This window comes from Lissotriton helveticus, chromosome 1_1 (genome assembly GCF_964261635.1).
Source record: "Lissotriton helveticus chromosome 1_1, aLisHel1.1, whole genome shotgun sequence".
In the NCBI taxonomy this organism is placed as follows: Eukaryota; Metazoa; Chordata; class Amphibia; order Caudata; family Salamandridae; genus Lissotriton; species Lissotriton helveticus.
Window position 1 is genome coordinate 1236715664 of NC_136057.1, and position 144179 is coordinate 1236859842.

Genomic DNA, 144179 nt, shown 5'->3' on the forward strand with positions numbered 1-144179 from the left:
CTGCTATGAAAAGAGTACTATCAGGGAGGTTCAACAACACCCGGCCCAAATCGGAAAAGGTAGAGGTCTGTAGACCGGGGGGCACATAAACTGCAAACAAGGAAAGGGTCCGACCCTCATAGCGTCCCACGAGGACGGCGTAACGCCCCCGATCATCAAGGATCACATCATCAATAGCCAGGGGGAGGGAAGCCCGAACAAGGATACCCACCCCCCTGGAACCCGTGGTAAACCCCGAGTGTGCGGCGAGGCGATAGCCCCACCTATTCAGTGCACAACATGTATTGCCCACCAAATGAGTCTCCTGTAGAAAAACAATATCCGGAGACAAACGTCGTAGACATCGCAACACCACACCCCGCTTAATACGGTCCCCCAGTCCATTGACATTCCACGAAATAAACCTCAACCCGCTACCCCCCATCCCACACAGCAACGCCGAAACCCCCCCCAATGAGCCTGACATCAAAAACATCATTAGCAAGATAGAATCGCCTTGATAAAACAAAACACAAACATCAAACTTCCCATCCACCCACCCCCCAACAATCAAGGAAACACCCCCCACCCTGCACCCCTGCAAGAAGCTAAAAAGCCACCCCAACATGCAGTGTGCCTGTCGCCCAAGAACCCCCATTCTACAAAAAGACCCCGGAGGAGGAAAGGCCCCGGCCCACCCGCCACCCCGATCAAGACAAATAACGAGGAGAACACACAGACAGTAGAGGTACTTAGGCATAAAATCCCAGAAGAAGTCACTCTACACGAAGACCCGGGCATAGACAAGTAGTTCAGCTCTCTACACCACCCTCAGCACCACCCGGGTGGTCGGCGGGCTCAGTCGCAGGAGGTCGGTCCGGCAGAGAGTCCAGCCAGTCATTCACTGAATCAGGCCGATCAAAGAAAAAGGTTCGGTCATTGTACTCAACTCACAGCCTGGTTGGAAAAAGCATAGCATAGCGCAATCCCATGTCCCGGAGGCGCTTCTTGACTCCACGGAAGCCCATACGCTGTTTCTGCACCTGTTGAGAAAGGTCCGGGTAAAAGTTCACCGTGGCATTCTCAAAGGCCACCGGGCCCTTCACGCGCGATGCTTGCAGGATAGCGTCCCGATCCCTATAGTGGAAGAGTTTCGCAACAATAGGCCTCGGCGGGGCGCCCGGCTTACCCTGGCCTCCCGGAACACGATGGGCACGTTCCACTGCGAAGAATTTACTCAACCCAGACGGAGAGAGGTAGTTCTGGATCAGGTCCTCGACCAGGAGATCAACAGAGTGCGGGTCTGGGTTCTCCAGAACGCCAACCACACGCACATTACAGCGACGTGCCCTGTTCTCAAAGTCCTCCAGGCGCCGGGTCATGAAATCGTTCACCCTACGGAGATTGCCAATCTCCGTCTGTATCTCCGAGACGTCTGCCGTGAGGCTGGGTGACTTGAGATCCAATGACTTCACCTTCTCATTGGTTTTAGATAGGTCGGCCCGAATCAAGTTCACATCAATGGCCACGGTGTCGATTTTGTGGGCCAAAGCTTCATACTGTTGGCCTATTGTTTCCTTCATGCCAGAAATGGCGCCCATGATGTCCTGCAAGGACGGCTCCGTTGACGCGTCCACAATGTGGTCAACTGCACTTGGACCAGGCAGGGCGGCTCCAGGGGACCCTTTCGAATGGGTGTAACGGTCCATAACATTAGACTGGACCGGGCCCCCACGCAGGGGCGTCTTGGTCCTCCGTGTCTCTCGGTCCCCTCTGCCCGCCATGTCGGAGACTGCGTCACCAGGAGACTCACTCGACCCGATGGAAATGGCCGCAGGAAAGTAGGGCGTCGGGACCAAAAAGCAGCGGCGAGGGTATCACTAGGAGTGAACTAGCCTGGAAGGAGAATAAGCCAGTCAAAGGCCCGACAGCCGTCTCGTGCGCCGGACCCGGCAAAGGCCAGACTCCCCTGCCAGATGTCTCAGTCTGAGGCAGAATCGAAACCGAAACTTAAGAGGGGGACCCACAAGTCCAATCCCCCTGCCGCTGTTGTTCAACTCCAAGACGGCCACAGTGCCGCACCCAGTCCCGGGCGCACCTCAAGGGCGGACCCCGAAAGTTCGAGTCGTCGTATCTTCGGCGCCCCGGGTCCAAATCAAATTCCAAAAATCCCAGGAAGATCAGCCCAGCGTCCTCTACACAAATCCTCGTGAAGAATCAGGATATGTTCAGGATATCATGCCGGGAGTGGCGGGGGTCCGGGGAGCGCTGTGCTAACGCGGCCATCACGGATGCCCGCTAAGCTCCTCCTCTCCAGGAATCCTATTTTTGAATCCTGTTACTTCGCTATGGCAAACCACGTCACAGACAAGACACCAGCGACAATGGAAGAAACAATCCAAGCTATTGGCTACCGGGACCGCATAACTAAAGTCCTTGGACTAGCACGGCTACGAGATTTAAACATGACTTGGTTTCTTTCATTCAGACCGATGTGGCAAAGTTGTGTTATGCCTGTATTAAGGTGCTTGCTATGCGGCGAAGAATGCGTGTTGGACACCTGTCTGACACTACGATCGGATGTGCCAATGGACGCAGAGACTCTGTTGGGTCCGGTAACGGCTCATGCATTGTGCTGTCCCCAGCGGCTACCAATCCTGATGACGGCATTCGTGGAGACTTCACCACTACGATTGAAGAGTAGTGAAGTACAAGATGAAAGCAGCATCAATCAGGTACAACCTTCTGTCAGCTATGCTGATCGAAACATCAATGAAGGCAATCATGCTCATGAATGCATGGTAACAACTTTTTCCGAGTTAGTGGAACTTTCGCAAGAAGCTGTTGATAGTTTTTTCGACAGTCTCAATAATATGATGTTTTCACCAGAGCAGAAAGAATGACTTTGAGCAAACTAGCACATGGCGTTCCCTACACCCTGAATTTGGCCTTCAACTTTGAAAATAAAGCAATAAGAAATTTTCTCACCAGTTTTTACAGAGAGCGAGACATTTTTTTCCCCTTCCATTCCAAAAATGTTTATGATTTTTTTGGGACACTTATCTTCTGCTTAAAGTAAGACTATTCTTAGAGAACAAAATTTCTATATTTAGCTACTCTAGAGACATTAGCTACCCTCTAGCATGTTCACAAGTATTCATGATTTTGTGATGAAATGGTCTCGACCTTTTTTTCTGTATTAAGAGCCATTTCATGTGTAATTTCCGCATTTCGTTCATACTGATTTAAAAATGTGCGTATTGGATTTAGCATTATTATACTGCTTGACGTGCATATAGTAACTATATTTGCATTTCCAATTTTCTGAATGCATTTGATTGTATTTTGGGGTGGTTCGGTATACACATGCACTGCTAGTATGTTTACTATGCCTAGACTTGTAAATATGGACATAGATTACGTGGAGTGGGTGTGGTGTATTTACTATGGGTACTGTATCGATCCCCCTATTTCTGACCCTTGTCTGGTTAATAATTAACTAGCAGCCATTCAACTGCACAGAAACCCGTTATCTGATTAGCCACACAACGGCAAAGAAGCCCGTTATCTGATTAGGTCATAGCGCATGCCATCTCATTAGGCAAGCACTATTTCTCCAGCCCCCTAATAGGCATACGGTGCTCTCAAAACAAATCAAACCTACCACGACCTGGGAAATCCCCACAGCCATTGTTTTGATTTAGCCGAGAACTTCAGTAAAGAATGTGCGAACGACCAGTTCGTATGACATCCTTATTGACGTATTTATGTCCATCCTTACGTCAATACGGGCACCTTTCAGGTATAACTAATACCGACATTGCCTTAAGCAAACACACGAGGTGGTGACAAGATTGGAGCAGCGAGACTTGCCGAGGAGCCCAGCTGACAGCGAAGCCCACAGACGCTGCCCCTCCTTTCTGACGCGCTGAGAGAGAGACGCTGCCTTTTCTCCTGCCGAGAAATCCAGCTCCGGTGCTTCCAAGCAGCCCTCGCAGGCAGCTGGAATATCAAGACCTGAGATAGAGATACCAGCCCTCCAGCCTTCTAAATCCCAGGTACTGAACTGAATAACCCTTTGTAGAGAATTCTTGAAGCAGACTCTTGGCAAAGCAAACTTAACTTAAACTGCTACTTATCTACTTCTGCCCACGTATTAGGCTTAGGTCAGGTACATTGGGGTAGGCGTAGTTAGAAGCACCAGTTGAGTACGATTAGTCAATGTATATATGTATGTATCTATTTTATCCATTTTAAGTATCATATGGCTAAGAAACCATATCAATGCTTTTACAGTATTATTTTATAATTCTGTTATTACTGTATGCACTTTACTTAACTATAAGTATTGCAATAATAGCGATTCATTTCTCTTGTATGAGAAAAGAGACTGATCAATAAATAACATCTTTTTATTGAACACGCCCGTCTCTTCCTTTACTCTACAATCTGGTGAAACTAAGAATGCACTGAACTGACTGAGTAAAATAAGTTGTCTTTTGTTTTCACACGACTCTAGAGATACACTCTTGATTAGGGGAGAGCAAAGTTGTCATGTTCTATGGTTGTCAGAAACTAACAGCCTGATTCATGTACATGCCGTTTTGCGTGGCCCTAATAGCGAATCATAGCGACTCGCTATTGAGGACACGCAAAACGGCATTCATGTAGGAATTGCTAATAAAATAGCGATTCCTACATGTTCTTTATTTGCGAGTAGCAAATTGCTACTCGCAAAAACTCCCCATTCATTCCTATGGGCCAAGAGGCCCATAGGAATGAATGGGGAGTATCCCTTATTTGCGAGTAGCAATTTGCTACTCGCAAATGAGATAGCGATGTTAAGGGTGCCAGGGGTGTCCAAAGGACGCCCTGTAGCACCCCTAAAATGCACATTTGAACAGGTGTTGCGCACACACATGTCCAAAGGACATGTGTGTGTGCAACATGCAACTTAGAAAAATGCTTTTAAAAGCATTTTTCTGAGTTTTTGCTATTTACCGACAGGTCTGACCTCTCGGTAAATAGCGGCCCCAAAAGTGCAAAATCGCTATTTCTTTATGTGTCATGAATAGCATTTGAGGAATCTCTATTAGAGATTCCTTAAATGCCATTCCTCGCAAATATGCGAATTCTTAAATAGCGATTTTTGCATTTGGGATTGTGAATACCAAATGCAAAAATCGCACTCGCAAAGGGCCAGATTCTCAGAATCTGGCCCTTTTGCGAGCGCTATTGCCTACATGAATCAGGCTGTAAATCCCTTCTTGTCTATCCAGGGAGGTTAAACTCCTCCTTGTCTATTCGAGAAAGTTTCTAGTGAACTCTGAGCTAGCTGGCACACACATAACTTTATGTCTAATATCGACAGTAGAAGACCTAGTTAACCTCTGTCCTACGTCTATACTATTGAAGATATTATTCCAATGCGCAGAGCCTATTGGGATAATAGGAACTACACTACACTGCGATTCAAAGTTGAGCCGGGTCTGTACTCTATCTTTTTTCCCCATGATAGCCCTCTCCTTTGCTCCAGCAGTGTGCAGCCTATTGGTTAGCTTCTAGGCTCAATGGGCGCCAGACCGCATAGCAGCGTGCGTCAGGCGCACTGTTTTGGCAAAATTGGCAACCAGTATTTAACCTGTTTGCCACGGCCGCGATTTCGCGACAGTGGGGCACTTCCGCAAAACGGGTGGCGCTGCGTCGGCCGTTGGACGTGCGCAGCACTAGGAAGGTAGTGCTTGTGACGTCCAACAGCCGACGGCAGCACTTAAGAGGTTAAGTACAGCATGAACTCCAGCATGCGGTGTTGTTAGGTAGGCAGCGCAGGTTTACATCCAGAATATAAGCAATATAGACATTGCCGTGTGCAGCTCAGTGATATGTCCCAAGCCCCAGTGGGCACTGAGGTGTGTGGTGATTTACAGCAGGCGCCGGGGCTCAGGGTTAAACGGTAACTGGCATGTGTGTATCTCCAGGCATATCTCCAGGCACCTTGTTTTGCGGTGTCGGATGGCCACGGGAACCCAGGATTATTGGAGAATTATGCGGTCAGCCGGCAGAGCTGCACTAAAGGGCAGCCATTTCGCTGTGCGCCTTCCAGCGCCCCCTCATAAATGCTATTTATGTAATGAGTAAATTGAGGTTATTCCTCATACTAGCAGAGTTCTGTGAATAGCCTCGTGGTGTCTCAACTGTGCTAGATCAGCCGTGCAACTCCAGGCAGATCTTCCACTAGGCATGTACTGTTTTATCAAATGCATTCTCCCCAATCCTCTCAGAAAACAGTTGGAACATTTCTCAAATATTATGTTACTCTAAACTTTCTCCATTACAGCATTCTACCCACACAGGTGCTATAGTGGTGTGCGGAATTAAAATTCAGCCAGTGAATTTTTATTTTGCTGGAAACTTTGCCACCAGCAAGCACAGAAAATCTTTTACTTAAACTTTATTTGCAGCAGACCTTTTCTGCAAAAACTTCCTTCCAGGACCGTTTCATATTAAGGAAAGGTTTCAGTTTATTTTCTTCCAGTACAATCTACTTTTCACTGCTAACTTACTTGCCTTTTATTTAAAAAATAGTCTTTGCCCTTTTCATTAAAGGTAATAGTTTCAACTTCGCCACTTGTACTACTTAAAACTACACAAAACATTATATCGTACCTGGATTCAGTACAAACCATTATCCATTGAAACTGAATTACCATCATGATAGGAGGAGATGTTAGCAGCATGCATTAACGCGTCAAATCTTTTTGAATGAATATAATGGTGAACCCTTTTAATTTTTAGTTTACATTGTGTCAGCACAATGCGCTTGGCCATTTCCTCCCTGTCAGCATGTCTGATAACCGGATATATTTTCCCCAGCATCTCTCATTGCTGACACAACAGTTATTCCTAGCACTCATTTCTCGCCCTTTTGTTTAAGACTGTGATTACAGCTGATCTGCATTCTGCTGTAACCCTGCTGGAGGTTCCTGGATTATGATAGACACACTGCGAGGTCCTGTTGAGAATGCAGTTCCTGTAGCCGTGTCAGGCAAGCGCCCCCTTTTAAAGACTGATTACTGTTCTCTCTCTGTTTTCGGAAAAAAGAAGCCATTTTTTCCTGGGGCTCAGACAAAAGAAGACTTGTCTCCCCTGAGAACGATGTGTTTTTTTCAGCAGAGGCGCAATTATTTACAGCTGCAGGGTTCATCTGATGTTTGCATGTCCTTGGCTCCACACAGAAAGAAAGGGAAATGCGCCCTTCCGTTTAACTTTGTGGCAATCTTCTCTTTTTGTTTGTTATCCCCTAACACATGCAGATTGCAAGCTGGTGACTGAAAATGGCCAGTATGTGTCTGAATGTTTTGAAAGGAAATATGCTCTGTCAAAGGGATGCAAAATGTATTCACACCGACTGATTGGACAACAAAATGTAATTTATAAAGAAGTAATCAGCACAAATTCTGATTTTGTACTTTTGTGTCAGCGCAAAGGGTGGTTCAAGATTGTATTGCACCGGTGCAGTGTTTAGTCTATCCCCTTACTGCAACTGTTTTGTCTTGAACACAAAGGGTCATGTCCACAAACTGCATTTTGAAGTGCACAAAGTATTACAGCAGTAGTACTATTTACTTACTACAAAAAGCTGTTCACAAACCTACGGGTGGAGACCACCTCTTCTATTTTAAGTTCTTGGCTGTGTCAGAGCTTTCATCATTTAGGGAGATGCGTCACCTGAAGAGTGCACCTGTTTATCACCATTCCACAGTCACTGTGGGAAAGGGAAAGCGGTAGCAAAGAAATCCTATGCATTTGGCCACATCCTTTGTGTATTAAGTGACACTGATTTCACCACTGTGACACTTCAGCCACTTCACAACAGAGAACATCTTTTCGGCAACAGACACAGCTGAATTTCCATAAATGTGCAAGCTGTAAGTGATGTTACGGGTTGCTTCACTAATGTGTACGCTGATATTCCAGGAAGCATGCTTATCAGCTACATCTTCTGTCAGTCACCTTTTGCTTGTTGGTTGATTGCTGGGGATATTGGTTACAAGTCGGTCATGAGTAAGTAATACAATCTCATACTGTGGCTGCGTGTTCATTTGAGGGATTGCATCCCACAGATACTCACTCATTATTCACAATAACACTATAGATACACTCGGTGTGTATCACTTACAACGCAACTTTTACGTCGTAATGCTGTTACAACGCAGCTATTACAACGCAGGATCCATTACAACGCATGGCATTACAACGCATGGCATTACATCGCAGATGCTATTACAACGCATACCATTACATCGTAAATATTGGTAAGTATATAATTTATTTTAATTTTATTTAATATTATATAAATGATTTAATTAATATTAATTATAAATAAAAATAAATAAAAATATTTATTTATGTTTTTAAATATTATAAATTAATATTTATTATTTTAAGTATTATAAATTAATATTTATTATTTTAAGTAATTTTTTAAATAAATATGAGTATAGGAGTATATGTATAGGTGTTTGGGGGTACAGGGTGTTTTTAGGTTTCAAGGTAGGGTTTGGGTTTTGGGGTACAGGGGTGTTTTTAGGTTTCAGGGCAGGGTTTGGGTTTTGGGGTACAGGGGTGTTTTTAGGTTTCAGGGCAGGGTTTGGGTTTTGGGGTACAGGGGTGTTTTTAGGTTTCAGGGTAGGGTTTGGGTTTTGGGGTACAGGGGTGTTTTTAGGTTTCAGGATAGGGTTTGGGTTTTGGGGTACAGGGGTGTTTTTAGGTTTCAGGGTAGGGTTTGGGTTTTGGGATACAGGGGTGTTTTTAGGTTTCAGGGCAGGGTTTGGGTTTTGGGGTACAGGGGTGTTTTTAGGTTTCAGGGCAGGGTTTGGGTTTTGGGGTACAGGGGTGTTTTTAGGTTTCAGGGCAGGGTTTGGGTTTTGGGAAACAGGAGTGTTTTTAGGTTTCAGGGCAGGGTTTGGGTTTTGGGGTACAGGGGTGTTTTTAGGTTTCAGGGCAGGGTTTGGGTTTTGGGGTACAGGGGTGTTTTTAGGTTTCAGGGCAGGGTTTGGGTTTTGGGGTACAGGGGTGTTTTTAGGTTTCAGGGCAGGGTTTGGGTTTTGGGGTACAGGGGTGTTTTTAGGTTTTAGGGCAGGGTTTGGGTTTTGGGGTACAGGGGTGTTTTTAGGTTTTAGGGCAGGGTTTGGCTTTAGGGATAATTAAATTATATTTACCATTTTTAAATTAAATGAAATATATTTAATAAATTAAATTAATTATTTTACATTAATTACATTTTTTAATTAAATTAAATTAATTACAATTTTTATTATATTTACATTTATTAAATAGATATTATTTTATTAAATTAAATTAATGACAATTTTTAAATGTCTTTTAATTAAATTATTTAAAAAAATTTAATTACAATAAACTAAATAACATTTTAAAAAAAAAGTCAACTTACCTATATTTACGATGTAATGCCATGCGTTGTAATAGCACCTGCGATGTAATGCCATGCATTGTAATGACATCCGTTGTAATGGATCCCGCGTTGTAAAATCTGCGTTGTAACGGAACGCGTTGTAAAATAACGCGTTGTAACATCATAGATCCATACACGCACTCCTACTTCCACTGCACCTGTGTATACATGACGCATTACATTTAGAATAGATTCACAGTTTTAAAAATATAACATTTCTATTTTCTAAGGAAGCCTGGATATGCTCTCTCCCCCATCTCCTCGCACTCTTCAAATTCTCACCCTCACTCCATCTGAGGAGGTGAAATATGTCAACACACATTTACATCAATGTTATAATTGAGCATACTTTTAATATACCTAATTCGTGATTCAGATGTCTTGACTGTGCAGGGGGTGCTGATATACTCCCCAGAATTTGGGTGCAAGATAGTAGTAGCCTGTTGCGTGTTGCACATCATCGCCATGTGGCGGAACTTACATATAGACATTATTTATTGATAATGTTTTATATAGCGTGAACTTGACCCTCGGAGGGTATCAGAGCGCTTTTCAAATGGTTCAATAAGTAGAAAATAGATAACCAAAAAGCATAAACGCTGACACTGTCTGCTGCAAATTCTAGGGGTCAATCTGGAGAAGGCTCGGTTGTAGGTTTTCTTTTTCAGAAATTTTGGATGTTTCAACAGTAAGGTGCTGGTGCCTCTAGACGATCTGCCACCCCTGAACAGTTCTAGTTTGTCAGTTAGGTACCCCGGTGTGTTGAAGTGTAGGGCTTTGTGGGTCATGCAAGCAATTTTCCTCTAAATCCTTGCATTTTATAAGGGGGTCAATTTAGTGCCATTACCACTGATCTACGACCACATCAAGGTTTCTTGGTTGGGGGCAGGGAACAGAGGTAAGGGTATACATCTGCAGGACTAACTTGTTTTAGCTGCTGCTTTTAAGTGATTTAACAGTGTATAGTCAATAATTAATGGTTGCCTAGCAAACCATTCCCATATACCAACCTGAAACAACACTGTTTGCTACCATTATATGATACTCAAAAATAATATGCCTTATTTTTATTACATTTACTCTTCACTTTCACACTCATTCTATCACTTTTGCTTTTGAACACAAAACTTAAGTCAATCTCCTAGTATGTACAACTATTTCAACATACACTTAAGCACCTTACATTTTTTGTGCATTATGTAAGCATTCCTTGTATTTTTAATTCTCTTCCCAAATGTTTTTAGCATTTTCCACATGTGGGGTTATACCCTCTGGAGTATACACCATGCATGCAGAGGTCGCCAACCCTTTGCAGGGCAGAGACCTCCACTAGTGGGGTGAAAACCTCCATTCTATTCGTAGACATCTTCACCTACCTCTACAAAGAGTAATTTACACATGGAAAGAGGAAGTCAGCCATTTTCTGGTTATTATCCAGTATCTTCTCACAACAACAGCATTCTGATCCATCCTGTAACGCCCTGGCTCATTTAAACCCCTAACATGCAAGTGTGACAAGAATAGAGGGCCCACATCTTAACTGATAAAAAATGTAATATCATTTATGACGGTGGCTATCAAAAGTTACCCTCATCTCTGCGAGGGTCCAGAGACTTTGCTAAGCATTGTAGGGCATGCCCAGATTTGGAGAGACATGAGCATATGCTGTATTGTAGAAGGAGTACCACAAGTGCAAGGAGGAATTTTGGCGCTGGGATAGAATAATGGCATATGATATTCTCCTCTTGTCCTGCCAGCAACATTTGCGGCACTTGGGATGACAACGCTACTCAAAAGTGTTGTCAGAACAGCCTGGCAAACCCTCCATGCCCAGCCAGAAGCTTTAGAGCAGCAGAGAGGTGCTACGTGTAACATAAGTGCAAAATACTTTCCAATCATGTCTTCTGTCTGTTTGGCTTTAATTAATTCCATTTTGTCTGTAGCAAGTGTTATCTTGTTTCATGACAACTTTTTTTTTTAATATGCTTTTAAATGTTTAATTTATGTCAGTAAAAGTATTGTTGTAAGTTTTGTATTTGGTGTCCATGTTACACTTTTATCACAGTTTTACCCTTGACATATGCAACCTCTGAATTTTGCCAACATACGTATATGTAACGATGGCGTTGTGTTAATTTCTCTCACTCTCCCGCATGCTATGATATATATATTTTAAAATATCTATAAAAAATACCTACATTTTTATAGGTATACAAATTCTTCCCGTAATTTCTTTCTAAAATTGTAAAAACAATAACTATTTTGTTTTTTAACAATACACCATTTCCCTAATAGGCAACGTGCTAACGTGACCATAATGTGCCATGCTATTTAGTATGTATTTAGCATGTCTGTGTCCCCATTCACAAATGAGGGCCTGATGTGTCAAAGGTTTTTATAGGCCTGACTAATTTTTAAAGAAAGTAAACCATACTTGTTTAACTTTACTTTTGGCTTGCACATTACTGTTGCAAAGGTTAGTAAAATCAACACAATGTCAATGTGTCTGGTAATTTGTGATGTAGTATACTTAAAACAGTATGTATATCTATACATGAAGTAACGGACTTATGCGCTAAACATTTTTTATGATTTCATTTTCAGTGGACAGAGGAGCCAACTATCATATCGTGAAACAACCTTTACTACGCGGTCAAAACACTGCACTTCCATCACAACCCAGATTTTACAACGAAAGTCGTTACCACGACTTGCACTGGAGGGCGCTCTAGACTAAGGAATAGTGTAATTTACTATTCCAACACCTTTCCCACTGTACGTAGGCTGGAGTTGGAATAGTAAATCATACTATTCCTAAGTCCAGCACCCTACAGCGCAAGTCGTGATAACGACTTGCGTTGTAAAAGCTGCGTTGTGATGGTAGTGCGGTGTTTTGACCACGTAGTAACGTCATACATCTATCATATCAGCAGCACATAGGACCATAATTCCAGATCTTTGACTGCAAGGCGGGCAAAAGAGTTGTCAACCACAAACGAGGAAGAGGAACCAATCGCAAGCAGGGAGAGTGTGCCCACCTGGAGACAAACATGTTTGATCTCAAAAAGACAGGTGCAGGGTCTCGAGCCCACTGTGGCCATAGAGGAGTTGGGCATCACTAGCCAGGAAGAATTGTACTGTGGGGCTGCTCCTGGCCTTAACCAAGACCTTTCTTTGGTGTTCAAAGAGCAGGCCTCACCCTAATCTGGGCCTTCATTCACCCCTTCTTTCCTTTAGAGACCACATAGCATCTCGGACTCCAGCCACTCCCCCAGCCCTACCTTTTCCTTCTCCTCCTCCTACTTGAAGTGCCCGCCTGTAAAAGCCAAAGCAGCAGTTGCGGGGCTCTATTGCCTCTGACACCTCTGAACTCCTACCTGTTGCCCACCCCCTTTCCCATAATTATGCCGCTATGATTTCTCTTAAGGAGATCCTGAGGCTCATAGCAGATATTCAGTTAATGATTTCTTGGGATATGCAGCAGTTAATCAGTGTGGAGAAACACATTCCAAGAGATGTTACTGAAAAGCATTTCAATGTATGTGGCTTCATGACCTCCTTCATGACCTCCTTGACCGCAGGCATAACCTTTCATCTGCTTCCACAATCCACTCCACATCCTGTACTTCCATCTCCCAGTTCATCCATTTTGATTGTTCACCCACTGGCACGACTGTGGCCACTAGTAGGGTACCTGTGATTAAACACTATGCATTACAACACAAAATGCCACTACCATCCACAAAACCCATGAGTTGGACCCAGCACATGAGAACATAGAGACTGAGGTGAATCTGTGAACAAACTTTTAAATTGTATCCAAGTGTGTCAAGAGATAAGTTGTGACCATATTGAATACATTGGTACTTGCCTGAGTTAAGCACAATATTATAGTATTTTTGATACACAGATATTAGGACCTCTGATGTCTAAAGTACATGGAACATTCAAAAAATGTCCAGAAACTTATGGACCTATCTAGAGCAGGCTTTCAGTGCCTGATGCCCGAAGTACAAGAAATATTCTGGAAATCTCTGGAACATTCTAAAAGAGTCCAGAGCAGTCCGCTATTTTGGATGCAATGGGTATAAATTACACCAACTCTGGCAACTACGCCTTGCTCGGCAATTTCGTTCCTTGTAGAGAACACTACCTACATACTTGAGCTTCCGAACTCATCAAGACTCTAGATAAGTAATGCCACTTGTTTGATTACAGTAGTTCGTATTTTGTAATAAGTTTTAAAAAACATTTTTATGAAACCAAAGATCTTGATTGAGCACAACAAGACTTGCAATATATTTTCAATGACAAACTAAGAGTGAACACTGACATAAGGACCCTAAAACGTTGTAAAGATCGAGAAACAAAGTGAAGTTGGCATCCTGGTGACAAATTTAGAAATCTGGAAATATCGATGAATAGAAACTATAGTCCTTTTGGGTCTAACATTCACAGTTAAAGGTGTTCAATAAGCACTAGACGATATTGATAAAACATGACTCTAAAAGGTTGGTGTCCATAAGATATATGCAAAAGGAGTTGTACTTCTGGGTGGATCATTTGGAGAAACATAAACCCTATGGATCCATCATGCCTCCGAAATATTTCTTTTCTGTTCATGTTTCAGATTTTTTCACAAGAAATGGTATGTATGTGATTCAAAAGAAAGGGGGTATAATGGAGAGAAGTAAACCCTACGGATCCATCATGAATCAGAAATATTTTCAAACATTTGCACCCCAAAACAGGACTTCCCATGATCAATGGATGACTTTGACTCCACCATTTTGATTCTGGATATGGTGATAAGGCAGAACACCAGGACTATTTATGAATAACTCCATGAGGTGGATATGTGCCAGACCGCGTTAAAGATTTCCACTCCTTAAGCTCTTTGGATATTTAGTGCATGAGAAGTAACCAAAATGATTTATCTAATATGTATTTCATTCAGGTACTAAATTCAAAGGCGGATTAAGACTTGTAGAGCATCACACAGGGAAGATTTGGATTGCTAACAAGAGAGGATGGCTGGTCGTGAGCACAACGTTTGAACCAAAAATCTGTTTTCTCTACCTTCCTTTCACCATGGGTACCAAGAGATAGCAGAAGATGTTACTACTGTCAGAGAAGGAGCAAATGGGTAGAATGGGGCACCCACCACCCATGTATGTTCTATTTCTCAGGGGGTTTCTGGCTCTTCTATGCCCTGCCATCAAACATCTGATTTAGAGGAGGCTATCAATGTTTCAGTAATAAATGAGCCTAAGAATGAGCTGCATCTTTTGCCTCCAAGTCAAGTCAAGAACATGATTTGGTGAGTGGCTATAATCTGCTTAAAATAATCTGACTTTGTTTGGAACATTTGATGTTCTTTTAGGAGTTTTATTATTTTTTGGAATGCTTCTGTTGAACACTGTTTTATACACATATGCTTGTAGTTTTCCCTTTGCACTTAGACTTGGGCTCTGACATTCCCTGATGTGTTTTTATTACTTTCCCTCCCCTCTCCATGTTTGCATATCACATTAGACCAAAATGCTATTTATTTTCCTTCTCCACAATCTCAAGGACTCTGAATGAGGGATTGATGATGACCAAGCCATCCATTACTGGACTGATTGAAATGTACAGTTCTGAAGATGATGTTACAAATTTACTTCTCACAGATGTTTCAACAACAAAAACTTAGTGTCCTTGAATAACTGAAAACATGATGAGTGGGGCATACACATATTACTTTAACTGGGTGTTTGAGTGAGGATGTTTTTCTCAGAGTAGTGAATATGAAAAGTAAATAATATTTTCTGGGGTAATCTTTGCTACTCCAGCCACACAATACTGGCTGTGAGTCTGGATGTGATCTGCTTGAGATGGTGTCTGTTGGTGGTGGCTGAAGGTGCTGGATTTTGATTTGGTGGCAGTTGAGATGGTGGTGGTTGAGGTAGTAGGTTTGTGGGAGTTTCATGTGGGATTGAATCAGGGTTTGTGGGCAGTGTGGGCCTCATAGCTTGTGGTGCCTCTGTAGAATTGTGTGCATGACTTTGGCGCTGAAGATTAGCATTTCTGTTATTGCCCCTGTCATCATCATAGTCAAGACATGTTACCTTGCACTCTTTTCACTCAAACTTTAAAGATATCCATTGAGCCGTTTGCAATGTCTTGGTAACATTTGAATATGGTCACAGGCCTGCTTCTCAACTGTCTAACCACCTTTAAGGTGGTCTGCTATTTCACAGAGATTTTTCTGCATTTCATAAATATCCTCTTGGAAAGTGAACTTCTGCTGAAAAAATTGATCCTCACGAAGGACAGGATTAGGCCATACCAACTACCTCTCATGTATGATCAACTTGACATGGTTTTTGTTTGTCTTCCTCCTCATCCCCTTTCTCATCTTTATCTTCTTCACCTCGACCATCTAAAACGTCTCCTCTTCTTCATGTACAGTCTTAACCACTAAATATATGTTTTGAAGAGTATTGAATTTCCTCCTGAGATTGCCCGCAGCCGTCCACTCGTGGCTTCAATATCTTGAAGTTAACGAAGGTGTAGCAGCAGTTGCAATATGTACTGAGTCTGGCATGTTACAATGAAAGAGAGTACACTCTTTGAAAGGATTTTCATGATCTTTTAAACACAGGGACAATGATCTAGTACCGGATCAAGAGTGAGGTCAAGGATATTACTCTCTCATGTTCTTGCTGCAGAAGGCTTCAGGAGAATTTCACCCGGTATTGAATCTGAAGAATGCCAAATTCTACATTCCCCATCATATGCTCAAGATTGTGAATCTGCAAGCTAATGTGCTCCTGATCTGTCCAGGCATGTTTTCAGTCTCTATTGACATAATGGAGGCTTACTATCTCAAACCTATGAGCCCTTCCTCCTAGAGATTTCTAAGATTGTTTTGGCTTCAGTCAAAATTATCAATTTTGTGTCTTACTCTTTGGCCTATCCGAAGTAGCAAAATTGTTTACTTTGTCTCTGGCTCCTTTGCTTGAGAACCTTAATTCCCGGGGTTTGTTTATTATTACTCACCTGAAAAACTGGCTAATCTGTCCCTCTTTTTTATGAAGGGTCAAGAACTACTTCAGGTTGTTTGTGAGAGTTTGGCATCTCATGGATTCCCGCTTAACGTAGCCAATTCACATCTGATGCCCTCTATGGAACTTTTATACTTAGGGGCATTGCTCAGGACAGACCAAGGGAAGGTGTTTCTTGCTCCATCTCGAAAGTAGAAATTGATGTCTCGTCTGAGGACTCTTATGGACTCTCACACAACCCCAGTGAGGCATTGGTTGACAGTTCAGGGGGACATTTCACCAGCCTTCTTTTTCAATGCAGTGTGCTCGCCTACATCTGTGTACCCTCTGCTGCAGTTCTGGGATACAACTTATAGTGATTACTACACTTTGTTTCCAATTCTTCCAGATGTTTCTCAGAAACATCAGTGGTAGTTGGACACAGTCAATCTAAGTAAACGGGTGATGCTGTCTCCTCCTCTTTGGCAGACCATCATGGTGGATGCAAGCAGTCTGGGTTGGGGGTGCAGCTCTGGAGCTCCATTCAGTCCAGGGTCTTTGGTCGAATGTGGAAGCTCCCAATTCTTCTAATTGGAGAGAGCTGGAGGAGGAGGTCCTCAGAGCTCTATTGGTCTTTGTCTCCTTAATCAGAGAAAAGCCTGTTCTCATTCATACAGACAACAGCCTAGCTATAACCTAAATTCCCCAATCACCTGGGAAACTAAAGCCTCCTTTTTTGCTCAGGTAGCAGAGATTATTGTAGTTTGGACAGAGAGCAATCTTCTATCTCCGACAGTGATATATCTTCCAGGTAGACAGAATGGACAAGCGGATCATCTGAGTCACACGTTCTCATCCTGTGTATCCATTTCGCTGACTCCATAGATCTTTCAACAGATCATCAAAAGATTCGGGGAGCCATAATTAAATATATTTGCCTTTCCTCTGGGCGCTCAGCTCCCGATGTTCTTATCTCTTCTTCCATCCCAACAGTACTGGAGGGTGGAAACGATAAGCTTCACTAGGCCTCGAGGTCTCCTGGTCATTTTTACTCCATTTCCTCCGTAGTTTTGGCCATGATCAGTAAGGAACAAGTGGAAGTCCTGCTGGATGCTACAGCGTGGTGCCACTGCCCTAGGCTTTCATTATTCAATCAGACGTCAATCTGTCCTGTGTGGATATTTCCTCTGAATTCTTCTCCTCTCATGTTCCTGAATCTTCTAGAAAAATCACTCCATCACCTTTCGCTGGGGGTTTGGAGTTCAATAAGCTGCATTTCTCCAGATAAAGCCTTATCCAGAACTCCAGATTGTTTCATTACTTTTTTCCTTGACAAGTTAGTGTTTTTTTTGTAGTTTATATAGTGCGAACTAAATACAAAGGTATCAGAATGCTTTACATGAGCACCAGTTGAGTTACAGAAGGACACATTCATTTTGTTAGGCACAGGGAGATTTAGTGATTTTCCCACAATCACAGGATGTTGAGCGTCCCTGCTGAGGCTCGACCCCAGTTACCCAGCTATGAGGTCAACCGCTCTTGACATTAGGCCACATCCTAAGGCCTGGCCCACCCTTTATTGCTAAGGTGGCATCCATCCTCCTTACCTTGCTCCAAAGACATTGTTTGCCTTCCTTTTTTTCTCCTCCTTCCTCAGATCAGGAGGTCCACTTAGATTCTTTAGACCTACTTAGAGCTCTCTCTATATATTGTGGTAAAAATGTCCTTTAGGAAGGTTGATTTCATTTTTTGTAACATGTGGTCTTGTGAAGAAAGGCCATCGACCACTAACTGCTAGTTTGTCACTGTATTCATACTTTGATTTTTTTAGCTTACCAGAAAGCAGGCTGGCCTCACCTCAGGATGTTCAAAGACTTTCCACTGAAGGCATTTCCACTTCTTGGGCTAGTTTCAAGGGGTCTTCCCTAAAGGACACATGGGGGGTCGCCATCTAGGCAACCTCCCATACTTTCATTACACACTATATTCTGCGAATGAGGGAGGTTTCTTTCTCTTCTTTTGGTTCAGCAGTATTTTCTGCAGTATATTGAATTGGTAATTGGTTTCACTTGTTGTAAATACAGATCCCATGGTGCTCCATTAAAATTGGATTCCTTTTTTTTTGTGTGTTTATATTCTGAGAGGGTTTGTGTGTATGCTCAAGTATTGACTACTGGGATGATGATGATGGATGAGGTAGGTAGTAAATCTGTTACTTACCGGTAATCTTCATTATTTCAAGTCATAGTCTTCCTCGTCACAGTCCTAGGCTCCCTTACAGCCCTCCTTTAAAAAAAATGAGACACTTTTATTATTGGTTATTAACACTGGTTGATTCCGGAATTTTCCATCCAAGCTCCAACTATTTGTGTCCTAAATCCACTAATTCCTGAAGTGCCCAATTTGGAAGGTGCACTATATTTTGTAATCAAGATTTGTGCATGCTCTGTGCGAGAGAGACATTACTCAAGTGTGAGGACTGTGATGAGGAAGATTATGACTCTGAGTAATGATTTTTACCGATAAGTAACTGAGACAATTTGGCAGGCAGCTAGAGGCAGATTTATAAGCCCCTTGCGCCGCCATTGCGTCACTTTTAGTGATGCAACGGCAGCGCACACAATGAGCCCTATTTACAACGTGATGCATCTAGGGAGATGCGTCACGTTGTAAAGACCTGCGTCACATTATACCTGCGTCAGGTATAATGTATGCAGGGGGCGTTCCTACATAGGAAAGCCTTGTAAAAGTGATGCAGTGAAATCTACAAGATTTCACTGTCATTTTTAGGACGCCACTGCGTCAAAACCTTACGCCTGCTTGAAGCAGGCAAAAGCAGTGACGCAGTGTAGTGAGAATAGGGCATATAATGCGTTGCTGGAGATGCGTCGTGCTTGCGACACAACTTCAGCAATGCGTGAATTTTGCCCCAACAGATGCGTCATAATTTCTGATGAATCCGTCAATCCTCCGGCCATGGTGCGCCGTACTGTAAATACGGTGCATCCATGGTGGCGCAAGGAAAGTGACGCATCTCTATAGATGCATCACTTTCTTGTAAATCTTCCCCCTAGTTAGTTAGTCCTGCTACTTGAAAAACTGTGCTGCTTGTTCGACAGCTGTGTTCACACTACTCAAGTCAGTGAAAGGCCCGGGCCAGTGAAAGAGTAGCTCACCCAGTTGGTAGGGTGCATATGATAACAGTGGAATAGATGCTTTCAAGAATGAATGTCACACCATCCAGCATTACACCATGCCCCAAGAGTGCCCATTTGTAAAGGAGGCAACAGCGCCTTAGTACAAATGATTATACCTAAAGACTTCATTCATATGCGGGCAATATGATCTACAAGAGCTACAGAAAAGAGATTCCTGTTCTTTGGGAACATTATAAATGCAGCTCACTTACAAAAAAAGAGATGAACGCTGGCTTTCCCAGATTATTCACTGTGAACAGATTTGCATGAAATGTGTTTCTTCTGTTTTTCAGCGTGAAACATACTCCAGATATTTCATGGTAGGAACATGAACTGTTATGTTTTGGCTTAATCTCCAAATAATTATAGGCCAGATTCTGAGCTCCGTGCACACCATTTCTTGGCGGAACTGTAGCCTATAAATGTAATGCAACAGCAGAGATATTTTGTTCCTGGCAATAAAAAACAAAGTCCCAGAAAAACAAAATCCTCTTTTCATTATCCACAATCCAACTGTTAATTAGTATCTGCAGCAGGCCACCTAATCTCCTTGTCAAGCCTTTGGTCATAGATTCAGGCAGGAAACGAGTAAGAGAATCCAAAATTAAAACAGCAGGACAAAATTATTATATTGTACCAGCCTTTTTAAATAGTGTAGCTTGGGCAAAAAGGAAACAAGAGACTGCATACATGGATGAGTAATGCTAAGGTGTATACACTACCCTTTGGGATCTCTTTAAAAACAAATAGGGCTGCATCTCAATCCACACCCAGGAGAGAGCCATAACAGATATGAATGGATTGTGAGAACATTTACCTTGGAAAGCAACAGTAATGCAGGAAGACTATGTCACGCCACAGAACCTTTCATCTGGGCCATAGCCATCTTTAGACCCATGTAGGTGGTCATGCTGATGCAATGAGGGCAGTGCATTGCTTTTACTAATTCTTTTGATTGCAACATGTCTCTCAAAACTCTCTCGCGGAAGAAATCCTACAAAATTAAAGTTGCACGTTCAGGGTAATGAATGTGTTATTTATACATTTATTTTATTAAGATATTTTTGTAGTGGCACCATGTGACCCCTTCGGATCAGTATCAAGCTTGGTTTCATACAAGGTGATTGAACACGAACCAAAGTGATATGTGATGTGGATTTTTCATCGCAGAGATGTGGAAGTCTTAGGCGATATAGGAATACTACAGTAGGCTTGGGCAGTAAATTCTGTTTCGTTTGCGGAATTTGCGGAATTTGGGTAATTTCGCGTTCCGCGGAGAACGCGAAATTGCCCAAAATTCTGCGTTCCGCGACTTCGCGAAATCTTTTGCTTGTTCGCGTTCTCAACTGCGTGTTCCCGAGATATTTCCCCAGAGCACGCACACAGCAATTGCGAACAGTAAAAAAGCATCGAGAACAAGCAATTTCTGCATGTTCGCGGAGATTTTTTACCGTTTCACGGAGATTTGCGTAATGTGATTACGCAAATTCCGCCCACCCCTATACTACAGCCAATGGACCCACATAAAAAGATATGCATAATAACAATGGTTGTGGGCTAGTGAAGGCAGTGTCACATTTTTGCTTTTTGCAGCAAGAGATGAGATTGTATTGCTTTATTGACCAACTGGAGAAAGTGGCTTGCATGCATACTGGATGACAGAGTTCCAGCGTAGTAGTCCTAGAATCATACAGGACCCAAACACATGAGGGCTTCGGCTGAGACCAGGAGAGTGTGTCTAGCAGATTCTAGGTCCTGGCCTGGAGAATAGCAGGATAAGGCATCAGAGAGGTAGTTGGGGCACATACCATGCAGTGAAGGCTCCTCCACTATGGTGGATGAGCGTTTCCCAACTGCTTTCAAGAAGTGCTGCTTTGCAGGTGGGTGGGTGGGCAAGGCTGCTCTGCTCTCGGAGCAGGGCAGGGGAGGAGTAGTCTGTCCACTCCTTTGTGTGCACTGACTGTTTGGTCGGCCCTCTGGGGTCACCCAAACCAGTCATGCGCACTTTCCCCATACTCTATCCAGGCTGCATTAAAGCCTGCATGGAGAACATGCCCAGTCCCCCGTTTCCTAGTTGAGCATCAAACCAGGATACTGAAAACCAATCACGACGCTGCATTGCAAAGTTGTAATTGGTATGGGGTGCCTACCAATTACAATGCTGCATTGTAGCGTTTTGATTGCTCATTGAGACCTGGCTGTGCTTCCTGTTCCTCGAGGAGAGCAGGAGCAGAGACACGGGACCCAGTGGGAAGGTAAGTAATTTTTTTTATTATGTGCAATCCCCCCCCCAACCAATCCCTCCCCTGCACCCAAGCCATGCCGGCCTCGACTGATACCATGTACTGCTTAGTACACATACATCACTTACTTGTGTATGGCCATATTTGGAACAGAGCTGGACACCTTTATGCTGAAAAGATGTTCTGGGAGCATATAGGATGCCTAGGAAGAGTATACAAGATTTACGTGGTGACGTTTAAGACCTTGTCCACTGGTGCAAAGTAATATTATGGAAGAACTTCCCTCAGATAAATTATTGCAAAAGCTCAACCTGCTAAGCACCAGTGAGTTGATCTGTGTTTTAAATACATTGATTGGACTGTGTGGGCATATCTTGTGAATGTTCACAATTTGGTATTTTACTGCAGCTGCTGCGGTAGTTACGTTTCTGTTCTCATGTATGGCTGGAAAGAACTCCAAGGTTTGTAGCGGAGGAGGCAAACATCATGGTACCAAGGAAAGGTGCAATTATTCAGATTGAGAGATAGATGTTGAGGAAAGAAAATACAGAACTTCAGATTTAAAGGAGTTTAGAATGAGGGACCGTAGAGCTATCCAATGGTGTGTAACAGTGAGATAGATGCCTGATAACCGTTGGAGGGGGGTGAGAGAGAAAAATATTTGTGTGCTTTCTGCGTAAAACTGGGTGAGAACACAAATATGCCCAAGGCAGGTGGTATAGAGGCAACAAAAGGAGAAGATTAAGAATAGAGGCTTGAGGCATGGCAACTTAAAGTGAAGTAGAATGTTGATTATTTTGAGTCCCAATGGCTGGACAGAGAGTGTGCTAAAGGTCTGTCCTTTGTATATGGATGGCTCCCCCTCATGTTTTGGGACATTGTTGATTGCAGTGTTTTGGTTGAGAGGCAGTTTTTTGCTAGCTTCTAAGGGTAACCAGAGTTGGTATTCCATGTACAGAGCTATGCTGCTTTTTGGCTAGGTTTGTGCTATAGAAATACCACATATGTACATGCATACAAACATAAATATATACATACATCCTGTGCATGGTTCACAAAGTAACAAACATGCACCTACATGCCATGAGAAGCCTGTAGAGTGTTTCTCAGTAGGCTTGATGCAGATCTCTTTTTCAGATTAAGAGCTTATTTGCTAACTGGCTCACACTGCCAGCAACCTCGCTTGTGCACCACATTGCAGTAATTCAGTTCAATGAAGCTACTAAAAGGGCAGCTGGAAATTTGGAACTCTCACCACTGCTTTTACATGGAGAATGCATTTATAAACAAATGTATGGGCCAAGGAACATGTGACACCTTTGATGAAGCAAAGCTTCGCATATTTTGCGGCTTGCCGAAGTCAAGAACCTCGTTTATGTGTAATACGGTAATAAGTGTATGTTTTACTAACATTTATGTTTAGTTTGGATAAGGATCGTGAAGCTTGCACATGTGTTTTACTAAAATAATTTACTCGAGTCACCTAAAATGGCCGCTGCTTGTATTTTAGTTACTGCGCATGCGTCAGCCACACTCACGTGTCCTGACGCGTCTGCAGAAGTGGAGGGAAATTTATGCGCATGCGTAATTCATAGCTGTGCTTATCATGTGGTACTGCTCGTGCCACTGCTCTTGTACCCGTATCAATGTAGCTAACATTTAAACGCATAAGTTTATTTCTTGATGATGAGTTAAAAGTACAAACCCTGTGATGTGTTTTCATAATTACATTATTATGTATTAATTTGTTTTCGCTTACTTTTCATGTACCGCGGGGAATGGGGTTCTGTATGTACCGAGAACCATCTTGGAGGTCCCTTCTGCGCCTGCGCGACTTGCCCGAGGCACAGCAGACCTTGACTGATGGAACACAGCCAGTTGGCAGTGACGAGCAAGATGCTCCTGAGAAACGACCTGAAAACTCGGCTGAACCAATCACATGTTCTCGCAGTGCAACATTGTTAAAATTGCCATTGTATTTCTGCACAACTTCTCATGGGAACCCCAATCTAGTTAGGCGGTACCCTACTATGCAAATGTAGGCTTGAATTATTATGTTGTGATTGGTGTGCTACCCAAATCCTACCTTAGGACCAATCCAAATTGAGGGATTTTGACACTTTGCAACATTGGGGGGTGGTACACTGTCCCCAAACTGTATATCTACCCTGGGTTCACCTAGGGAGCCGTCCGACTTGTCTGGTTTAGCTGACCTGTCACTGACCCAACGCACTCAATAGGTGACTGAAGATACAGAGAGCTGCGGAGCACTCTGTCCGAATTTGACCATAGTCTAAGGTTCTACTGAACCTTAAAGTGCTGGCGAAGCACTTAACTGGGAGTTCGCTGACCCAATCGGGGTCTTGATCGATAGCTGCAGAGCGGGTGGAGCGCAGGCGTTGCTTCCGAACTGTGGGTTCCGGTCCTGTCCTGAGCGGTCCTGTCTTGAGGGTTTGCTGTCCTGTCCTGAGGGTCCTGTCCTGATTCCTATTCCGAGGGTATCCTGTCCTGTCCTGGGTGTCCATTCTGCACCTGCTGTCCTTTGAGGGGTATCCTTCCTTGAGGGTTTCCTGTCCTTAACTGACCCGTGGCCAGGGTTTGGTTTCCACACCATTCTAGGTAAATATTGCTCTGAAATTCTTAAAATCTTGCACCTTCTGAATTTCTAACTTTTGCTTTAATAAAGTTCATCATTGCATATGTTATATTTTCCATGCCTTTCCGCAACTATTGAAAGTCAATTTCATATTTTCATAAGTTTGTTCCTATGTCTTCTCACTTGTTAGAGATTATATTTTGCATTGCAGTTTGTAATTTTCTGATATGGTCTAGAACTTCATTACCTAGACTGTTCAAAGGCCCCTTTACTTTAAGTGAAGCGTGTTACTCATTGTAGGCCCTCCTATAGTTACCCATACATAGTCTGCCCATGCTTAGATATTACTGAATTGCATAGTATTTTTCTCTTGCATTTTATATCAGTATTTCAATGATTACCCTATCATTATTTTTATATAGCTACATAATTTACATTATCTTGGTCATTGATTGTCTCATTCTTGTATACTTGATGCATGAAGAAAACGAACTTTAGATAAACATTTTAAAACTTCCAGTTGTCCGTGGTCATTTAAACAGTATTTGAATGTTATTGGTTGGGTTTGTATTTTGCTGCCTTTTCTTTTCAGCTAGCTCCCTGATTCATTGTGGTCATTAGGTACCCGCATCGGTGGATGGTAAGTCGGGTGCACTGGAAATTAATAGTAGGGAACACACACACAAATTGGTAGAGCTCGTGAAGTCACCTGATCGATGTATATGGTGATTTGAAAGTATATGGGCCCTGAAGCCGGAAAACGGCGAAAACTATTGGTCGGGTGGCCTCGCGCGCTCTATCAGTTTTTCTGGTAGCTAGAGGATGGTTAGGGACTAGTTGAGAGTAAGGCAGGGATTAGTTGAACTAGTTGAGTCGGAAGCTGCTAGTATATTGATGCTGCTAGAAGAGCGGCTGTTCTAAGAGACCTGATCATTCTCTTGTGAATACGCTGCTGAAACTCATGAATTTTTGTATTGTTATTATTCTTGTTCTTATATTGTTATATGTACTAATCCATGCATTTGTAAACCGTATTGTTTCTTGTTGTCCGAACTCCCCGGGGAATTGAAAGGGCAAGTGGTGAATAGAATCCATTGTCCTGAGGTCACAGGCTCGAGGAAAGTTAGGTGCAGGTTAGGATAACCGGGAAGCACTAACTAGGGTTTTTCTGAATACATGTGTGAATAAATGACAGTAACGGGGTTCATTGGCAAAATTCCCATAGTGGCGTAACCTAATAAGGGTCACATCGGAAGAGTAGCAGGTTCCTCGGAGCTTGGGTGAAAGCAAAGGGGTCCGCTGAGAAACCTTAAACTCGGAATATATCCCGGAAAGAAGTGGATGAGTTTAGGGGAATAACAGGTTCACCGATGCTAGAGTGAAGGGTAGGCGGAAGAGATCTACTCGCAGTGTGTGTAAAGTAAATGGAAGTAGTTTACTTGCAGTAAAACAAAGCGTTCCTGTCTAGACACTTGAGCACTGTGGCGAATGTGTATTTGTTGTAAAATAACCAAGCACTGAGCACTTTAAAAGAAAGAAAGTTTCCGTTACCTTGTGAAGGGAGGGAGTCAGTCGCGAAGCGCCTCTGACGTCACTCTGTGCCGCGCTGGGATTGGTAGAAGCAGCGGGCGGGTAGCGAAGCTGGTATTGTAAAGGAGGGGTGAGAGCCAGAGCGTGGGAACTGTCTCACGAAGGGGCCGCGCACCCATTGGCGGAGATTATTCAGAGTCGCGCACCCATTGGTCGCACGGATTTCTGAAGCACGTTCTGATTGGAGGTAGTTTGTAAACAAAGTTTAGCGTAGAAGTCGTATGTGGCACTCGCAGACTACAGGAACTCGACCTGATCCAAGGCACCTAGGGTTTGAAAGGGATCAGTGGAAAACTAATAGATACGATATTATGTACGGAACAAAGAGAAAATTGTCCCTTGTAAGTAAGGTGAAAAATTATTTTAAAACGGACAAACCAATTAAATCTAGGGAAGGTGTTCTTGTCCCACCACCTAATACTCCTGCCTCATTTATGATGTTTGACCGAGGGTACAATACCTGTGTGTGGTTGGAGAATTGGGTGAAGTACACAAAAGATGATGGAGTATTGGCATTTCCATTAGATGGGACTTTCAATGGTAGGATCCTATTTAATTTAAGGACTCGGATGAACGAATTGCATCCTAAACCGAGACTAACGCAGTATGAGGCATTAGAGGAATGGGAAATTGAGGCTTTTGAAAGAGAAAGACCCCGAATGGACAAGGGTTTGACCAAGTGGTACCCCAGGCTGAAACAGGAGTCCAGGGATAAAAGGATGAAACAGTGGAGGCAGAGCATGATTGTTGAGGGTTTGTTTCCCATGATGCCGGCATGTCATAACCCTGCAGCGGGTGAAAAAAGTACCGAAAAGTGTAAGCATTGGGGGGCCCCGGGGGAGTCAGATGATGAACTGATAGATGACATCTGTACCAGAAGTCCGCCACCTTATAATGAGGGAACCCGACCTTCCAGTGTAGGGGATGCTCCCCGACGCCACTTCCTCAAGGAAGAAGACAGATTCCTAGGACTGGGAGGGGGTGGTCAAGTATTGCCTTATTCTGAGAAACCCGAACCTGCGGAAACAAGGGATATATATCCCAAAGTGCCCGCAAGCCAAGAAGAAAAATATTCACGTACGAAAGTTTTGTTTCCCAGACCCTTGTATGAAAGCGAAGAGAAACCATCGAATTCAGGACTGCCTTTTATTCAACCTCCATATGGGGAAGAGCGCAGGTCCTTTAACACTGGAACTTTATTTCCGAAACCAAATTATGGTGGGGGACCAAGTGAAACGCATCCTACTGCCCCGAGTTTTACTCCTCCTTTGACCCCACAGATATTACATGACACGACTTTAGAAGGATACTAGTGGAAAAGGAGCAAGAGGCTCTAGCTAGACAAAGGACAGAAATAATTCAGAAAATCTCCCAGTTAAATACCAGCCCTGAGGCATTGACTATTCCAGTAACTATTGGACCAGTGGTCCCGTTATACGGAAATGGTCAGGGAAATCCGATTACTCCAGTTATGACCCCAGTCATGGCACCCCCGAGACAGGAACCGATAATCATAGATGATCAGTCCAGTGAGTGCGAGTCTGAAGTTGCGTTCTTGGACTTGCCAAACAAACCGACCGGAAAGGGAATGCAGCAGAAGCATAACCCTTTTAATGCGAAAGAGATTAAATTAGAATCCGCAACAGGCACTAGGACTGTCTCTCTGGTAACTCCAGATGAAATTGAGAGTTGGAGTCGTGAATTAGAGAAACAGACTCCGCAAACGAAACCTTTAGACCTCTACAAGCTGAGGGTAGAAATAGAAGAATTAATGGCAGGAAATGTGGGGTTGGATCGATTGAATACCTACTCTGAAGAAGAATTGTCGTTTATATGTAAAAGCTTTACAAGGAACACCAGAGTGCTCCACGAAAAACTGACCGAAACAGCAGTTAGTATGGGGGTAGATATCTCAAAATCCAAGCCCTTACAGAAACCGTACAGAGCAGACTTCTCAGACAAAGATATAGAGCACTTGAATGTGGCAGGAAAAAAGCTGCAGATTAAAGAATTATTGGGAGTACTACAGAAATGGGGAGATGTGGAAAGATGGAGAAGCAGGTGGGCGAAAAAGAGGGAAGAGGCTCGCTCCCGACAAGTGACTCCTGAATTTGCTTTAAGGGAGGTGGAGAAACCTGAACAGTTATGCCCCATGCGCGAAGTACCTGGAGGGAAATATGTGCATGTCCCCTGGTCTAGACAGGATATTGTGTCCTTTACGAACGATTTTCCAAAATTACGAGAGAAACCAGTAGACTGGTACAGGCAGGTGGAAAGGTTCGTGAAGGTACAGAAGTGTCTGTGGAAAGACCTGGATGGGTTTTTCGACATTGTGGTTCCGGTAGATTTATGGACCCAGTGTAAAATAGCCATAGACTGGCCCAGTGAGGAATACCCAAGAAATAAGGAAACAGGGGAGCCATCAAAGGATGTCATGCGAAAATATGAGCATGTAATTCAGCATTTGAAAGAAAAGGTGCCCGCAAAGGAAACTGATTGGACAAAAATAGATAGAACAACGCAGGAAAGGGACGAGACAGTGCACTCCTTCTATGAGAGGTTATTGCAGGTATTTAAAACATACAGTGGTATTGATAACATCGATTTGAAGGACATGACGCATTTTATTTACAGGTTTGTAAATGGTTTAAGACCTGAAATTTGTCAGTGGATAAAAGATAATAAAATCTGCTGGCATACAAAGAAAATGGATGAGGTCCTGCGGTACGCTAAGTACTGCGAGGACGAGATGGCAGAAAAGAAAAAGGCCCTTAAGGAAAAGGTGATGTGGGCTCAGGTGAAGCTCGCAGAACAGCAGGAAAAACAATTGAGTAACATGGTTAAAAATGCTGAGAACAAAAGTCCTGGGGGAGGGGGTGGAGGAAAGCCCCGGCCAAAATTTAGCAGGGAAGAGGCTATGAAGAAATTTCCCTGCCATCAGTGCGGCGAAATTGGACACTGGCGAAACGAGTGTCCTCAATTACTAGATGATAATGCAAAAACTCCTGATTTAACTCCACAGACGCAGAAAGAAAAACCAAGAAAGACTCAACCCCAGGTAAAAACAGTTCAGGTGCCTCAAGCACCCAAGCAGGTATACAGGGGAAGGCAAGCAGAGGGTGAGGAGATAGAAGTTTGGGAAAGCGGTGAGAACAGAAATACAGCAACTTCGCAGTATCTGCTAAATGATACCTTCCTTTGTAATGATCAGGACTGACGGGGCCTGAGAGGGGAGGACGAGGAGTGCGTACTTGGCGCTTCCTTGCCGGTAGACCAGACTGGACCATACATTGAAGGAAAGGTTGACGGAAATGATGTCACCTTTCTGTTGGACACTGGCGCTACCCGTTCTACTGTAAGAACAGTGGACGTTCCAAACCTACCCCTCTCGGGAGAAAATATCCAAGTAGTGGGTGTATCTAATCAATTGATTAGTACTCCTGTTACCGAACCAATGGAGATTTCAATTGGAAATTTTAAACAGATGCATAGGTTTGTTGTCTGTGACACCAGTCCAGTGAATCTACTGGGTCGTGATTTGCTGTGCAAAATGAACTGTACCATCTTTTGCACACCAAAAGGTGTTGAAATACAGACCCCGGATGAAGATGGCATTTATAAATTATTGTTACTTAGACCTGACTCAGAAATTAAAAGATTGACCCTGCAGGATTTGCCCCAAGAACTCCAGGAAGCGGTAAAGCCAGAGGTGTGGGATTTCACTGGAAAAGATGTGGGATTAATGAAAGATGTGGACCCCATACAGATAGCCATCAAGGACAATGCAGTATATCCTAACACTAAGCCCTACCGGATGAATGCTGAAGTGAAGGCAGGTGTCACTCTGGAAATACAAAAATTATTAGAAGGAGACATCATACAGGAAGTGATGAGCAGCCCATGCAACTCACCGATTATGGGCATCAAGAAGCCTAGTGGCAAGTATAGGGTAGTGCAAGACCTGAGAAAGGTAAACAAAATTGTAGTTCCTTGCTGCCCTATTGTCCCGAACCCTGCAGTGATATTGTACCAGATTCCCTGGGATGCTGAGTGGTTCACTGTGATTGATTTATGTCATGCATTCTTTTCGATACCCCTGCACCCCGATAGCAAATTTCTTTTCTCATTTGCCTTCGAAGGTCACGTGTATTGCTGGAACAGGGTCCCTCAGGGGTATACAGAGAGCCCCTCTATCTTTAATCAGATCTTGAAGAAATGTCTAGAGACTTTGACCTTACCTGGGAACTCTGTCTTAGTGCAGTACATAGACGACCTTCTACTGGCGTCTAAAAGTCATAGGGACTGTGTAGTTGACACCATTGCCCTCCTAAATCATCTGTGTGAGAAAGGGCATAAAGTGGCCCCTGACAAACTACAATTCTGTGCAAAATCAGTGAAATATCTAGGACACCAGATAGAAAAGGGTGTCAGAAAAGTCACATCAGAAAGAGTGAGAATAATTCAAAAGATGCAGTTGCCCCGTACTCAAAAAGACGTCAGAATGTTCCTGGGAGTACTAGGATACTGCAGGCAGTGGATTCTGGGATTTGCAGTCTTAGCCCGGCCTTTGATAAAAATGACCACGAGAGGAATGCCAGACATTGTAGAATGGGACGATGAAAGCCTAATGGCCTTCACAAGACTGAAAAACTGTCTGTGTACAGCCCCTGCGCTAGGAATGCCAGATTATTCCAAAGAGTTTGCCCTATTCTGTGACACTCGCGATAATTGCGCATTGTCAGTCCTGACTCAAGAACATGGCACGACCAGAAGGCCTGTGGCCTATTTCTCTGCCACCTTGGACCCAGTAGCTGCTGGGTTGCCAGGCTGTCTGAAAGCAGTAGCTGCTACCTGTGCAAGTTTGGAACAAAGTGAGTCCATAATCATGGGACATCCTGTGACTGTGTATGTTTCACATGGAGTGGTAATTCTATTGACCAGAACTAAAACGCAGTATCTCACCCCTAGTCGGTTGACTAAATACGAGAGGATTCTTGTGGGTGCAGCAAATGTAAGCATTGTTAGGTGCGGTATTCTGAACCCTGCCACTTTACTCCCCGACTCCCTGGAAATGGAAGGTGGGGATGATGATGAACATGATTGCATTGATCTGACAGAGTTCAGCACAAAACCACGCCCAGACATAAAAGAAACGCCATTGCCTGAGCATGATAAAGAGCTGTTTGTAGATGGTTCCTGTCTAAGACATGAACTAGGAGGCCTGAGTGCTGCTTATGCAGTAGTCTCTTTAACAAAAATCGAAGAAGCAGGTTACCTATATAACATCAAGTCTGCACAAGTAGCCGAATTGATTGCTATGATAAAAGCTTGCAAAATTGGGAAAAACATACGCATAACAGTGTATACTGACAGTCAGTACTGTTATGGAGTTGTGCATGACTTTGGCCAATTGTGGCTACAGAGGGAATTCCTGACTTCCTCAGGTACTCCCATTCGGAATGCAAAAGTTGTGCATGACCTTTTAGAGGCCATCCAGTTACCCAAGGAACTGGCAGTGGTAAAATGTGGTGCTCATAAGAAGAGCATGGACAAAGTATCACTGGGAAACGATTATGCTGACCGAGTGGCCCAATGGTGCGCCAAAGATCGGTATATCGTAAATCCAAAACGAGGGGGGCCAGGAACCAGCTGCCAACTTCAGGTGTTTGAGGAAGTGCCTACTTGGGATGAAGTGAGAGAGTGGCAGGAGTCGGCTCCTTGGCAAGAAAGAGAGAAATGGAAGGAGGATGGGTGTAGACCGAGACGTGTGGATGGTGTCATCTTGGGCCCAACTGGTATGCCTGTATTACCCCGACACTTGCTTGGCACAATGGCAAGATTAATACATGAAGGATCACACGTTGGTAGGGATGCCATGATTCTGGTATTTCAACAGACTTGGTATAGTAAGAAGTTCAGGAAAGTAGCAGAGTCCCTCTGCCAGAGGTGCCTGTCATGTCAACAGATGAACCCAGGCAAGAGGACAATGGTTGAACTGAGCAAAATTGGGAGATCAGGGGGTCCCTTTGTAAGGATACAGATTGATTTCATCACCATGCCCCGTTGTGAAGGGAAGCGATATGTCCTTGTCATTGTTTGCGTATTTTCAAAATGGGTAGAAGCTTACCCTACTCCCCAAAGTGACGCACTGACAGTAGCGAAGTGTTTACTAAAAGAACTGATACCTAGATTCGGGGTGCCATTCATTATTGAATCAGATAAGGGTGGCCATTTCCAGAATGAAATACTGGCTGAACTCTGTAAGGCCTTTGGAATAAGGCAAAAACTCCATTGTGCATACCACCCAGAGGCTTCTGGAATAGTGGAACAAGTAAATGGAACTATCAAAAACAGACTAGCAAAGCTGACAGATGCTACTGGCATGACCTGGGTGAAGGCCCTGCCCCTGGTCCTGATGGGACTGAGAAGTGTTCCTGACCGCAAGACAGGCCTAAGTCCCCATGAAATCATTATGGGAAGAGTGATGAGACAAACATGGGTGCCAGGAAGCAAACTGTTGAGTATTACTGATGATTTGGTGCTTGAATACTGCAGAAGATTGGGTGACCAAGTGCGTTCTATCTCTCGCCAGATTGGAGACGACGGCATCCTCAATCCAACAACTCCTCTCCACAGCTTGGTTCCAGGAGACTGGGTCAAAATAAAGAAGCACACTCGATCAAACTGTCTGGCACCAAGGTGGGGAAAGAAACGCCAAGTAATCCTGGTAACAACCACTGCAGTGAAGGTCGCAGGTGTTCCCCAGTGGATCCACGCTGGCCACACCCAGAAGGTATTACCAGACAAAGAATTTGCAGAAGAAGGGCAACCTGCAGAGGACTCTGCAGGAGACAGACCAGAAGTAGCTGACAACGAGCAGCCTAGCACCAGTCAGGCTGCAGGAACAGCAGACGTTGGCCCAGGAGTAGTTGACTACGAACTGCCAAGAATCCAGCCTGCTGAAGAGGTCCAGGAAGCTGAGCCAGGAGTAGCTGATGACGAGCTGCCAAGCATATGGCCAGAAGAATGGATACCGATGATTGATCTGACCGAAGATCCTATCAGAACAAGAGAGCGACTTAGTGAAGGTAGAGAGTGGACTAGTCAGGAAAAGCAAGGCACAGGCGAAGAACCTCAGCCGCCTGAGATTCACATCAAAACTGAGGAAGGAGAAGGTCAGACAGGGACAGAACAGGTGTTCGATACACCACCGCTAACACCTGATGAGGATAAGGGACAGCTTAGACATAGAGTGATAGTTCGAGCAGAAGAAAATCAAGAGATCGAAGTGCTTGAACAGGATCAGATAGGGTTAGAAGAACGGGTTCAGGAAACAGAAACAGAAACAGAAACAGAGACAATCGAAAGCCAAAAACAAAATATTCCTGAACTAGGCCAGATTAGTAATCAGGCAGAAGAAATTGATGATAGCCCTGGAACTAGCGAGATAAGGGAAGAAGAAGAAGAAAGTGAAGCAGAATTGCCACAAGCTAAAAAGGATAAGAGGATAAGAGAAGAAGGTGAAGTCCAAGTACCCACTAAGAGACTAAAGAAAAGAAACAACCTTGAGCCTAGGTTCATAAAGAGACTAAGGCTAAGGATAAAGACGGTGGAAGAGAAACGTGCAGAAGCAAGGAGAAGTGCACGGATAGCAGAGCAAGAAGAAAACTCTTCCAAAAGAAGGAGTGAACGATTAAAAAGACAAAACAAGAAATACAAGTCTCCTGAATGGACACTCGTTTTGGAAGAACTTGAAGATCTTGATATAACTGACGTAAGCGACGGAGAGCCCGTCCCTGAGTACTCTGCTGAAGAAGAAGACGAACCACCGTGAATTTGCACAAAGTAAGCTAGCTGTGTAAAGACACAAAGAGGGGTCGAGAAACTTCTTCTGAGCCGAAATGTCTGATTCAACTGTGAATGGTAGACCTAGTTGCAGCCGTTTCAAGACGTGTTGCAAGGTGTGTATATGTAGTGTAGTAGGACTGATAGTCATCTGGATAGGACTAACAATTTTCATTCCCTTTGCTGTAAGTAAAGATACTAACATTGTCCCTACTGAAGTTGTAAATACGGACAGTGAGGAGTTGACAACACAGAGTGTAGCAAGACATGAGAGAGCACTGAGACAAACAAAGCAAAACTTAGAAGCATCAGATGAAGGAGGACTACATTATCATGGAATTAAGAACAGGACACACTTAAATGTTTTTGCAAACTTGTTAATACACTATGTAGAGACTATGGAAATTGAAGATTGCTATGTCTGCATGAAGCTACCTACTTCTGTGGCTGAAGGCGTGACATACCATCACTTGCCATTAACATATGGAATCTCCTGTAGCATTTTAGCTAGTTTATTTTACAAAAGAGGACCGTTACAGTACTATTACTCTAATAATGACGTAATATTTTCGGAACTTCCTATACGTGGGAACTTGAATCCTGTACATACTAAAAGCGACACCATAAGATATATGGGAGACTACTTCTTGACCATAGGTAACATTGACATAGCAGATGCACACAGAGATAACTTGACTTGTTCTTTGCGTGAACAGGAAAAGATGTTCCTGAACATGGCAGAGAAAAGAAGAATTAAAATACAAAAGAAGGCTAATGACGAAAGTCAGAAAAAGCCAAAGTGGGCAGAGAACATGGAAGGCACCTCAAATGGTGGGGCGGGACCTGCTCTGTTGCTGGATTTTGAAAAGAAAGGCAAGCTATGTCTTCATCGCGAGAAGACTAGCTATTATAATAATGTTTTCATTGGTTCCAGTGAATGCGAACATAATTACAAGGTAATTGGAGGTTGGGGTTTCAAAAATGGGTCAGAGCCTGTGTTTCCTGGAATTTATTATATTTGTGGGGACAAGGCTTATTTCAAATTGCCGGATCACTGGTATGGAAGCTGCTATTTTGGCATTGTTTTCCCGAAAATATACCATGTGAATGGAAAAGCTGAAAGCAATGAAGATACTAATGGCTTAGTGCGTAGTAAAAGAGAAAGTATAGGTGAAATTATGGGTAGTATTTTCAGTGCACTGATACCTGGAGTGGGAGTGGTTCTGAACACTCACAGAATTTGCAAATTGTCTACTATAGTAGATGTGCTGTCTACTGAAACAGCTCATGGATTTCTGCTGGTCAATACCGAAATGGTTGCGATCAGATCAATGGTTTTACAGAATCGACTTGCTCTTGACACCTTATTAGCGAAAGAGGGCGGAGTCTGCCGGATGTTGAAGGCGCAACATTGTTGCACTTATATTCCGGATAAAAGTGTACAGATCAAAAGATATGTGAAAAACATTACTAATTTGACAAAGGAACTCAAACCACTCGAGGTTGATAGTGCCTGGAAGAGACTGGTAGATGGTCTCTCAAATGTAGGTCATTGGCTTGCTAGTGTAGGAAAAAGCTTGTTGTTCAAGATACTGATGCCAATTGGTATTATAGGTCTTATTATATTTCTCATTTTTATCTGTTGTAAATGCCGCAAGCGCACCAAGAAGCACGAGGTAAATGCAAGAGGGTTGAAACGGAGTTTGGATGAAATTGAGTTGGAGGAAGTGAATGATCAGATATACAAAAAGGTGAAGACTTCTCACCCTACTAAAACTGAGAGAGAAAAGTTAGAACGATTGCTGGAAGAGATAGAGCTATATAAAGTATGAAAGAAAGTTGGCATCTGGTTCTATTTTTGTGATGATAGTAAATATCATCAAAGAGGGGATTGATGAAGCAAAGCTTCGCATATTTTGCGGCTTGCCGAAGTCAAGAACCTCGTTTATGTGTAATACGGTAACAAGTGTATGTTTTACTAACATTTATGTTTAGTTTGGATAAGGATCGTGAAGCTTGCACATGTGTTTTACTAAAATAATTTACTCGAGTCACCTAAAATGGCCGCTGCTTGTATTTTAGTTACTGCGCATGCGTCAGCCACACTCACGTGTCCTGACGCGTCTGCAGAAGTGGAGGGAAATTTATGCGCATGCGTAATTCATAGCTGTGCTTATCATGTGGTACTGCTCGTGCCACTGCTCTTGTACCCGTATCAATGTAGCTAACATTTAAACGCATAAGTTTATTTCTTGATGATGAGTTAAAAGTACAAACCCTGTGATGTGTTTTCATAATGACATTATTATGTATTAATTTGTTTTCGCTTACTTTTCATGTACCGCGGGGAATGGGGTTCTGTATGTACCGAGAACCATCTTGGAGGTCCCTTCTGCGCCTGCGCGACTTGCCGAGGCACAGCAGACCTTGACTGATGGAACACAGCCAGTTGGCAGTGACGAGCAAGATGCTCCTGAGAAACGACCTGAAAACTCCGCTGAACCAATCACATGTTCTCGCAGTGCAACATTGTTAAAATTGCCATTGTATTTCTGCACAACTTCTCATGGGAACCCCAATCTAGTTAGGCGGTACCCTACTATGCAAATGTAGGCTTGAATTATTATGTTGTGATTGGTGTGCTACCCAAATCCTACCTTAGGACCAATCCAAATTGAGGGATTTTGACACTTTGCAACATTGGGGGGTGGTACACTGTCCCCAAACTGTATATCTACCCTGGGTTCACCTAGGGAGCCGTCCGACTTGTCTGGTTTAGCTGACCTGTCACTGACCCAACGCACTCAATAGGTGACTGAAGATACAGAGAGCTGCGGAGCACTCTGTCCGAATTTGACCATAGTCTAAGGTTCTACTGAACCTTAAAGTGCTGGCGAAGCACTTAACTGGGAGTTCGCTGACCCAATCGGGGTCTTGATCGATAGCTGCAGAGCGGGTGGAGCGCAGGCGTTGCTTCCGAACTGTGGGTTCCGGTCCTGTCCTGAGCGGTCCTGTCCTGAGCGGTCCTGTCTTGAGGGTTTGCTGTCCTGTCCTGAGGGTCCTGTCCTGATTCCTATTCCGAGGGTATCCTGTCCTGTCCTGGGTGTCCATTCTGCACCTGCTGTCCTTTGAGGGGTATCCTTCCTTGAGGGTTTCCTGTCCTTAACTGACCCGTGGCCAGGGTTTGGTTTCCACACCATTCTAGGTAAATATTGCTCTGAAATTCTTAAAATCTTGCACCTTCTGAATTTCTAACTTTTGCTTTAATAAAGTTCATCATTGCATATGTTATATTTTCCATGCCTTTCCGCAACTATTGAAAGTCAATTTCATATTTTCATAAGTTTGTTCCTATGTCTTCTCACTTGTTAGAGATTATATTTTGCATTGCAGTTTGTAATTTTCTGATATGGTCTAGAACTTCATTACCTAGACTGTTCAAAGGCCCCTTTACTTTAAGTGAAGCGTGTTACTCATTGTAGGCCCTCCTATAGTTACCCATACATAGTCTGCCCATGCTTAGATATTACTGAATTGCATAGTATTTTTCTCTTGCATTTATATCAGTATTTCAATGATTACCCTATCATTATTTTTATATAGCTACATAATTTACATTATCTTGGTCATTGATTGTCTCATTCTTGTATACTTGATGCATGAAGAAAACGAACTTTAGATAAACATTTTAAAACTTCCAGTTGTCCGTGGTCATTTAAACAGTATTTGAATGTTATTGGTTGGGTTTGTATTTTGCTGCCTTTTCTTTTCAGCTAGCTCCCTGATTCATTGTGGTCATTAGGTACCCGCATCGGTGGATGGTAAGTCGGGTGCACTGGAAATTAATAGTAGGGAACACACACACAAATTGGTAGAGCTCGTGAAGTCACCTGATCGATGTATATGGTGATTTGAAAGTATATGGGCCCTGAAGCCGGAAAACGGCGAAAACTATTGGTCGGGTGGCCTCGCGCGCTCTATCACCTTCACTTTCTACTGACTCGCAAATGCAGAAGAGAGACGTGTTCCTCTTTCAAAAAGATTGATTTTCTAATGGTTGACACTTGTCAGGTTCAGCGTAGTCGCTGCCTAAAAATCAGGCCAGATTATTGTTAAGTTGTTAAGGAGCTGCCCCATAAGAGAATGAAACTCTGGGCCTCATTAACAATCCCATTGTGCCCTGCGTGACTTTTCATGGCCTTGTAAATATGGTCCCCTTTCAAGCATTACTCTGCATGAAATAGTCATTCCATAGGAGTTGCTGTGGGTGTTCCCACACATCATCCATGGAACCTGACACATTCCCAGATTTACAATTTTTTGTAAAGCTGGGAATGCGTCAGAATCTAACGCCTTCCCAGGGGAGGCATAGAAGTGGCGCAATGAGAAAAAATACTTTTATTTCTCCTCGTTTTTTTCCTCTTTCTATGCGTGCTGCATTCTGTAGCTCACTTAGAAAGAGAAAAATTCCATTATTGATTGTTTTTGAGCATGAAGGTGTGCCTTCCTACACAAAAACAATCATCTCCGCAATGCGGGCACACATTCAACATGACGCAAGGGATTTCTGCATTGGTGCACAGCTGCTGTTTGTGCACCAGCACAGGGGAGAAGGACAGGAATGTGCTGTATCTTGTAGATACAGTGTATTCCTGCCCTTTTTTTTTTTGCACCGCATCGCAGCAAGAAGGCTTGCTGCACTGCCAGGCATTAAAATATAGTAAATGAGGCCCTCTATTTCATGGATTATATAGAGGCTGGGGTCCGATTAGCAGGAGTGAGGCTCCATCAGATTATCCAGAGCAACATGTTTTGGGATTGACCAAGGGCAGATGGGATTTTTTGCCGAACATGATGGACAAGATTATATATATCGCTGGGTAGGTTTATGTTTTCTAACAATATGTGATCTGTCTTGCAAACGCATTCTTATTGAGGTAGGCTTAATTTTCACAAACAGAGACGTTTTGGTGTTGCTTTGATATTACCATTTTAATATTCTTTTCTCCTCTATCCGTGAATGTGGTTTAGCTGCTTCAGAAGTTGTAAGAGGTTTTTGGATGGCGCTCTGCTACTTATGACTTCAACTGAAGTTCTATGTCTTTTTTAGGTCGAGCATTCGAGACCTATTGTAATTTCTTATGTTGGGTTAAAGCCATCCCCCAGCTTTTGATTTGTTTGTTTCAGTGTCCCTCAAAAATCCTTGCTTGCCAGTGGTCAGTCCTGCCTCTCAGTCCCTCCTTTCTCTTTTCTGTTCCTCCCGTGCAGCAGGGACTAAGTACTGTCTCATCACACTACAGTTTTTTGTCTGTTCTCTGGGGGACTACTTTATTTCTTTGTTTCCTGCTCTGTTTCTGTTTGCCTGTGTGTAGTTTCGGCACCATAGCTGATTACATTTAAATATAGCTTTCCTCTCTCCCACCTCCTCCTAATTCCACAGTTTTAATGGGGGTACTTTTTTCGCCATGCCTCCCTCTTCGTGGTTATATTTTTTTGGCTTTTAAGCAATTTTCCCTTTCGACCGTCATTTGGCTTCTTTTTAGTAGGATTTTAGTTTGGGTTTGGGCTTTGTTTTTATGGACGATTGGGCTTGTTTTTTGGTAGAAGAGCAGAACAAGCCTTGGCAGCACAAAAAGCTGGCAGTGAATGTCTGACTTTTTGACTTTGCCTGTGCTTGTTACCTATCTGTTCAGCACTCTTAATCAATTTGTAATACATAATTAATGTTGATGCATAGTTTAGCTACAGCTATCAGGACATCACTTTTGCCAAGAGTGGAGGGTTTCAAGGACTCGTTTTACAGCATTCGGGACATCTCAACAACACTTTTAATCTTGTAGACAGCATGTATTATCACTGATTGATGTCAGCACAACCTCCTCCTCACCCATGGAGACCGCTATCTCATCAGCTGGAACTTGCGGCTCAGAAAAACCCTTGTCACAAGTCTCACTTCTTAAATACACCCTGAATCTGAGCACGAGCAGTACTGCCGACCACCCCCGCGCTACCTACAATGACTGATCCAAGAGCAGCCTCCACCACACCTGATAAACAACCCCCAAATGTGCCCGCTGCAGCGGCTCCCTAGCAGAAAGCGCGTTTGCGGCCCCCCTAGCAGGGCTTCCTCCACCAAGGTTTGAGGATTGTCCTGCCTGACATTTCTCCCCTGTTGTTGGCGGCTGAGGACTATCTTTCCCTTTGTTTTTGTGAAGGCTTCCTCGGCTTCCTTGTACATGGGATGCTGGTAGTACCAGCCTCCATTCCCCGCCACCATCCTGTCAATCATGCCGATTAACCCCTTGACCGCGGCGTAAATTCCGCCGTGGTGCTGGGGAAATAAAGAGTGGGCAGAGTTCGGACGGCCCCTGATTGTCCCCGCACACTGTGCGCCCACTGTGACGTCGGACGGCCGGGGGCCGCCCGACGCATGCAAGGGGTTAAATGCCCCCACTGCTCCTCCTTTTCTCATCCGGTGGCTCTGTTGTTAAAAGCCAGGTACCGCCTCCAAGAGGCGTTGATTAGCCCTTTATGTTTACCCTCTGCCCTACTAACTAAAGGCTCTATGGATCCATCGTTCAAGTCGTCTTTCCGGGTAAACAGCACACCATGTACCCGTGCGCCCCTCTCTCGAATAAATCTTGAATCATTCCCACCGCCCTCTCTTCTTCCTCTGGAAATCTCCCCACCTGCAGGACCACAACTATGGCGTGCGGTGCCGAGATGCTGAGCACCGCACACCGGAGGATCTCTTCGATAATAGTTTTATTACAGCAAGTGGTGTGGAAGAAGCTGGGGGTGTCCACAGCCAAGATGCGTCTCCCGTAGAAGTTACAGGAACTTTTCTGGCATTCTCGTGTCACTGATCCTGGTGATGGTGAGACTCGAACACATCTCTCTCCAGGATGGTGTTTGCTGTGGCGCTTTTACCGGATCCGCTTTAGCCAACAAGGATTGACCTCAGCTCTGCTTCAAGGGAGCCCTCAGCAAAGCTGGAGGAATCTGTAAATTAGAACAATAAACACGTATTTCAAATGCCACCCGCTAGAAAGCAATAGCGCTAGATACAGATGAGCACTAGAAACACACGGCTCAATGTTTCCGGAATCTGTACAGACTACAGGCGTGTCTTTGGCAGGATGGGGTGGTTCTTGCGAAGGGGTTTGCTGCATCATCATGGCCTAACGCAGGCTTTATCTGGATTACACAGCACAAGACTTAATGCTCGTCTCTGATCATGTGCAGTCCTGGTGTCTTAAGACTGCGTCCTTGCTATAGAAATACCATATATATATATACTTACATGAGTAATGGGACGGTTGCAGGATTGTCAAGGCTACATAGAACAAGCATTGGCAATGCAATAGGTCTCGCATTTATGCAAGTTTGAGCTATTGTCATTGCAAATGACAATGCCTTTTATTTTTATTTTCGTTTTTAAAACATAAATAAAAGGTATCGGCATTTACAATGCCATTAGCTTAAACTCGCATAAATGCGAGACCAATTGCATTACAAATGCTTGTTCTTTAACTAGTGGTTTAAGAGATTTATCTAGATTTGTACAGAAAAGGAAATTTGCTTCTGTATGCTGGGCATGAACTGGGAGATCAGGAGTTGTTGTAAATAGGGAGGTTTTCCAAAGTTTGTGAAATTTAAGTTATTGCATAATGTAGGTTTTCCAGGGGAGTGTTTCGGAAGAAGAGGGGTCATGTGCTCCCATATCAGTGACCTGAAAGTCTGGGTGACTGATAAGATGAGAGAAAGATCCACATCTGTGGTTGGTATATAAGAGAGTAACGTCTTCTTCTAGGTAATCCAACAAGAGCAGAAGTGGCTCTACCCGACTGCACAGGCACGATTTCCGTAGTATAATTACAATGACACTCAATCTTCTAATGGTTCTACTGCTCAAAAAACATAAATTCAAATGAAGAAATATACGTAAAAAGGGAGTGCTTAGGAAGAACATTTTGAATATTACTTACATGGCTTCTCAAGCAACTTTTGTGCATTGGCTGGACCTGAAAGAAGAAGTTACATGATTGGAATAAGAATTTGAACTGACATTGTATTGAGTTAATTTAAATTTAGATGAACTTGTTTTGGGACTTCCAAAGCACTCCTTTTTTACGTAGATTTCTTCCTTTAGGTGATTGTACCAGGACCATTGACCCGAATACAGCAAACAAAGAGGCGATTCAGTCTTTATTCAAAAAGCAATCTGCATCTTCGAACATATTTTAAATTAAATGTGGGTTTCCTAATGAATTCAAGTTCTGATTTTAATGAGCTTGCTTTTCGACTTCTGTCATCATAATATTTTGTTCTCTCTTTTGAAAGTAATACTGAATAAACTTTGGTAAAGTTATTGCCTAAGCAGCCTCGCTGACTACAAAAAATGCAAGTTAATGCACACCTCAACAAGTTAAATATTCGGGCTTTGAAGCCTGAAGCTTGAAGCCTTTGAAGCAGTACAAATGTTTTCTAATAAGTTCTTTTCATCAGTAACCCTGTCTACATCCAAATGTCGTACCATCACTTCTTTGTTTCATCATTATAATTCTTTCTGAACTTTCAGATCATTTTCTTTAGAAATTAATGCTGTCAATATTGGACCGCTCCTAGGTGTACAACGCAAAACTACTGTGCAAACCAGTGTTCGGGAACTTGATAAAAATACATTTCCAATCACAATGTGCGACCTTAAGCCATCTAGTGATACATTTTAAACTGTGTAGGGGTTATTCTAGGAATAAATGCAGTATTTTGGAATTAGGTGAGAGATGATGAAAAACTGCATTCATATGGCATGGGAGTGCGCAATAGATGGTCTAAATTAGAGCCCGCCTCAGTGGTCCACCTCAGATATGTTTACATTAAGTCACTGTGCATCACCTAGATTTCACATCCTGCAAAGTGTAGATGCTAATAATTTCATGAGCTGTGGTGGTGCTGCCTCTGGGTGAGCTGGTTGCATGTGATTAGGACAATTACTCAGGTAAGTACCAGAATGCACAGCGCATTCAGCCTACAACTGAAACCAGAAAGGAGCATTAAAAGCTGTGTATGTGCCCGGAATTTACACTGTATGGGCAAAGCTGAGTGCTCCTGTAGCACCGGATGTTTATTGCTGTGTTGTATTGTATTGCATGGCAGCACTTGTAAAGTGCTTCACACTCTTGAAGAGACCACAATGTGCTCAGATTTCAGTAGGTTCCTAGCCACCCTATTATAAGTATTTGGTTTGAAGAGTGTTAGACTTGGAATGTCCTAGCTGGGAGGTATTGGTTGTGGAGTGCTGAGTTTAAACTGTGAAAAACATAAACTATCCAGCTTCTTTTCTCCTGGAGCTGAGCTTCACTTAACATAAAGCAAGAATCCCCTCTCCAGTGGCGTAAGAATAGCCCCAGCCATGCGAAGAGGCCCCGAGTTCCATGGGGCCCTATTGCAAACAGATCTCAAGACACTTCTAGTTAGGTTACATGTAGTTTTATTGTAGAGCACAGCTGAGCGCACACCTCTCCAGCTGACCAGACCCTCAACTGACAAGAGTGGAACACTCACATATAAACTAGATAACTCACAGGTATTCTCAAAGGCTAGGGAAGTGGGAACACAAACAAAGGCCCAATGATAGCAGGTGGCCATGTTGAGAGAAGCACAATATACAACAGGCCTCCTGCGGCATTGTGCATGGGTGGAGGGCCCCTGGCAGGAGAGCTCCTAACTGGGTCTGGGGCATGGGGGCCTCTGAAGTTTCATTATGCCACTGCTCCTCTCCATGTGTGTTCTTCTGTAATGCCAGAAATATTCTTCCAAAATGGGTTAGTCAAAGGTGAACACTTGATATCGGGATTCCTTGAACTCATCGTCTGCATATTCTCACTACCAGAAAAGGGTCAATAAGCCAAAGCTTCATCTGTCAGTCTGGATGTGTTCATCATCTCTATAAATAGGTGTTACCACTCTGTAACCTAACCTCACTTTACCATTGACCCCTTGGTTTGATTTGAGTTAGGGTGTGTGTGCTCTAATACTCAATTTTGTTTTTGACTGATTTTTACCCATTTGATTAATTTTCTGAAAAATACCCCATAGAGCTACAAGAAATGTTTTTGTGCCACTTTCCATGGCATGTAGAATTGCACATTGGTAGGTACCAACAACACAGTTGTTCTCCATTTAAGGGTTCTAAGTGACACATTAGTCACTAAGATGAAGTTTAAGTTATTTGTAGTGTCACTTGGAATGCTAAGGTGCAAAACCCCATTGGTCATACTTACTAGTCTACAATGTAATGGTGTGTGAGGGTTTCTTTGAAAGTATCAGTCCCATTAACTTGAAGCCATTGAGCACTTGCTCAGGTGTAAAAGTATCACAGTATCACCAAATACCCACACAAATTAACTCTCAAAATATCTGTACTCCTGGTACCATTCCCGGCCACTTAATAAAAATCACATTTGGATAAATATTTTAGATACCTGATGTATTCACCCCCTCAGACTTTTCTTCATTCCTTTTATTAAAAGCCATTACAATTTTAGCGGTGACCTTGTGTGCCCACATCCATTGACATTCCCTCATTCTTACCCTTTCAAATATTGAAATAATACCATCCCATCCAGAGATGGACTGGGGAAGCAAGAGCAGCCCTTGCAAAAATGCTTAAACAGCTATTCTCCCTTCATCTTCCCATGCAATCTCCCTATTTCCATCCATATATTCTCTCACCCTTGCTCTCCTCTGTAGTGTAGAGTGTGTTAGAGATAGCAGGACCCCTCTGGTTCCTGATGGACTCAGTAGAATAGTGACGTACGTAGTGACGAGTGTAACCATTAACTGAACGGTTCAGTTAATGGTTACACTCTGAAGTATAAAGGCATGTAATACTGAGCTCCATGTGTGGTGTAATCATTTACCCGTGCTGGGAAGGATACTACAACTGATGATGAGATAGGGGACTGCATAAACCGCACAACCCGATGAACCAAGAGTGCTCTCCAGGAGAGTTTGCTATGTCCAGCAAACTGCTTCTGTGAGCCATGAATGCCTTAGTCAAAGGGAAAATCAAATGTTGACATAAGTGAAGCCAAAGCACCGCTCCAGCCAGTGCAAAGCCTGTAAAGAAAGTGAAGTCCTTACAGAAAGTTTATTTGTTGTCTGCTAGAAATTTGCTTTTAAAGTTGAGATAAGAGATCCTTCGCCACAGCCTAATACCAAGCTGTCATTCAAACAGTATGACAACACTAAATGCATTACAATCAGGCACAGAGAAGCTATAAAGGCAGTGATAGCCGAGTGCAAGGAAGAGCTAAAAGTGGAAACATTTCTGCTGCATAGAAATGCTAAAGGCAGAAGAAACCAGGTTGAATTCAAAGAGGTGAGAGGTTTGAAGATCCCGTACAAGAAACTAAACTGCTACTCACCGCCAAAGAAGAAGATAGTGCCTCACAACCAGGGAGTGCACTCAAATGTTAGCACAAGGCTAGTGCTTAACGAAGGTGCCAGTCCAAGGGGTCAGCAGATGCTGTTGGAGCTGGCTCTGCTCCCCAAAGCAGAAAGTTCCACAGGTTACGATGCTCCCGCATTCCTAAAACCACTGCCTCCCTTCGATAGCACCAAAAAGCAGATTATTGGCGACAGATGGACTGTCTGCATCGAATCCTTTGATGATTTTATTGATGCAGTGGAAGAAGCAAATTAAAAAAGGTAATTAAATATCTATATCCGTTGGAGTATGAAGGAGTAAAAAAGGTAATAAAGAAAACACTGCACAATGATGTATTAACGTACCATCAAATCAAAGAGGGGCTAAACTCCAAGTTCAATCCAATGCCATATAGCGACTACAAAAGGTACACTTTAGGTCAGAAGAGACAGAAAGCTGGTGAAACTAAGGATGTGTTTGTAGAAATACTTGATTGAAGTGCACCGAGTTCCACAATGAAGAGGGCATGCATTTCAGAGTAATAGATGGTTGTCTTTCCGATTCCTTCAGACGATAAATGCTGAAAGAAACACTCAGTTTGGAGCGAGTACTCATGATAGACAAGCTGCTAACATGGAGGCCAGAAAGGCCCAAATAGATGAATCAGTGCTGAGTGTGAAAAATAAGCTAAAACACAAGGTAGAAGGCCACAAAGTGATGTCTCCAAAGAAAAAGAAGTTGCATTTTTTATGTGGATTTTCTTTTCCACATGAAGGTAAATGTCCCACTATTGGTCAGATAGGCAAAGGCTGCGGGAAAGAGAATCATTTTGTAATGGTCTGAAAGTGGGGGAAAGATCAAGTGCATCATGTTGAGAAAACAAAATGGATGCCAGAAAGTTCCAGGGATGTTCCAACCACGCCCAAAAGGCCAAGCGGCAACATCAGGTGAGGCAAGTAGAAACTAAGTGATGTTGATTGTCAACAAATTCCTCATCTAAATGTTTGGTATTGTCATTGTCAAGTGACAGTGAGGAAGATGGGTGTTTGATGTCAATGCTGACCATTGGACAACATGAGCATATTGGATTAGATTCTTGCAAGGAAGAATGCTGGTCAAAGTGAGTTTGACAAGTAAAAAAGGGAGAAGTTCATTGCAACATTGTCCCAACATAACACTGAAGGTGAATGGGTGTGCCCTACCTTTTATCATAGACAGTGATGCATCGATAAACACTATGCCAGTGGAAAGGTTCAATGAACTGTCTCCAGTGCCGTATTTAACCCCATTGAAAACCATAGTGTATACGTGGGCTGCTTCAATGTCACAGCAGAGACAAGGTTCCTTTATAGCAACTGTGAAGCATAAAAAGACAGACGTACAAGCATCAGTTCTTGTCCTGCAAGGTACTTCATTGAGTGCATGTTTCCTCAGGTTCTGTACTGCTGCTGACATGGGGATAATTTCTGTAACTACAATGTCAATGCCTAACATGAGACAGTGAATCAGTTTCCATCTTTATTTCATGGATTAGGAAGACTTAAGACTATGAAAGTGTAACTTTACATAAATTAGGACATCCATCCTGTTGCTCAATCACATTGTCAAATTTAATTTTAAGTACAAGAGACTGTTGAAATAGAACTTGAGACACTATTAAATCATGACATCATTGAACAATCCAATCGTCTGACGCCATGGGTATCACCCACAGTGGGAGTGCCAAAGAATGATAGTGGAGGAGCCATGTTCATCTGCGTTGATATGCCCCAAGCTAACAAAGTGATTGAACAAAAACGACATCCAGGTCCGCACAATGCTGACAGGTTTACACAGCTGAATGGAGCCATAGTCTTTTCCCACCTTGATTTGAACAAAGGATATCACCAACTCAAACTGGAAGAAAAATGCAGGTAGATTACTACCTTTTTGACTCCTGTTGGTTTGTTTTGATATAAATAAAACTATGTTTTGGAGTGTCATCAGCTGCAGAACATTTCCATTATGTCATTCATCGCCTAATACAGCCAGTCACAAATGCTTTCAATTACAGTAATAGGAACAAAAGGCATGGGGAGCAAAGAACAATGGATTTAGGCCCATATCTCTTTTATGGGGTGAATATATGACTATGGGCCATATGTATCAAGCAAAATTGCGATCGCAAATGCTGAAATTCGCAGAATTTTGGTGTTTGCGATCACAATTTTGCTTAGTGGTATGTATGAGGCAAATCTGCGATTCCTTATTTTGCGATTGCATTTAAGGAATCGCAAATTTTGCGATTCCTTAAATGCAATGTAAGAAGCCCCAAAAAAGTGCAATTTGGCCATAAGGAATCACAAATTACCACCAACTTCAAGGTGGTGGTAATTTGCGATTTCTTTGATAAATGCACTTTTTTGCATTTTTCAAAGTGCAATGTGAAGTAAATACATGCCCTTAGGGCATGTTTGTACGCCACATGTGCACCCATGCTTATTTCAGGAGTGCATCAGGGTGTCCTTTTGACACTCTTGAAATTGTATTCTCAATTTGCGATTCTCTAATTGTTAATCGCAAATTGAGAAAGTATTCCAATTCATTCCTGAATAAATGGGGAGGTATTCCTTAATTGCGAATCGCAATTTGAGATTCGCAATTAAAGAATATGTAGGATTCGCAAAATCTATTGCAAATCCTACATACATAGAATTTTGCGATTCTCAAATAGCGATTCGCAAAAAATCGGTATTTGAGAATCGCAAATGAGGACTTTGATACATATGGCCCATAGTTCTGCATTCTGTCCATCATTTGTCTTTTTGCATTTGTCACGCCGAGTGGGATGGGTATGCCCAGATGCTCTCCATGCCACTGGAATCAAGCTATCCTGGCTGATGAAGGGTGAATCCCCGAAACCGGTCCTAGGATGTTTGTTTCCAGTCCAGGCTGGACTGTTCCCATTGGGTGCAGGGTCAAGACGGATTTGCATATGGCTGGGTTTCTAACTGAAATGGCATGGGGAGCAAAACAACGATGGATTTAGGTGTAGATCTCTGTACTGAGGTTATTGTATGACATTGTTCTGCATTCTGTCCATCATTTGTCTTTTTGCATCTGTCACCCCGAGTGGGACGAGTATGCCCAGACGTAGGTCCCATGCTCTCCATGCCACTGGAATCAACCGTTCCTGGCTGATGAGGGCTGACACCCCGAAACCGGTCCTAGGGTGCTTGTTTCCAGTCCAGGGAGGACCTGGCCTGGCAGTTCGGACTGGACTGTTCCCATTGAGCGCAGGTTCAATACTGATTTGCATATGCTGAGTTCAAACTGGAATGGCATGGGGAGCAAAAAATGATGGATTTAGGCCCGTATCTCTGTACTGGGGTGAATGTATCAATGTAATTAGCAAGGACCCCCTGCAGAAACGTGACGTTCCTAGGGCAGGGCAAATAGGCAAATAGAAGAAAAACCCCTAGGCAACTGAAGGTCTATGACGTTCAACAAACCATATTAACTAAGAACATGATATAATGCACTCAGTGTAAACATGAATAGATTTAAAAATTCATTTCTTTAATTCAATATAATTGAAAAATGTATTAAATCCCAAGGATAATTAAATGAAACATATTCTTATCAAAATACAAAACAGACATTGATTACTATGATACAATTAAACAAAACACAATATACACATATGTTTTCAACAGACATAAAAATTACAGACAACAGATATTTTCTGATAAGCACAGGTATCAAAGGACAAACATGACAATGATAAACAAACAGTGGCTGTGAGATGGATCCTCTACGCGTGTTCCGGCACACTCTGCGCCTTCTTCAGGAAAGCCACACATTTCCTAAAAAGGAATTTAAAAGCCAAATAAAATACACTGAGATAAGGATAAACAATTAGAGATGATCAACTACATACCTTCACCGAGAGCGAAACATATCTTTATAAATAATATAGCACAAGGGTGAAAGGGGGGAATAAAAGAAAAGAAAAAGACACAGTGCTAATACCGTCACCACAGGATCAGAGACCATGTATGAGGAGTGGTAATAGGATAGTTGACATATTTTGTTCAGTTCTCCTAAAGATGGAAAAGGTTAAAAAAACACCTACTGGTACAGTGCAAGTAATGGCTTTAACTGTGCTAAAGTGCAAGGTGAAAAACTATGTGTAAGGTACATGCTTACTGCGCAATGGTCATGAGCCAACTCCGAGTGGAGAACGATAAATATGGCAACCAAACCCGAAAGGGTGCACACCGGAGTCTATGAATAAAACACAAGTTATTTAACCTTTTCAGTGCGACTGCGTTTCCCCCTCCGGTGCTGGGCCCTAATAGAAACGGGCGTGGTCATGACGGAACGGTTCCGTCATGAGCACAGCTCAACCGTAGCTCATGACGGAACCGTTCCGTCATGAGCATGGAAGGGGTTAATAAAAGGATAACAGAAGTAGGGTATCTTACTTGTCATATTCATTGATGGAAAAATGTACCCTATCCGAGGAATATGGATGTGTATGCCTCAGAGAAAGTCTTGTCAACGTGAACAGGTTTATACATAAGTTGGTCTGATCTAGAAAAACGAAAAAAAGCTATAAGAATAATTAAAAAAAAATCAAATTAAATATGGTTACCAATAATGAATAGGTGGAAAAAGTTTGGATACCTGATAACATATAGTGATTGTCAAATTCAAGTAATTCCTGATGAAAGATGATTAATCTAGACTCCATTAAGTGATTTCTCACTTTAAGTTCTTCAGAATGCGGGCGTATCGACGAACATGGCCCTGAAAGGTGCGAGCACAAAGGGAATGTTGTTAAAATATAGCTAAAAAACAAAGTAGTTAATCCTTTATAGGGGCGCTGCCGCAGCCTCTTAGGTGAAGATACAAAAGTGGAAATCTAATGGAACCTGAGCCTACAGGAGCCTTACCTGCTGTCTATTATCAAGACGAACAAAGGCTGGACCGCACGTGTCTGCCTGCGAACCGAATGAAAACAGGAACGGCAAAATTCCTGAATCTAAATGGACATAACGCATGACGTATCTGCGTCACAAGATTTAATTTGCAATGAAATCTGAAAACAACTAGACAGTGACTAGTGAAACAGTCATATGAAGCATGCGTGACGTAGTCGGTCATCTGGAAACAAATGGCAGTTGGGCGTCAGTGTATCTGGACCGCGACTCCCCGAAAAGTCACGTAGGATGTTTCAACAATATTGATAACAAATGGAAACTGAAAAAAGACTTTAAAGTAAATGAAGAAATGGATCAGTGATCGTAGCGGTGAAATACACATAAAAACAAACTAATAAGGGGGGAAAAAAATGAGAAAAGAAACTATACTGCGACTAGAGGGTCATACTTAAACAGTGGAGTAAGAGGACTGCCAATACAATGATAGGTGTAAAATATATATATGTCAGATCAGTCCAGAGATGATGACTGATGTGATAAATGTAAAGATACATACAGTAAGAAGAGAGCAAAACGAGCGTAGGATTATCAATGATAATTATTAAACTGTATGGCATTTTCCCAAGGCAATTCATTGTTTAAACTACATTGGTATGTGTTTAAAGTAAAAATCCAATAGACTTCTATTTTTTGTGGCTTTCCTGATGAAGGCGCAGAGTGCGCCAAAATGCGTGTAGGAGATTCATCACATAGCCACTGTTTGTTTATCATTGTCATGATTGTCCTTTGATACCTGTGCTTATCAGAAAATATATATTGTGTTTTGTTTAATTGTATCATAGTAATCAATGTATGTTTTGTATTTTGATAAGAATATGTTTCATTTAATTATCTTTGTGAAATTTTGTCCTGATACATGTTTTAACTATATTGAATTAAATAAATTATTTTTTAACTCTATTCATGTTTACACTGAGTGCATTTTATCATGTTTTTAGTTAATATGGTTTGTTGATCGTCATAGACCTTCAGTTGCCTAGGTGGTTTTCTTCTATCTGGGTGAATATATGACATTGTTCTGCATTCTGTCCATCATTTGTCTTTTTGCAGCAACTGGTCGTGGCAAAAGCTCTGCGATGGCGTTCAACTTGTCGGTTTGGGCTCTTTCAGCTCTTGAGCCCCTGGAACTGGGGTGAATGTATGACACTGTTCTGCATTTTGTCCAGGGGATCAGCCAACTGATCCTTGGAGTCACTGCTGTGGGTGAATGTGGGAAATCAACTTTCCCTTGTGTCACAAGCCAGAGGCAATGTCCCAGTCTCACTAGCACAAAAGTGCATCAGGTGCAGTCCTCTTGATGGTACTGCCTTTCTTGGAGCAGGTCAAGGGCAGCAGGTCAGTCCTTCCTCTGCCCTCTCTTCATTTTCAATGTGAACTGAGGGGCAGAGAACCAGAGGTGTCTTATTTATCCTAGGAAAGAGCCCTGAGGGAACCATGAGGTCACTAGCCAATGTGCTCCTCCTGCCTAGTGACGGGCTTTCCTGTGATGTATGTCATCTAGCTATTCCAGAGTGTCCCATTCTTGCCACTTCCAGAATGGCCAACAGGAGCAGGGTACCCACCCTAGAGGTGTGGTTATAAGTGGGCTCCATGCTCAAGGAAAAACTGGTTTTAATGCAGATTTCCCTTCCTTGGCTCTGTCTCCCATTTGTTTGCAGGAACAACAGGCATCCTGCCGAGGGGTGTTGTTGCAGTCTGCCCTTAAATGTTGGCTTCCCGTTTGAAGCTCACCTTCTGGGCTTACACCCTGAGTGGTCATCCTGGGAGAGGAGGTAACACCTCGCTCTGAGTCAACTGCCTTTGTTCATGGGCCTGGAAGTTGTTCACAAGTCTGTCCAGGTGGTCAGAAATCAGTCTGTGTGTCAGGTCCTTTGTGAGGCCACTGGACTAGCTGAAGTGCAGAGGGGCAACTTTTTAAAAGTTGTTACTTTTAACAGTGACTTTAAATCTTGCTTGAGCATCAGGACGGATATAATGCCACAATTAATTTAATACCTTACTAAACCTTGTTAGATAGTCCCAGTCAGAGGTTAGCAACTCTGGGATGCCAGCCATTAACCCTGTGTTAGCCATTGGGGCTACCAACCTTTCTACAGCAAAATGACAATTTGGAAGTATTGCTGCTAAGACATATTGAAAATCATATATCCTACTTAGTAACATAACTCCCTGCCATTGGGCTCCATAGGCATTCCTTAGGGGGGCTTACCTATATCCTTTAGGTATGTGATGGCTTTGCAATTCGGTGTAAAGGCAAAGTTGAATTAGCAGCGTAAAACACTGCCCCTTCATTCTGCAGGGGCAGGCTGGGGTCCATTTTGTCTCTGTGCCATGCAGGGTGTCAGTGCTGCAGCCATGGTTGAACACTCTGCCTTACATCCCCGGTGTACATGGGGTAATTAAATAATTGTGTTTTGAAAGTAATGCTTAATACTATACAACTCGCTATTTTGTACAGACTGCTTTTTATGTAGAAATCCACAGAGACACATAGCAGGATGGGGAAAAGCTGATATGCAGATTGCACGTTAATCTTTACTTCATTTAATTTTGTTTTATTGTACAGCACACACGGGATAGTCAATGCTGAATTATTTGCCTGGTAGGAGAGGTGAATCTGAGTATGAGGTGGTACATCTGATGAGGATATTGCTGAAGCAGGTGGGAAGATGTAAGAAATCTTCTACGTTACGGGTATTGCCAGGGTAGTGTCAGTTACAGGAGTCACCAGGGAAGACCAATAGGCCTTGTTAGAGTCAGTCAGCCAGTCAATCAAGAATAATGTTTATTTAGACCATGGTCTTTGAACAGCAGTAAAAGCAATGTACACAATATTAAAGGATAAAAACTCTGACATGTTTTACATTAAAAGAGACGAAAGGCCACATGCACCATACATATGTAATATCGCAATCCTAAAGAATCATTTATGACACACTTTGAAAGTTATGAGTTACTACATATAATAAAGAATATAAGCTAACCCCAAATAAGATGTGTGCCTATGAATGCTACCCCTGGCTACCTTAATGTACTTCTTAAAATTGGGATAAGAATTCCTTTAGAGCAGCCTTAAATATGCCCAAGGCACAAGTCACAACGAGGAGTCTCATATCAGTTAAGTGACCAGCTGCTTGCGGGAAACATCCTTTACGACGCAACTTTTACCACGCAGTGCCTTTACAACGCAGGTTTTTCAACTCAAGTCATTACAACGAATTGCGCTGGGGGGCGCTCTAGGATAGGTAATAGTTTAAGTTACTTTCCAACACCTTCCCTACTATCCACGGGGACTGGAGTTGGAATAGTAAATTAAACTATTCACTATCCAGCACCCCCCAACGCAAGTCGTTGTAACGACTTGCGTTAAAAAACCTGCGTTGAAAAACCTGCGTTGTAAAAGCATGCGTTGTAACAACCTACATCCGCTGCTTGCATGCAATCCTGTATACCAAACTTTAAAAAGACCGACTTTAACACATGTTTTTGTAGCAACAGCACCTTTAGACTGTCCAAAATGATATGCAGGCAGTTATATTTGGTTTATAACACACATGTGCAGTTTCCTTGTGTCTCTGTCATTGCCATGTTTAACGTATTGCTTGTGTAGCATGGATTTAACCCAGTTCTTAACCTTAGTATCTCGTATCTAAGTTGAGGGTTGTGTAATGCCTCTATGTACGGGAATCATTCTTTATTTTGACATGAGTCATATAATGATGGTGTGGATGACTTGCCCCTTAAATACCCCATGTCTTGATCTCTTGTTACCTTTATTGGTAAAGTGCGAAGTTCCTTCTTTGTAGTCGTGATTACCAGGTATGTCAATCTATATCCAGTCTTAGTCTCCTGCATATGTCCCCCAAATATTCATTAACTCCCTTGGCCCAATGCAGTTCACTATATGCGATCTCATTTTTACCGTGTGTTGCTACCTTCTGTCTATCGCCTGTTGTTAGGTGAAGCCAGAATCTCACCACCTCTGCATCAGCTAAGCGGATCCATGCGCGTACACCCGTTTCATCATTATAGCTAGCCTATATTATTCTTGACTTAGTTAATGGCAATAGGCTTTTTAGGAATTTACCCTCTTTGTACTCCCAATCCTGCTTTCCACTTAGATTTAACAGTTCAACTCAGTAATGGAATTAGGGGCAAACCCTAGTATTTAGCATAGGTCTTAAAGCCATACCATCATAAGCTTCATTGAATTTTTGAGACCACTGACTGAAGACAATGCTCTTGTTTTTAATGTTTCTATGTGCTCTTTCCATAATAGGTTCTTTTCAAACCAAAGTCCAAGGTATTTTTATATGCCATCAGTTTCTAGTTTGCTAGTGCCTAGGTGCCATTTATATTTGTCAATTTTTTCATTTTCCCCATCACCTTTATTTTATCAAAATGTATCACTAGTTTTTTCTTGTTATAGTATTCCATTAAAACTGCATATTTTTACTGTAAGCCTATCGTGGTCATATTCAACAGGACAAGATCATCCGCATATAGTAAGCATGGCAAATGTATGCCATTAATTTTGGGGCTTAATACACTTACTGCATCCCTTGTTAGTCAGTCGGTGTCCATTTGGGGTCTTTGGTGATACTGCTGTACAAACGTTAGCACAGGGAATGAAACACCTAAGGCAAAATCAAATTAATTTGGACTAAAGACAAATTTCATCTTTGCTTGAAGAATGCCTTTCTGGAAATGTGCCCTAAAATGAAAAAAAATGCAATACATTTGATTTCACAACAGCAACTATACTGTTGCCAGATCTTTCTTTCATGGGTACAATCTGAAAGGTAGACATGGGAATACATTTATACAATTGTCAAGGGTAAGGGAAAATACATCATGTACTCTTTAAGCCCACATATCATCAAAGGATTCACCCTAGTCTCAGTCTCAGAACCTCCGCAGTAGTAGTAGTAGTATTAGAAGTTGCAGTAGTATGTGCCCTTGAAGGATAGGGATTGGAAACCACAGAAACCTAAATGAGGACGCTTGAAGACCTGTCGGTTTCTGTTGCTGCCTTCTCAAACTCAGAGACCGAAGATTTCAAGAACAATAATAGGGATACCAAAAGCCAGGCCAAGAGTAACAATTCCTACCATGGCTACCCTTAATTTAGGTCTATTGTGGCAGATAGTTCAGTGGTTGCTTGGAGGCTGCAAAGTATCTGTCATATGGGCAGCATCATTCTGAAAGTGAACAGGGAGCCTAAGCTGATGGATCCTTATATGTTCTTCATGTTACACAATGAAGTGTAAACACTCATTGGAGCTGAATGTAAAAAGAAAAACTATAGTTAAAGTCAATAGGTCTGGCTTGCATTTTGAGTTCTGAATAAAATATTTAAAAAAGGGCTGCTGCTACATTGGAAGGCCCCAAAACAAATTAAAAGGCTTCTGTAGCGAAGAAAACAACAACGAATCATTACTTCTGTATACAATTGATGTATGAGATTAATTGTATTTGTTTTGATTCAGAGTGCTTTTGAAATGTACACTTGCTCCTTATGAATTTTAATGCACACACTACATTGGAAGTGTAATGATACACCAAACAACCAATACCTTAAGGTGAGAAGGCAGTAATACTGTGGAGCGGAGCCAAGGCCAACTGTTTTTTTTATATATATAAGAATTTTTAACACTAGGTCTTGCTGTCAATTTGGTACCAGCGGTCCAGAGTGGGCGTTATTCAGGCATACACAAGTGGCGTACCTTTTGAAAAATGTGTAACTACAAAGGAGACCAGGCTGCCGGTATCCCATAAAATGTAGGGAATCAAGTCACCCTTTTCTAGCTCCGGGTAGGATTCACCTGGAATCAAAAGGTAGCTCCAACTTTTTTAGCATTGGATTTTACTGACTAGTAGAGTCACAATATCGTTTCTTTTTTTCAGTATGAGAGCTGAAATAGATACTGCCGTGGGGACAGATATGTCGGTAGTTGATTACGTACTCATGAGTACCGGAAGACTTAATGGATTGTGAGTCTTGAAGATTATTGCATAAAGAAACGACATTACAATTTAAGTTATCGACATACCAAGGGAGTTTTGAGAGAATTTGCTATCGATACAGGAAATGCTTTGGGATAATTTCTAGATTGATGGTGAATTTTTACTTGTTGGATTAATTGTCAAAGGAGCAAATACGAGTATTGATATGGAAGCCCTGATGAAGTCATGATGCACTAAGAAGTGCATGACGAAACACGTGTTGGCTGCGCTGTTGGAGTACATGGCTGTACTTTGGAACTGTATATAATTTCAATGAAAGAAGAATTCTGTTGGATTTGGTGACCTTTTGGATATGTGATGAACTAATTTGAATAAGGACCTGCTTTGAACTGCGAATACTTCAATTAAACACGGCTGTATTTACAATTGTTCTGGATATATGATGAATTATAATTTGAAGAACGATTTCATTTGAACAGAGAATACTTTAAACAAACACGGCTGTACCTACAATCGAAATATATAGACTTACTAAGGAATTAAATTACTTAAATATATGTTTACTATTTTAGTGCTCAGGGAGGAATGGTTTTTTAGTTCAGGTTGTGCCCACTTTGTGGGTATCTGTGGGGTTGTGTGGTAACCAACATCTCCACCCTTTGAAGCACTACCCAATTTTAGTGATTGTTAACTTTGCCCGAATATTTAGTAGTGCGCCCAAGTCTAGACCTGGTTACCAATAGTGTTTGCTAAATTCAATATGCCCCCAAATTATGTCCCCCAGTGCCGCCGCCACCTCAGTGCAGAAGTGCACCACAGGTCTGCATTCCCATGCAACGTGTAGGAACCCCGCCCCTTCTCTCCCACAGCGGTCACATTTATCACTTTCACGCAATTGAAGTTTGTGCATTTTCACTGGAGTATAGTACATGCTGTGAAGAAATTTAAAATGTATGATTCTGAATCTGCTGGTAGCTATAATGCGTTCAGTCTGCTGGCAACAGTATGCTTAAGCCTCATCTGTAAATGAATGGCCTAATTCCACTTCCCATCCCTGTCGTGCTTTCAGGGACCTATGCAATCCTGCCCCAATGGTTGCCCTGTAGATGCGTGATAGGGTGTGTGTTGCCACGGCCCGCAGAGTCAGATACAGTGGGAGTAGTGTGGGGGCTCATCCAGAAATGCAGGTGTAGCGGCTATGACGTCCTGATGCAAGCGATTGTAGAGGAAGCGGTCCATGGTAGTGGGGGGAGTGACGCTGAAGAATGCAACTGCGCCTTTGAATTGCCCTTCGTGGTACATGTCTCCACAGGTATTAGCCCCAAACTTGTGTGACGGGCAGGTTAGGTTGATCTCGGAGGGGAAGTAACGGGGAGTAAAGCATGGGTGCCTGGGACCGTTTGGCTATGACGCCCCACCCATTGTTGGTGCACGCTACTGTGGACCGTGGTCCCCCAGCTGCATTATTATCTATTCCTAGAAGTCCTGCAATAGAAGCGGACGCCATAAGCCCTTGTTTTACCACCAGGTGAGTCATGAAGGGTGGGGGTGCAAGCCAATATGCAGCATAGTGTGCCTGAGCGCTGAGATATTAAATTTCAGGATCGGGTGCTTCGAATCCGCCCTTGGCGAACGGCAGTGTAAGGCTACTCCATTTGATCCTAGGCTATTTCCCGCCCCAGGCCAGGTGAGTAAGCTGACTCTTCAGTCTGGTAAAGAAATGATGGCCGGGAGAGAATGGGATGTTTCTGTACAGATATAGGAATTTGGGCATAATAACCATTTTCATTAGGGCCACTCGACCCGCAAGGGAAAGCGGAAGAGCTATCTATCTAGTGATCATGCTTTCTATCTTATCAAGGACCACTCCATAGTTTGCTCTCAGTTGTTCGTCTTTGTTTTTGGTGACAGTAACACCAAGGTACAGACCTCAACATCACACCACTGTAGCGGGTCCATTGGGAACGGAGCGGTACATCTGGTAAACGGGAAAACTTGAGACTTACCCCAATTTATTGTGATGCCCGACAAGGCCCCGAATTTTATTATTTCCCGGATCATGGCATTTAACCCGTCTTTGGGGTCGCGCGCATAGAGCGTGATATCGTCCGCATAAAGCGAAATTAGGACGGGCCGAGTGGGTTAGTCTAGCGCATATTGTTTATGATGCTGTGGCAGCCAGCGGCTCCATTGCTATCACGAACAACAGAGATGAAAGAGGACACCCCTGTCGCTTGCCTCTGTGTTTGGCAAAGGCTGGGAGCGTTCCCCGTTCAGAAGTAATGTGGCGTTGGCAAGGAGGTAGAGCTGTTTGATCCACATGAAGAACCCGGGCGGGAATCCCATGTGTGTTAAGATGGCAAATGAGTAGCCCCATTCCAGGGAGTCGAACGCTTTGGTGGCATCTAGAAAAACCACCACCGTCTGTTCGTCCTGATCAATACTGTGCATGATAAAAAACATGGTCCGCAAATTGTGGGAGGTTGATTGGCCCGGTATAAGGCCTACTTGGTCCGGTCAGATAAGCTGGTCCATCAATGGCGTGAGTCTGTTGGCCAGCACCTTGGCCAAAATCTTTGCATCGCAATTGATTAGGGACAAGGGCCCGTATGAGTCTGGAGATTATGTGGACTTCCCAGGTTTTAAAAGCGAGACCAGCATGGCCTCCCGCATAGTGGGTGGGAGCAACCCTGCTTCGGCCGCCTCTCCGTACAGGGCTTTTAGGAAGGGGGCTAGCGTGTCTATGTAGGTATAAGGCCTACTTGGTCCGGTCAGATAAGCTGGTCCATCAATGGCGTGAGTCTGTTGGCCAGCACCTTGGCCAAAATCTTTGCATCGCAATTGATTAGGGACAAGGGCCCGTATGAGTCTGGAGATTCTGTGGACTTCCCAGGTTTTAAAAGCGAGACCAGCATGGCCTCCCGCATAGTGGGTGGGAGCAACCCTGCTTCGGCCGCCTCTCCGTACAGGGCTTTTAGGAAGGGGGCTAGCGTGTCTATGTAGGTTTTTATAAAATTCTATTCCAAGGCCGTCAGAACCTGGTGCCTTCCCATTGCCTATTTGCATGATGGCCTCCCCAATTTCGTCTATAGCAAAGTTGGCTGCCAAAAATTTCCGCTGCTGGTCGCTAAGCCCGGCCAATTGTATCTGTTGTAAGTATTGAGGAGTCTCCTCTTGGCGTGCCACGCAGGATGTGCATAGTGTCTGATAGTGGGTGGTGAACACCCCCATGATGGCCGGTCACATGTTTCGCTGTCTTTGACGGTCTGATAGTTTCTGCCAATGCTTTGCCAGGGCGCTCGCCCTAAGTAGAGTCACAATATCTAGTTTTAAGAATCCATTAGCCCTGAAGAATGTCCCAGACCATTTAGGCTACTAAATATGGGCAGAAACATGTTGGCAGATAGCAGAGGGATTTGCGTTAATATTCTCAATATACCCATCCACATTTGGTTTTAGTCATACCTAGTGGCCTGCTGAATAAAGGTAATAACCTAGGAAAACTATGTTATTTTGAGCTCAATCTCGGTTGCCCCTTTTTTTACTTTGTCCAGTATAATTTATTCAAGAACTAACTCCTTCTGGTACAGTCTTCGAGGAGGTTGAGTCCCCCCTGGTGGCATTGTCCTACCAGGGTGGGGAGAGAATGCCTATGATGAAGCATTACACTATTATATCTGTGAAGTTTCCTCTCCCATAAATGATGACTTTCCCTAGACAGGAGGCAACATTTCAGGGATATCCAGTCTCTTTTTTGTATTGCACCACAATTCTAGTATACCGTACAATACTTTCTTAGTTCCAATTGTCACCGTACTCTTGCTTGCTGATTGCACAACTGTTTGTGCACATGATTGGACTTCTGGAGCCACCAAGTGCTTGAGCCCAGTTGCCTGCCTGGTATTTTAAAGTGCAGGGTCACAAAGCCTACAGATGAAGGCATTTAATATTTCTCTTTAATCGTAGAAATAAACACTATGATCAATGAGATTCTAACCAAATGTCCTCTAGTAGATTGGTAGGTCTATCGGAATTTGGCTGCAGCTTGAAGGATGACAATTGCTGCTCCTGCAGGTCTTCCTGTCAAGGCCTCCAGCACTAGCCCAGTGCTTTCCCAAAGGCAGTCTCATGTATTTGTGGAAGTTGCTAAACCCGAATTCCACTAAAAAGTAAACAGAAAATGATTCAAAGAAATCGGCATGGGCTAAGTGTAATCTTGCTACCAAATCTTTCCAGATGGAAAGGGGGCACAAATGTAAGATGTACACTGCAGTTAGGACAGAGTGCAGCATAGAATGGTACTGCAGAACATGCCACATGGTAGCGTGAAGGGGTGCAGCGTGGCATGTGGGAAGGTGCCCAGGGCGTCAAACGGGAAGGAGCTCAATAGAAAAGTTGGGTAGATAGGGTAGCATCGCTGTGCAGCAAGAAGCAAGGGACGGTGCACCGTGGCTGTGTTATAGGATGCAGGGTTTGACATAATTGTGCATAGCTGGGAGAGATGCAATGAGCTATGTCCAGCATTGCATAGAGTGGCCTTAATAAATAATAATGATGCGTGATTTTTAAGCGATTTGTTACACCGGAAAGGTGTGTCCCCATTCTGAGACCAGAACCTGCGAAAGGCTGAAGAGACACAGAGATGGGAAGCACAAGAAGCAGGATACTAGGGGATCAGAACAACCAAGTTCGCGGTTTGACCCTGAATAATTTATCATAGTATTTAGCTCTCAGGTAAGGTAGTATTGAGTTCCAGGTTTTAGAGGCCAGAAAGGCAAAATAATGTGCCCCTAGTCTTGCCCTGTTGACCTTGGGCACACGTGCTAGCCTTATGACAGGATATGTGTCTGTTGAAACTGGCCCTTCTTGCAGGGTCATCCTCAAACTTTTTGCTTCTTCCTCCCTTATTTTTCCTGACCCGTGGCTGTTGGCAATAGGACTCTGCACACTTTACCACTGCTGATCAGTGCTAAAGTGCATATGCTCTCTGTGTAAATTGTATTGTAATTGGTTATCCATGATTGGCATATTTGTATTACCAAGAAGTCCCTAATAAAGTGCACCGAGCGTGCCAGGGCAGGTGATGACAAATGCTACTAGTGGGCCTGCAGCACTGATTGTGCCACCCACATGAGTAGCCCTAAAATGGTGTCTCAGGCCTGCCACCGCAGTGCCTGTGTGCAGTCTGTGAACTGCCATGTCCTTCTGGTCAGTGTCCCCACTGACCAGGCCTAACCCTTCCCTCTCGGTGCACATTAGTCACCCCTATAGAAGGCCCGGGTTACCTCCTTGGGCAGGGTGCAGTGTATGTGAAAGGTAGAGCATGTACTTGTGCAGGTGACATGATCTGGTGGTGAATTACAGCCATTTTCGTTTTCCACTCCTGCAAGGCTATCTTGCTTCAAAGGCTATCATGGGGGATGCTGGCTACAGTGGCTACGAGCATATCTTCCCATAGAAGCAAGATAGGACATAAAAGTCTGGTATCCCTGAACTCAGAATTTAATAAGACATCTTTTAGGAAAGATGGTTTTTAACTCCTGTGTTTGAGAATAGCACTTTTAGAAAGTTGCTGTTCTCTTGTCTGACCCTTCTGTGTGCCTTGGCCTGTTTGTGTATTGAGTGTCTGGTTTCAGAGTGACAGGGGCTGGGGATTCCCCAGGAGGCTGGCTGAGTCAGCCCTAGGCTGAATGACTGCATTTGCAACTTGAGTGGTGGGAGGAGTTAGCACCTGGGCCTGAATAGGACTGTGCCCGCCCCCCACAGTGCTGGCTTCACCCCCTGTGGTGCGTCTGATGTCTCTGCCCTTCACTGTGAAAAGAGAGAAGGAATCATGTCAACAAAGTGCTCCAAGGCTGTGCTTTCCCTCCACACTGCTGGCTCCGCCTCCTGCTGGGTGGCTGATGACCCTGCCCCTTACTCTGAAAGGAAAGGAGAAGCCAGGAAAACAAAGTGCTCAAGAAACACCCAGAACTGGTTCAGACCGGGCTCAGGGCCCACTTGCACAACGAGAACAAAGACTTTAGGGGTATAAGTACAGGACCCCAGACAACAGAAAATTAGATCATACTGGAATCAAGAAGGAACCTCTGCCAAGGAGAAAGCTGAATCTGAAGAAGGAAGACTGTCCTGCTGTTGCTCTGCTGGACTGACCTGTTGCTTTGCTGCCAAGGAGAGGGGAAGGACATTGCTGTTGTGCTGTGTCCCCTGTCTTGAAGGAATCTCCAAGGGCCTGAGAAGAGCTGGCTCCCTGTTCTGAAGTCCCAGGAACAAAAGGACTTCACCCCCAGCTTCCCTGGACTCTGCTGAGAGAGTTCTGTCCTTCCTAGAGTGCTTGATCCAGTTGTGGGGCCTCTGGAAGTTGTACCTGTGCTAGGAAGCTTGAAACTAAGCTTGAGATACTTTTGCAATTGAAAAGTATCGCATCCCTCGCTGCGGAGCGTATCCCCGACAGTGCGAGGAAATTCCCGCCGCTACGAAGGCCGAGATCATCGCAGCGCCTGTTGCCGCTGCCAGAGCCATCGCATCCTTTGTTTGCGGGACGCACCAGACCGGTGCGAGAAAGTCTAACATCGCTGCGAGTGTTGTCGCAGGGCCTGTCGTCGCTGGGTGAGATCGCCGCAACGCTTGCTTGCGGACCGCATCACGTCGCTGCGAGTGTCGACGCAGAAACCATCGCGTCGAGGAGCTGCGAGAGAGAAGATCACCGCTGGTCCGCGCATCGTCGCCCCGGAGATAGTCGCAACTCCAAAGATCACCGCATCGTGCCATTGCGAGAACAAACTTCCAACGGAACCTCCGCACTGGAAGCCACAAAAGTGGCCTTCCTCCCCATACAGACCGGATGCGTCGCAACACTCCCGCTGCTGCAGCCGGGTTGTCGCAACCGCCTCCCCAGGGTCTCAGGAGCAACGCATCGCTTGTTTTCCACTGCACCAGCTTCTGCTTTTGGAACTTTGTTGCAACTAAAAGGTACTGTGAGCTAACGTGACGCAACTGTGAACTTTCCACGCAACTGTGGATCATTTTTATCGCAACCTTAAGAACTCTTTTGAAAACATATTCTTGAACTGTGTATGTTGGATTTTTGTCGTTTTGGTTTTGTGTAGTTTAGATTAAATACCTTTATTTTTCTAAACTATTGTGGAGTCAGTTTGTGGTGTTTTCACTGTGTTACTGTGAGTGTTGGTACAAATACTTTACACATTGCCTCTCGTTAGCATAGACTGCTCGTGCCAGGCTACCTAGAGGGTGAGCAGGGGTTTTCTCAGAGGGTTTCCTCCTTACCCTGACTAGAAGCAAGGGTCATTATTTGGACAGTGGTACCTACCTCTGCCAACTAGAGACCCCAAATTCTAACAGTGTGTACTAGTGCAGATTGCATCTCTGCGGGTGGCAATGATTTACAGGTTTTTTTTTAATACCAAACTTTGACTTGAGACATTTGGGCATACAGGCTTTGACATGTGCATGATGATTTACAGGAGCATAAAAGACTACACACCCGGCTCCAGGCCCCTGATGGAAGTTCATAATTATTATTGCTATTGGAATTTTATTAACCCACCGAATGACATATGTTGCTCACCGTGAGTCATTGGCACTGACTCCTTCCATATCTTGTGCAAGTGCTCAAAATGGGCAAGGTAGTATGATGATGACCTTTTCACCATTGCTGCCAGCCTACTCAATAAAGACCAGGTCAGATCTGCTAGACAGCAACTATAAGGTGTGACCATGAGAACAGTTGTCTCTCTTTAATTTTTGTGATGAACATTGTTGTGAAAATGAAAGATGGGCAATGGTGCTTCATGGTCATTTCTATCACAACTCAAATGGTGCCCCCTTAGCTTGGTGGCTGTTGGTGCCCAGAATGGAGGCAGAAGATGCCTTCCCTAAAGCCAGCACTTTGTAGGTGAAATGCATTGGTTCCCTGGCATGTGTGAGGACTCCTTCAACTCAACTAAGTCTGTATTTTCCTACCAAACAGGGATTTACTTACTTGCATTACAGTAGCCTTAGTACCCCAGTAGAAAAACATCCATTACAACGCAGTCATTACATCGTACTGCTTTTACAACACACTGTTACAACGCAACTGCCATTACATTGCATGCCATTACAATGCATGTCATTACAACGCATATCACTACAACGCATGCCAATACGCCTCATGCCATTACAACGCATTATACGGTAAGTAGTAAAGATTTTTTAGTTTTAGGGTGGGTATGGGTTTTGGGGTAGATGGTAATAGTAATTTTACCCCTACACTATCCAACACTTTCCCTACTGTTGCACTCACTGGAGTGGGAATAGTAATTTTTACCCCTACATTATCCAACACTTACCCTACTGTTGCCCTTACTGGAGTTGGAATAGTATTTTTTACCCCTACAATATCCAACACTTACCCTACTGTTGCCCTTAAAGTACTATGCATTGTAATGGTATGCGTTGTAATGGTATGCATTGTAATGGAATGCGTTGTAATGGTAGTTTCAATTTTTTTGTTGTAATGGCATGCGTTGTAAAATCTTGCGATGTAATGGTGGTTGCAATGTAAAAACAACGTTGTAAAACATGCGTTGTAATTGTTTGTGTTGTAAGGTAATATATTCACCCCAGTGTCTTCAAGGACAGTCACACCTCCTATAATGTGACTTCAAAGACCTCAGTAAATGGTAACTAAATTTTAGATATAGTTTCAAGAAGGATGATGGACTTGGCAACTCTATTATGATGTCATCCACAGTTCATTAATGTTATTGCTTTATCACCTTGTTCGGCATCTTAGTGTTTACAAAAACCTTCACTGTTTTTTTAGGCTTGAAGATAGGGATGGAGAAAACCTTGGCCATTCAACCTTAATGAGCATTACAGCTTTTCTGCATTATGTTTACATTTGCCGTAATGTAGAAAGGCATTGCCATAATTCAGTGGCATGATTCACCTCATCTACATGTTGGAAAACTTGTCCTCAGTGGCATAATAAAGGTGTCAGGGGCCAAATGACAAGCATTATTCTCAGGTTCATTTGTAAAATACATCCACAACTGTGGTGACGGGGGCCACAGAGCCCTGGACCTTAGTGTAAACTGCACCAGCTGCATTACTGATAATGGGTGTGCGAACCTTGCATAATTTTGCAGTAGCATAATTACATGAAATTACAACAAAATTATGAGAAATTACATGAGATTATGCAAAATGCATCTTGCACTCAAAAAGTAACCTGAATGGTCCATTTGGGTACAAATTCAACTCGAAATGCTCACATTCAAAACACTGCTGCTCGTGTTTGAGTTTGTAGTTCTGCCCTCTAAAATTACTTGAACATTCCACTTGGGTAAGAAATCTACCAGGAATGTTTGTTGACCACCCACGTTAAAGAAACTGCCACTCACATTAAAAACACGGAGGCTCGCATTTGGAGTTGTAGTTTCACACTCACAATTTGCCCAAACGGTCTGTTCGGGTAGAAAATCTACCTGAAATGCTGCTCACATTAAAAATTGACCCAAATGGTACATTTTACATTAAAATTTCTCTCAGAAATTACACAATGAGGCCTTATGGTGTAATCTCAATACTTTGCATACATTTTGTTACACAAAATTACAGCAATTATGCCATTGTAATTAATTGTAATAAAAATTGTGTCCAGGCCTTATTGATAGTTATGCCATTGCATGCCTTCTTGTCAAGCAACCCATAACATAATGGAGTAGTTTGAACTTCTGAATGCAGTGGTGCTGCAACAATTTACAGAGTTGGGGTGCTGCCACTAATGTTATGTTTGTCATAAGCAAGCGTCACACAAGAAACAAGTGTAGCAAATGTACCAATCCCATTCAGCAGAAGAGTGGTTAGGTTGTGGTATGTACCTGGTGGCGCTTTATGGATCTCTGGTGTGGTAGTGCAGTGCCATTTACAGATAGGATTAACTTTCAATGGGCATGCAGTTTTACTGCTAAAACCATATACCGCACAATCAATAATGGGAGGAAATCGACTTTGAGCAAACATTTATCATTTGTGCACCATCAAGTAAAATGTCTTGATTTGTTTTGATCCTTTTAAAAACTTTGTATCAACCACACATCAGAATTACAAAAAAGTGCTTAATTTGTGCTATTGTAACTGCTGATGTGTATTGACATATATGTGTATAATTAATGTACAGGTATTTATATTTTGTTATGTTAGAAAATAATGACAGTCTGCAGCCTTTCCTTTCAAGCTATGTTATGTTAATCGAATCTGTAGAGTGCACTATCACCCGATGCGGTATCTTGGTGTTGAGCAGGTATGAGTCTAAGTACACCTAGGGCCTAATGGGACAACTCAAAAAGCAAGGTCTTCAGCTTCGTGCGTCATTCAAGAAGTGAGGAGGAGGCTCTTATGTGTAGGGGCAAGTCAACCCATGCTTAGAAGTGATGCAGGGGAAGGTTTGACCGCTAGATCTTGTATTCCGTAAGTGTGGGATTTCTGCAAGTAGGAGTCCGGACGAATGAAGGTATCTGGAAGGTTTCTGAAAGCAGATGTAATTGTTGAGGTATGCTGGGTTAGTGTAATGTGGTGCCTTGAAAGTGTGGGTGAGAAGTTTGAATATTGCTCATTTGTGAATGGGGAGCCAGTGGAGCTGCTTAAGGTGTGGTGTGATGTGAGTGCGGCATGGACGTTGAGCTTGATTCAGGCTGCCAAGATTCTGAATTCGTTTTTAGTTGATCCCAACATAGAGGGTTCATATTCCCTGTACACCAGCACGATTGTCACCTAGGTCCCTTTTTACAAAATCCTCTCACTTTGGGTCAGAGAAAGAAAAGTAGCCACCAATGTTAAAAGATTAAGCAGCAATTTGTCAAAAAGTATAATCTGACATTTGACCTTTGTCTTTCAATGCAAGCAAAAATAACATTTACACAAAACTTAAGTCCATCTTAATTGTTCATTCATCTTTTCAGCTCAGCATTGTTTTGGGGGTGCTGCAGCAGCCTCCCACCCCCTACTTTCAGCACCTATGATACGGTGGCAATAGTTGAATTGTGTCAGACCTAGGGGAATTGCTTTGTTACAAACGATACAGGTCATTCAATCAATCAACAAATGTTTATAAAGCGCAACTACTCACCCAAAAGGGTCTCGAGGCTTTGAGCGGGGGGGAGGCGGTGCGCAGCTCCTGGAAGTTCACGGAGCTCCATCAAAAAGCCAGGTCTTGTGGTCCTTCAAAACGTGGGGAGTGAAGGCATCTGCCGGAGGTGGAGAGGGAGGGAATTCCATGCCTTGGCAGCGTGGAGGGAGAAGGAGCGTCCTCGTGATCTGGTCTTCTTAAGGCGAGGTACCGTTGCAAGGGAGAGCTGGGTCGAGCGGAGGGAACGTTGGGGTGCGTGGAACATGATGCAGTGGTTTATTTAGGCAGGTCCGGTGTTGTGCTGCGCCTTGTGAGCGTGGGTGAGAAGCTTGAAGGTGATTCTCTCCTCAACGGGGCGCCAGTGTGGTGCCCGCAGGTGTTGGCTGATATGGCAGTGGCACAATAGGTTGAGGACTGGGTCTGGCGGCGGTGTTCTGGACGTCCTGGAGTTTGCGGGAGAGGTTCTTGTTGATCCCGGCGTAGAGTGCGTTGCCGTAATCCAGTCTGCTGCTGATGAGGGCGTGGGTGACAGTTTTCCTGTGCTTGGGGGGAATCCAGTTGAAGGTCTTTTGGAGTAAGCGGAGGGTTTGGTGATGGCGTTTATTTGGGAGTCCATTTCGAGTTCGGAGTCCAGGATGATTCAGAGGTTGCGTGCATGGTCCATGGGGGAGGAAGGATTCCCAAGGACGGGGGCCACCAGGTGTTGTTCCAGGCATCGGGGTGTGGGCCCATGTTGAGCACCTCGGTTTTGTCTGTGTCGAGTTGTAGGCAGCTGCTCTTCAACCACCTGACGACTGCTTCCATTCTGTCTTGAAAGTTGTGTTTGGTGATGTTGGGTTCGTTGAATAGGGAGAGGATGAGTTGAGTCAGTGTAATCTGACGATGGATGCCACCGGGGCAATGTAGACATTGAACAGGGTCGGGCTGAGGGAGAATCCTTGTGGAACTCTGCAGGTGGTCAGTGTGGGTTCCATTCATTTAGGTTAAACTGTGAATCAAAAATCCTTCAAATATTCCAAAATATTGGCAGCATAACAGTTTGAGCAAGGCCATATATGTTCCAGTTCTTGTAGCTCTCCTTAGTTTAGGGCTTGCAGTTTTTGAACTGTGCATTCACACTCGCAGACTCAGCAAGTTGATCAAGGCCTACATATCCAGGGTACTATGTTCACCTAATATTTTGGGTGCCTTTGTTACCTTTGTTACTGTACCTGAATGTACTGGTGAGATCTTGACAACATCCTCCATTTTCCATACCTCGAACAGGACAGGACCTTTGCTAGGCATGGGCTTTCATATAGAAATGCATTACGAATGCGGCCGTCACAAAGTGTTAACTCCTACGATGCTTGTGACGGAACCATTCCGTCATGCCTCACAGTTGAGCTGTGCGGATAACGGAATGGTTCCGTCACGACCACACCCGCGAATGGAATGTTCAGCACCGGGGGAGAATCGGCGCTGCACGCAAGGTGTTAAGTGACTATTAAATGGTGAGGGCATCAGTAACCATTTGCAAAGTAGATGCAATCCATTGCAGGTAGCCTACACCAAGCGAGGAACCCCTGCCCCCATGAGGTTGGGGCCTGGGTTGTTGGTTTGTGTGGGTGGCGGGGGGGTTGCGGGTTTGGGAGTGGCATATAATGGCCCAATGCCGCTGCATACTGTAATAGTTTTCCAGATTCCTGAAAACAACCTCTCTGCAGTGCTGAATTGTATATCCAGTGCAGTGCACAGACCTGGCGAGCTCTTCTTGCACATGCATTTCAACCACAGCACTGAGTTGCAGGAAAAGATGCATCTGGCCGTGGACTCTTTGCCGGGTGTTCAGCAAGTTGAATTTGACCGCAATTGCCATTGCGTCCCACCGTTTTTATTTCAAATACAGAGAATTCAGTTGCCACCCACAATTTAATGAGAGCATCTCCTTGAATGGTCCTCCTGCGAAAGCCCACTTATATCCCATAAGAAGGCGCACCCTCTTCCTGGCATTAAATTGCAGCAGACAGCTCAGAATTTATGTTTAATTCATGGGCGAACCGAGATTTCATAAACAGCTACTCGAATATTCTAGCAGTAAAACTTTGATCTTGCACAGATGCATGTGGCAGGAAGTTTAATTGCCAATTACCATTAATGGTCATTCGTTTCTGGGCGAGTAGTCACTGTGAATAAGTGTGTCTAGACCTCTGCTTCCGGCATTCTTCGGAGCCTTCTGCCTGTGTAGCTGAGAGGCTCGAGGCGGGAGGAAAGCAGAGCCTGCTTGTGGCTGGCATCATGAACACTTTCAGGAGCGAAATCGGAAGCAGACTATTGCTCCGTTCCATTGATTGGCTGAATTGATTTGCGCAAGAAAAATGCAGCGCTGTAGTATTTGAGTGAGAAGTACACAGAGAGAGAGTGGATTAATCGAGTTCAGGCGGTGAACGTAGGGCGCGAGCTCTGTCTGACCCATTACGTGCGTGGGATGATGTCTGCTAATTGTTTGTGTCGCCACTATAAAGAAAGGATGAGCCACAAGGCTGTGGAGGCCCTGCGGCGCATGCCCCGCCCCCAAACCCTTCAGGGGCTCTTTGATGAATATCTGTGACAGACTCAGGGGCATCTCTTCATATGTTGCAAGGGGGAGGGGGGCAACAATTTAAGTTACTCCACTATTGTAAAGGCTGAAGACAAGTCAACCCAAGCTGGCCTGGGTACAAAATGCTGCCTTGAACAATATTTTTTTGTATCCAGCCTCACATTCATTCCACCGAGTTAGAGCAGCAGGGAGTGAATCTGACGCTTCCAGGGGCCCAGAGACGGAATTGGTGTAGGTCGGAAGTGTTCCCCAAAGAATTATTTTTTTAATAAGTTTGGGCAAAGTATTCAGTTTATAGCACCATTTTCCAAATATTATTGCATGAAATACCTCCGGCTTTGCAACAGAGTGCTGAAGAAAAACGTATGAAATATTCCAATACTTTAGGGATCTGAGAGAGGTACCCCGGAGCATTTTTTCTCTGCAGCCTCAAATCGCGTATGTGCCTAAAATGCAATTTCATGGTGGTCTCTCAGGGGGTGCATATTGGATTGGTTTGGTTGAGCATTCCCTTGCCAGTTCCACTTTGATCGCAATGTTGCCAGTAGAATTAAAACTTTTATCTATATTAAAGGATAGCAGAGCACCTGACACACAGGTTAGATAGAGGAGTGACTATCTGCTTCGCTCACTACTTTTAATCAAATATCAAGTTTAGTTTAATTAAAAATCATTCAATTTATTAAATTTACATGGTTTACATAGAAACAGTAACTACCCTTGTGGCAAATACAATATGTGATGTAAGTAGTGAGTGTACTGATATGCAAATTGACAAAGCAGTATCCAATAATTACTTAAGTGATGTTGTGCTAGCAAATCTGAGTTGAAAAAAACACCTCCTGCTTTGAGCTACAAGGACATAACAACCTCCAGAGGCCTCCCTACATCTGCCCAGTTGACCTGCTGCACGGACCTGCAACTGGAACTGCTGGAGCTCTGCTAGCCTCTGCTGGAATGAGTTCCTGATCCCCAAGAGGTGCTCATCGGGCCCTGGCCACTTAGTGTGGCATCAGTTGAGCATTTCCCTTAAAGGAAAGGAGAAATCCTGAAGTTTTATTTTACCTGCGGCTTTCTGTGTGATTTGCTCGAGCGCAGCGGGGGGCAAGCTTCACAGTGATATCTGCAGCATCAACAGACAGGAAGATGCTTGTAATTCTAGTTGTTTTGTGATCTGCGGCTTCCTGCTGTCGTGTCACTCACCTTTGCTTCCTGGTTCTCCCTCGCTGGTTGCAGTGTCCTTCGCAGGCGCCTCTCATCGGGATGGATCTTGCTGACCTCATAGATGGCCACTTCTAAGAAACACCTTCCCCTGGAATATGGATCTTTCGACAAAACACCTGAAAAGATAATAATCACAGTATCAAGTCAATCAGACATTGTTTGGTAACGCACTGGCAGGCTGACATGTTTAAAGTCTAACTCCTTTTCTGATGTTTCATTGTACTTATCTGACTTTTAGTCACCTGAGCTGCCTTGGATAATTATGAACTCTCCTAATTTTGTTCTTAAGAGAAAAACAAGAAATGTGCACAGTTATTTTGATCTGCTGTATTTAATGCCAATTAGAACTCTCTCAGCACTCCTACATATTAGTCTAGGCTTATATTTATTTTGTTGTTCTTGACCCTGGCGATAAAGTGAACACAACGACCAAATGAAGTAAAGCACAATATTTGTATATAATAATATGTTTGTTGTCTGTGATGTATTCTACACCCATGCCACATAAAGACTACATTTTGGAAGACAATTTTTTTTGTAAAATCTATTTCTTCAAAATAAACATAATAAACAAAACCAACACAAATCAATAAACAGTACAGCACTTTGATCCAATACTTCAAAGAGCTCAATACATGGTACAAATATTTATATAGGCGTCAGGAAGCGTTACAAAAAGGAAAAAAAGACCCACATCGTCTTTCCATATTCAGAGCATTTAAATGTCTTCATCATCCAACACCAAGCAGGGAGGGAGGACAAAAGGAGTGCACAACAGACCTCTACTTTCGTTCCAAGAGCTCTATATTTTGGTCCATTTTTGTGGGCAACCCCTACTTTTATAAACCACCCTCTCAGCCTGCATGCACCAATCCATGTCTGACTCCCATTCCTTATAACACAACTGAACTCCACCCCTCCATGTCCTAACTATGTTACGCTTCGCCACCATACATCCCAATGTAACCCACACACTCTCGGTATGTGACAGATCTGTGGCGTCCCAATATTGAGAAGACATAGCCAGGGGGAGTCATCCACAGCTGAACTACAGAGGTGAGTCATACCAGCAACAACTTTTCCCCAATACTCTTGAATGACAGGCATACTGATTCATATAAGTACCCTCCTGGCCACATCCTCGGGGGAAGTCAGAGGAACCCCTCACGCCCATCTTGAACGGTACAGAGCTTGTATAATACATCCGGTGCAGCAATTTGAGTTGTAGGAGTCTGAATCGTGATCGGATCGCTACCTCGCCGGGGATGCCAGTGCCTCTCTCCATTCGTCATCATCCAAATCCCCAACATCATCCGACCCCTTTGCATCAGTAAGTCAATGAGATGGCTTTCTCCGGGATATAATCATCCAGCAGTTTATCCTCCAGAGGCGAGGAAACCGGCACCTTAGATTCCCTGGGAATGGCTTTATACAAAGCATTTCTGGCCTGTAGGTAACGGAAAGTTTCTCAATCATGCAGTAGGTAGTTCCTTTGTAAATCAGTAAAGGGAACCACCCTACTGTTGGCCCACATATCTCCGACTGTAGAAAGAATGATCAAATTCCATTTATCAAATCCTGGCTGCCGGGAAAGCATACCCAAGCAGCCTGTTTCCAGTAGGGGAGTAACTTGTGTAATTTTGACTTTCCACCCCAAAGCCTGTGTTGCTTTATGGCATAGATCGCCTGTAGATGACGTAGGAGTGAACCTGGGTACATAGCATGCACACCCATAAAGTGCCCTGAGATAGGTGCCAGGTAGTATATTGTGTCGGTCAATTCTGTAAGCGAGGTTCGAAATGGGTCGATGGACCCATCGGTTTAAAACAACTAGCTGTGAGGCCCAATTATAAGACCACCGTCGTACCAGCTCTTTGTCAATTTAGTGCGAGCAATGCGGGGGGCACCCCGATCCCAGAGCAATGCCTTAACTTCCGAGTTAATTAATTGGAAATACCGCAGAGGAACAGGATATGGCACATTCTATAGGGCGTACAAAAAACATGGGAGAGCCATCATTTTGTAAAGGGCTACTCTACCTAACAATGTAAGGGGTAGAGTTTTTCAATGATAGACGTCTGCTTTAAGATGAAGCAAGGGGGGGCAATAAATTACACCAGTAAAAGGCTGAGGAATCCGGTGTGATGTACATTCCTAAATATTGAAAGCCGTCGGTCATAATGTGGGCCTTGCAACCCACCGGTAAAACCCAAGGAACCCCACTCAACACATACTCCAAGGACTTGTTCCAGTAAATAGTGTACCCTGAATATTTCTGGAATAATGCAAAGATAAGGAGGACACTCCGCAGTGAGAAGGAAGGTCTGGCTAGGTATAACTGAATATCGTCGGCGTAAAGAGAAATCTTGTCGGACCACTCAAGCGACCAATTCAAGCCCCTGATGAGCGGGTCCCACCTGATCCAAATCGCAAGGGGTTCCAGGGCTAAGGCAAAGAGAAGGGGCAAGAGGGGGCAACCCTGTCTCGTACCCCTCTACAAGACAAAGGATGCAGAACGCGCACCATTTACGGAAATCCGTGCCAGGGGGTTAGAGCAAAGAAGACGTACCCAGGACAGGAATCGGCTCCCAAAACCATATCACTCAAGTGCTCGCGAAAGGAAACGGTAATTCGATAATGTCGAAGGCCATTTTGGCGTCAAGGAACATTATGACAGAATCTTCTTGTATGGTGGCGGCCCTGCCCAATACTCCATACAACCGTCGGAGATTCAATGCTGTATTCCTGGTGGGCATAAAGTCCGATTGGTCCGGATGTATTAATTTAAGGAGGTATAGGGAGAGACATTGTGCTAATAGCTTGGCTAGGATTTTAACTTCGGGAGATGGGTAGGTAGGAGCTACATTCCTCAGGGGGTTTTCCCTTTGTATGGATTATCACAATAGTGGCTAGCCGTTGCGTTGCAGGCAAACACCCTGGATTAGGCTCTCTTCATACATTCTGACTAAGAATGGGGCAATAGTATCAGCATTAGATTTATATAATTCTTTGGGGAGACCGCTCGGGACCCTGGCCTTACCAGACTGCAGAGAGCCGATAGAATTTGCGACTTCCGCGGCTGTAAACTCTGCCTCCAGGCCCTCAACGTCTTGAGCATCTAAAGCAGGTAGCGACAAGGTAGCCAACAATTCTGGTGACTCTGTCTGCGTAGCTGATCATCTGGATGTATATACTTTTTGAAAATAGCTGGCAAAGGTAATCGCTATTTCGGGTCTGTCCTGTATCACGTCTCCCCCCTGTCCCACAATGTGGGCCACCCACCTTTTAGCCAACTCTATTTTGTCCAGCCACACCAGCAACTTACTGGCCTTATCCCCAATGTCATAAATACGATGCTGGTTGGCACGAAACTGAATCCTAGCGGCCTCTTCGGCAACGTCCCTATACTCTTTTTGTTTTACGGATAATTTGTGTGCGGTTGCCAGAGTATGGGAGGCCACCAATTTGGCCTCCAGCGCGGTCTCTTCTGTTTCTAAATCCTCCAATTGTTTGTGCGTCTCCTTCCTATGGCCCACGACTGCTGCCACCCCAGCCCCCCGGATGACCACTTTATAAGCCTCCCAAACCGTGACATCCGAAGTCACCTATCCATCATTTTCTGCAAAATAATTTTGAGTAGTTTTCATCAATTGCTTTCTAATTGTCCGTACCTTGAGATACCAGGAGTTAAGTGTCATTTTGTGCCTGGTTAGGGGGGTGGAACGCTGCCATAATATGTTACAATCGGGGAGTGATCAGAAATGTCTCTGGGAAGAAGCGATATCCTCTCAAACATGGGAAGCTAGGGGGCTTTGCAGAAGATATAATCAATATGGGACAGGCTCCCATGTACCCCTGAATGAAAGGCATATTGTAAGGAGTTGGGGTTACAGGTCCTCCACACATCTATGAAGCCCAATGCCTCTAGAAATTCATACAATAATTTCCCGGCCGATTCCCCTCCTATGGACCGTAGACGGTCCAATTACCCATTGAGTGCGGCGTTGCAATCGTCCCCCATCAGTACATCACCGTCTGGTAAATTTGACGTGTGAGGCCCCAGGTCATCAAGTGTAATGGAATGAAGCCAGGGTGGCACATAGAAAGAATTAACATTGAGGGTCCTCCCCTCCCACTGCCCAGACACCGTCACAAACCTACCTAATGGATCCCGGAAAACTGATTGTATTAATAAAGGGAGCAACTTTCGTACCATAATACCCACTCCTCTGGACCCTCTAGCGATTCCACCGTGCACCACCAATTTATATCCCCATCTATTAAGGGCACAATAGGAGGTACCTTGGATGTGGGTTTCCTGCAGCAAAACCAGATCAGGAGCCTGTCGTTTAAAATATTGGAGTACAATCACTCGTTTGATTCGGTCGCCCATCCCATTCACGTTCCAAGAAAGAAGCTTAAGGCACCCCAGTTGTGGGGTTGTAGCATGAGCATTACTCATCTAACCTGCAGTCGAGGACCCCTATACATAATGGATCATGGAAGGGCAATAGGGACAAAACTTCCCAACCTACCCCCCAGCAGTAAAACAGATTATTGAATATACCAGCAGTGCAATATGGAAATCAATGTAAAGAATATCCCTATACACCATCGAAGAAGTCTCATCTGTAAAATTGTACTGAGCACACATACAAAAACTACAAAAACACCCATTAACCAATCCCTGTCTTGCTGCAACATGGACTTTGAACTGGCCACCCCCAATTTTGCAGAGCGCCTGTAAACCCCAATCAACTACTCTATGGATTAAATGTCTCTCAACCAAACAATCCAAGTAGGTACTCTGCTGGTCCCCTATGCCACCGATTGAAAAGCCCCTAGAAACAGTATTATCAAAACTTGGCACTCAACAATGCAGAATAAATACAAAGATTTCAACTCCCAGCCCAACATAAATCTGACGGTCAACATAGTGAGTTGACATCAGCACCGACTGTTTTTAAGTTTGTGAAGCCATTCAACACAAAAGGCAGTAACAATCCCCCCTTCCATCTAAAGCTATAAAACTGAACCTCCTCCCCCTGAATAGTAATCAATACTCTTCGTGACTAAATCGTGGTTGAGTCCAGCACTGTTCCGTCGCACAAAGAAGGTCCCTGCTGCAGTAGAGCGGAGTCCAGTGTCACTCACTCCCATTTCTTTCAGTTCATTCGTGTTGACTATCTAGCCACTGCTTATGACTCTGAGCGCTCACGAGTATTTGAGGGGCGCCAGCCTTCGAGCCAGTCCCAAGTCGCTTCTGGGGTCTGAAAAAACAAAGATTTACCATCTGCCAGAACCCGTAGTTTAGCTGGAAAAAGCATGGCTTACTTGAGGGCGTGATCCCAGAGGGCACGTTTGACTTCAAGGAAGGATCTGCGATTCTGCTGCACTTTGTAGGTAGAGTCCAGAAAAAAGATGATAGTAGCATTTTCTAATTTAAGAGGCGGGGCAGTCCTAGCCATTTGGAGGATTATATCCCTTTCTCGAAATTTAAATATCCTCACCAACAGAGGTCGTGGAGGGGCACCAGGTTTCGGGGGCCCCCTGGTACACGATGTGCCCGTTCCATAGAAAAATACTTTGAGAGGGACCGGGGTTGTAGATGTTTCAGTATCAATTCCTCAATGAACAGATCAGCAGTCTGTCCCTCCGATCGTTCTGGAACCCCCAAAATGCGTACGTTATTTCTCCATGCTTGCCCCTCATAATCCTCCAACCGCGCCTCAAAGTTCGATGCTTGGGCTTGCAGACGTTTGACTGAACTTTCGAGGGACTTTGTGGAAGTCTGGAGAGTTTTCACTGATTCTTTAGTTTCTTTGACCCTGTCCCCCATTTCACGAAGGTCGGCGTGTATGAGGGTAATCTCCGTCGCTGCCTTGTCGATCTTTTATTCCAACGCCGTGCAAACTCCTTGAATAGCTTCCATCATGTCGACGAGGGACGGGCAATCAGAGGGCGCCGATTGTTTCACCCCAGTCTCAACTTGTTTGTCGTCAGTTGCTTCAACATTGGAGTGGGCACATTTTGATAGTTTGATTATACTAGATTGCCTAGATCCCTTATTATCGGCCATGACGCCAGAAGCGCAGTTGATAATGTCAATTAAGAGCAAGGGCCAATACACATAGAAACTGGGGGCGTCGGCATCCACAAACCAGACCCAAACAGCGCGACCTCGACCACAATCTCCCACCGGGCCTGGATGTAAATTATGTGTTGAGAGAATCGGGTCGGTGTCTCAGCCGGGTCTGCACAATTGCTATGTGCCCTAGGTGCAAGGAAAAATTCCAGGTCAACCACAGTCCACCGCAGCCAGGTGACGAAGTGGGTCAATGAGGTGCTAAACTAGCCTTCTCCTGCGCATGAAAGTTCCCTGTGGGAGGCTCTGACGTCCCAAAACAAAGATCGATAATCAGAGGAGAGCTGAAGGGGGAGGGGCACCTTACCGCGTCTCAATAGCAGCCCCACTCGGGAAAGGTGACCCAAATTACAGACACTGTCCAGCGATGATAGCGTGCATACCTGCTGGGGTGGGGAAGGGCATACCATGTCCTCTCCAGCCCCCGGGACAGCAATAATGGCCGAGTAATGGCATCTGGCTTTTCAGTCTTCACGCGTGCACCAGAGCCCACTCGGCTTAGTGCCACGCCCAGTCCAGCAACCAGGCCACCACCAAGCAGCACCGGAGACACCGCCAATGTCGCGGCAGTACCCCCACCACCAGGAGATGGCCGCGCCGAAGGCCTGGTGTCATCCAGCACCCAAGGCCAGGCTGCAGCACCGGTACTTGCTTCAATCGGCTCCGGACTTCGTCACGGTCAGCACGTCTGCGCGGCCTTGGTCCGGAGCGGCAATGTGAGCTTCTACAATAGACAGAAAAGGGGACTTCTGTGTAAGTCCCAGCCACGGTCGGTAGTAGGAGTTTCTGCATGGCGGTGACGTGGGGAGGGGGAGGGACAGGGTGGGGGGTAGTAATGTATGGATTACGGAGTTTAACAGGTAAGTAAACATATAAATAAATAAAACGAATTTCATTGTGTGCACTGCATCACAAAATGCGATGCAGTGCACGCAACGAAATTTGTTTTATTTATTTATATGTTTACTTACCTGTTAAACTCCGTAATCCATACATTACTACTTCCACCCTGCCCCACGTCACCGCCCTGCAGGAACTCCTACTACCGACCGCAGCTGGTAAGTCCCCTATTCTATTAGGCTTTAGGACATTATGTGGTTATAGATCATATGGTAAACAATGGTGATTATCTGATAGGGGCACTATCTGATGCACCTCTGTTGTTCCTTTACACAGGGAGAGCTTAGACAGGTCCTGGTAGAACTATTCCTGCAACAGAGTCTTTGGTGGATGTCTTCTTTTTTCTCTCTCCTTCCTCTAATCCCCTTCTGTTGGAGTTGACTTTGACCTATGTTGGGTCAACTCGATTGATAGGGAAGTTGGGACCCAGTGTCACGTGGCACATAGGGACATTGTCGTCTTTACTAAGTTAGCATGAGGCTGCGGCCTGACTGCTGCTTTGCGTATGTTACTACATGATTTTATTTTTGCAATATTTTCTATGGCTGCTTTCACATGGGAGCTCATTGCTGTGTCCCTTCTCTGCATGTTCCTGGGATTTTTACTGAACATGTTGTGCAAAAGTCGAACAACAATGCCCCTTGTTATTTTGTTCTGGCCAGACCTTAGCCCTTAGGCAAAACATACTGATACAGCTGTTGTTTGGACAACATACTTTAGTTTTTAGTGGGGTACACAAATTTGGTGAGAGACACTTTCCAGGGAGAAGAGCGAGACAGCACCTACGATGTAGATCTACCATCTATCGGCTAAAGTATGGAGTCTGCTGACAAAGCCCAGAGATCTTCTGTTATATAATAATACTTCTTCTTAGCAAGGGGAGGTAGGTTAGGCATTATAGTCTTTTCTCCATTGTCCTTTTATGATGTCATCTCCCTTCATGATTTCTGGACTAGCTGCTATGCTGACCGTATTTGTACTATGCATTTTCCTGCTTGTTGTGGCATGTAGACTGCATGTTAGGGGGCATTAATTAAAACAAACATTTTAAACTGTTTCATGTCCTTGTCAGATCTAATTGTGTACAAGTACAAGAGTGAGAGCGAAAGGGGGTGTCTTGTTACCACGATTCCTGAGAGATCTGGGTGTGTTGTGTTCTGGGGTGTCTAATCATTTGTTTCTCTGTGAGTGAGTAGGAGAGGAAATGAGACACTATAGCTAGTCGCTCCTGGACTCATGGGTACTAAGGTGGTAAGAGGACCCAGTTGCTTTATACCAAGGCCCCATATTCCTGCGCATAGTTCTGTGTGTGTGCAGAATCCCTTGTCCACCATAAGAGTGGAAGGGTATACTCAGATGTGAGTCCCTTGCTCATTGCACCATCAGGATTCAAGCAAGCCGGGCCGAAGACGGCTGAAATGCAAGAAACCGGTCCCCGGAAGCTTGTTTCCTTCCCAGTATAAGAATTGGCTTGGTAGTTTGGTCTGCCCTGTTCCCATGATGCACTGGGCCAGGGTCAGACTAATTTGCATGTAGCCAGGTTCTGAGCTGGGATGGTGCAGTGAGCTAAAAAACGGTGATGGATCAAGCCCTGATCTTTGGACTGGGTAAGAGTGGTCTGCTTAATTCAGACACTCTGTTCATCACCACCCCCTTTTCTGAATCGTTTTTGTCCACCATAAGCGTGGAAGGGTATACTCAGATGTGAGTCCCTTGCTCATTGCACCATCAGGATTCAAGCAAGCCGGGCCGAAGACGGCTGAAATGCCAGAAACCGGTCCCCGGAAGCTTGTTTCCTTCCCAGTATAAGAATTGGCTTGGTAGTTTGGTCTGCCCTGTTCCCATGATGCACTGGGCCAGGGTCAGACTAATTTGCATGTAGCCAGGTTCTGAGCTGGGATGGTGCAGTGAGCTAAAAAACGGTGATGGATCAAGCCCTGATCTTTGGACTGGGTAAGAGTGGTCTGCTTAATTCAGATACTCTGTTCATCATCACCCCCTTTTCTGAATCATTTTTGTCCACCATAAGCGTGGAAGGGTATACTCAGATGTGAGTCCCTTGCTCATTGCACCATCAGGATTCAAGCAAGCCGGGCCGAAGACGGCTGAAATGCCAGATAACGGTCCCCGGAAGCTTGTTTCCTTCCCAGTATAAGAATTGGCTTGGTAGTTTGGTCTGCCCTGTTCCCATGATGCACTGGGCCAGGGTCAGACTAATTTGCATGTAGCCAGGTTCTGAGCTGGGATGGTGCAGTGAGCTAAAAAACGGTGATGGATCAAGCCCTGATCTTTGGACTGGGTAAGAGTGGTCTGCTTAATTCAGACACTCTGTTCATCACCACCCCCTTTTCTGAATCGTTTTTGTCCACCATAAGCGTGGAAGGGTATACTCAGATGTGAGTCCCTTGCTCATTGCACCATCAGGATTCAAGCAAGCCGGGCCGAAGACGGCTGAAATGCCAGAAACCGGTCCCCGGAAGCTTGTTTCCTTCCCAGTATAAGAATTGGCTTGGTAGTTTGGTCTGCCCTGTTCCCATGATGCACTGGGCCAGGGTCAGACTAATTTGCATGTAGCCAGGTTCTGAGCTGGGATGGTGCAGTGATCTAAAAAACGGTGATGGATCAAGCCCTGATCTTTGGACTGGGTAAGAGTGGTCTGCTTAATTCAGACACTCTGTTCATCACCACCCCCTTTTCTGAATCGTTTTTGTCCACCATAAGCGTGGAAGGGTATACTCAGATGTGAGTCCCTTGCTCATTGCACCATCAGGATTCAAGCAAGCCGGGCCGAAGACGGCTGAAATGCCAGAAACCGGTCCCCGGAAGCTTGTTTCCTTCCCAGTATAAGAATTGGCTTGGTAGTTTGGTCTGCCCTGTTCCCATGATGCACTGGACCAGGGTCAGACTAATTTGCATGTAGCCAGGTTCTGAGCTGGGATGGTGCAGTGAGCTAAAAAACGGTGATGGATCAAGCCCTGATCTTTGGACTGGGTAAGAGTGGTCTGCTTAATTCAGACACTCTGTTCATCACCACCCCCTTTTCTGAATCGTTTTTGTCCACCATAAGCGTGGAAGGGTATACTCAGATGTGAGTCCCTTGCTCATTGCACCATCAGGATTCAAGCAAGCCGGGCCGAAGACGGCTGAAATGCCAGAAACCGGTCCCCGGAAGCTTGTTTCCTTCCCAGTATAAGAATTGGCTTGGTAGTTTGGTCTGCCCTGTTCCCATGATGCACTGGGCCAGGGTCAGACTAATTTGCATGTAGCCAGGTTCTGAGCTGGGATGGTGCAGTGAGCTAAAAAACGGTGATGGATCAAGCCCTGATCTTTGGACTGGGTAAGAGTGGTCTGCTTAATTCAGACACTCTGTTCATCACCACCCCCTTTTCTGAATCGTTTTTGTCCACCATAAGCGTGGAAGGGTATACTCAGATGTGAGTCCCTTGCTCATTGCACCATCAGGATTCAAGCAAGCCGGGCCGAAGACGGCTGAAATGCCAGAAACCGGTCCCCGGAAGCTTGTTTCCTTCCCAGTATAAGAATTGGCTTGGTAGTTTGGTCTGCCCTGTTCCCATGATGCATTGGGCCAGGGTCAGACTAATTTGCATGCAGCCAGGTTCTGAGCTGGGATGGTGCAGTGAGCTAAAAAACGGCGATGGATCAAGCCCTGATCTTTGGACTGGGTAAGAGTGGTCTGCTTAATTCAGACACTCTGTTCATCACCACCCCCTTTTCTGAATCGCAGAATCCCTGAAAAGCCAGCATCGCAACCTTCTCTCGCTCCTGCAGGAAAATCCAGGTAAGATTTCTGGAAAGTTTTGGACTCTTCACAACCGTGAACAGGACTGTTCGCACCAAGACCTTGCTGCCTGCAGCGAACACCAACATGAAGCTTAGGTGTGACTCTTCACACCACAGAGTCTGTCTGCGGCAAAGTGAGATTTGGACTTTGCGCTACAAAATCGACAGCCTGCGGTGACTGCCAACGCTCACCTCCAGCAGCACCCATTCATGGCGCCTGGCAAGATCTTAATGCCACAATGACAACAATCCACGGCTGTTTGTGCTACAGTTATGACCATCGACAATGCTCTCCCTGCTCCTCGCAGCCTTCCTCATGGCTAACAGAACATTTCACTCTAGACTCTAGAAGCTAACTTTGTAAGCGAACTAGCCTGGTACCTGTCTGACCCAAGCTCCATCGTGGTCAGCCTGAACTTGTGACTTTCACCTGGTCCACGTGACCAGATAACCAAGACTGGGGCTTTGTGCATTTAGGCACTATACTTACCATAAATCTTTAAAATGTCATATCTCCGGTTCTACAGATAGGATTTATGTCATTTTTGGTGTCAAATAATTCATTAAATTGTATTCTATTTTTCTAAATTAGTGTGAGATTATTCTTGTTTTGTGCTTTAACTTCATTACTGTTTGAAGTAAATGTACACTTTGCCTATAAGTTAAGCCTGACTTCTTTTTGCCAAGCTACCAAAGGGTTAAGCACAGGCTAATTTGGGCTTGCTTGTGTTTCACAGTGACTTGTGGTTGTCACTTGGGTAGGGTTATACCCCCCTCAACCAGTAACCTAATTTTCTACAACTGGCTATTGGCTTCCACCCATAATGTAGCTCCCAGATCCAATGCCCCCCTGCAGGCATGGTCTCAGCTCTCCATTCCTGCCCTTTTAGCTAGAATGAGAGCTCTATATATAAATCTGGTTTCAAATGTATGCTTTTTAGATGGGGGAGTATGCCATAGACATATGTTTTTATATGGCCGATGTTAGACCTGGCATCTTTGGCGTGGTTTCCCCCTATCTTTTTGCCTCTACCTCCTGTATTTTTGATGCTGTGCTGGATTTCGTTTTTGCTGGTTTTGATGCTTTGGGCACTCTGCCACTGCTGATCAGTGCCAGAGTGTAAGTGATCCCTATGTAAATTGTTATTATGATTGGATATACATTATTGGCATATTTGTATCACCATGAAGACCCTAGTAAAGTGCACTGGGTGTGCCAGGGCTGGTGATGACAAATGCTACTAGTGGGCCTGCAGCACTGATTGTGCCACCCACATGAGTAGCCCATCAGTGCCTGTGTGCAGTCTGTGAACTGCCATGTCCTCCTGGTCAGCGTCCCCACTGACCAGGCCTAACCCTTCCCTTTTTGTGCACATTGGTCACCCCTATGGAATGTCCAAGGTACTCCCCTGGGCAGGGTGCAGTGTCTGTGAAAGGTAAAGCATGTACTGGTGCAGGTGACATGCTCTGGTAATGAATTACAGCCATTTTCGTTTTTCACTATTGTAAGGCTATCTTGCTCCATAGGTTAACATGGGGGATGCTGGCTACAGTGGCTACCAGCATTTCTTCCCATAGGAACAAGATAGGACATAAGAGTCTAGTATCCCTGAACTCAGAATTTAATAACACATCTTTTAGGAAAGGTTGTTTTTGAATCCTGTGTTTGAGAACAGCACTTTTAGAAAGTTGCTGTTCTCTTGTCTGACCTTCCTGTGTGCCTTGCCTGTTTGTGTATTGACTGTCTGGTTTGAGAGTGACAGGGGCTGGGGATTCCCCAGGAGGCTGGGTGAGTCAGCCCTAGGCTGAATGACTGCATTTGCAACTTGAGTGGTGGGAGGAGATAGCACCTGGGCCTGAATAGGGCTGTGCCTGCCTTCCACAATGCTGGCTCCACCTCCTGCGGGGCAGCTGACGACCCTGCCACTCACTCTGAAAGGAAAGGAAAAGCCAGGAAAACAAAGTGCTCGAGACACCCAGAACTTGTTCAGACCGGGCTCAGGGCCCACTTGCACAAAGAGAACAAAGACTTTTAGGGGTATAAGTACAGGACCCCTGACAACAGAAAATTAGATCATCCTGGAATCAAGAAGGAACCTCTGCCAAGAAAAAGCTGAAACTGAAGAAGGAAGATTGCCCAGCTGTTGCTCTGCTGGATTGCCCTGCTGTTGCTTTGCTGCCAAGGAGAGGGGGAGGACTTTGCTTTGTGCTGTGTCCCCTTGCTTGAAGGAATCTCCAAGGGCCCGAGAAAAGCTGGCTCCCTGTTCTGAAGTCCCAGGAACAAAAGGACTTCACCCCCAGCTTCCCCTGAGCTCTACTGAGAGAGTTCTGCCCTTCCTGGAGTGCTTGGCCCATGTGTGGTGCCTCTGGAAGTTGTACCTGTGTTGGGAAGATGAAAACTAAGCTTGAGAGACATTGCTACAGAAAAGTTATCGCATTGCTTGCTGCGGAGAGCATCCCCGACAGTGCGAGGAAATTCCCGCAGCTACGAAGGTTGAGATCGTTGCAGCGCCTGTTGCGGCTGTCAGAGCCGTTGCATCCTTCGTTTGCGGGATGCACCCGATCGGTGCGGGAAGTCTAACATCGCTGCGAGTGTCGTCGCAGAGCCTGTCATCGCTCGGTGAGATAGCCGCACCGCCTGCTTGCGGACCGCATCACGTCGCTGCGAGAGTCATCGCCGAAGCCATCGCATTGAGGAGCTGCGAGAGAGAAGATCACCGCTGGTCCGCGCATCGTCGCCCCGGAGATCGTCGCAACTCCAAAGATCATCGCATCGTACCTTTGCGAGAACAAACTTCCTACGGAACCTACGCACCGGAATCCAGACAAGTGGCCTTCCTCCCCATACAGACCGGATTCATTGCAACACGCCCGCTGCTGCAGCAGGGCTGTCGCAAACGCCTCCCCAGGGTCTCAGGAGCAACGCATTGCTTGTTTTTCACCGCACCAGCTTCTGCTTTTGGAACTTTGTCGCAACTAAAGGTACTGTGAGCTAAACGTGACTCAACTGTGAACGTTTCACGTAACTGTGGGTTATTTTGCTCACAACCTAAAGATTTTTATCGCAACCTAAAGAACTTTATCGCAACCTTAAGAACACTTTTGAAACCATATTCTTGAACTGTGTATGTTGGATTTGTGTCGCTTTGGTCTTGTGTAGTTTAGATTAAATATCTTTATTTTTCTAAAACTGTTGTGGAGTCAGTTTGTGGTGTTTTCGCTGTGTTACTGTGAGTGTTGGTACACATACTTTACACATTGCCTCTGGTTAGCCTAGACTGCTCGTGCCAAGCTACCTAGAGGGTGAGCAGGGGGTTATCTCAGAGGGGTTCCTCCTTACTCTGACTAGAAGCAAGGGTTTCTATTTGGACAGTGGTACCTACCCCTGCCAACTAGAGACCCCCATTTCTAACAGCCGATGTGATAAGTGCCCAAAAGGACTGTAGTCTAGCACAGGTCCAAAACATATGTAGGAATCCTGAATTATTTGCTCTGCATCTCGGAAACCTGTCTGGAACCGTTTGAAATACCTTATGTAACTGGCTAGTAGTTAAATAAGTGTGCTGTATTATGTTGTGCTGAATTAATTGAAAATGTACACTCCTGGAGACTGTTTTATGGGTATGACAGAATTAACTTCCATTCCTGGTCAGACATGATTGTGTCTAAAACAGTTGTCCAGGTCGCTTTACGTGTAGTGTGTTTGTGTTGGGCTGTGTCATAGTAGTTAATACCCAGTGTAGTATGCTGATTGCTTTTACGGCACGGCAGACCTCGAGCAGAATCTCCAGAACTGCAGGGCTGAGTGAGGGGGCAGTCTGTTAGGAACGCAATTTATTTTTGGCACATCTAAGTGTATTAAATGTCAGGAATTGTCCTGCTGTTATCAAGCATTCCTGCTGCAGTGTCTGGAATGTGTGTAGCTCTGTTTCACGGAACAGGTTGATTTTGGTGTGAATTCCTGCCTCTGCCTAGCCATACTTGTCTTTATTCAGTTCTATCTTCCTAAATTCTGTAACTGTCCATGGCGGCAGTGTGGGGGCATACTCCACCTTTGTTTTTGTTTTGTGAAAAACGTGGTGACAGCATTGGTTAGCCATTTCTGGTAATATACAGCCACATATGCGGTGCACAGATAACACAGTGCAAAAGTGGCTTGTTCCATAAACCTTATTGAACCTTTCTATACTCGGAAGGTACTGGGTCTGCCACACAGCATGCCAGTCACTGCAGCTGTCCATACATGCCATAGTTTGTACAGCACAGCCAAACCCACCTCAATGATGGGACAATGCTTCTTTGGCAAGGTTCACCTGTGTCTTTGATTATTCAAAATCAAATCCTTGAGAACTAGATCAATCTTATTAAAAAAACGAACATATACATATACAGGTATTGCTTCGAATACATAAAGGAAGTACAGAATCAAATCCTATTGAGCAGTAGATATCCTTCTCATTACTGACCCCCGTAGTTTCCTCTAGAAGGCCACCGAAGTTCAGGAGTTTGATAGGGTCCTTGCAAAATTGCAGTCTGTCAGGTGTTTGGGTGGTAAACCCATACCCCTAAGTATTTAGCAGTATGAGGTTCCCGACACTGATGCAGTCGAGGAACCCTACTGGACTCCAGCACCTGCAGTAGGAATAGCCAGACATTGATTTATTTATAAACAACCCAAGACCTTATCAAAAGTCTCCAATACCTGTAAGGCTCTCTGCAGCTGTGTTTCTTGAAAATACAATAGTATATCATCAGCATAGATGGAGATCATATGTACCTGCCAACCTATGGGTATGCCATGGCAAGGGACACTCTTGGATAATCACTCTCAAGGGTTTCATCACCAGTAGGAATGCTTTTTCAAAAGGGAGTAGTTTTGCTGTGTGTCTCTGCCTATCTGGATGTGGCCAAAGTTTTCTTTGCTCATCCTCACTCTGGCAACCAGTCTGGCGTATAGTAATTCAATCAATTGAAGCATTCCAAGTCCGATTTATATTGTCTATAGTTTCCAGTACGAAGAATAAATATTTTCAGCCGAACGAGTCAAAGGTCTTTTACACATCAATCCCAGCAACCGCTGAGATACACGATTCAATGGCATTCCGCACAATTAAATTTAATACCTTATTCCTCTGTGTAAAAAACTAGGACTAGGTTCACCAGATCTCTCCAATGGAGTTTTATTATGTTAGCCAACATTTGGCACAAACGGCTAGTGGTCGGTATTTAATATAGGAAGAGGCTGATACAATCTCATGAGTGCCCTAGCATATATTACATTTTTAATTAGGTGGACCAGTTATCTGTTACCTTTGTGACAGAGATACATGTCTGTCAAAGTCTAAATCAGGACCTTGAAGTTTAAGGCAAAGCAAGTACTTTCAAAATATTTATTTTCAGAAATATGCAATTAGACTGCACCTGGAGCAAATCTTTTTTGTAAGTGTCTCCAACACTCCAGGAAATCAATTGGAGGCCCCCTTGCATTAGGTCTTATTTAGAACACATCTTTGTCACCAAGTATCCTTAAATGCATCCATTATTTAAAGCCATATACTGGATCCCAAGCAATTTTTAAATTTGCTGATTAATTAATTGTACACATTTACATTCCTTCCGGGGGGTAGGCACCATGGGGAGAAGGCTTGTTTCTTCTTTTACTATCTGCCCCTCCCTTGGGACCACAATACAGGATACCCTCTCCCTTAGCTTTGCCTGATACACCTCAAGTTCGGCATTAACCATTCTGGATTTTTTTTTTAAGTAAGAGAACTGTTTATGTAAATTCTCAAAAAAGATTTGAACATCATTCCCAATAGATCCAGCCCACTTGGACAAGTGCGCATAGTCTTCCACATTTGCCCTATCCAAGAGTAAACTGGTGCCCCCTGCTGAACAGACATATTATTTAGCTTTTAGATTCACACACACACACGCACGCACACACACACTCTCTAAATATATATCAAATGTCAAATTTAGATTATGGCAAGTAGCAATATTTTCTATTGTGCTTTGTAACATCATTGTCAAGTTTCAAGCATTGTAAAATATGTTTTATAGAACTGCATTTTAAAGGTGCTCACTTTATCAGCTTTGGGAGGATTAAAGGCTATATTGGCTTTGCAGGGGTTCAGTCTGGTGACACGCAGCTCACACATTTTTCTGAGCATTTCTGAGCATTTGTGTGTCAAACAAACACAACAAGGGGATGGGCGGAGTGCTTAAACCTTTCAACCACTCACGCCCAGTCACAGATCTAGATATAATCCGTTGTTCTTTTGCTCACTATGCCAGCCCAGTTTGGACCCAGCCATTTAGAAATCAGACTTGACGCTGTCCCTCATGGGAACAGTCCAGCCCGAACTGCCAGGCCCAGACCAGGCCAGGCCCTCAATGGACCGGAAACCAAGCATCCTGGATACGGTTTCAGGGTATTATCCATCATCAGCCAGGTTAGCTTGAATCCAAAGGGACAAAGAGCAATTGCATTTGTGAGTGGGTTACCACTTTCTTGAAATAGGTGGTAAACTGCAAGCCTTTTGTGAGCGCGATTGCAGTTGGAAAACAACGTACATGCAAGTGCGACTTACTATTAAGAAGGTACGCCCTTGGCACATACCTTCCTAATAACGACTCGCAAACCCTATTTTGTGAGTCAGTAATTGGTTACCGACTCGCAAAATAGGGTTTATACATATCACCACACTTTTGAGACCACTAAAAAGGGTCGTATATCTGGCCCTTTATACTTTACAATTTAGTAACTTTTTAAACAACATTTTTGACATGTTTTACATTGATAACAATTTTTAAAAAATGTTCTTACATTTTGTATTTCTACATTATTTCCCATCCATTTCTTTTGGAAAAGCGTCCTTTCCAGTTTAATTTAGCAGCCATTTTTAGTTGCTTCTAGCTTCTATTTTCTCATCTATTTGGTTAGTTTTAGTCTATTTTCCCAGAACCATGTCCCGTTAAGGTGCTGCTGTTCAACAAAACACATAAGTCCTGTTTTAAGCATTTTTTAAGAGTTTCGAGGTTAGGGAGAGTTTAGGGGGAGGTCTGCAAGTTAGTTATAGTATTGTTTGTTGTTGTTGGTATATTTAGTATTAATAGTACTATTTTTTGCTAGTTAGTAGTTTGTTTGTTTTTTACACTATTTTAGTAATGTATTGTTTTGTTATGTTAAATGTGTTATGTCATTTATATTTTGATGGTTAAGTGTGATGCATTAATTTATTTTGGGGAATGTAATAAAAAATGTCCTAGCTTTCGTAACAGAGGCGATTATTAAGCTTTTCTTTCCTCGTTTATTTAAACAGCAGCCATCTCAAAATAAACAGGAACAACACTGAAGACTACATGTCCCACGAGTCTTTAGAAAAAAACAACACATTCCAGAACACAGAGTCTCCAGTCAATCAGGCGTCTCCTGGCTCCATAACTGACAACAAGTCCTGCAGCGCTTCCTCTTTCTTCCTGCGACAAAGCCGACTGTGGAAGATCCTTACTCCTCTTTCGATGTCTCAGAACCTATGGATAAAGAAAAAAGTCGTAACATTCAGCGTGCAGGGAACTAATTTATACATTTTAAAGCAGAGTCTCAAAGCAGGAAAACGCTTTACTTACATTATTACGTATGTCTGCAAAACCCAGGTGGGTGTAGAAGTATTCTACGGGCAGGCTAGTCCTCATGTCCGAGTCTTTAATAGAATTGAAACTTTCCGTTTTGAAAGCTAGGACATTTTTTATTCTATGGCAGGACACGGAGGGGGAGGATTAGGCTAGTTCAAAGCTTATCCACTAGTAGGGCCGCAATGGAGGAGACCAGTTTAGAGTAAAAGTGGAATCTCATGACCAGTCGACCGCATTCAGAATGTCCTCCAAGCGGGTCCCTAGTGCGAAAGCTTTTGAGGCCATTGCTCCTCTGGCAGAGTGCGCACCAAACACCTTTGTATCGATGCCAGCCTCGAGCATAACCCAACGAACCCATCTTCCGATGGTTGGGGAAGAGACCACTCTAAAGAGTTTCCTCAGAGCAATGAGCAGTTGACACCCTCCATGTGGGCATAAATCTTCAGTCATGCTTTCGTAAGCCTTGATACATCTAACCATGCAGAGCTTGTGAGCCTCTGGAAAGGCTGGGTAGGAAATTACCCATGAATGACACTTATTCCACCGTGATACATGGAAGGTAACCCCATCGGGCGTAAAGGACCTCCCTGAAACATTCAGGGCCCTGACATCGGACACCCTTCGGCAAGACACCAGGCACAACAACATGGCCAACTTGACCGACAACTGTTTAAGGGAAAGTTATTTGTTACTAAGCCAAGTGGAAAACATGTTCAGGACCTTCTTAACATCCCATAGGACCGAGTATCTCAGTTCCGGAGGAAGGTAAAGGCGGATGCTGTGTAGTAGTTTTGTTACCACTGAGTGTTCTCCCACTGGATGGCCAGACACGGAGACATGACCAGCTGATATGGCAGACCGTAAGGTATTTATCGTCCTGTAGGCCAAGCCCTCAGAAGCCAGCTGTGCCAGAAAATTCAGGACGTGGCCAATATCTGCCCCCACGGGATCCAGACTCCTTCGCAAGCACCAACCCATTCATCGAGACCAGGCCGACCTATAGCGTTTAATGGTCCCGTCCGACCAGGCTCTCAAGAGGAGTTCTGCAGCTTCTCTCTAAATTCCTGGGACCGTCCATCTATCCCAGTAATCCGCCATGCCATGAGCGGGAGGGAGTCATTCGTGATCAGAGGGTGAGGATTGCCTGCAGGATCATTCAGGAGATGAGGGAGAGGGCGTAGACAGATTGGAGAATTCCAAGAAAGTTCCGTCAGAACTGGAAACCAAACTTGGGCTCTCCAAACCAGAGTGATCACTACCAGCTCCGCTAGCTGGTGCTGGACCTGTGTTGTGAGCCACGTGATCATGGCAAAGGGGGGAAAGGCGTAGCACCGCTCCGACTCCTAATCCTAAAGGAACGCATCCTTGGCCGTCGCCCCCAGGTCCGATCTCCAACTGAAGTGCCGGGTAAGCCGATGGTCCAGATGTGATGCAAAAAGGTAGATAGAGAATGGTCCCCACAGATCCTGCAGGGCCTGGAACATCGGAGGAAAAAGTTTCCATAGGCATGAGTCCCAGAGATGGCGGGACTGCCAGTCCGCTACCTGGTTGGACACCCCCGGAAGATGCCCGCTGTCACTGAGACCTGGTGCGACAGACCGAACTCCTTTGCTAGGACTGCCAGGGCTTTGGATCGCGTCCCGCCCAGGTGATTTATGTAACGGAGCGCTGTCACATTGTCCATTTTTAGGAGGACGCAGGACTGAGCACTGTCCATGGTCCAGCAGTGTACTGCGAAGGACCCTGCCATCAACTCGAGGCAGTTGATGTGCAACACTCCACAACGTGCCCCCAGCCGGAACCGCTGGCATCGGACATGATCACCAGGTCCGGAAGGGCTTCAAAGATGGCACAACCGTTCCACACCTCCATGTGAGAGAGCCACCAATTGAGCTCTTCTTTCGCCTCTTCGTAAAGCGGAACCTGTTGGGCGTATGTCAAGCCCCTGCATAAGTGAGACGCTTTTAGTCTCTGTAGGGCCCAAAAATTCAGAGGACCCTGAAAAATGGCCTGGATGGAGGATGAGAGCAACCCCACCACCCTGGCAATGCTGCGCAGAGATGTCTGGGGTCTCTGTAAGATCTGCCGGATCTCGTGACAAACTTTGCCATTTTCTTGGACGGCAGGCTTAATGTTGTTTCCACCAAATTTATCACAAACCCCAGGAACGTGATCGATCGCGTGGGAAGAAGGCAAGATTTCGTCTGATTGATAATGCACCCCAAAGATTGGAGGAGGTCTATTGCCGATTGCAACTGCTGGGATAGAATCTGGGGACATTGAACCATGAAAACCATATCGTCCAGATAAATGATTATCCTGATCCCTTGCGACCTCAACCTCTCCAAGACCGGGTGCAGGATCTTGGTAAAGCACCACAGCGCGGACAGGCCAAAAGGAAGAGACGTGAACTCAAAAGTTCGGCCTCGCCACTGGAACTGGAGGAAACGACGGTGAGGAGGAAAAATAGGCACCCTCAGGTAAGCATCTTTGAGGTCCAAGCGGACCATCCAATTGTTGGGGCGCAGAAGGTCGCGGAGTAGGTGGATGCCCTCTATCTTGAAATGGCGGTACACCAACCACTCGATGAACTCCCTAAGATATATGAAAGGCTGCTGACCCTCGTCCTGTTTCTGCACCAGAAACAGATTGCTCAGGAAACTCCTGGGATTGGGGGAAGATTGGCAGATCGCTCATTTGTCCAGGAGGTCCTGGATTTCCTGCTGAACCAAGGCAGCCTCCTTGCCAGAGAAACCTATTGGAGCGGGGAAGAGACATGAACCAGGGAACCGTAGAACTCCACATGGAAACCCTGAACCGACTGCAACAACCGGCGTCCATCGTAAGGGAACGCCAATTGTCTAGAAACAGTGCCAACCAGCCCCCCAAAGCTTGAAAAGAGATAAGACCAGAACTTACCGTGAGCTGGGGGAGCTATGCCACCCCGGGCTCAGTTACGCTAGCCTCTGCCCCGGGAGTGGCCCCTGGTGGGGTAGAAACCCCCAAAGCAAAAGGAGTCCTGCCACTGTCCTCTCTGCGATTGCTGTCCTCTGCCCGAGGCTGCCTGTGATGAGTGGCCAGCCGAGCTCCCCCTACCACATCCGGCCCTGCAGAAAACCTGAGAATTAAAAATACGCTTAACCGTGGACTGGGCCTTGTCCAACAAGAACGCCTGCTTCAACTTTGGGGGCTCCAGGTCAGTTGAAGACCCAAGCCTTGAGGTCCTTTCTGAATGTGTACAGGGTAGGGGAGCTTCTGATGTACACAGGGAGCTCATTCCAGGTCTTGGCTGTGATGTGGGAGAAAGCTCTCCTGCCCGTTCTGCGGATGCAGATGCGGGGGACCACCACCAGGGTGACGTGGGTGGAGCGGAGGTTTCCCATGGGTTCGTGGAAAGATACTCTCTCGTTAAGGTATTTCGGTCCGCTTTCGTAGAGGGATTTGTAGGCATGGGTGAGGAGCTTGAAGGTGACCCTCTTCTCGACGGGGAGCCAGTGGAGGCTTCGTATGTGTTGGGTAATGGTTTGGAGTTTGTGTAGAAAAGTCTTGTTGATTCCTGCATAGAGGGCATTGCCGTAGTCCAGTCTGCTGGTTATGAGCGCGTGAGTGATGGTCTTTCTGCAGTCGGGGGATCTATTTGAAGGTCTTGCGGAGGATGCGCAGGCAGTTGAAGCTAGTGGAGGCCACGGCGTTGACCTGGCAGTTCATGGAGAGGGAGAAGTCAAGGATAATGTTGAGGTTTCGTGCGTGGTCCTTAGGGGTGGGTACATTCCTGAGGGCGAGGGGCCACCAGGTGTTGTCCTAGGTGGAGGTGCAGGATCCAAGGATCAGGACCTCGGTCTTCTCTGAGTTGAGCTTCAGACAGCTGTCTTTCATCCATGCTGCCACAGTCTTCATTCCTTCCTAGAAGCAAAGTCTGGTGTCTTCAGGGTTTTTCGTGAGTGAGAGGATGAGCTGTGTGTCTTCTTCGGAGTATGATACAATGCTGAGTCTGTGCTGACTGACGATGGCGGCGAGGGGGGCCATGTAGATGTCGAAGAGCATGGGTCTGAGTGAACATTCCTGGGGTACTCTGCAGTTGATTTCAGTGGGTTTGGAGAGGAAGGGAGGGAGTCTGATCCGCTGGGTTCTCCCAGTGAGGAAGGATTGGATCCAGTCGAGGGCGGTTCCTCGTATCCCCGCGTCGTGAAGTCTGGCAACAAGAGTGCGATGTGAGACGTGTCGAAGGCTGCGGAGAGGTCTAGAAGGATGAGGGCTACAGTGTGTCCATGTTTGAGTAGCAGGCGGACGTCGTCATTGGCAGCGAGGAGGACGCCATGGTATTTGAAATTTGGGTTGACCCATGTGTCCGGAGAGATGCAGTCTGCCAACCCAAGTGTTTTCAAAATAATTAATTGAGGGGCTTAGTTTGTTTTCATTTTGTTGGAAGTAAGTGCTTCCCATTAGGAAATTGTAGTGGTTGACTTCCTCTGTGACAGGGACATAGACTAGTGCAATCATTTTTTTTAAATTTCAAATGCTGAAATTTTGCAGAAAATATGGGCTACTGTCCCACATTGGAATAGTGCAGTGCTCATACTGAAAGTGAGGTAACACTGCCATTTTTATATTTGATATATGTAGAAACCAATCAGCTTATCAATTGTAGCAATAAAAGTGTTTATAGTTGTTCATTGTGAGATGCGGATCTGCATCATACATGTGTCAAGGTTTGCTGATCGGACTGTGGTTCTGATGAGAATTAGGGGTGGGCATTACTGGTGTAATTCTCTCTAGTGTAACTACTGATAATTACCTCAAATTACTCATAATTATGTGTTACTGTGTGAGAAGCGTGATCCAGCATTTAGTGCCATTTTCATCCCCTGGTCCAAAATGGACAAGGAAGCATTTTATTCTACGAAAATAGCACTAAATGCTACAGGACATGAACATCAGTAGCCAGCAGCCGCTCTCTGTCTCTTAGTCCATACTTCCTGTGCACCTGCATTAGGATTATGGCCCCAAATTACTTTTAATTACTCATACTAGTATAATTGTGTAATTTCACACTACCAGAGTAATGCTTAATTACGTAAATTATTCCGATTACACTGGTGAAATTAAAAAGTCACCCAGGTCTAATGAGAATCCAACTCCTCCCACTCCCTTCCTGTTAACAGAATGAGGCTATGCAGTGCAAACAGAGAACCACAGGGGGAAAAGGAGGAGAGGGATGAGTGAGAGAGAGAGAGATAAATAAAAAGAGAGCGAGGGGAGAGAAAGAGAGAGAGACAGAGAGAGACAGAGACAGAAAGGTGGAGTTGAAGGAGGCTTGGAACTGAACATACATCAAAATACATGAGTAACAAGGAATTTCAACACAAGGATACAAACTGTAAGGTAAGGAGGAAGGCATTTAACTTTTTGGACACAGTGGCAGAGGTACTATGATGCGCCAATATTAATTTCAGATTAAGTTGTACTCTATGTGGAGCTGATGAAGGGAAATTTATAGATGGTCTCATATAAATGTGAGTGAAGTAAACACTGCCAGCCTAGCTTAGGACAAAGTGTGTGTCTTGCTTGAAGCCTTTTAACAAAATAGTGCCTTGAAGCTGTAATTAAAACCTAGGGAGTAACAACACATGTAAAAGGATGTGTCCTCATGGGAGGTAACAAGAAGAGAGAAGGCAGTGCTAAGGCGGTACTACTAAGTCTATTGACCCATGAAAAGCCACCATTTACAAAGGTCAGGAACTGGAGCCAATTATAAAGATGGGCGGAAAGTGGGCTGAGCTTTATGCTCATATCCTGAATACAGCATGCTTCGAAGAGACAGCGCTGCATAGGCGAGACCTAAAAATAGCGAGCAATGAATAAGCATAATGACAACCAAAAACACAAAATCAAATAAGGGGAACCGGAGACATGAATATTTAAAGATTTTTTGTGGAAACAGTGCCAAGAAGACCAAAGCTCCAATGGTAGTCAATGGTTATGGTACACTGGGACCCTGGCATGGTTTTAGGATGACTGTGACCGCTAGGGCCTGGAAGTAGGGAAGTTCAAAAAAGTTTCAAAGTCCAAGATTCCAAATCCCATTCTGAAATGGGACCTTTTCTTTTTCTGAAGAAAAACTCTTCTCCACATGGGACACACCTGAAATTCAGTCTGGCACTGTGGAACTGCCGGTTGGATACTTTTCATGTTTGGTCCCCTTGAAGCACTGGAGCAAAGGCTTTGTAAATATTCCCAGACTTCTTTTGGTGTCCAAACAACCACTAAAGCACACTTCTAAGATCCATGGACCTGAGGGGATCAAGTAGAGACTCCCAAGGTGTCAGGCAGAGAGCAACAGAAAAGCCCAGTCCAGGACCAGATACCACTGGTCATCTGGGATTCTTCACAGAAATGTCCTCTTCAGATTCTTTTTATATTCCTGCAGCCACTCCCGGGATCAGCCTTATGATCTTATAAGATCTTTCTGTCCTTGTATTTCAAGTGTAAGTGGGTCTACCCTCCTTATGACTTTCTCATAGGTCACAGATCCCAAAAGCAGCAAGTTCTATCTGCCTAGCATCTTTTTGCAAGTCCAGCAGTGTGATGGTGAAGGTGCCTTGACGTGCCACATTTTTGCTTGGCACCAACTAGTGTTTGGGGAATATCTCATGGGCACACACTAACTAATGAGGTCAAAGTTCTTGGAGGAAATCGTAATCACTTTTTCAATGCTTCCTGTTTGCCTTACTGCAAACAGGCCAAAATGCCATGTGAGAGGGCATTTTCAAGAAAGTTAAAGTCCTCGGCCACACTATATTTTGATCCAGAGGTGCTGGCTGTATTTGTGAGAGTAGTGTCAATGGGAAATCACGTGTGTCCTCCCAACACTAAAATCCATTTTGAAGAAGGCTCTTTGCCCAAAACAACAAAGAAATCGAAGTCTGGTAGCACAATTTCAGGGTCCTTCAGCAATCAGACTAGCGATAAACAAGATTTGAATGGCAGCCTGTTCTCTACCCTTTCAAGCGCTACCCAAGTGTTACATGTGGTCAGTATACCTGACAAGCAGGATGTGACAATGTGGTATCAAAAGCATGCACACAGCCCCCACATTGAAGTTTCTGTGGAGTTCAGAGTAGTCATCTCTGCCCATTCAGGGCAACTTATTTTTTTTGCTTTTAAGAGGCATGTAACACCTTTATCACTTCTATTCCCAGACTTGAACATGGGCTGGGTGCTGGCAGAGCCTTTTGCATATTACCCTTCTGATAGTTCAGCAGGCAAATTGTAACTTTCTAAAAGTCATGTCTCCTTAATATTTATTAAAATTCCGAATTCACCATTGAATTTGTTTTAAATCATTTTTAAAAATAGTAGTGTAATGATTTTTGTAGTTTGTCCCATTCCCGAGATAGCAGTGTTTAGCATTTTAATCGGTTCTATGATTATCTACATAAGGCATATAGGCTTGCTACAGTGAAAATAGCTTTTATGGCCTGTCGCTGTAGGTATATGCTAACATTTATTTCCGACATCTTCAACTGTTAAATACCGTGTACCCTAGCTTGTGGGCTGCAAGGCTTCCACAGATCTGCCTCACTAATATTTAAAAGGGAGATTTTTATCTGTTAAAATGATTATTAAAACAGGTGGCACTGCAGGTTTTATACAGCAGCAGAAAGGCTACGATGATAGACCTGAAGCCATGTTTTCCTTTGTCACACGAGTGGATTGCACAATAAATGATGCAGTCCACCCACTAGTGACATTTAACTTTTTCTGCCATGGGTGTACTTCTGCAACATATACTATGGTTAAATAAGCCAATCAGGGATTAGCCAATGTTGAGGGGGTTTAGGAGGTCAGAACACATATACTGAGAATTGGACAGGAGTGCCCCAGTGTGCACAGTCTAAAAAGCTGCAATACAATTCTGCAAAAAATGGGGGTGACCATGCAAAAAAGGGGCATTGTCTCACATTGTCTAACAGGAGTGCTGAAGAAATACACAAAAGATGGTACAAACTCTGTTTTTACACTAAAGAAAGAGTTACTGGAAGAAGGCAAGAGGCAGCAGGTGCAGGAGGTTGCACACGTTCCAAACCACCATCAACTCTCCTTAGGAGCTCGTTGAGACAACTCTTTAGCCAGAGGCTGTAACAGGTGTAAGTTTCATCGACACATAAATAACTACTCCACGTTGAGGAAATCAGTGACATGTAATGGATGTTTGAAAGTTAATTCCATTCATGTAGACATAACACATCATATACACGTGTAACAAGTTCAGGAGAAGTGATATGTAATGAATGTTTGAAAGTCAGTTCCATTTGTATACACAAAACATGTCATGCACACAAGACTTACAAATTTAAAAAGAAGGTGCAACTCTCAGCACAGTCATTACAAGTATTTACTAAAAATGCCATAACACATTTTGGGCAAGGATAATAGTGGCCCTGCGCAAGCACACCTACTAGACTGGTGCCCTGTCAAGTCGATAATTAGAAATTACATAAGGTTTTCTTAGAGAGCTATAATAGCAAATAATTAACATGCAGATGGGGTGTATCAATTTTCAATCAAATTTATTGAAGGGATACTGCCACATCAGAAAGCCTTGTTATTACAACAGAAAATATTTTCCATGAAGGTTTTATACCTCATAATAATATACAATTGCAATAGGATCTAATAATAGATTAGTTATTCTTGAAAATAGGATATTTTCAGGCAACACATGTTTCGCAGCATTTAGATGCCACTCTTCAGGGCAAGAAATACAAAAGATGAAAGTTTAGTTCAGTGTTAACTATGATATAGTCATTGAATATCTAGCACTTTATGAATATGTTTAGCTACAGAAACTGGAACTAACTTTAAGAATGGTATTATGTGAAAGACACACAGTGCATTTAGGCTCCCATTTCTGTGGAAGAAGACCTGAGATGAGTGAATATGCTTCAAACGTTTTAGAGAGTTTGGGGGTCTTTCTGCCCCATTTCTTCCTGCATAAGCCTGGTGGAGTGCAACATCTATCTCCAGCCAGGCTCTGAGTAGAAGGGCCGGGGGCTGCTGCGTTACCAAAGATCTCTTACGCACTGATAAATCATGCAGCTCAATCCCGTTCCCTGGATGAGTTATACGCTGCCTTCACCGTCGCCATCAGGACCTAGCTATATGCGCAATTTATCGGCCCTCAGCGCCCCATCAGCAAACCCATTTTGCAGTTTCTTGCAGTGTCCAGGATAATGTAATGCCCTGGGGTGTCTATTTATATCAAACAGAGCATTGGTGATGCCTCATTTCTGTAAGCACTGCTTTGAGGCCTCCGTGTCCAGCATGGTGGGTGACTCCTCACTTTTGAGCGGGCAGTGCAGCTCCAGACACTGGTGCCCCCCCCCTCCCCGTTCAGGCCGCTTCAATCAGCTGGGCGGCTCTCTCCCTGGCTCTTCCATTGGCCCTATCGCCACCGGGCCTACGGAAGCAATTTAGGCTGGTGTGTATTTGAGGGGTGATTAGTGGGAGGGGGCCGTCTCATACCAGGCACACTCACCTCGCCCGCTGCAGGAGCGGTACTGGACCGTACAACCGAAGTGGCCGCACCGGAGCCCCCAATCAAGAGCAAGTAATCGGCGTGGCCCTCTTCTAGGCCACACCGCACCGCAGCAGCCAGCTCCACCCTCAAATGTTCGCCGGAGCGGGGCGATTTCTTCGATTTGAGAAGTTGTAGACAGTGCCCCGGGATCACCGCTTCTTCAGTTGCTTGGTCATCCGAGCCTCCGCTGATTTAGCGTGCGATTACATCAGAGAGGATGCGATTGCTGGGATTGTCCGGCGGAGCTTCAACACTGTGCGGCCATCTTGGTCAGCAGCCCGGCCATGCCCCATTGATAAGAATTCTTTGCCGTTTTTGCCACTATCTTGTGGGCCTAATGAATATTGGAGAATAAATCTCATTTGATGAAGACTTTTTGTTTCCAGACCATTCATTCTGGTACTACCCAACACTAAAAATCCTTTCCTTATTACTCCTTCTCGCTGTTGTGCAGCCAGAATGTGCATTCACTTCAACAGAGCATTGAGTATATCCATTGTGAAAGTTAGGAATGTTTATTACACCCCCTTTTATATCTTGAACTTAGTTATTAACTGCTTCCAATTGATCCTATTTTGAAAGTGCAATTTCTATGTTTCGAGATTATCCACACTTTGAAGATGTATAATCATTAACATGGCAAGTCACTATTTGATAATTGGTAATGTGGAATCATAAAAAACTGTTCCACAATACTGATTCAGTAATTTTGTGATTAATCCTTACTTTGGGGCATTTAGCAAATTACAAAAGTAGATTTTAGTGGGCGCAAGCCATTTCCGACTGAATACTGAATCACTGTTTCACATAAGGATCTAAGGTGTTTTCTAAACAGCAAAGTGTGTTTGTAAAGTGCACGTTCACCCAAGAGTATCTTGGCACTGAATAACAGAGGTTTATTGTTACCCAACGGTACTCATTTTATTGATCTTAGAAGGTTGAAGCGCTGAGTGGACCCGCCAGGATTTGAATCTGTGACTATGAGGACGAACACAGGCCCTTACAATGGCTGTATTAGTTCATTAAGCCACCAGACCCGCCTTCGCATGGGTGCACCGGATTGTTCTTTAGCCATGCATTCTGGTCCATTTCCTGACAGCTTTCTGTGTTCCTTTTCCGGAAGGTTTAGAGTAGCTGATCTTATGAATTGGGGATATGCAAAATACTAAGGGGTCCATTAGGATGGCGGGCGGACTTTGTCCGCCCGTTACCCTACCGGTGAATGGGTCCACCCGCCATAAGGGCGGGGGTCCCGTTTTACATATTAAGATGCGCCCGCCACAGTGGCGGGCGCTTCCCGCATTTTTAGCATTGCCCGCCGCAATGCTAAAAATGCACGTTGTGCATTTCAATGCACAACATGACACGCACCGCGAGGTGCCTGTCATGTTGTGCATTGAAATGCAGGGGGGTACCATAGGTACCCCCCATGTGCACACCCACCCCCACGGAGTCCCTGGGGGCCCGCAACGGGCCCCCGGAGGGGGACTCCGCATGCCTTTCCGTGGCGGCATTGCCGCCACGGAAATGCATTCCCAAATGCCTATCCTAATATGGCTGGCGTTGTCGAATAGACACCGCCACCATATAAACCCTGGCGGGCGGACGGTCTTTCCGTCCGCCGCGGCCAACCATGCCATGATAATATGGCGGGGGTGTTTTTAGTCAGGATGGCGGGCGGATTGCCCCCGCCAGGCCGGCGGTGGCTATCGCCTGGCTGGCGGGGGCAATCCGCCTGCCATCTTAATGGACCCCTAAGAGTTTTAATTTAGAAATGATCTTCTTCATGAGATAGAGACAAAGCATCAGCCCTGCTGTAGCAGATTCCTGATCGATATGTGACCAAATGTGGAATTGAAAGAAAAAGAGTGACCACCTCGCATGCCTTGTGTCGGCACACTTCATAGATGCGAACCAAAGATAATTTTTGTGGTCAGTTCAAGCAGTTATTTCATGTCCCGGTCCTTCAAGATAATGCAGCCAATGGGAGAATACTTCCTTGATGGCAAAAAAGCTCTATATCATACATCTATCATGCTGTTTTTATTTGTGCTTGTCAGAGTACAGAGTATAAAGCTATGGGATGGAGAGCTTCGGTCTCTGGACGTTTTGGGAGAGCATAGCTTCAATCCCAAACAAATAAGCATTTGTCTCAACAAAGTACAGTAATTGCGTATGAGGGTGTCTTAAAATAAGGGCCGATGTAAAAGTATTTGAAGACTCTAGAAAACTTGTTCCTGTTCTTCTGCTTTTTGGTCAGATTGGTGATGATAGCCACTAAAAAGAAAAGTCTTGGATAACATGCCAATTCAAATTGGTGAAACCAATTAATCTCTGAATGTGTTTTTAGTTCGACGGTTTCAGCCACTCAAGTACTATTTTTACTTTGTTGATGTCCTTACTCATACCTTCCCCAGAGATTTGAAATCCCAAGAAAGTGACTTGGGGCACTTCAATGACACATTTGTCTCTTTTATCACACAAATAATTCTTTATTAATCAGCCTTAAGAGTCTCTGACGTGTACTACAGTTTCTGTAAAGATCAGGATTGTGTCCTCACGCATTACAATGAAAGTTTCAAGTAGATCTCTGAAAATGTTGTTAACAAGATGGTGAAACGCAACAGGAGTATTACATCAGCTGAATGCTATTACCTGGTATTCCTATTGCCCATATCTGGTATAAAATGCTGCCTTCCACTCATCCCCCTCAGGCACACAGATTGGATTATCAGCTCCACCTGGATCTAGTTTGGTGGAGATCTTGGCTGTCTTAATTTGGATGCACAAGACAGAAATGAAGGGCAGAGAGTAGCGGTCCCTAATCATGATTATAGTCAAGTCCCAGAAATCAATACAAGGGTAATATTCACATGAGACAGCATATATATGCGGCTGTGGGCAATGGTGGGTCCAAGAACTAAAACCATTGAATAATCATACTGTAGATGAGGAGGCACGCAACAGATCCTTTCCTGCACATCAGCAAACTTTCTGTATGCAGCAGGAATATCTAATAATATACTGGTCTTATCTTCCCTTGAGATCTCAGCGGACTCTGGTACTTCATGTAGAACAGCCAGGAAAATCAATTGATGGGTGATGGACACTAAGTTTAGGGACATGGTCAGGGTTTATGTCAGGAAACTGGAACTTCACCTGTCATGTATTTATTATTAAGAAACGAACTCAACCTGACAACGACTGTTGCTGTCTCAAATACATTGGAATGGAGGTACAATCTAGGAGGTCCCAACTCAAGGAATTGGGGTAGGGGTGTTTGAATGATTTATTATAACGTAAGCCAATGAAAGAAATAAGTTGATAGAATGCCCAAGACCCAAGCCTGTGGGGGTGACCGTACGGGCGGATTTGTGGGACATTGTGTTCTTGGCACTCTCAAACAAGCAGAAAATGCTTTTATAAAAACCCTTTTGAGACTCCTCACCAGTGCTCCTATGCTCCCAATTAGATTGAATTTAAATCTTAGACCATTCGCCGACATCGCTAAGCTGAGAACTATTTTTCATTGGATAAGGCTGTGGAGTAGTGAGGATTTAAGACCCTGTAGGGATTTTATCAGCGTTACATAAGATGATCACAAAGTTGGGAAGATCTCTTGTCTTGCACATATAAAGATGAGGTTATTTAGGTTGGACTTGGTCTGCTTTTGGCTGCAGCCTCTCACATTACCCCAAGCTGCCCAGGATAAACTAGAAATGTCCTTTTGGGACTATGTTATTGGAGGCAAGCTTTCTGCATCATCTCCATGTTCCCTGTGGTTCAAGAGTGTATTTGAATATGATCCATATATAAATATGGTGAAAAATCCCCTGCACATGCACTTTATGTAAACTTTAGATTAGGTATTTTATCACTGACTACATTTACTTGCTCCTGGACAAAAAAAGGGGCGACATCTACCATGTGAAAGATGGGTTGTTTGGCAGATGAGAACATTGAGCATGTGTTATTTTTTTACAAGGCCTGTGCCAAACCCCGAACACACTGGATCATTCCTTTTTGTAAACTTTGGGCCTTATTTATGAAGGCCTTGCGCCGCCGGTGCGTCACTTTTAACATGGGAAAAAGTGACGCATCGGTGGCGCAAGGCCTTCATAAATAAGGCCCTTTATGTTTTAGGGACTGTCATACAGCTCTTAGGGTATGTAAAACCAATACCAGAGACTGTGTTGTGTTCTCAATTCTGGTGCCTTCTAAATAGTCAGGATTACTTTTTGTAAGGAGATGGAGGCGTTAAGCAGGTCAAGGGCGGTTGGTTGGATGTTTACCATGACTGGTGCCAGGGCTCGGGGATGCAGCCTCTGAGGGGGAGCCCGATTTCACTCGGTGCATGATAGGGTCTAAGGCATGGGTACTCATAGTACAGCCCCTGGGCCGCCAGCGGCCCGGCAAGCCTTCTTGTGCGGCCCGCGGACCTTGCAGACATCGTACCTGTGTCATTTTTCTTTTTTTAAATGTCTGCAAACACCCCCGGTTGCTGATTTATGGGGGCTGGGCGATTACAGGCATAGTGAGAGTGGAGATGCAAGGGTGCTAAGAAGAGGTCAAATACAACAAGGCCTAATTAACCATTAAATGGTCTTTTAAAGACCTGTGAAGTACTCAGGTGATTGGCGTCAAAGGGGGGCTTTGATCTGACTGCTCAGGGGTGAGAGTCAGAGTTAAAGCCCGTGACAGCTGTGACCCCAGGCCCAGTGAGGAGACACAAACCCCACAAAGCAGCAAATTCTGAGAGAAAATGAGCTGGCTTTTACATAACACAGGGAGGTGGGGGGGGGGGGGGCTGTCTCTGGGCTGGTGACGGGGACGTGTAGACACCGTAGGTGTGCACTGCCCGAGACACAGAGACAGATAGAGACAGAAACAGGCAGAGGCAGAGGCAGAAAGGGGCAGAGACAGACATGGGCAGAGACAGACAGGGGCAGGGGCAGGGGCAGATAGAGGCAGGGGCAGGGGCAAATAAAGAAAGATAGAGGCAGGGGTAGATTGAGGCAGGGGCAGATTGAGGCAGGGGCAGATAGAGGCAGAGACAGATAAAGGCAGAGATAGATAGGGGCAGAGACAGATAGAGACAGAAATTGACAGATAAAGACAGATAGACAGAAACAGACAGACAGACAGAGGCAGAGACAGACAGAGGCAGGGGCAGATAGAGACAGAGACAGATAGGGGCAGAGACAGATAGGGGTAGAGACAGATAGGGGCAGAGACAGATAGGGGCAGAGACATATAGTGACAGAGAAAGATAGAGGCAGGGCAGGTAGAGGCAGAGACAGGGACATACTGACAGAGGCAAAGACAGATAGGGGCAGAGACAGATAAAGACAGAAACAGACAAAGTTAGATAGACAGACACAAACAGGGACAGACAGACAGAGGCAGAGACAGACAGAGGCAGAGACGGACAGGGGCAGAGACGGACAGGGGCAGAGACGGACAGGAGCAGAGACAGATAGGGGCAGAGACAGACAGGGGCAGAGACGGGCAGGGGCAGAGACACACAGGGGCAGAGACAGATAGAGACATATAGAGACAGAGACAGATAGAGGCAGGGGCAGATAGCGACATATAGAGACAGAGACAGAGACAGATAGAGGCAGGGGCAGATAGAGACATATAGAGACAGAGACAGATAGAGGCAGGGGCAGATAGCAACATATAGAGACAGAGACATATAGAGGCAGGGACAGATAGAGACAGGGACAGACTGACAGAGGCAGAGAAAGATAGAGGTAGAGACAGATAGAGGCAGGGGCAGACAGAGCTAGATAGATGCAGAGACCGGGACTGACTGACCGAGGCAGAGACCGATAGAGGCAGAGACAGAGGCAGAGACAGATGGAGGTAGAGACAGACAGAGGTAGAGAGCGATAGAGATAGAGACAGAGCTAGAGACAGACAGAGGCAGGGCCAGATAGAGGCAGGGATAGATAGAGGCAGAGACAGACATAGACAGATAGAGGCAGAGACAGACATAGAGAGATAGAGGCAGAGACATACAGAGATAGGGACAGAGACAGGGACAGAGAGACAGAGAGAGGGAGACGGAGACAGAGAGAGGGAGGGGGAGAGGAAGAGAGGGAGAGGGAGACAGAGAGAGAGAGAGAGGGAGAGACAGAGAGAGAGGGGGGACAGAGAGAGACATAGAGGGAGAGGGGGAGACAGAGAAGGAGAGAGAGGGAGACATAGAGGGAGAGAGAGGGAGACAGAAAGAAACACATGGATCTGGTGGGGGGGCTGTCTCTGGGCTGGTGACGGGGACGTGTAGACACAGTACATGTGCACTGCCCGAGACACAGAGACAGATAGAGACAGAAACAGGCAGAGGCAGAGACAGAAAGGGGTAGAGACAGACAGGGGCAGAGACAGACATGGGCAGAGACAGACAGGGGCAGGGGCAGATAGAGGCAGGGGCAGATAGAGGCAGGGGGAGATAGAGGCAGAGACAGATAGAGGCAGGGGCGATTGAGGCAGGGGCAGATAGAGGCAGAGACAGATAAAGGCAGAGACAGATAGGGGAAGAGACAGATAGAGACAGGAATTGACAGATAAAGACAGATAGACAGAGACAGGCAGACAGACAGAGGCAGAGACAGACAGAGGCAGGGGCAGATAAAGACAGAGGCAGATGGGGTAGAGACAGATAGGGGCGGAGACAGATAGGGGCAGAGGCATATAGAGACAGAGACAGATAGAGGCAGGGGCAGATAGAGGCAGAGACAGGGACAGACTGACAGAGGCACAGACAGATAGGGGCAGAGACAGATAGAGACAGAAACAGATAGATAAAGACAGATAGACAGAGATAGACAGGGACAGACAGACAGAGGCAGAGGCAGACAGAGGCAGAGACGGACAGGGGCAGAGACAGACAGGGGCAGAGACGGATGGGGCAGAGACAGACAGGGGCAGAGACGGGCAGGGGCAGAGACAGATAGAGACATATAGAGACAGAGACAGATAGAGGCAGGGGCATATAGAGGCAGGGGCATATAGAGACATATAGAGACAGAGACAGATAGAGGCAGGGGCAGATAGAGACAGAGACATAGAGGCAGGGGCAGATAGAGACAGGGACAGACTGACAGAGGCAGAGAAAGATAGAGGCAGATACAGATAGAGGCAGGGGCTGACAGAGCTAGATAGAGGCAGAGACTGGGACAGAATGACCGAGGCAGAGACCGATAGAGGCAGAGACAGAGGCAGAGACAGATGGAGGTAGAGACAGACAGAGGTAGAGAGCGATAGAGACAGAGACAGAGCTAGAGACAGACATAGAGGCAGTGACAGACGGAGGCAGGGATAGATAGAGGCAGAGACAGACATAGACAGATAGAGGCAGAGACAGACATAGAGAGATAGAGGCAGAGACAGACAGAGATAGAGACAGAGACAGGGACAGAGAGACCGAGAGGGAGACAGAGGGAGGGGGACAGGGACAGACAGATACAGGGACAGACAGAGACAGGGACAGACAGAGACAGACAGGGACATACAGGGACATACAGGGCCAGACAGGGCCAGACAGGGACAGACAGGGACAGACAGGGTCAGAGACAAAGGCAGCGACAGACAGAGGCAGAGACAGACAGAGGCAGAGATAGAGAGGCAGAGAGACACAGAGGAGGAGACAGAAAAGGAGGAGACAGAGACAGAGGGAGACGGAGGGACGAGGGAGATGGAGAGAGACAGAGACGGAGACGGAGGGAGACAGAGAGGGAGACAGAGAGGGAGACAGAGAGGGAGACGGAGGGAGACAGAGAGAGGGAGGGAGAGGGAGGGAGGCAGAGGGAGATAGAGGGAGGGAGTCAGGGGAGAGAGAGGGACAGAGAGAGAGAGAGGGAGAAAGACAGAGGGAGACAGACAGAGGGAGACAGACGGAGGGAGACAGACGGAGGGAGACAGACGGAGGGAGACAGAGAGGGAGGGAGATGAAGAGGGAGACAGGGAGAGAGGGAGTCGGAGAGAGAGGGAGACGGAGAGAGAGAGGGAGACTGAGACAGAGAGAGGGAGACGGAGACAGAGAGAGGGAGAGGGAGACAGAGAGAGGGAGACAGAGAGAGAGAGGGCGACAGAAAGAGACAGAGAGAGGGAGACAGAGAAGTAGAGAGAGGGAGACAGAGAGGGAGAGGGAGGGAGACAGAGAGAGACAGAGAAAGGGAGACAGAGATGGAGGGAGGCAGAGGGAGGGAGACAGAGGGAGGGAGGCAGAGGGAGGGAGACAGAGGGAGGGAGACAGAGAGGGAGGGAGACAGAGAGAGGGAGACAGAGCGAGGGAGACAGAGGGGGAGACAGACAGAGAGAGGGAGGGTGACAGATGGAGTCAGAGGGAGACAGAGGGAGGGACTCAGGGGAGAGAGGGAGACAGACAGAGGAAGACAGACAGATTGAGACAGACAGAGGGAGACAGACGGAGGGAGACAGACGGAGGGAGACAGACGGAGGGAGACAGATGGAGGGAGGCGGAGAGAGAGAGAGAGGGTGACGGAGACAGAGAGAGGGAGATGGAGACAGAGAGAGGGAGGTGGAGACAGAGAGAGAGGGAGACAGAGAGAGAGGGAGACAGAGGGAGACAGAGAGAGACAGAGAGGGAGAGAGAGGGGGACAGAGAGAGGGACAGAGGGGGACAGAGAGGGAGAGAGAGGGAGACAGAGAGGGAGGGAGGGAAAGGGAGACAGAGAGAGAGAGAGGGAGACAGAGGTTGAGAGAGGGAGACAGAGCGGGAGGGAGAGAGAGGGAGAAAGAGAGGGAGGGAGACAGACAGTGAGGAAGACAGAGGGAGGGAGACAGAGGAATATGGGGAGGCCAGTGGACGGTGTCTGTCGCAAAAAACTCAGATCAAAAGAAGTCGCCCAAAGAATTAGCTCAATGGTTAATTTACGGGGGATTGTTGTGGAATTGACGGCTGGGATCCTTGAGGTGTTCCACGATTTTTATGAGGCCCTTTATACTGGAGAAGAATATGATCCGCAAATGGGGGAGTCCTTGTTACAGCGATTTTGTGATAACAACTTGGGGGGTTTGGAAGCAGAGACGTTGGAGGCACCTATTACTTTGGAAGAATTAGAAAGAGACGTAAATGAACTGGCATCTGGTAAAGTGGCAGGACCAGATAAACTCCCGCTAGAGATTTATAAAACCTTTTTTGAAGTTTTGAAGTATGATATGTTGGCTACATTTAGATTGGCTCAGAAAGGCGCGCCCCCGCTATCTTGGGATGAAGCCAGTATCGTTGTAATAAAAAAAAAAGATAAGCCTCCTGAACATCCGGCTTCATGCCGCCCAATTTCTCTTTTGAATGTAGATGGAAAGATTTATTCAAAAATCCTTGCGACCTGGCTTTCGGAAGTTATAACACCGCTGGTCTCAAATCGACAACATGGATTTATCCCCAAGCAGGGGACGACGAATCATGTTAACAGAGTTATAACATTGTTGAACAAAGCCATTTGCAGTGGGGATGCGTTTAGTCTTATTCTATTAGATGCTGAAAAGGCTTTTGATCGGGTCGCATGGGTATTTTTGTGGGGCGGTGTTGCGTCGTCGGGGGTTTCGGCAACAGTTTGTTTCTGCCTTGTAAACACTATATCGTGAACCTGTGGCCAGAATTTGTGTAATGGGCCTAGAATCTGAGCTTGTGCAAATTACACGTGGGACAAGGCAGGGATGTCCCTGCTCTCCCCTATTATTCTCTCTATATATTGACCCGTTTTTAGAAATGCTAGAACACACCTCTAAGATCGAATCGGTAATAGTAAGGCAAGATCAATATCGTGTCTTTGCATACGCAGATGATGTTGCTGTAGTTACACCTAACCCATCAACTGATATGCCTGAAATAGAATTACTTGCCTCACAATATGGGGCTGTATCAGGACACAAACTAAACACATCCAAGACAAAAATTCTCTGTGCTAATATTGTGGCATTTGAGGATCAAAGGGTCTTGAATGAGGTGACTTATCTTGGGATCACGATTCGGGTATGTTTAAGTGCATTGGTCGAGGCCAATTGGGCAAGATTGTTGGGGGCCGCACGCAAACAATTGGACCGATGTGAATGTTTACATCTCTCCATGGTTGGTAGATGTAATATTCTCAAAATTCTAATTTTACCAAAAATACTATACTTTTTTCGAGCTGTGCCCTTGGAGATTTCTCGTGTCAATCTTGCTTTATTACAATCTCTAAGTGGTAGGTTCCTATGGGCTCAAGGTAAAGCACGAAGAGCCATGCGGTATATGATCCTGCCGTGACTGCAAGGGGGTTGGGCTGTCCCAGATTTTACGCTGTACTATTATGCGTGTATGCTGCAGCATATGAATATATTATTCACTGGGACAGAACCGACCTGTGTGGCTGAATCCCCTTCTATCTACCAAATGCTGTTGGGTGGCGATGCAAAAAATCGACTTTTCATTAACCTTGACAGGAGTTACTACAAGCAAACTAGATTCAAAGTTGTTTACGCTGCTTATAAGGTCTGGTCAGTTGTTAGAAAGAAGTTTAAGATGGAAAGGGTATCTTGGTATACTCCCTAACTGCAACTTCTCTTCTCCCATCGTATTTTGGGACCGGGTGGTGGATAAATGGCGAGACAAAGGGTTTTTTTTAGTTGGAGAATTATTTTGTGATGAGGGACTTAAGTCTTTTGATATGTTAAGGGAGCACTTTTACCTGTCCTGGTCTGATTTTTTAAAATATTTACAAATTTGTGACTACTTGCTTAAAACACGATGGGAATTTCAAGCTAATCCCCTTATTGAGGCAGTGAGGAAAAACGCACGGATTTGTATACTATATACCCTTTTGCTAGACACTTGTGAGAATGATCTTGTGGCCCAAAATCATAAATGGGATGCTCTGGTACGAGGTTAGAAACTTCAATTGAATTAGCTGGGAGATTGTTTTTGTCAGCAAATCTTGCTGCCCAACATTATAAGACAGTTTTCGATCTATACTATACCCCAGCTAAAATATCTAAATGGGGGGAACTAACGAGGGTAAGTGTTTTCGCTGTGGGTGTGACGCTGCTGATGTGGTACATGTTTTTTTATATGTGCGGGCAATTAAGTACTCTGTTTGGTCACATAGAAAATTTTCAAGCCGAGATTGTGGGTGGGCCTGTACAGCTATCTCCCGCCCAGGTATTGTTGGGGGTTGCGGGGGGATCGGCAACCGATCACCTAGCCCGTAAATCTCGATATTGGATTTTTTTAGCTACAGCTGTAGCTAGACGTTGTATCGCCTCAATGTGGTTGCAAAAGGATGCTCCTTCTTTCGAACTATGGAGAGCCAGATTTCTGTCAATATCTAATATTGAGCATAGTCTGTATGTTGTGAAAGGCAGATGGAAAATGAAATTAGGGCGCGAGATTTGGGGACCAGTTATGGCCTATATGGATGCAAAATTTTGCTAAATCAAATTTTTTTTTGTTTGGCCTGAACAGTCCCCTTTATAATTAGTGTACTTTCTTTTGTATTGGTAAAAATGCTTTTATTGCCATGATTTTATGGTTATTACGATCAAATGTAGTAAACCAAAATCGTTCGTCATGATTTTTATCTTTTTTCTGCTTTTGTTGTATTGTATGTGCCTTGCTACGTGTCTTCATGGATTTTTAATAAAAAAAATGTTTTAAAAAAGAGAGACAGAGGGAGACAGAGAGAGGGAGACGGAGAAAGAGAGAGGGAGAGGGAGAGGGAGAAAGAGAGAGAGGGAGACAGAGAGAGAGAGAGGGAGAAAGAGAGGGAGACAGAGAGGGAGAGATAGGGAGACAGAGAGGGAGAGAGAGGAGAGGGAGACAGAGAGGGAGAGAGAGGGAGACAAAGAGGGAGAGAGAGGGAGACAGAGGGAGAGAGAGGGGAGAGAGGGAGAGCGAGGGAGACAGAGGAAGGGAAACAGAGAGAGACAGAGAGAGGGAGACAGAGGGAGGAAGACAGAGGGAGACAGAGAGGGAGAGAGAGGGAGAGCGAGGGAGACAGAGGTTGAGAGAGGGAGACAGAGAGGGAGGGAGAGAGAGGGAGAAAGAGAGGGAGGGAAAGAGAGAGGGAGGAAGACAGAGGGAGGGAGACAGGGGGAGGGAGACAGAGAGAGGGAGACAGACAGAGGAAGGGAGAGGGAGGGAGACAGAGGGAGGCAGAGGGAGATAGAGGGACGCAGAGGGAGACAGAGGGAGGGAGTCAGGGGAGAGAGAGGGAGACAGACAGAGGGAGACAGAGAGGTAGGGAGACAGAGAGGTAGGGAGACAGAGGGAGGGAGACAGGCAGAGGGAAACAGGCAGAGGGAGACAGGCAGAGGGAGGCAGAGGGAGAGGGAGACAGAGGGAGACAGAGTGAGACAGACAGAGGGAGACAGAGAGAGGGACAGAGAGACAGAGAGAGACAGAGGGCGACAGAAAGGGAGAGAGAGGGGGACAAAGAGGGAGGGAGAGGGAGACTGAGAGAGGGAGACAGAAAGAGGGAGACAGAGAGAGACAGAGAGAGGGAGACAGAGAGGGTGGGGAGAGACAGATAGATGGAGGGAGACAGAGAGGGAGGGAGACAGAGAGGGAGGGAGAGGGATACAGAGAGAGAGAGGGAGAGACAGAGAGATGGAGGAAGACAGAGAGGGAGGGAGACAGAGAGGGAGGGAGACAGAGAGGAGGGAGACAGAGAAATAGGGAGACAGAGGGAGGGAGACAGGCAGAAGGAGGCAGAGGGAGACAGAGGGAGAGGAAGACAGAGGGGGAGGGAGACAGAGGAGGAGGGAGATAGAGGGGGAGGGAGACAGAGTAGGAGGGAGACAGAGAGGGAGGGAGACAGACAGAGGGAGACAGAAGTAGAGGGAGGGAGACAGAGGGAGAACAAGGGAGGGAGACAGACAGAGTGTGTGAGTGCCTGAGTGTTTGAGTATGTGTCTGTGGGTGTTGTGTGAGTGTGTGAGAGTGTGAGTGTGTGAGTGTGTGTCTGTGTAAGTGTGTGAGTGTGTGTGTGTGAGTGTGTGAGTGTGTAAGAATGTGAGTGTGAGTGTGTGTGTGTGTGTGAGTGTGAGTTGAAAGTTGAAAGTTGAAAGGATTTGTATGACGCACTGTGACCAAGCGGCTTCCTGGCGCTGGGAGGGAAAGGCGAAGGCAGAGCGAGAGGGAGACAGGGGAGTATTAAGAAGAAAACGCTTGAGCCAATAGGTAGGTTTTAAGTGCCTTACGAAATACCAAATAATCAGAGATAGACCTAATGGAAGGTGGAAGATTGTTCCAGAAATGGGGGGCGAGGGTAGAAAACCTTGTGCCTCCAGTTCTGGTTTTTCGGAAGCGGGGGAACACTAAGGAGAGCCTGGCTGGAGGAGCGGAGGTCATGAACAGGACAATAGTGGCTAATTCTGGAGTTGATGAAAACAGGGGCCGTATGCGCACGGGCCATAAAAACTATACATCCCAGTTTAAAGAGGGCTCTTTGCTGGACGGGGAGCCAATGAAGGGACTTGAGTAAGGGAGTGGTGTGATGAAACCTGGGAAGCTGATGAATAAGACGAGCGGACTGATTTTGAATGGTCTGAAGGCGACGCTGCTCGTAGGCTGGAATCCCCACATACAGGCAATTCCCGTAGTCAAGTTTCGAAAGAATCAAAGCTAAAACAATTATCTTAAGGGCGTCAAATGAAAAAAAGCGGGATATTTTGCGTATGATCCGGAAGGAGAGGAAACAGGATGACACCACAGAGCTAATTTGCGGACGCATGGAGAGGTCCTGGCTAACCTTAATTCCCAAAGTTCTAACAGAGGAGGAGGGCCAAAGGTGGGAGGCCAGAAAGCGGGAGTCCAGGGGGTAGTGGACCCACCCGTCAGGACCAACTCCGTTTTGTCCGGGTTTAGCTTTAGATGGTTTTGGTTCATCCAGTCAGAAATAAAAATAAGAGTGGTTTGAAATTTAAGAATAGACTCAGGAGAGGGAGACAGATCAAAAACAAGCTGAAGGTCATCAGCGTAATTGTATACGGAGACCCCCATATTAAGCAGTGAAATAATGAGGGGCTAAATGTAAAGATTAAAAAGAAGGGGAGAAAGAGAGGATCCTTGGGGAACCCCAGAGGGCACCGGGAGTGAGGGAGCAGAGAAACCAGAGAGACGGACAGCCTGCATCCGGCCCTCAAGAAAAGAAGCAAGCCAGGAAAGAGCGGTTCCCTGAAAGCCCGCTGCCCTGACACGGTCGAGAAGGATGGTATGGTCGACCGTGTCAAAAGCAGCAGACAGGTCAAGGAGCACCAAGGCTTGAGGAGAATTAGAGTCCGCCTTGCATTTCAACTCATCCAGAACAGCAAGGACCACTGCTTCGGTCGAGTGGGCCGGGCGAAATCCTGCTTGGTGGGAGGCCAAAAGATGGTTACTCTCAATATAGTTAGATAAGCAGGAAGTGATGTGGCTCTCCAGGATTTCGCCTAGATAAGGAAGCAGTGAGACGTGCCTGAAATTAGCGGGGATATTAGGGTCAGCGCCAGGTTTTTTCAGGATAGGGATAATAGTGGCTGATTTAAATGGAGTCGGAACAATGCCCTGAGAGATAGAAGCATTTAAAAGGGATAGAGGAGGTTCAGGACAGCCCGAGAATAGTTCCCTTAAAATACGGGCTGGGGCATAATCTGTTGGGGAACCCCACTTGACCTTTTTAAGCAGGGCAACAAAGGATTCTTTCGAGATAGGAGGAAAATAATTAAGAGAGGGGGACAGTGGAAGACGAGGGGGGGGGAGGAAGGGAGGAAGCTGTCAGGGGGGATGTTCCGTTTAATGGTAGCAATTTTCTCAAGAAAGAAGTTATTCAAAGCGAGGCAGAGGGCTAGGGAGGGGACAGGACGATCAGATGTAGCCAAATCGTGGACGATGGAGAAGAACTCCTTCGATTTGTTGGCCGCAAGTAGGATTTTACTGGAAAAGTAATCTGATTTAGCTGAAAGGATAGCTCTCTTGTTCCTTAACAGCAGGGGACAGTAGTTGCGCCTCCACTGGCGCTCTGAGTGTTTCAGAGCCGATTTAAGGGCTTTTGAGCTCACTGGTGAACCATTTATTAGCTGTGTGGAGGCGACAGGCCTTGACCCTTCTGAGGGGAGCAACAGAATCACATGATGTGGATAGCCAGGTGTTAACAGCCGCCACCTGATGGTCAAGGGGAAGATCAGCTAAGTCAGGGAGGGAAGTCGCCAAGGAAGATTGAATGGCATTAAAGTTTACCCGGTTCCAATTTCGTGCTAGGACGTTCCTGGGTAAAGGGGACTTGTCCCTAACTGCTAGTTTAATAGAAAAAAAAATGAGGAAATGGTCAGACCAAGTGCAAGGAATCGTGTCAATGGAGGAAATGGCCCGATTAACTGTTCAGATCTGATCCAGAGTATGACCATGAACATGGGTGGAGGTATGGATGTGCGAATCAAAATTAAGGCAGCAGAGAGTGTCCGAGAAATCCTTAGAGGTTTGAGTGTGTGAGTGTGTGAGTGTGTGTGTGTGAGTGTGTGAGTGTGGGTGTGTGTGAGTGTGTGTGAGTGTGTGTGTGTGTGAGTGTGTGTGACGTGTGACTGTATGTGAGTGTGTGTGTGTGTGTGTGAGTGTATGTGTGTGTGTGAGTGTATGTGTGTGTGTGTGTGTGTGAGTGTGTGTGTGAGTGAGTGTGAGAGTGTGAGAGATGTGTATGCCGGGTCTGGTGGGTCAGTAGATGAAGGCATCCGTTGCAGGGGCCTGTGTTCAACCTCATGGTCAGTTTTTTATTTGCTCTAGCCCCCCCACCTCCCCCACTGACCCCGCCCCCACCAGTGCGGCCCTCGGCCACAAATTACACTGTAAATTTGGCCCCCGAGAGAAAGTTTGTGAGTACCCATGGTCTAAGGTTACGAGGTCTAGAGGGGGGAGGACCTCCAAGGTGGCTTGCACTCCTTATCCTGAGCTAGTGGTGAGGGCCGAAGATTGTTCAGACTGGATAAAAGAAAAGGTAGAGTATATTTTTTGTATTTTCTGGTGGAAGAATTCCGCCAAGTTGTTGCAGCGGAATTTGGCATCGATCGGGTTTGGTTGTTTCTGAGGCAGTTTCGAGAGGGTTTTGGCAATCCGAAAGATGTCCTTAGGAGAATTAGAGGCTGCATTAATTCTTTCTTCGTAGAAGGCAGCTTGAGCAGCTTTGATTTCACCTTTATAAGCTTTTATTGCCTCCCTATATTCGAATTTACAGGGGGCTGCATAGTTTAGTCTCCATTTCCTCTCTAACCTTTTGCAGTGTTGTTTGATTTCCCGTAGCTTTGGGGAGTACCATGGTGACGTTTTAACTCTGCATTTTTTGTAAGTGTGCCTCATGGGGAGCACATCATCTAGGGAGCTCTGGATCCAATAATTACATTTCGCGTTAGCTGAGATAGGGTTAGGATCTCTGTCAAGTCTGGTGGCTTCGAGGGCTGAGATCCATTGTTCTCTGGAAAGCTTTGACCAGTTACGTTCCCTGAGGGAAGCAGAGTTGGGTGGAAGGGTGGGATTAGGGATATCCCAGGACAGGGGATCAGGAAGTGGTCAGAGCAGGGGAGCAGGGACGGCGCTCCTGTTGTAAGTTCGGTGCAGTTGCTGAAAATGGGGTCAAGTAACTGGTCTTTAGTATGGATGGGTTCAAATGGTTTCTGCTTTAGCTGAAGTGTGGAGAGGCTCATGATCAGCTAATTTCTGGTGTGATCAGAGGTGTTGTCTAGGTGAATATTAAGATCCCCAAATACTGTGAAATTAGACGGTGAGCAAGCTAGATTCGCTTTGGTTAGCGGGAGGGTATTGAGGAATTGACATAGGGCCCCGGTGGGCGATATATTAGTAGTCCAGAGAAGGTACTAGTGGAGGAGAAATCAATGGTGAAGGAAAGACTCTTGCAGTCTGATACCTGGTCTAGGGAAATGCGAGAGTTATAAAGGTCTTTAAAAACAATCGCTAAGCCTCCCTCTCTGCCCTTTTTGCGGTCTTCTCGTTGTATGAGGTAACAGTGAGGGAGAGTTTGAGTGAGAACTGGCTCGGACTCAATATTGAGCCAAGTTTCTGTCAGGAAGAGAACATCAGGTTTAGAATCTTCCAATAGCAAGGCGATTTCAGTGGCATGCTTAGGGAATGATCTGCAGTTCAGCAGGAACATCTTTAGAATGGGATGATTTGCAGGGGGGCTGCGTGTCTTAATGGCCGGTCGAAAGTTAAACCCACAGTGTGGACAGTTAATGTGCTCAACTGCAACATTCCAGGAGTGTAGGCAGCTGTCATGTGTCTTTCCTCTTAGGTTGTGAAGGGAGCGTGGGCTATAGGACCTAAAATGAGCCTGGGAACAGGCAGGTGTTGTGGCCCCTGCCCCAGTCAGACGCAGAGGGGCGCGGATGGGCTTGCCTTTCAGTGCACCTTCGACACGCCACCAGCGCACCCGCTATGCTCGTCCGCTGCATGTGTGTTAAATAGGAAAGTGAGGCTCCGCCCCCTCTGGTCTCCTGCCCGGAAGTGAGGGAAAATGAATCTGTGGTTGGATACCCCCTCCACACAAGCGGGAAAACCCGTGGTGGACCCGGGGAGTAGTGCGGTTTGTGACGTGATCAGGAGGACAGGTAGGTGAGCACAAATTTAAAAGAGCTGTTTTTTTTGTTAAAAGTAGGTAAAAACACCTAAAAAGCCTTTAGAGCAGTTAAACATACACACACGCTTGCCTTGCTGCCTGCACGCTTCCGCTGCACCGAGAGTCTGGCATGTGTGTTAAATAGGAAAGTGAGGCTCCGCCCCTCTGGTCTCCTGCCCGGAAGTGAGGGAAAAAGAATCTGTGGCCGGATACTCCCTCCACATAAGAGGGAAAACCCGTGGTGGACCGGGGAGCAGTGCGGTTTGTGGCATGATCAGGAGGACAGGTAGGTGAGCACAAGTTCTCTGGTCCAAAGCAAGATCTCAAGCCAGTCCTCCATGTTTTCCAACATTGCACCTCAGTCCAACCAAGAGATCGACTCCCCTCAGGGTTCGTCAATGAAACCACCATGTTGTGTGTACAATGATATGGCTCTGCTAAAAAGGAGAAGCCGATGTGTTCAGACGGCACCAATCCGGACCACCATTAGCAGGGGGGCTCCCCAGTCTTACAGGCAACAGTATAAGGGGGTCAGATGCCCCCGCGGACTTGTATAAGCAACAGGATAAGGCCCGGTTTGGGCCCCGCAAGGAGCGCCCAAAACCACGACTCCCACCATCGGCAGTTGGCCATTCCTCCTTGATTTCATTTTTATAGGGATAATCAATCACAACTTCAGTGCCTGAATTGTTAAATATGATCAGGGTTACAGATTGTATAGCATTATTGTGAAAAGAAATACTCTCGTTCAGTGGAGAGGTGCATAAAACATGTTTACAGGTGGTATCACATAAAAAAGTTTTTCTCTACACACTATACTTCTCACTTCAGCTCATGCACCAAAGCACTACGGAAGTAGTGAAAGACTTCACCTCTCCAGCGGCAAGTTTTACCGGTGTAACCCCTATCAGGGTCACTGCACTAAGGTGTCCCTATACTTCAGCAACAAATCACCAGCATCTATGACAAAGCTGAGCCCAACTAGACCCTTCCACCCTTGCAGCCCTCCTGTCCATCTCACTGAACACCTAGAGAATCACACTGATCACCTGGCCCACCATCACCACTCAAGAAACCCCAATGACTATGAAGCTCATACAATCTGGAGCACCTTGAGATCCCTGCCCTCACCATTTCTTCATCAGAGGACTGGACCCCATCAGTACAGCCCTCTCCCCGATTGACTCATCCTATCCACTTACTTGAATGCCTTGAAACATGCGACAAACTACCCTAACTGGCAAAAGTCATGGAAAATATGAGAAATAAATGCCTAGCCACCAACTTTAAAAAAACACCTCCTCAACACCAGTAAATCCTGATTTAGGTCCAACCACAGTACAGAGAATGCTCATATAGTCACCACGGATGATTTCCGGATGATCATGGACAGCAGTGACGACGGGGGCCTCATCCTACTGGTCCTTTCTGCAGGCTCCAACACCATCTTCCAATATATCCGTATCCAATGTCTGCATGAAGCTGGCATCCAAGGACCCACCCTTTGCTGGGTTTCTTTCTTACTGACAGGTAGCACCCAGTCAGTCAGCCTGGCACCCTTCACCACGAACATCGTCTACCTCATCTGCAGGGTTTCACAACAATCCTCACTCTTTGACCCCACTTGCCAGCATCAGCCGCAGCCTTGGAATCAGCACCATATCTAATGCTGAAGACACCCAGCTCATACTCTCCCTCTCCAACAAGACGCCAAACACCTCGACCAATTTCTCCGCCTGCATGACCAAAGTCACCAGATGAATAAAAACCAACTACCTGAAGCTCAACACAGACAAGACAAAAGTAGTTGTTTTCAGAAAAGACACATAGCTCCGGGACTCTACCTGGTGGCCTGTCGAACTTAGACCACACCCCTCCTAGCAACCCACACAAAGAACCTCAAAATAGTAATCAAAAATCACCTCACCGTGGCCAGCCAAGTGAACACAGTGTCCGTCTCCTGCTTACACACACTCAAGATGCTCAAGAAAATCTTCAAATTGCTGCACCCAACACTAGAACCATCCCACTAATCCTCATCAACAGCAAACTGGGCAACAGCAAACTGCAAATTCATCAAGCACACATACAAAGACTTAGACAATATTGGCCTCACATATGTCAACAATCACATAAACCTCTACAAACCTACCACACACCTCCGCTCAGCAGGACTCTTGCTTGCACACCCCCAGAGCCACATCCTCACTTCTTGCATTCCACAAGAAACTGAAGAGCTCGCTCTCCATCTATCCATGGCCTTGCCTTGGCCAATACAGCTCCTGCCAACATTTCCTCCCGGGTGAGTTGTGCTCTATACAAATACACATACCATAACATACGTTACACTTCATGATACTCAGCCACTCTCAAAACTCAACGTTAAACATTATACCTCAGATCTTGGGACAGCACACACAACCTCACTTAACCATATACCACTACCACCCTCTACTGCATTTCTTATTCCTCCATGCTCGTGAATTTCTCACATACCTCCCACTTCACCCATCATCCACACCTCCGTTCAGCATGCTCTAGGCACCACTCTCCGCACTTCATCACAACTTGTCATATCCAGTGTTTCCCACACTCCACATTGTATCGTACTTTAAATTTACTGCATATCATGCTCACGACTATACACATTATGCTACACTCCACCAAACAACCATTGTTCCTGGTTTTACCAGCTAGTCTTAAGAGTCCACAATACATTCACTTCTATTAACACCTACCTGAGTGCACCCACTCTTCTCCACACTCCACATGCCATCTCTTTCTTGTCTCCAGGCTCCTTTACCCACCGTCTCTACTATCCTACCGCCACTCTCTCAATGTCACAAATATTTTCCTAAGTGTCTGCACTATGTCCTCCAAAAACGACCTGGTCAGTTGGCATAAATTCATTCCTTTGCCTTGATTTACCATTAGAGATTTGTGCTTTTCCAAGAATCTTAGTGCAAGCCTGCAAATATGATAACATCACAATTTAAGTATTGATGAGTGCTTATAGTTGTGTCTTTGCAGGACTAAAATACTTTTATCAAGCCTTACCTTCATGTCATTCTAATGTAAAATGTTTGTTTAAATGGAAAGTAAAGTTATAACTTCACCTGGAAATGGAATAAAAGAATCATCACAAAGAGACCACCCAGTGCCAAAAGCTAAACACGGAAATTGAAAGTTAACTGCAGAATCAACTTTATGTGTTCATTCTGCTATGGTAGACCATGCGCTTTAATTAGTGTGCACATAATTCCGTAAACTGTTTCAAAACTGTGGTAAAGAAAAAAATCACTATGAAACTAAGCTACTTGTCATGACTACTTGCAACTCTAATCACATTTCACACAATAAAGTGCACTGTTGCTCTTTTCTTTGGGATCTGTCTTCTGCTCCAGGTAATGTTGTCGACTAATTCCTGCTCCTGTCAGTTGTGGCACTGCAGAAACGGAGACGGACAAGCAAGGCAAAACAGAATACACGGGAAGTGCCGCAATAAACAGCCTCGTCCTGTCACTGCGCACTACCTTCAGAAGTGAAACATCACATTATGTAGATGCTTGTCGCTAAAGCAACATGACAGGTTCTGCAGCTGGAGGTGGTGGGGTCACATTCACAAATGCAGCGGGGTGCATCACTGTCCGACTCTGTTAGCGTTGACGTGCTACCGCGCGCCTCACGTCCGCACGTCCTGCGCACATCCTGACCACCCCGGTGGTTTTATAGCCTCGCGCTTGATTAGCTGGCAGACGCAGACGCGGTGATCTGATGACTGCTTTGAGATAATACGTCAAGGCACGCAGGCTCAGGACTTCATTGGGGAAGCTCTTCAGGAGAAAATTATAGTTCTCCAACCACGGAAAACTCGTTGTTTTGGATTTTGATGAAAGATAATTGATTTACGACATAAGATTGTTTACATACGCCTATGTTTTACATATGTTTACTTTTACAAACATTTGTTTTTCAGTTTCTATGTTTGCCAAAGATGCAAGGACGCAATCTGAATTTGAACTCCAGTAAATAGGTTATTCTTAATCATTCATAAACTCACACTTTGCCATTGTACATTGTGAAAGGATGTCATTAATGTGCATACTTGGTTTCTGACATAAATTCCTAACCTATCCGCCTCACAGTCACTGTCTAAATAGTTAGGCCCAGATTCACAAACATTGACACAAGGTAGCTACTAATGGTGATGCGCTGCGTAAAAAGGGAGAGAGCCCATAGCTCCAGGGGCCGCATCACACAAAGTGCCCCGGGTGTTTGTGCCTACTTTGCGTGCTCCCGGGGCACTTTGGTATTACAGAAGGGGCCGCAGACTCTAGTGCAGCCGATTCTGTAAACTTAAAAGTGCTGGTGCACATATAGCGCCAAGCGCTTTCTCAAGAGGGCGTTCCCTCATTTGCAGGGGGCATACAGAATGCAAATAAACAAATCCCTTTGCCTCAACGTCCATGCCGTATTATAGACGCTGGTGCAGAGGCAAAGAAGCTCCGAGGAGGTGCACTGACAGTGGTCCACCTAAAAGGTGGGGCACTATCAGTCTGCCCCCATAGAGCAACCCTCTGGAGGGGGGGAAAGGGGTTCTTATGGATCCCCCCAGACTTCCCCTTGAGGGTGGGTGCAGTTACTCACCTTAAAATTGCTCCTTATTTCACTTGAATGCACTGCCCCTGGGGGCAGCTCATTCTGTGTTATAGAGTGCACTTTCACTGCTTGCACCTGGCGCACCAGTTTTAAGGTGCGCCAGGGCACAAGCAGGGAAAGTGTGCCCTATACATATTAGGGCCCTATATCCTCTCTCCCTGCGCTGGCGCTCTTTAGGGTGCCATGTTCCAATGCACACCCCCTTATGCCACAGTGCTAGGGTGTATGCGTTCTCTAAGGAATAGTTTTTGTAGCGGAAGCGAACCCTTCCCACAATCCAGTGGTGAAACTATCTTTTAACACTTTTCCTGCTTTGCATGTTTGCTGTACAATACTGCACGCAACCAAAATAGGAAATAACTGAGGAGAAATGAAGCACTTTTCCTGATTCTGTCAGCCTAGCGAAGGCATACGATTTGGCACAAATCCATGTCTCTAAGGACCTAATTTATGGGGATATGGCATAGGGCAGTGCTGCAAGACACCTTGCTGCACTGTCCTACATAAAGTGAAAGGGGAGGAATGCACCGTATTTATCCTATATGGAGCATTCCTGTCCTTTCCGCCTGTGCTGGTGCCATTTTGACAGCATAGCGCCAATGCAGGCACCCTTGTATCATGGTGCAAGGGTGCCTGTGTTGTTGGCAGGATTCTTTTTGTGTAGAAAGTAGCACCTTCCTTAACAAAAACAATTGTGGGTGGATTTTTCTTCTTTGTGTGTGTGCTGCAGAATGCAGCACACAAGGAAAGATGGAAAAACAAGGAGAGATAAAGCTATTTCTCCTTGTTCCACCTACCATGAGGCGACATAAGGTTTTGGCGCACCCCCAGATTTACATAGTTTTGTATATCTGGGGAAGCGACAAAATCCATGTGTGTTGCGTGGGAACAACTGAAGCATCTCCCATGGAACGATTCTCTAGCGCTGGGTAAGGCAATGCATTGATTTGCACTGCTTTGCCTTACTCCATATTTATGAGGCCATTCAGAGTCATGCAAAGTGGCTTTGCGTGACCTCATACATTTGATTTTGTAGTTTGTGTTTCCAGAGTGTCCCAAAAAGTGATGCTAAGATAGTGCACAGGGTATATAAATATGACCCTCAATGTTTTTATATAGGGATTTAGATCAGACCATTGAACAATCGATGGAGTGGCCCCCTTGACAGAAAGCAACACAAAGCAGTGCATTGTTCAACTTTACATTACTTTAGGAAACTATCAAACACAAATCCTGATTTTCACTAGATAGTAAATACAACCATAATTGTTTCTGTTGGTTTCGTGTTAAAAATTAATGCAAACCCCACACAAAGAGTTGGCAAATCTGGACCAAAGTATCTATTACCTGCACACAGATGCACACATAAACATGCACACCTGCAGAATCACAGGCCAACACACTAGCACAGACCGACGCAATACATAAATCAGACTGCGTTGAGACATCACTTTTCCAGAGTGCATCAAGATGGAATCCACTCTAGTAGAATAGTGAAGGTACAGACAACCTTAAAAGCTCAAGGCGAAACACATGCAGTCTGGGTTTGAAGTGCTAGAAGTTGTTAAAACCTGTAAATCAAAACTGGAACACAACTGCACCACCAAGAAAAATAAAGACCTTTCTTTTTTTTACATATTTAAACAACGAACAAAACGACATTCACTGGATGATGTCATCAGTGATGTCATCAGTGATGTCATTTGAAATGTCATCAGTGATCACTGCCCATGTCATGAATGATGTAATATGTGACATCATCAGCAGTGGATTGCGGGCGCGGGAGATATAGTGAGTACAACTAACTATATCGAAGGAATGTGAATGGTTTTGTACGAGTGAAATGTCCAGCTAACTATAACACCCCTAAAACCTATGGTTTTTTCAGTGAATTTCTAAGGTTTTTTAAATGCTAATTCCTAACTATATCAGGCCTGAAACCTATGTTTTTTTTCAGTGAATTTCAAAGGTTTTTTAAATGCTAATTCCTAACTATATCAGGCCTGAAACCTATGGTTTTTTCAGTTAATTTCGAAGGTTTTGTAAATGACATGTATTAATTGTTATATTTATTTTTTTGAAACTGATTTACTACATTTTTTAAACTAATTATTTTTAGATATTTTATTTTTTAAATTACATTATAATTACATTATACAATACATTAAAAAATATACTTTCTCAGAATGAAATACTTTAGTTTAAATACTTTGCAAATAGGCAATAGACTTTTAAGTAGAGTAGTTTCAGTTGTTGCAATGGGCAACACAATTTCAAACACAGTGCAACATTGACCTCAATGTGAATTTCTAGTTAAATGCAATTAGTTACTTTATGGATTACTTTTCTAACCACTGGACTGGATCCTAGATTCAGTCCTTGGACATCTCCTGTAAATGGTTGAGTAAAAGCGTTTTAGTTACAGTAGTGATTTTTAAGGAATATTATTGTATTTTAAAAGTTGTCAATTAGAAATGTTTTCACATAGAATCACCATTGTTATCCTATGGTGGGAAATTGCTTTTGCAGGTAAGTAGTGCTATCGTCACTTTTTCTTACTCAGTGGTGGATCCTGGATCCAGCACTGGTGCATCTCCTGTAAACAGTTGAAAGAATGCGTTTAAGTCATGCAGGCAATTGTTTAGGAATATTTTTGGTTTGTGAAAATAGACACTTAAAAACTTTTCTGGTGAAAACCAGACAATGGATTCCTATGGAAGGAAATACAAGGTACCGGTAAGTATCGTTATAATTACTTTCCAGGGTCAGTGCTGAGCTAAAAGATGCAGTACTGGGTTCTCGCCTGATAACAGGTGAGTAAATCTGAATTCGTTGTTCGGATGATTTTAGGTGAATATTTTAAAGTTCCAAAACTCCAAGTGAAACCAGTCAATGTTAGCCTATGGAAGGAAAATCAAATTACTGGCAAGTATGGTTAGAATTACTTTTCATGATTAGTACTGGGCTCAAAGATGCAGCACTGAGGTCTCTCCTGATAACAAGTGAGTAAATCGGAAATCGTAGTTCTGCTGAATTTATAGGAATATTTTGAAGTTCCAAAACTCCACACTTAGAAGAATTTCCAAGTGAAACCAGTCAATGTTACCCTATGGAAGGAAATTCACTTAGCAAGTAAGTAGTGTTATCGTTACCTTTTCTTACTCAGTGGTGGATCCTGGATCCAGCACTACTGCATCTCCTGTAAACACTAAAAAGAATGTGTTTAAGTCATACAGGCAATTTTTAAAGAATATTTCTAATTTTTGAAAATAGACACTTTGAAACTTTTTTGCTGAAAACCAGACAATGAATTCCTACAGAAGGAAATACAAGTTACTGGTAAGTATGGTTAGAATTACTTTTCGGGGTCAGTGCTGAGCTAAAAGATGCAGCACTGGGTTCTTTCCTGATAACAGGTGAGTACATCAGAATTCGTAGTTCGGCTGATTTTAGAGGAATATTTGTACATTTCAAAAATCAAAACTTAGAAACTTTTCTGCTGAAAACCACCCAATGGTTTCTTATGCAAGGAAATCCTAGTTACTGTAAGGACGCTTAGAATTACTTTTCAGGGTCAGTGCTGGGCTAAAAGATGCCGCACTGGGTTCTCTCCTGATAACAGGTGAGTAAATCGGAATTCGTAGTTCAGCTAATTTTAGAGGAATATTTGTACAATGGTGAAGGAAGGGGGCGGGGCCTGAGGTGACATGTGTGCAAACATGCCCTGTGGCGCGTTTTAAGTTGCGTGATTAAGTGCCTTTGAATCCTGGGGTCCCCTGGGGGCCAACTAGCCCACCAGGTACCTCCAGTATGTGCAAGAAGGCTGCGCTGCAGAGAGGTGTTCAGAGGCCACGCCCCTTTTTACAACACTCTGCAACCCTGCTCCGTGGCACTTACTGGAGGTAGCTGGTGACAAGGAATTAATTCCCCAACTTAAACCGCGCCACAGGGCGTGTTTGCACACATGTCACCTCAGGCCCCGCCCCCTCCCTTCACCACTGTGCAAACGCACCCTGTGGTGCATTTTAAGTTGGGGGATTAACTCCTCTTGAATCCTGCGGTCCCCTGGCGCCCAACTAGCCCACCAGGTACCTCCACTAAGCGCCAGGGAGCTGCGTTGCAGAGAGTTGTAAAAAGGGGCATGGCCTCAGAACACCTCTCTGCAACTCAGGCCCCTGGCACATACTGGAAGTTACTGGTGGACTCGGCCCCCAGGGACCCCAGGTATTCAAAGGGAATTTGTTTCCCCTTTGCAAACGCACCAGGGGGCGCGTTTGCAGAGCGATGCTGGTAGGGGGCGTGGCCTCCGGCCCAATCCCGTTTTTTTTTAAATTTTATTTTTTTAAAGAAGGGAAGCTGTGTAGCCCCCCTTCTTTTTCTAATGTATTGGCTCTGGGGACCCCATCCTCCAGGGCCTGCCCCAATTGTTTTTTATAAAAAATCAGGAAGGGGGCTGCGTGGCCCCCCTCCCGAGGCCATAATTTGCCCCAAGGCATGGCCCTTTTTTTAAGGGGGGCTGCCTTGCCCCCCTCCTATAGCCAGTTCTGGCCCGGGGACCCCCATCCCCCGGGCCGTTTCTTTTTCTTTTTTTCTTTTATTATTTCATTTCATTTTCAATTTTTGGAGGGGGCCCGCGTGGCCACTACTAACCCCGGGGACCCCATCCCCTGGGGCTGGCCCTCTTCATTGGGGACCGTGTGGGGTCCCCAATCCCACCACGGACACGCCGACTCCACACCTCCTGCGGGAGCCGGCATTGCTTTTCCATATGGGGAGCAGCTAACATGCTGCTCCCCATATGGAAAAGCAATCTGCTTTGCTCTCTCTTCCAAATAGCAAAGCAGTTTGCAATGACAGGGTGGGAGCCACGAGGCTCCCGCCCTGTCATTGCAAACAGTAATGTCCCGGGGGTGGGCACCCCGGGACACTACAGGAGCCGGCCCTGGGGGGTGGCGGTCCCCAGGGCCATCGAGGGCTCCAGGAGGGGGGCCGCGCAGCCCCCCTCCCACATTTTTGAGAAGCCCCAGGGGGTGGCGGTCCTGGGGCTGGGGGGGCCTCAGAGCCCCCCCACCTGATTTTATTTATTTATTAATTTAAAGAGTTGTATTTAGCGCTGGCTAGACCCGAAGGTATCAGAGCGCTTTACATGAGAATCAACAATGTAACAGAAAAAGTTCAACAGTTACACAATACATAAAAAAATAGGCAGTACAATTAGGAGAGGAGAGAAAGGAGAGAGAAAAGTAGTTGAGGGGCAGGGGAGGTGAAAAAGGGAGGATAAGGGACGAGACAAACAAGGAGAGACGAAAGGAAGTCTGTCTAAAGAGCGACTGGGTAGGTGACGACCAAGGAGGGAATCCACGGCCCATCTCCCCTATAGCTAAACCAGGTAGCTCCATCGGGCATCAGACAAAATAGTTCAGTGTTAATACATTGAGAGAGGAGAGAAGGAGAGACATAAATAGAGGGAGGATGCGGGAGGAGATGACTGGAGAGACGAAAGGAGGGATTCTACGGCCCATCTCCCCTATAGCTAAACCAGGTAGCTCAATTGGGCATAAGAACAAATAGTTCAGTCTCAAGTGGTGAGGGAAGAGGTTCACAGAAAAACAGGGTGGGGACAAAGGGCAAGGGCAGGTGAGGGCAGAGGACAGAAGCTGGAAAGAGTAGGAGCGGAGAGGGGTGAGGGTTGGGGGAAGGGACAGGGGGAAGATAAGGTCAGGAGAGACGTGGGAGCGTTTGCCCGAAGTCCGGCTGCGTAGGTGATAGTCAAAGGAGGGAGTCCAAAGTCTATCTCCCCTATAGCTCGCGAGGTAGCTCCACCGGGCATCATACAAAAGTAGCTAGGTCTCAGCTGTCTAGGGAAGTAAGCAGGGAACAGGACCAGGTGGGTGGGCGGGGACAGGGACAGCGAAGGCTGGTCGGGGTCCTGGGGAGATCCATGATTAAAGACGAGGGGAGGAGCGAAAACATCACTGAGGGTCTCACTGAGTCAGCCATCTAGAACTCAGGCATGGGGTATGCTACATTGTAAGTTCAGATACAGTCAGTCAGAGGGGATGAAAAATGGCCTCAGAAAGAAGCGCTCCTCACAGACAACTGGCAGCAACAGCGCAACTAACATCAAAAAAGAAGAAAAACAAGCTATGCAGTTGCAGGCGTAAATGAGGTTTGATATTCGCAGAGCGCCTGAGCCGCCATTTTAAAGTCAGGCAGAGTTCGTGAGAAAAAGCCCCGCTTCCACAAAGGATTTGACTTCATGATGTAAATACCTTGCTGCAGGCAGGACAAGGACCATAGGTATCCATACAGTCGCAATCCAAGAACCTTAGCAGCATACCAGCGCGCTCGGAGGTTTGGTGTGGGGGCACTCGCGTTCCGCCATTTTGTGTGTTCCTTAACGTTCTGAATTAGGAATGCTTTAAAGATCACAGCCAAACACGCTTTCCAAATTCCCCATCATTTGCGTTCACGGAAACAGCCGACCCTCATCTTATGATTACTTGAGGTCTGTGTTGGTTTAAAGCGCCATAGCCCTGGAACCGTTCAAGGTAGAGAGATGCGATCAACCAGCCATCGGCTCTGCCGCACATCATACCTTAGGGATCCCCCACTGCCGTCGGCAGTTTAGTCTTGGCCAGTCCCGGCATCATCAGGAGAATGCAACCCTCCTGCACATATTCAATTAGAGCCCCGGGGGGTTGTGGTCCCTGGGGCAGTGTGGGGGGGATTGGGACCTCCCCACACTTTTTTTTCAATAATGACCCCGGGATTTGGCCCCCCGGGGCAAAATTACATATTTTCCGCAGATTTCCTATGGATAATAGGTCCTAACTATATCTACCTACTGGTGACCGCCAGGAGGTAATATACACACACACATATGTATATACACACACACACACACACATTTATATCTATAAATATATATGTATATATATAATATATATATATATATATATATATATATATATATATATATATAGTATATAGGTAGTATATATTACCTACTGGGGGTCACCAGTAGGTAGATATAGTTAGGACGTATTATCCATAGGAAATCCGAAACATTGACAATAACTTTGGCGTCGGTTGATGAATCTGCATGAAATCTTTCAAACTTTTGACCAGCTCAGTTCTGCTCCTTCCCTGAAAACGTGGGGGTGATTGGTCAAGCGGGGGCCGAGAAAAAAGGGGGGTCCCAAAACGTGTTTTCCCCATACAATTTTCCATAGGCCTTTTAGCCATGGCTACAGCCCGAACGGTTGAACGGAATTACACAAAATTTGGCAGAGAGGTAGTCCTCAGTTCCGACTTGTGCCTTTCGCTTATCTGGTGTCAATCTGTTCAGTAGTTTTTGAGAAAATTATGGCTAAAGTCATTTATATATCTATGGGCCCAGAGGATCCGGAGTAGTATCCGCGAACCCTACGCGCAGCCTACCGTGCACAAGCTGAATGCTCATTGGCTGACAACTGTCAAAACCAGGAAATGTTGGCAGCCATCTTGTGCCTCGGTAGAACCGAGGCACAAGAAAACAAAAACAAACGCCGCCAAACGCGAAAAGAAAAGGGGGCAGGGTAGACACACCCTGACCCCCTAGGCCTGCTCAGGTCCCAAAAACATTTTTTTTTTAAAATCGCGGGATTCACGTAGGATCCGCGAATCCTAGCGATATTAAAAAAGAAAGAAACGAGGTCTTCCGTGGAAAATATGTATATTTGTCCCGAGGGCATTATTGAAAAAAAAGTGTGGGGGGTCCAAATCCCCTACACACTGCACGGGGGACTGCCACCCCCTGGGGCTCTAATTTAATATATGCGGGGGGCTCAGGGGCCACCCCAGCCCCGGGGACTGCCACCCCCGGGGCTAGATTTTAATGTATGTGGGGGCTCACAGGGCCCCCCCGCAGTCCCGGTGACCGCCACCCCACCGGGCAAGAATTAAATATATTCGGGGTGCTTACAGGGCACCCCCGCCGCTCAGGGGACCGCCACCCCGGGACTTTAAACAAATGGCTGGGGGGCTCTCAGGCCCCCCAGCCCTGGGGACCGCCACCACCCAGGGCTCAATTTTAATGTATGCGGGGGGCTCACAGGGCTCCCAACCCGGGGCTATTTTCAAATGGGAGGGGGGACTGTTAGTCCCCGCAGCCCCGGGGACCGCCACCCCCGGGGCAAGAATTAAATGTATGCGGGGGGCTCACGAGGCACACCCGCAGCCCCCAGGACCACCACCCACGGGGCTTTAAACAAATGGCTGGGGGGCTCTCAGGCCCCCCCAGCCCCGGGGACCGCCACCCCCTGGGACAAGAATTAAATGTATGCAGGGGGGTCACGGGGCCCACTGCAGCCCTGGGCAAGGCTACCCCCGGGTCTTTAAACAAATTGGTTGGGGGGCTCTCTGGGGGGCTCTCAGGCCCCCCCAGACCTGGGGACTGCCACCCCATGGGGCTTAAGAAAATCAGGTGGGGGACTCTGAGGCCCTCCCAGCCCTGGGGACTGTCACCGGGGCTTCTCAAAAATGTGGGAGGCGTGCCCCGTGGCCCCCCTCCTCGAGCCCTCGATGGCCCTGGGGACCGCCACCCCCAAGGGCCGGCTCCTGCAGTGTCCCGGGGTGCCCACGCCCGGGACACTGTAGTTTGCAATGACAGGGCGGGAGCCTCGCGGCTCCCACCCTGCCATTACAAACAGCTTTGCTTCTTTGAAACGAGAGCAGGGAAACCTGCTCTCGCTTCAATGAAGCAAAGCAAATTGCTTTTCCATATGGGGAGCTGCATGTGAGCTGCTCCCCTTTTGGAAAAGCAATGCCGGCTCCCGCAGGAGGCGGGGAGCCGGCAGGACCGTGGGGGATTGGGGACCACCCACGGTCCCCAATGAAGAGGGCCAGCCCCCTCAAAAAAAATATAATAATAAACTAAAAAAAAGAAACGGGCCGGGAGATGGGGTCCCCAGGCCAGAACTGGCTATAGGAAGGGGGCAAGGCAGCCCCCCTCAAAAATATATATATATTTTTTAAAAGGGCCATGCTCCGGGGGATGGGGTCCCTGGGGCGAATTATGGGCTCGGGAAGGGGGCCATGCGACCCCCTTCCCGATTTAAAAAAATAAATAAATGAATTGGGGGCTGGCCCTGGGGGATGGGGTCCCCAGGGCCAATAATTTAGAAAAAGAAGGGGGGCTACACAGCCTCCCTTCTTTAAAAAAAAATAAATAAAAAAAATCAGGATCGGGCCAAAGGCCACGCCCCCTAACAACATCACTCTGCAAACGCGCCCCCTGGCGCGTTTGCAGAGGGGCAACGAATCCACCTTGAATACTGGGGGTCCCTGGGTCCAACTAGCCCACCAGGAACCTCCAGTGTGTGCCAGGGGCCTGCGTTGCAGAGAGGTGTTCTGAGGCCATGCCCCTTTTTACACCTCTCTGCAACGCAGCTCCCTGGCGCTTAGTGGAGGTACCTGGTGGGCTACTTGGCCACCAGGGGACCGCAGGATTCAAGGGGACTTAATCCCCCAATTTAAAATGCCCCAAGGGGCGCGTTTGCACAGTGGTGAAGGTAGGGGGTGGGGCCTAAGGTTATATGTGTGCAAAAACGCCCTATGGGGCGTTTTAAGTTGGGGAATTAATTCCTCTTCAATCCAGAGGTCCCCTAGGGGCCAACTAGCCCACCAGGTACGTTCAGTATGCGCCAGGGAGCTGCGTTGCAGAGTGGTGTTCTGAAGCCATGCCCCTTTTTACACCTCTCTGCAACTCAGCTCTGTGGCGCTTACTGGAGGTGGCTGGTGGGCTAGTTGCACCCCAGGGACCCTCAGTAATCAAGGAGAGTAAATCCCCCAACTTAAAATGCACCACAGGGCGCGTTTGCACAGTGGTGAAGGGAGGGGGCGGGCCTGAGGTGACATGTGTGCAAACATGCCCTGTGGCACGGTTTAAGTTGGGGTATTTATTCCTTGTCAATACTGAGGGTCCCTGGGGGCCAACTAGCCCCCCAGCTACCTCCAGTAAGCGCCACGGAGCTGCGTTGCGGAGTGTTGTAAAAAGGGGCATGGCCTCTGAACACCTCTCTGCAACGCAGCCTCCTAGCGCACACTGGAGGTACCTGGTGGGCTAGTTGGCCCCCAGGGGACCTCAGGATTCAAGGGCACTTAATCACGCAACTTAAAACGCGCCACAGGGCGTGTTTGCACACATGTCACCTCAGGCTCTGCCCCCTTCCTTCACCATTGTACAAATATTCCTCTAAAATCAGCTGAACTACGAATTCCGATTTACTCACCTGTTATCAGGAGAGAATTCAGTGTGGCATCTTTTAGCCCAGCACTGACCCTGAAAAATAATTCTAACCCTACTTACCAGTAACTTGTATTTCCTTCCATAGGAATCCATTGTCTGGTTTTCAGCCGAAAAGTTTATGTGTCTATTTTCAAAAACTAAAAATATTCTTAGAAAATTGCCTGTATGACTCAAACGCATTCTTTCAACTGTTTACAGGAGATGCAGCAGTGCTGGATCCTGGATCCTCCAATGAGTAAGAAAAGGTAACGATAGCACTACTTACTTGCTAAGTGAATTTCCTTCCATAGGGTAACATTGACTGGTTTCCCTTGGAAATTCTTCTAAGTGTGGAGTTTTGGAACTTTAAAATATTCCTATAAATCAGCAGAACTACGAATTCCAATTTACTCACCTGTTATCACGAGAGACCTCAGTGCTGCATCTTTGAGCCCAGTACTAATCATGAAAAGTAATTCTAACCATACTTACCAGTAACTTGAATTTCCTTTCATAGGCTAACATTGACTGGTTTCACTTAGAAATTCTTCTAAGTGAGGAGTTTTGGAACTTTAAAATATTCACCTAAAATCATCCGAACAACGAATTCCGATTTACTCACCTGTTATCAGGAGAGAACCCCGTACTGCATTTTTTAGCTCCGCTCTGACCCTGAAAAGTAATTCTAACCACATTTACCAGTAACTTGTATTTCCTTCCATAGGAATCCATTGTCTGGTTTTCACCAGAAAAGATTTTGTGTCTATTTTCACAAACTATAAATATTCCTAAAAAATTGCCTTTATGACTTAAACGCATTCTTTCAACTGTATACAGGAGATGCACCAGTGCTGGAGCCAGGATAACCACTGAGTAAGAAAAAGTGATGATAACACTACTTACCTGATAAAGGAATTTCCCGCCATAGGATAACATTGTTGATTCTTTGTGAAAACATTTTTAAGTGACAACTTTTAAAATACAATATTATTCCTTAAAAATCACTACTGTAAATAAAACGCTTTTACTCAACCGTTTACAGGAGATGTCCAAGGACTGAATCTAGGATCCAGTCCTGTGGTTAGAAGAGTAATCCATAAAGTAACTAATTGCATTTAACTACAAATTCACATTGAGGTCAATGTTGCACTGTGTTTGAAATTGTGTTGCCCATTGCAACAACTGCAACTACTGTACTTAAAAGTCTATTGCCTATTTGCACAGTATTTAAACTAAAGTATTTCATTCTGACAAAGTATATTTTATAATGTAATGTATAATGCAATTATAATGTAATTTAAAAAATAAAACATCTAAAAATAATTTAAAAAATGTAAATCGGTATAAAAAAAATATAACAATTAATACATTTAAAAATTGTCATTTACAAAACCTTCGAAATTCACTGAAGAACCATAGGTTTCAGGCCTGATATAGTTAGGAATTAACATTTAAAAAACCTTTGAAATTCACTCAAAAAACCATAGGTTTCAGGCCTGATATAGTTAGGAATTAGCATTTAAAAAACCTTAGAAATTCACTGAAAAAACCATAGGTTTTAGGGGAGTTATAGTTTGCTGGACATTTCACTTGTACAAATCCATTGAAATTCCTCCGATATAGTTAGTTGTATTCACTATATCTCACGCGCCCGCAATCCACTGCTGATGATGTCACATATTACATCATTCATGACATGGTCAGTGACATCACTGATGACATCTCAAATGACATCACCCTCCGAAGTCCAACACTTACTTGATTGTAACTTAAGGCATCATTACGATGGAGGTCAGTTGGACCGCCAGTTGGTATTGCAGCAGTCAGGACACTGCCAACAAGCATGCGGGCAGTCTGACGGGTGTATCTCAATGCAACTGCGTGGCTGGCAGTTGGAAACTTATCGGGGGCATGCTGCAGCCATGGTAAAGGGCCGCAGCACATGCTGATGCCGTGCAGCACCTCCTGCACGCCCATACGCCTAATGTTAGAATGGTTAATGTTCATTGTCATATAACAGGCTTGTTTCACATGCGGGCTCCGTTCTTTACATTAGAACATAACAAATAACATGTTGTAACAATCATGTCTGTACTAGGGCTCCCTCAATCGATTTGAGACATTGTACACAATACCCATCATGCTTTCTCTAAGATACTTTCGGCACTGCGAAATATCATACACAATTATTTGAATATGTAAAAATTCTGATGTGTATCACACCATGTGCAAATGACAAGATGTTAGCACTGGATTATACTGCTTTAAATGTATATTGTTCATATGACACTGTGATTCGCATCATAATGGGATGCATTCCTTTGCACTAACTTTCTCATAAAAATATGATGTATTTCACATTACATGTATCATATACAGTTATCAGCTACACTGAGTTAATGTTACAAATGTGATTGGGCGGGAAACAATGACTTGTATGGAAATACATCTATCTTAATTTACATTTGGCTAACATGCTCTTTCCGCCACGTTTACTTGGCGGGACCACAATATATCCACATACGAACACATAAAGTGACTTTAACAGTCTTGTGGGACTATAATAGAACATGAATGTACACATAAAATAACTGTGATGTTTTCGTTTGGAGAATGGTACAAGGCTCTATTATGTGGACCTTTTAGAGTAACACACGTTTGCAGTTGAGCATAGAACGGCATCTGTAGATTATTATATAGTTGGGATTACCGAATGTGGTAATCGAATATTATTTTTATCTGCTTCTGTTCCATAAACAGGACCATGGCGCAGCACTGCCCTAGTGGTTTGGAATAGATACAATGCTCAAATAGAGCCAGGTCAGGGTCTGACTGCTTCCGGTTCAGAACACGAACTCGGAAAGCAAAATCCTGAATAGAAGCGTACTCGCCACAAGGTATGTCCAGATACTATAAAGGAGCTTTGAATATGGAGGGACTAGCACTCATGGGGACGATATACTAATCTTGCGCTCTACTTTGCCCTCACAGGGATTTTGTACATGAAGTTATAATGAGCAGCAATCTCGTACTGAGAATTGACCTATAATCGGAAGAAACACTGGTCCTTATTACAGGGTGAATTTTGATGTTACCTCAATTGGTTTTAGGCCCTTGCCTGTCACTTTTCCTTGATCCATCCATGCGAGTGAGGTACCACTTTTATCGAGAGACCTGGAGGAACGCTGAGTGGAAGGAAATGTGTGGATCCATGCAGATTCCAGAACTTTACCACACAGAAATTTGAGAAAAAAGTGACTGTTTCAGTATAATTTGAGGTTTGCAGGGGATTCTGGGTTGGAGAATGTCGGGGGACCCATGCTAGCCATACCTCGCTGGACTCCCCCAGGTGTCTGGTTTCCAGAAATGTGTGGGTTTGGTAGGTTTCCCTAGATGACCACCGAGGCCCGGCCCAAAAACTGATGGGACCCTTCTTGCAAAACCAGGTTGGTTTGTGATAGATAATTTTGATGTCGCCTCAATAGGTTTTGGGCCCTTGCCTGTCGCGGGTCCTTGACTCATCAATGCGAGTGAGGTATAATTTTTATCGATAGACCTGGGGGAACGCTGGGTGGTAGGAAATTTGTGGATCCACGCAGATTCCAGAACTTTCCCTCACAGAAATTTGAGAAAAAAGTGATTTTTTCAGTGAAATTTGAGGTTTACAGGGATTTTGGGAAGGAGAATGTTGGGGGACCCACGCAAGCCATACCTCCCTGGACTTCCACGGTTGTCTAGTTTCCAGAAATGTGTAGGTTTGATAGGTTTCCCTAGATGGCTGCCGAGCCCCGGGCCAAATCTCATGGGACCCCCATTGCAAAATCAGGTTGGATTGTGATAGGTAATTTTGATGTTAGTTGCCTCAATAGGTTTTGGGCCCTTTCCTGCCGCGGGTACTTGGCCCACCCACACAAGTGAGGTACCATTTCTATTGGGATACTTGGAGAAATGCTGGGGGTTGGAAATTTGTTTTCACTTTCTGCAGCATGAAAACTTGGGCACAATAATGCAAGAAAAATGTGACAGTCACATTTTGAGATTTGCAGGACATTGTTTGTAAGATAACTTGTTGGGATCTGCAAGAGGGACATCACCATGTACTCCCATGGGGGTTTAGTTTACAACAATATCTACAGTTGGTAGGTTTTGGTTAGATGAAATGTACAGTTTGGCAGACAGACAAAGAAGACAAAGATTACTGCACAGCCATCTATTCCTCAAGCACACATACATACTGGTTGGATTTGGCATGAGGACGAGTGATGGTTCAGTATATAAAATGTTATTACCAAGAGATTTCACAAAAATGAAATGCACTGTCAATAATTGAAAGGACAAAAAACTGAACCAGTGACTCGCAGCTCATTTTCTGTAAAGCCACAACAAGGCACCAACTGCTTTACAGGCCATTCACACACCTTTCATACGTGATACACACAGGACCATTCACACCCCCAGGCATGAAACCAACACATTACAACATTCACAAAAAGGTACACCCTGCTTGAGAAAGACAGAAAAGACAAATATTTCTGCACAACCACCTATTCCTCAAGCACACATACATACTGAGTTGATTTGGCACGAGGGTGAGTGATGGTTCGGTATATACAGTTGTACTAACCAGAGATTTCACAAAAATTAAATGCACTGTGAGTAATTGAAAGACAAAAAACTGAACCATTGGCTCACAGCTCGTGAGCTGTAAAGCCACGACAAGGCACCAATCTCTTTACAGGCCATTCATACACCTTTCATACGTGTGACACATACAAAACCATTCATACCGTCATCTGCGGGCCCAGCACATTACAACACTCACACCAGCAAACAGCTCCATTCAAGGGCCCATCACTTTCACACGCCCACATTCCTGACATAGCAACCACAACAGCTCACAGATTGCATGGAGTGGCGTTTAGCTAGCAGTGTGTGTCGTGACCAGCAGCAAGTCACTACTCACACACCGCCAGCCAAGCGCCCGTCCACACACACAGCCAGGAAAGTGCCAGTCCACTCACACCGCCAGCCAAGCACCAGTCCACTTAACCCCTGCCAAGCACCAATCCATGCACACTGCCAGCAAAGTGCCATTCCACGCACACCGCCAGCCAAGCGCCAGTCCACGCACACCTCCAGCCAAGCGTCAATCCATACACACCACAGCCAAGCACCAATCCATGCACACAGCCAGCCAAGCGCCAATCCACGCACACTGCTAGCCAAGTGCCAGTCTACTCACCGCCAGCCAAGCGCCAGTCCATGTACACCGCCAGCCAAGCACCAGTCCATGCACATCGTAATACATTTTTATTAAACAAGAAAGAAAACACAAGCCAATTGCAACTAAATACAAAACTATAACTACAAAAACAACAGCAGTAACTAAAGACATCATTCTATTGCCAACCGTTGAACTGAACAACTATATAAAATCATACAGATCAGGCAGTACACTATTAGACTCAGGGTTGCTCCCAAAAACTCTTTTGAGTGCGATACAATCTGAAACATGTGGGCACACACAGCCCAGGATTAGAAGGACAATCGGCACAGTGCATACAATTATCCTTCTGCACATCTCTAGGCAAGCAGACTCTACATCTCTTACAGGGATTATTTTTTGGGCGTGGGAGGAATTAAATCAGGAAAGTGACGATCTTTCAATCTACATCAAAAACAAGGTTGGTGGAGGGTCTAAAGGGGAAAATTATTTAAAGACCAAAGGACAGACAAACCCCTTATTCACAGTATAACAATACAAAAGGACTGTCAATGGTCTGTACAACTAATACGGGCAAAAAAAAATGTGACAGACTCTGTGTCTACCTGTAAAGTGTGTACAACAAAAAGGAAATGAATCCCATCAGCCCACCCTGATGGGATTCATTTCCTTTTTGTTGTACACACTTTACAGGTAGACACAGAGTCTGTTACATTTTTCTTTGCCCGTATTAGTTGTACAGACCATTGACAGCCCTTTTGTATTGTGATCTTTCAATCTATCCACATCCTCCACCACTCCAACTCTAGGAACACTTGCCTGTTCTACAACAACAATGCTGCTGCCTATCACAGACTCCTGAAACTGAACAAAAGTCAACTTTGACGCAGGAGAACACTTCTTGTACACAACAAAAGCATTGAAAGTTGCTAAATTGAAGATATGGATGGCCGATTTCTTATACCAAATGTCAGCCTTACGAATAGCAGTGTAGGGTTCCAACCTCTGATCTACTCTATCAACACCACCCATGTGCTTATTTTAGTCTAAAATGCACACAGGTTTGTGCACTTCAGCAATCTGACCCCAAACAGCCATAGGTGAAGTACTCTCATCATGGATGGTAGTCAGCATGTACACATCCCTCCTGTCCACAAATTTCACAGGTAGTAGGTCATCACTACGCAAGGAATTGCACACTCCCCTCTGAAGCTTTTTGCAAACAAGCTCTTTTTGATAACCTTTATGGTTAGAGCGGATTGTGCCACAAGCAAACGTGTCCACTTAAAAAAATTCCTTAAACAATTGCACAGCAGTGTTGAAGTTATCAAGGTACAAATGGTGGGCCTTGTTAAACAGTCCTCTAGCAAGATCCACACAATTTTCTCTGAAACTCCAAAAGCGGACAGACAACCAGGGGGGTCAATAGTGGAGTCCCTACCAGTGTACACCTGGAAATTAAAGACATAGCCTGTCCTACTCTAAGATAACATATACAGCTTAATTCCATAACATGCCCTCTTTCTAGGAATGTACTGTCTAAAAACCATACGACCCTTGAACAGGACCAAAGACTCATCAATAGCCATTTCTTTCCCTGGAGTATAGATCTCTGAAAATTGATCTACAAAGGGATCAAGAACAGGCTGAATCTTAAAAAGACGGCCACTGTCAGGGTTATCTCGTGGCAACGCCAAAACATTATCAACAAAATGCAGCATCGGAAGCAAAAGTAAATACCAATCACGACTCATACTTACAGGAAATATGGCCGTTGCCTTCAAGGGACTGGTAGACCAATATGAAGCCAGAAATGGCTTCCTTATCAAGCCCATCAAAAAAGTCAAACCCAAAAACTTCTTCATCTCATCCAGATTTGTGGGAATCCACCGGGTAGCTCTAGAGTGGGTCCTAAGTCTGGCACTGTTGTCCCTCAAAAACTGTTCACCATACAAATAAGTTTGCTCAACAATCTCACCTAAAAATACATCATCCATGAACAACTGAAAAAACTGTATAGGCAAAACATTTTCACAATCCACTCTACAAGCTGCATCACCACTAAAGGCAAGCATCACCACTGCACTATGTTTGGATCAACCCAGAGTCCAGCACTTCCAATGGGAAGCCTTAAAGCCCCAGGCTGCAATCCAGATGCCTCTTGCACCATCGGCACTTCAGTGTCCTCATCTAAAACAGGCACTTCATCCGCACTGAGATTAGCTTCATCCCCACTGAGAGTAGCTTCATCCCCACTAAGAGTAGCTTCATCATCCGATGATTCCATGTGGATAGAAAACTCACTGCCGGAATCTTTCCCTCCCTCCTCTCCCTCAGACGTACCGTCAGTCTCATAATCCTTGTTCTGAGGAAGCTTCAAGAAGCATACCAACCACCTGCTTAGCAGTCATTCTATGGCTAGCCATAATGCTTACTAATAAAGGTAACTTGTCAAACAAATCAACAACAACAAACCCTTTGTAAAAAAACCAAAAAACAAATGTAGCTTTAGCACATAGACCTATATACTCCAACACTGTACCACTTACTTGCCAGATGCAGCTAGACTCACCACCACCTACTCTGCACAGACACAGTAAGGACCAACAGTATCCCACTAAAAAAGAAAAAAAAAAGAAAATTACACATAAGACAAAGCAAAACACATCGCAAAGAATTTCATGCACAAAAAGCTAACTAAATAAGTTGCTATTATGGCACCACTTACAAAAATTCATTCCTGCATGACATTAATACTCAATTGGAGTAAACAGAACGAAAATGTTTTTCTCACCAAAAAAATGCAACTAGGCAAAACTGCAGATCAACCACTGCTGAAACCGCAAACGCAATCCAAAGCTTTGCACTAGAATAAAAAGGAGAAAAAACACATTACAATCACATATGCAAATAATGCACTAGTCCACACACTTTTGAAAAGTGGAGAGTTTGTATTCCATAAGAGATCAAAGTTGTACTTATTTGGATTAATATCCGTTCTTGCAAATTGTCATACAGAGGACAGAACTACTTCGGGTTGCAGTATGGCATCTTTATTGTTTTTTAGTGAGACATGGACAGCCGACACGTGTTTCACCCCCTATTGGCGAATTGCGCCGGGGCTTTCTCAAGGCTATTTACACATATACAGCATATATTATTACTGTTTCCAAAATGTCAAAATCCAAGAGACAAGAGTTTCAATACTCGAGTAACAAAGTTCTTCTGTAAATTTTCAAAGCTAACGGGTGCAGTTCAGTTCCTGCTCGCGGCTCTCAATCTGCGGGTTAGTGTGTGGGTTGAATCCCAAAAAAACAATAAAGATGCCATACTGCAACCCGAAGTAGTTCTGTCCTCTGTATGACAATTTGCAAGAACGGATATTAATCCAAATAAGTAGAACTTTGATCTCTTATGGAATACACACTCTCCACTTTTCAAACTTGTCTTCCTTATGAAGCTCAAGAGGTCCAGAGCTTCGAGTGTGTCTCCATCTACCTATAAAAGCAGCTTATCAAAGCATTGTTTAACTTTGGAATCCTTGGACCTTCCTTGTCTTGCTTGTACTAGTCCACACACTATCCACCAGCCACGCAAAGGTGGTAAGTGGGCCTAAAAGCATGAGGCCGATCTGCCCCCCGAGGGAGCAGAAACAGCCAAAAAAATCACCCTCATAAAGGGGGAGCGACCCTTGCCCAACGGGTCACTACGCAATACCAACATTTAAAAAGCCCTGGTGTCTAGTCGCTTCTGACCCCCAGGGGACAGATGGGCCTAAAAACATATGGCCGATCTGCCCCAAAGGGGGCAGAAATTACCACCATAAATACCCCATAAAGGGGAGCGACCCTTGCCCAACTCAAACAATCCCTAGTGTCTAATGGCCTAGAATAACAAGGACGATCTGCCCCCAAGGGGGGCAGAAACGGCTGAAATAAATAATCCCCCAAAGGGAGCGACCCTTGCCCAAGGGGCCGCTCCCCAACAACACAAACAAACAATCCCTGGTGTCTAATGGCTTCTGCCCTCCTTCGGGGCAGCTGGGCCTAGAATAACAAGGCCGATCTGCCCCCAAGGGGGCAGAAACGGGCACAATAAATGATTCCCAAAGGGGAGCAGCCCTTGCCTCAGGGGGCGCTCACCAAAAACATATTTTAAAAAAAAATCCCTGGTGGCCTAGTGGGCTCACAGCGACTTTTTTATTAATTCAATCTGCCCCCACAAGGGGAGCAGACCGCCACTAAAAAAAATATCCCCCAAGGGGTGTGACCCTTGCCCAAGGGGCTGCTTCCCAACACAAAAAAATCCCTGGTGGCCTAGTGGTCACATAATGCCTTTTTTATTATTTATATATAATCAAGGGGGGCAGACTATTCCACAAAATATTCACCCCCAAGGGGAGTGACCCTTGCCCAAGGGGCCGCTCCCCGACACAAAAGGCACTTTGAAAATAAATAAAACAATCCCCGGTGGACTAGTGGTAACAAATGCCTTTTAATTTAATTCTATTGATAGATTTGCCCCCCCAAATAGGGGCAGACCCATCCACACAATGTGCACACCCAAGGGAGCGACTGTTGCCCAAAGGGTCGCACCCCGACACAAAAGGCCCTTTAAAAAAAAAAGAAATTCCTGCTACATGATCACGCCCCAAGCTGATCGTGTAGCAGGAATGCTTGAAAAAGACATCAGAGGAAAGGAAAACACGTTCCTTTCCTCCCATGCCTTTTTAAAATGTCCCCCCACCCTCCCCGAGGAAAAACTCGCCTCTTACCTGCTGGACGCGCTGGAAGCAAATGGCTTCCAGCACGTCCGGTATCATGTAATGATGTCAGCGCGTGAGGCGCGCTGACGTCATTACATGATGTGGTGGGGGACGGGGGTGAAGCGGAAGGGCTTCCATTGCGGGTGGGGGCAGGATGATGGGCGGCCCACGGGGGAGCGACAGTGCTTCCCCCGTGGATGGGTACCAGGACGGCCGGGAGCTGTCGTGAGCACAAGCCCACCGTGTCTCAGGACAGCTCCCGGCTGTCCTGAGCATCAAATGGGTTAAATTGAGAATAAAAACAACAACAATGACAGATGATTATAATCATAGATATCCCTAACTGAGCTACTTGTTTAAAAATGACTAAAAGACTGCCATCCAGTCTTCATAGGGTTCATTACATTATCAAAGAACAATACTGTTAAAAGTTAGGCTGAAAACCGTCAACATTATCGGCGCCCTCTTGCTCTCCTTAAACCTTTTGTGCGCGTAAAACAGCCGCCATTTTGGACACCATGGCTTCCCTGCTCTCGCCGAGAGCCAGCGCGTCTCTCTCTCTCTCTCCTAACTTCGCTGGCAACCCCCCCCTGCTTGCACCTGCCTTGAGTCATAAACCCCTCTTCGGCGCTGCTCTGCCCCAGGCCCTCATCCTGTTCCCAGCGCGACACCTCCCTGCTTCCCCGTCATGACCTCCGGCCCTTTTGATGCAAACCCCTTTTCCCCGTGTGTCCGTTTGTCTTCCCCGTTCCCAAGCCGACACCTAGCTCTGCCGATACCAATCTCTTGCCCCTCCCCATACAATAGGAAGCTTCCCTCCTCAAAGGACCCCCGAGATGATCAAAGCCCCCCCCCATCCCACGAGATCCGATCGAAACCCGCACACTCCGTGAATCGGCGGAATACCCAGCTGCGCAATGATCATCACCTGTTGTGAACGGGGCGGGGACTTCCACTGTAGCCTTGCATGGGAACGGGCTGGGAAGGGGGGGATTCTGAGGATGTCTTTCCGTACATCAAAGTATCAACGAGAATGTGTTACATGTAATAAAGAGATAAACTCGTGTATAAGAGGCCAGGCCTCCGGGATGCAGTTAGAGCACCTCAGAACGATACCTTCTGTCCGTTTTCGTTGTGTTCTCCTCCGGAGCGAATAAAAACCTTGTTTCCTGCCTTCCAGTCTCCAGCGCCTGCCTCTTCAATAGTTTAACTTCTTTGTGGGTTTAAGAGGCGACATCGCCGGGCAATAATTAAGGATCTTATATTCTGGTTGGTAGTGCCCCCCAGTTTGCAATTTTCTACAATTGGCGTCCGAAGCGTGGGGCCCATCAGCGACCCATGGATCCAGTGAGAGAGGTCCTGACGACAAAGTGAACGACTGCAACGATCGGGAACGCGTCTGTCCGATAGACCCTCGTCTGACAGCCGATCATCCGAACTTCACTGGTTCCGAACAGACCTCTCTCGAGTGATCTACGGTCCTGACTGGGAACCATCAGGAGTGCCGCGAGGATAACGAAGAAGAGAGGACGATCGGGCGCTGGATTCGGAAGTCAGGAAACTGTCCATGCGGTCCGGGTAAGGTCGTGTTACCACGACAAATTGCGAAAAATTACTTGATTGTTAAATACTAGTATTGCTCTTTTTGTTTATTTGGAGATTCACTGTCTGCAAACGGAGAAACAACAGGCTCTCTCTTTGCAAGCAGTGGAGGATAGGTAGGGCAGATAACCGTGCTTATTTTTCTCCCCCACTCAATAATCACCTGAAACTGAGCTGTTGTTCACAAACTATTGTTTCCTGGAGATTCCCTGTCTGCAAACAGGGAAGAGACCACCCTTTTTGCAGATAGTGAAAAGGGTAGGTAACGCAGATCTTTGCGGACCTACTCATTCTCCCCATTGTTATTTATTGGTCGTTTGGTTTTATATATTTTTTTGATCTATGAGGGATTCACTGTCTGCAAACGGAGAAACAAAGGTCTCTCTCTTTGCAAGCAGTGGAGGATAGGTAGGGTAGCAGCCGTGCTTATTTTTTTCTCCCCCACCCTATAATTGCTTGAAACTGAACTGTTGTTCGCAAAATTATTGTTTCCTGGAGATTCCCTGTCTGCAAACAGGGAAGAGACCACCCTTTTTGCAGATAGTGAAAAAGGTAGGTAACGCAGATCTTTGCGGACCTACTCATTCTCCCCATTGTTATTTGTTGGTCTTTGGTTATTGTGATCCATGAGGTATTCACTGCCTGCAAACAACGAAGAATAGAAATATTCTGTCTAGTCTTTGCACCTAGTGATAAGATAGGCAGTGC